The sequence below is a fragment of the Leguminivora glycinivorella genome, chromosome 20 (assembly GCF_023078275.1).
Source record: "Leguminivora glycinivorella isolate SPB_JAAS2020 chromosome 20, LegGlyc_1.1, whole genome shotgun sequence".
Classification (NCBI taxonomy): Eukaryota; Metazoa; Arthropoda; class Insecta; order Lepidoptera; family Tortricidae; genus Leguminivora; species Leguminivora glycinivorella.
In genome coordinates, this window is record NC_062990.1 from 10,548,112 (window position 1) to 10,692,290 (window position 144,179).

At 37.5% G+C, this 144,179-nt stretch overlaps 2 protein-coding genes and 1 non-coding gene across 3 annotated transcripts; 2 read left to right on the forward strand and 1 right to left on the reverse strand.

The window, feature by feature from the left end:
* Positions 1–8,765: 8,765 nt before the first annotated feature.
* On the forward strand, positions 8,766–39,963 carry LOC125236932. The gene is made up of 7 exons (XM_048143848.1): positions 8,766–8,893; positions 31,753–31,842; positions 32,466–32,519; positions 38,634–38,660; positions 39,141–39,176; positions 39,404–39,439; positions 39,919–39,963. Exons 1-7 carry the CDS (start codon positions 8,774–8,776, stop codon positions 39,961–39,963), a joined length of 408 nt encoding a protein of 135 aa, XP_047999805.1. The 5' UTR covers positions 8,766–8,773.
* On the reverse strand, positions 13,184–13,255 carry Trnam-cau. The gene has a single exon. It is a non-coding gene; the product is annotated as a tRNA-Met (tRNA).
* Positions 39,964–40,747: 784 nt separating the features above from the next.
* On the forward strand, positions 40,748–86,225 carry LOC125236933 (collagen alpha-1(III) chain-like). Its single transcript, XM_048143849.1, has 28 exons — positions 40,748–40,828; positions 41,652–41,687; positions 42,521–42,571; positions 43,609–43,674; positions 43,853–43,897; positions 44,524–44,634; positions 53,739–53,816; positions 55,793–55,843; positions 56,184–56,246; positions 57,609–57,671; positions 58,899–58,961; positions 59,354–59,404; positions 60,429–60,452; positions 61,292–61,336; positions 63,355–63,384; positions 63,463–63,504; positions 64,200–65,423; positions 66,914–66,964; positions 72,298–72,357; positions 75,044–75,085; positions 76,381–76,422; positions 76,822–76,854; positions 77,463–77,501; positions 80,999–81,040; positions 81,443–81,592; positions 82,126–82,152; positions 82,671–82,697; positions 85,998–86,225. The coding sequence occupies exons 4-28, from the start codon at positions 43,657–43,659 to the stop codon at positions 86,181–86,183; spliced, it is 2,607 nt and encodes an 868-aa protein (XP_047999806.1). The 5' UTR covers positions 40,748–40,828; positions 41,652–41,687; positions 42,521–42,571; positions 43,609–43,656; the 3' UTR covers positions 86,184–86,225.
* Positions 86,226–144,179: the final 57,954 nt, after the last annotated feature.

The following is a 144,179-nucleotide window of genomic DNA, read 5'->3' on the forward strand; positions in this document are numbered from 1 at the left end:
ATCCACATATGTGATATTAGTAGGATTCCGAAGTATCACAACAGCTCACCACATAATCAACTGCCAACATTGCCTGATCAAAGTTAGCGATAGATCAATAACGCAACTTTGATGAGCCGCTAGATGAGCAAAGTTGCCAACTCTGGCGACCTTTCAACGTCGAGGGGGAAAAATTATAACTAAACTACTTGGAAAGATAGTGAGCGTATCACATTCTAAGAAAAAATAAATCCATACTAATATTATAAATGGGAAAGTGTGTGTGTCTGTTTATTTGTCCGTCTTTCACGGCAAAACGGAGCGACGATATTACGTGATTTTTGAAGTAGAGATAGTTGAAAGGATTGAGAGTAACATAGGCTACTTTTTGTCTCTTTCTAACCCCCCACTTCCCTAAAATGGGGGTTGGAAGTTTGTATGGAAGATTTCGCAATTTTCGAATTTAACGCGAGCGAATTAATGCCTACGCCAAATCTTGGGATTAGTTGTCAAAGCGGACCGTACACTGAGAGAAATTTGCATTGTGAATTTAACAAGTTCGACTTGTTGCGGTTTATCCGTTTGAATCAGCCAAACGTATGTTTAAAACAATATGTGTCAGGTTGTTTTTATAAAATCGACTTGTTGATTCAAATACATTGCCGATTCAAATGACAAGTAGCTTGTTGTTTATCGAATTTGGCACAAGAAATGATTGTTTCCTGTATAGCCTAAGAACGGTGCGATATTTTTGAAAATAATTCTACAACAGTAGTTTTTTTTCATATACAGCGTTTAATCGCAATTTAAAAAACCTATATTTTCGAATCCACCAATAGTTTGGAATGGAAGATATTAAAAAAAACTACGCCCAAAAAATAAGCGTTTTCTTTCAGCAAAATACCTCACAGTAATTTAATGGTGGACACATGTAAAAAAAAAAATCAGTTTTAAGGTTTACAACCCGAAGCCACCTAAATATATGACGGGAAATAAGACTTTTTTTAATGATATAGAATTTTTGAATTTTTTCTAACGTGCTCTAGAGCAAATATAACAACAGATATTTTTAAGCAGAAATGAATAGCACATAATATTTCAGATATTTAGCATATAAAAACCACCAATATATTTATATGGAAATAAAAAAATCTAAATATTTGACCGGGCAAATTAGGAACAGATAATAGTACGAGGTTGACTTTTACTGTCCCTATTTAACAAGATTAACAGCATGATAATCCACCCAATAAGTTTGACCTTTATTTAATAATATATTTACATTTTTTGCGTGGTTTGGTTTGGACCTTAGTGTCTTACATTTAGGAATCCATATGGCAAACCACCACGCCAGTGGCGCTGGGCCGAGAGTAGGTGATGAGCCGTGTCGCATGCTTTTTATTCTGTTCTTCTATTACACATTAACGTAAATGAGGAGGTACACTGACATTTTACCCCGCCAGGCGGCGCCTATGCAAGAGTCTAGGCATGTCACTGTCATTCATATGTGAGAGAGAGAGAAAAAAACATAATTATCAGCTTCTCGCTCTCACGTCTCACGGACTAATAGGGTGGCGCCATCTGTCGTATCCTTTGAGTGTTCCTCCTCATTACATGCCTATTTCTACATAAGTAATATTTTAGGTAGATTAAAAACAGACGTTTCCCACCGATAATAAAGTCCAAAGTAATTTAAAAAATTACATATTTATTTTAGGCATGCGATTTGACAGTCGTCGAAAAGAGTATATACTTGTCAGTACATACATCTATCTCACGTTTTTCTCTTCTACCATTTGACAGATCTCCGTCATCTTGTGAAATGTATTCTTCCATTCTTCAGAATCGTTGAAGCAACGCTTGTTACAAACACGCGAAAGCTATGCAAAGTCTAATTTCGACCCATATGTCACGGCCAGGTATAGCCCCGGCGATTATCGATAGACTTACAAGCCACAGGTCACGGGTTCAAATCTCAGTCGTCGCATACGTAGGCCGTAGATATTACAGCTTTTTTAATTCATTTTTTTTATGTTTTATTTATATTATAAGTTGATAAGTACAAGCTACTGCAATGACATTAAATACAAGGACGCACAATTCATAACAAAAATGTTTTAAAAAGCTGGGTCTAAATTACATTTATAACACTCTTGTTGATGCTAATAACGTTAACTTCTTATCTGCTTAGGAAAAAATCGTTCATGCCATAACATAACCAACTTAGTGTATAAAGACCTAAGTATCAAAATTGCAAATGGAACTGCGACACACTAAAAACTCTTTATCAAAATACCTTTTGTCAAAATATGCTCAAATAACTTAAATGTCAAAATGAATTGCGAACGAATATTGAACGAATGGAGCCGCTACCAATATATAATAAGTATGTAGGTATTAGATATTTCCAATTTATTTCATAAATAGAAATACCTAAAAAAGGCCGCAATTTTACTTCTTCATTACATAAACTTTAAAAATACCCTACTGTATCATCTTTATCTTGGTCACTTGTACTACGTTTATTACAATAAATGTATGTAATGTATGTATGTGTAAATTTCCTGACATGTCATATCTTGTTGTCACAGAGAAAAATTTACAGGGCTTCCAAGAATCTCGAGCTGGAAGGATACAAATAAAAATATTTTCTATGAAAATAATTAAATTCGACAGCAGACAACCCAAAGGTTAATCAGATTTATTTATTATAGGCATTTGTTTTAAATTAAATACCAGTGGCTCTGATCTGATAGTGGGATATTCTTTAAAATTTATTTTCAAAAGGAGATTTAATGTTGGTAATAATGCCATTCAAATAATATTAGAAGTGTCTACGCGAGTGTCCGAATTTAATTATAGGATAGCACATATTGAAAGTACTGTAATATGGGTACAGACAGAAGCCTGCCTATTGAAATATAAAATACATAGCAAAAAGTATAGAAAGAACTTACTACTTTTCGACTTTTTATTTACACTACATACCGACCATACAACTGACTCTAATTAATCTTGGTTTTCAAAAGTGTAAAATGTAGACCTAAGTGCGTTTTCGCATTATCCGATCCGATATCGGATGTCGGACCGATATCCCATACATTACAGGCGGAATCTTGGATTCATCTATTGATATCCTTCCGACATCCGTTATCGGATCGGATAATGTGAAAACGGTCTAATAGCGACTCAATTAGTTTTTGTTCCTTGACGGTCATTAATTTGAACTAATAAAATTATTTATTTAAATCTATACAATTACAACGAGTATTATAATGTATTATACATTCATTTTGTAATGTAATCCAACGAAATAACTTATAGAAATATATTCTACCCTTGCTTGCTTGCTTGTTTTCCGATTACTATTTAGCCAATTATTCATTGAGTCATACCATGGACTTTCAATAGGGACTGAGCTCACACTTTTTTTGCCATAATAAATTGAACTTTATCACCGGTGCAGAAAAACGTTCTTATTAGGATAGTAAAAGTGTATCCACATGAGAGGGTCAAAGTTGGGGCTGGTGTCCCTCTCGCACGTGTGACCAGTGTTAAAGAGATTACTATAGTAGTAGTGTTTTTACCTGTATGATAACTAAGTTAATAAACTTCTTAAATGATTTTTGTATTAAATCGAGGCAAGTATATTAATACCTTGTAGCGAATTGGTAAGTCATTATTATGAAGCCATAAAACCAAAGATTTGCGCAATTAAAAAAAACATTTAATTCGGTATTAGTAGATTTGGTAGTAACTTTGAATATTGACTGGTATCCCCAAATAATGACAGTGATGACGTCATTCAAATAAATTTGATAGTGGCAATAAGTGCGAGAGGGACACCAGCCCCAACTTTACCCTCTCATGTGGACACACTTTTTGGCCTAACAACTCAATCTAGCTTAATAATAATTATATAAATCTATGAGTCATACCGGACAACTGTCACTGTACATTTGTAATCCTTATTACAAGGGCATAACGTCTAGCGATGGTTAGCTAAGACAGAGTATTGCGGTTGCGGGGAGGAACGATGTTGAACCTTAGGTTACCTTCAATCAATACTAATACTGAAATACAGTTTTCGACCTTATTGCATTACATGTGTCTAATAACATTTTAAAATGGCTAGGGAATTAAATATCTTGACTGTACCTAAATTACTCACAGCATTAAATAAAATGTTATATACAACAAAAAAAAAAAATATTTTAAATAAAGGGGGTAAAAAGGCGGTAAAAGAAAAATAAAATAAAAATAAAAACCAAAAAAAGTTCATTTCGACTGCCGGGGATCGAACCCACGACATCAGGATCCGTCCGTCATTTTACGTTACGCTAGTACAACCTGAGCTATTTAAGCGATAGTAGTGGCGACGAAATATATTATTATACCATGATGTAATGAAAATGCGGTTGAACACATGAGTCACTTTTGAAATAATGCAGGAAATTACATCGTCAATGGTGGAGAGTTTGTAGGTAAGAAGAATATGAAAATACTTATTTCAGTACGTACGTATGTGGTTTTAGCGCTTCTTGGCGAGCATTTAAAGGTGGATTAATTTTTATTCTTCTTTATTATGATCCTAACGAAAAGTCTGTTCCAATTTTTTTGCTTATGTAATTTTTGCCGTGAATGTTATTCCGAGCTAGTAAAATATTGAACATCCGTCTTGTTTTTGGGGTGGTTTCAGTTTTCATAGTGTTTCAACACATAATGTATATACAAAACAACCATAACTTCACTTGTCCTTTTATTGCTTGTGTCATAACTGATTTAATTAGTCCGCTTTTTGCTACTACGAAGTATCATTCACAAAAATAGGTGGTTTCTTAATGTGTTATAAAGGTCATAAATTAAAGTAGTCGAATTTAAAACAAAAGTCCTGATTCCATTTTCGCCTGATTTTTAGTGAATTAAAATAATATTTTTTTTATTCTATTATACGTTTTTTGTCACAAATTTTGGTGGCTTAACTAAAAAAACTATTTCAAATTACCAAACTTAATTTTTGGTGACATAAAAAGTACTGTTATAGAATTAAGTTATTTTCCCAGTAGTAGCAAGACCGGATGGTTCCTAGGCTAGTAGTATTTGACATAAGAAACCAATTTTTATAGATTTTGGGTATTAAAAGTGTATGGTGGCTACGTATTTTCGATTAAAAATGTGTGTAATATTTATTTTAACTTTGGCCACCGAAAACTATAACACCGGTCTATATCCCGGTCAATATAAGTCTAATTTCTCAGTAAATTCCCAGACAAAGTCACGGTATAACAATAGTCCTCTGTTAAATTATTCTGATCAATAATCAGATAATCACCGTGCCTTCTAATTAGCGAGCAGACTACCTATAACATTTGCATTAGTTTTAACATTTGCATTAGTTTAATACATATTGGTATTTGGTTAATGCATTGTGCATGTGTGTGAAGTGCATTTTCACATCATCCGATTCGATATCGGATGTAGGAATTATTTCAAAGGCAAAAATCAAAGATGGGGACTTAAATGTATGGGATATCGGTCCTACATCCGATGTCGGATCGGATAATGTGAAACCGCACTAAAAGTGCAGCAGGTAGGATCACTAACCAATTCACTAGACCGGTCGTCATATTTATGAGTATTTATCGCTGGAAATAAAATGACTGTGACAGCATGTTTGTCGGAATTGCTTTCGTCATAACAGCCTTAAACGTTCGTCTCAGCAAGCATTAGGAACACTAAGGTCATTAAAGATATAATGTCAGGTGATAAACAGTGACCTTTGACCGGACTCGTGTACAAATAAAGGGGATACCCCCATTTTCCAGAATTTCATTTGCCATAATTTTATTTGCCATCCTATTCAACAATCATAATATTGTTTCTCATAACAACTTATGCCATAATCATTGTTTACTATATTAATCTAGTGCCAGAAACTTTGTTTCCCATAAAGTCAGTTTCCATAATGTCATTTGTCAGAATCATCGAAATCCGTAATTACCACATTCCATACCATCATTTGTCATACAAATTAGCGTCCAGAAAAGTCAATTTCCATAATGTGCTTTGGCAGAATCGAAAACTACTATAATAGGTACTAGAAGGACTAGAGAATGAAACTGCTATCAGAAAGTAGGTTAGGTTAGGTTAGAACTGTGACCCCCTGGAAAATGAAACTGCTATCAGAAAGTAGGTTAGGTTAGGTTAGAACTGTGAACCTCTGGAAAAGGAAACTGCTTGAAAAGTAGGTTAGGTTAGGTTAGAACTGTGACCCCCGGAAAATGAAAATACTATCAGACAGTAGGTTAGGTTAGGTTAGAACTGCGACCCCCTGGAAAATGAAACTGCTATCAGAAAGTAGGTTAGGTTAGGTTAGAACTGTGACCCCTGGAGAATGAAACTGCTGGAAAAGTAGGTTAGGTTAGGTTAGAACTGTGACCCCTGGAAAATGAAACTGCTATCAGAAAGTAGGTTAGGTTAGGTAATAATATGGGCAACAATTAATATGGCAATAATTGCTTATGGCGTTTGAATATTCTATGAAACCATATTATTGCACTTAATAATATGGCTAACAAATAGTATGGCATTGTATGATTATGGAAGGTAATATTCGGATAAACAACGAGTATGTCATATGATTTTTATGGTAAACAAATCATTCGGGCAAATGAAATTCAGGCAAGTTAGATTCGGGCAAATGAATATTATGTTAAATGACTGTCGGGCAAACAATAGACAACCCAAATAAAGACGTTATGACTAAAGGCCTTCAAGTCTAGTGCGCATTAGAAAAGAAGATTCACGTTGAAAGCAAACATCATCCTCCTTGCGTTCATGGGAGCTCATGGGCTCATCGCGTCAACATTGGCACGTGCGGATAAAAACAACTTTCGTTTCGCTTTGCTTCTAATTTTCTTATGCGCACCGCCAAGGAGTGGAATTCCTTGCCGGCTATATTTCCGAGCTCATATAACCCGGCGACCTTCAAATCAAGAGTGAACAGGCATCTTATGGGCGAGCTCACTCCATCGTAGGCTACGTACGTCTTTGCCTTTGGCTAGCCTGTGGCCAAGAGTAAGCCCATTTATCCATACTAATATACTAATATATACTAATACTAATATACTAATTATACTAATATACTAATATACTAATACTATACTATTATTACTAATTTTACTAATCCATATTCCATACTTAATACTTAATATTATAAATGCGAAAGTAACTCTGTCTGTCTGTCTGTCTGTCTGTCTGTCTGTCTGTCTGTCTGTCTGTCTGTTATATTATAAATGCGAAAGTAACTCTGTCTGTCTGTCTGTCTGTCTGTCTGTCTGTCTGTCTGTCTGTCTGTCTGTCTGTCTGTTACGCTTTCCCGCTTAAACCACGCAACCGATTTTGATGAAATTTGGAACAGACAATCTTTAGACCCTGAGACAGAACATAGGCTACTTTTTATTTCGAAAAAAAGGGATGAAGGGGTTGAAAAAGAGGTTGAAAGTTTGTATGGGATTTCTTAATTTTAAAAGATAAAACCATGAAACTTTATATTTTAGCACTTGATGAGAAATCATTAAACATATATTTAAAGTCACATACAGGTCGAACGCGAATAATTAACATTATTTTTACCTTTAAAATAAACATGGTGGGAAATAAACATTAACTAAAAGCGGGTAGATTATATTTATTTGTCTACCCCGAACATTTATATAAATTAATATCGGGTAGTTTTGTGTTGTTTACATCTCCGGTGACATTTTGCTGGGACGTCAGTCTTCCGCGACCACGGCCAGTGCAACCTGGCCGAAACGTTGGGAAAAAGGTAAAAATAATGTTAATTAATCGCGTTCGACCTGTATGTGACTTTAAATATGTGTACAAAGCGCGAGAACTTAAAGTGTTATATCATTAAACATCTTGATAAGGGATAGGGATAGGGATAGGGATAGGGATAGGGAAAGCGATAGGGATAGCGATAGGGATAGCGATAGGGATAGCGATAGGGATAGCGATAGCGATTGCGATAGCGATAGCGATAGCGATAGCGATAGCGATAGCAATAGCGTTAGCAATAGCGTTAGCGATAGCGATACGGATACGGATACGGATAATATGGGTATCGTTAGAGGGATACGGATAATCGGTCGGCGGTCTCTTACAATCAATGTGCTCTAAGACGATCGTTGTTTGCTTGCTTGAAGATTACGTTTGCGATAAGTATAAGCAAAATGTAAAAAATTGTAAGGGGTAATAGAAAAAAGTACTTTTTACCCACCGATTATAGTGTCGAAATACGGGCTATGTGGGATGTTTATAAAGGTTTCCCCAGCGTATATAGAATTACCTACGCTGTGGTCGTTGTGTAATATTTCTACAATCATTGCAAGCAAAAGTATTATGTGCAATCGAAATAATCGCAGATAAATAAACCTACAGAGAAACCTACGGTCCCTACGGATCCAAATGAAAATCTTAATGAATACTTTTATTACGCGGGCGAAGCCGCGGGTAAAAGCTAGTGTATAATAAAAAAGGGATATAAAGAAAACGTGACATAGAGGACAAAGATTAAAAAAAATCGATATTTTGCGTGACGTAATTTGGACTGCCCCTAACGAGTAACGTTTTCTAACGAAGAAACTTACTCTTTTGCGTCTTAACATTCATGCATAAGTCATCGACTGAAACCGTACCTAACGCGCCCGCAAAATCGAATCCATTACGTCTTATCAACTCGCAAATAAGCAATCACCTCAGCTAACTCGTTTATCTCAGTCCCATACGCCTCATGTATTTACTGGCTGTTATCTTTGTTTTCGGAACATGTCAGGCTTCCAAGGGTTTTAGGCAGTCTGACTTCGCGAAAAGTGATCAGTTTTTGGAGCCTCCGGAAAATCCGCAGTATAAGGTATTTTTAGTGAAAAAGATTTAGATTTCTTTATTTCATGATTTTTTTAATTAGCCCGTTATAGTGTCCCACTGCTGGGCAAAGGCCTCTCCTTGATTTCCACAACTCCCTCTTATTTTTTTTATTTTTTTATTATAAATGGGCTTATTCTTGACCACAGACTAGCCAAAGGCAAAGACGTGGCCTACGATGGAGTGAGCTCGCCCAGAAGATGCCTGTTCACTCTTGATTTGAAGGTTGCCGGGTTATGTGCTTTTTCCGACCAGCCACTCATAAAAAATCCAAGTCGTCCCGCCATAGGCCTGCCACGTCCCCGCTTCTTTGTCGGCATCCACTTGACACCTATCCTGATGCATGCAAAAATGACACTATTTTTTTACATGCCAAAGTTATGTTTATCTTCTCAACATGATCGTCAAAAATTACCTTATGAATTGAGAATAATAAAATGAATAGTAATTAACTTTTAACACACACTAACACCAATAAAATATTTGATATTTGTACTTAATCTTGCTTATATTTTTGAAGTATTTATGGTGTTTATTTTTGAAGTGTTATTATTAAAGTGCACTTTATGAAGAAACCCTATCAGTTCTCCAGTTTCTACGAAAGACTTTTATTGTAATATTATACGCATAATTCTACTTCTGCTGCTAGCTTTAGGTACAGTTAGCGAAAAAAGTGGTTTAGCACTTTTCGACCTTATGTGTTTGAAAGAGAGTCCAAAAGTGGTAAACCACTTTCTTGGCTGACTGTACCTACCTAGAAGATATCTTCAAAAGGCGCATTTATATACACCACCAGACGCAAAATACGCTAGAGGAGCGAAAATGCTAAAATGGAAAGGAGTCCCCCTTTCAATTTGGGAATTTTAGTTAAATATAAGTACTAGTGTTATTAACTAGATTTATCGAAACAAAAATTGTCCATTAAGAACAACTCAGTTAAAAGATATTGCGAAAAAATCTTTCAAATCGAGATTCCGCTCTCGACTGTTTCCTCCTTCAAAACTTAAGCAATCGGAACGAAATTTGAGAATCTGAATAACAATGAAATAATCTGTGTCGGACCGTTTAGTTTTTTTGGCTAATTGTTACCAATCTTGAGTATCACACCTTTTTCTGCGCCATAATAAAAAAAATACCGTTTTTTGAAATTTTTGATTGGCTCTAGCGTCTTTAAAAATAAAAATATGAAAAAAAAATAATCTCAAAACGGTCCGACACAGATAAAAATAATAATAATCTGTGTTGAAAAAATCATTGCTCTATCTTCAAAAACCAGGGAGGAAATAGTCGAGAGCTTTGTATGGAGAATTGACCCCTCCTGTATCGTCTTAAATAAACACTTCAAAAATATACGCAAGTTTGAGAACGATGTCCCTTGTATTGCAAATAAAATAATAAGTAAGGTGCATTAGGGTAATTCCGAAAGTCGTCTAATTTCGAAAGTCGCACAAAAATCACCATTATTTCCGTCATATCAAGATTCCCCTTTCGGAATTACTAGAGCATTTCTGACATTCGGAATTACCCTAATGCACCTTTAAAATATACCTCCAGCTCTTTCATTATGATACCCCACTTAGTAAGTGGAGACATGACGATATAACCGACCGACGACCGGTCTGGCGCAGTCGGTAGAGACCCTGCCTGCTACGCCGCGGTCCCGGGTTCGAATCCCGGTAAGAGCATTTATTTGTGTGATGAGCACAGATATTTGTTCCTGAGTCATGGATGTTTTCTATGTATATAAGTATTTGTATATTATATATATCGTTGTCTGAGTACCCACAACACAAGCCTTCTTGAGCTTACCGTGGGCCTCAGTCAATCTGTGTAAGAATGTCCTATAATATTTGTAGGACTGTGTAATTGTCTTGTAGGACCCATGTATATACGGAACCTTTTAATTATCTTAATCCATGTAATCGTACGGTAAGACGGTTAACATTTCAGGAGGAAACTTTACGGTCCTAGCCAGATGAAGGGAATTATTAAATCTGTATGCGTACACCAGTCAAGAAGGATAAATACTAGTACAAGTACAGAAGGCTCACTCCTTTGATGTTCACAAAATGCCGCCATTATAAATTCTTACCTACATTAACAAGCGGACCGGGCGCGAACAGCCGACATTAAATTTTATTGCGCCGCGCGAAGGTCACCACTGAATGGGCCGCGAACTCGCGGCCGCCGGCATGTACTTGTAGCGCAGTGATAGAATCGCGGAGTGAGCCGCTCTGGTATTACACCGTGTTTATTTTGTTTTCCATCAATTTCCGTCATGAATTTAATTAAATGTAATATACTAATCAGGAACCAACCGGTAGCTAAATTAGAAAAAAAGGCGTAGCCGAATGCACAAACGCTCACGCAAGGCTCGGAACCGGTTTATTTTTTACCGGTTAAAATCGGTTTATTTCGATTTTACTCCGAACTTTTTAAAGAACGTGAAAGAACTTTATTTTAACCGAAATAAACCGGTTTATTCGACGAGCGGTGAGACGCACTTAAATACCTACGTTCACGCAGCGAGTTTTTTGTTTGGTTAGAACAGTATTACCTATTATGCTGCGGAATAAATCGGTTTACTTTGTTCTAAACCGGTTAATCGAACGAAACCTTTATAAAAGAGCTCTTCTAAAAACCGGTTTAAAAATAGCGATTTTTCGAGCGAAAACGAAAATTAAAGGTTTGTCCGCAAGTACATAATAACGGTTTGAAACTTTAACCGGTATCCGAGCCCTGCGCTCACGATAATATCTCTTTCGTAGCTATCTATCTCTATCGCTCTTGCGTATTGGCGCGACAGAGCTAGACTACCTTTCTGTGGCGTTTCGGTGGCGTTTCGTGTCGCAGAAATGCCATTCGGCTATTACGGGACCAGATTCTATTAAGAAATTATAAATGACGACGTTCTACACTTATTGACTCATTAACACGTTCGCTGCGGTACCGGGTCGGAAGACCTTACAAAGCATGGTTAACTACGATTTAACTTAACTGCCGAAGAAGAAATTTAACGACGGTGATCGAAAGAAAATCTCGACCTCAATTGGTAACCCCTTTTATTGATCAAATAAGGTAACGGACCCAATCATGGACAGTTTAAGAAAAATTTTCGCCTGTTTTTGATATTTCACTCATAAATGTAAAAATTCTACCGCTAAGCGTGTTAAATCTTGAATGTCCTGTCCTTCTTTTACATTTCAAGCGTATTGCAGAATGGATACTCCTATTAGTTTCTTCATACTTAACAAATTAAAACTAGGTGTTTTTTCTCCAATTATGGACGGCAGTTCTCCAGTAATGGATCCCCCATTATGGACAGTGAAATAAGTTTAAAATTTTACTTTTAAAGCCAACTGATACTCAATGAGTCAATTTTATATACCATAAATACAATTAGTTTGAGTTATTTTAACATAGGATTGTTTCTTGTAAATTTTGGTTTTGTTAATTGTTCCTTGTCCATCATAGGAGGTAGGCAGTTATTCGGTTCCAGTAATGGACACTCGCAAAATAACGCCATTTCTTTATATCTTTGGAGCAACAAACTAGTATGTTTTATACCTTATCTCAAGCTTAATGCAGTAAGTAAAACGCATTCAAGTTTACACCGAGTATTATTTTTTTATTATTTTATACATGAACTCAACTCTCTTAGCAACATTACTAAGAATTCGTCTTGATATTTTTTTCAGTAAACTGGTGAATTTTATCTTGTCGCCAAATCCTTCAGAAATAACCGAATTAATTGAAACTTCAAAATGAAACAGCTCTACAACTCTAGTTTATGGTACATAGCCGTCAGTTTTTAGAAACTAATTTTAGATACTTATTTTTAAGGATTTGTGTTTTTTTGTCCATAATGGCATCACCGTCCATTATGGGGTATTTCACCTTAAACGTTTTTAATTTTTCTTTACTGTAAACAAGTTAAAAAAAAACACCTTGAATAGCTGCCTTGAATTTTCCTACGTTTATTTTCCGTACAAAGTTATCCTATGCCCACGGTAACAATTTCATGGAAGTCGGGGCCAACCCGTCAGTGTGTTGACCGGAGCAATAACTTCGTCCCTCCACAGTTAATTAATTTCGAAGCTTTGTTTACTTATTTTGAAGTCTCTTGATCCTTTATAATTACACACGGTGCGTTTACATAATCGACTTTTTTAACAGTTAATAAAGTGATCTAAGAAAATAAATCCAATTTAGCAGTAATTCATAAACTGAAATAGATACTCGTATCAAACACGAAAGAAAAAACGACAAAGCCCACTGGTGGCCGAGCCGGGAATCGAACCCGGGTCTTCAGCTTATGCGGCTGACGTCATTACCACTAGACCACCCGCCCGCCTAGTCTAGCCCGTCTAGTAGTAATGACGTTCGCCGCATATTTAAGCTGAAGACCCGGGTTCGATTCCCGCTTTTTTAAAGTATCGTCAAACGTAACATCTGTGTATCCTGTGGTAACTTTATAAGCCGCGGGAAAAAGCTAGTCGGTATAGTGACCCTACCTGCTACGCCGCGGTCTCGGGTTCGAATCCCGGTAAGGGCATTTATTTGTATATATTTATTTGTTCCTGAGTCATGGATGTTTTCTATCCCCCTTATTCATAAACGTACACTAAAGTTATCAAGCCGATAAAGTTCGTTTGTCTCTTTCCGACGTATTGGTGTGATAGAAAGGGACAAACGAACTTTATCGGCTTGATAACTTTAGTGTACATTTATGAATAAGGGGGTATGTAATAAGTATTTATATATTATATATATCGTTGTCTGAGTACCCACAACACAAGCCTTCTTGAGCTTTATTACCGTGGGCCTCAGTCAATCTGTGTAAGAATGTCCTATATTTATTTATTTTATTTATACCTACTCGATTCTCTTTGATTTTAAAGCACCAAGCAGTCATTATAGTGGTTTAACCCCCATAAAAGGTTTATTTGACACCTCCGGGCTTAAGTTCCCATTTGTATCCGGTTTCCATAAAACGGGCACGAGTTCGTGTCACACCGCTAAAGAATCCATTTACGAGTTTGCAACGACTGGTAGAAACTTAAAATAAAAATAAATGAGCGAGTGGGAAAAACAAGTGATAAGTTTTATTAAAAACTAGCTTTTGCCCGCGGCTTTGCTCGCGTTAGAAAGAGACAAAAGGTAGCCTATGTCACTCTCCATCCCTTCAACTAACTCCACTTAAAAAATCACGTCAATTAATCGCTCCGTTTTGCCGTGAAAGACAGACAAACAAACAGACACACACACTTTCCCATTTATAATATTAGCATGGATGTTCTTTATTAGATAGGTTAACTATTCAAAAAGATATTTTCATATTATGTAATTCAATAATAAGTTTTCCTTTATTGAAAGTAGTAAATGGTATTATTTAATAGAACATTGCTAATCCTACCTAATACTAATAATTCAGTGTAGTGAGTGACGGGCTAGCAATTACACCACCCCTTACCTTCCGTGGGTGTCGTAGAAGTCAATTCTGGGCTTTGGGTTCAATTGTGATGTGGGTTATAAGGTAAGAATACGCGGAGATATTCATTTAAAAATAATAAAGCTAAATCGTCTCCAAATTCACTGTCTGGATCGGAAATTATATTTCCGAGCTCATATAACCCGGCAACCTTCAAATCAAGAGTGAACAGGCGTCTTTGCCTTTGGCTAGTCTGTGGCTAAGAGTAAGCCCATTTATTATTTAAAAAAAAAGTACTTACAGGAGTATGTCTGTGTGCGTAGCCGAATACACAAACGCTCACGAAACGCTCACGATAATATATCTTTCGTACCCAAGTAACATTTTAGTGCTATAATTTTGGTTTTCGACGCCAAAAGCTACTATAGATGTCGTATAAAGGTTTTCGGCGTGACCGCTTGTCGTATAAAAGCCTCCAGTAACACCTTTTAGCTCTATAAGCTTATACCGCTAAAAGGTGTTATTAGGAAGTGATGTAAACGTTTATATCACCGTTTTATAGAGCCGCTATAGGCCTGGTCTATAACAGGATCAAATATGACTACTATAGATCTATATTATTGTATAATGGTGTTAGGAATCACTGCTATGCAATCAATTTGCGCTATTAAGGTTCCCGACAAGCCGCTATAGTTGTTGCGTTATACAGCTAAAAGGTGTTATTAGGAAGTGATGTAAACGTTTATATCACCATTTTATAAAGCTGCTATAGGCCTGGTCTATAACAGGATCAAATATGACTACTATAGAACAATATTATTATATAATGGTGTTAGAAATCACTGTTATGCAATCAATTTGCGCTATTAAGGTTCCCGACAAGCCGCTATAGTTGTTGCGTTATACAGCTAAAAGGTGTTATTAGGAAGTGATGTAAACGTTTATATCACCATTTTATAGAGCCACTATAGGCCTGGTCTATAACAGGATCAAATATGACTACTATATAACAATATTATTATATAATGGTGTTAGAAATCACTGTTATGCAATCAATTTGCGCTATTAAGGTTCCCGACAAGCCGCTATAGTTGTTGTGTTATTCAGCTAAAAGGTGTTATTAGGAAGTGATGTAAACGTTTATATCACCACTTTATAGAGCCGCTATAGGCCTGGTCTATAACAGGATCAAATAACCTACTAAAGAACAATATTATTGTATAATAGTGTTAGGAATCACTGTTATGCTATCAATTTGCGCTATTAAGGTTCCCAACAAGCCGCTTATAGTATTTTTAGTAGTCGTATTTTAACCGAAATTAAAACCTAACTATACCACTATTTTGGGATATAGTGGCTTTGGAAAACACTGCTACAGTATTTAATACTGTAGTAGTGATATGAATACCATTATAGAGCTATTTTGCTGTATAATGAAGTTTTCAGGATACGTTTATATAGCTTTGAAAAGCGTTAATAGTCGGTCGTCTAATGCCTTTTATATCTCATCGCCGTATACGTCACAATTACTCTTTTATATCACAGAACTGTGGAATAATGGTTTCGGTATCTCTTTTAAAACACAATAGCGTTATAGCTGAGTTTACTATATGTTTTATAAAAAAAAACTGTTTAAAAGATCTTTCTATAGTAAAACATTGAAAACAAGTATTGTTTTCTATATAAAGAACTTATAAGTTAAACTGGATCATAGTTAAAGTCTCATGCAACCCTAATTGAATCCACAATGGCGGGCTTATGGCAGTGAATGCGTATGATAAGTGACATAGTCGAACTATAAAAGCGTATGTTTTACTTCTTGGTTTCATAGTAGAAACTATGGTGCCAATAATTTTATTGTATTAAATTATATTTATTTATTTTATTCAAAACAGGTATAAATCGAGGGCGCACTTAAAATACTCCATTAAACTAATATTCTTTTAACGGTAAAATTTCCATCGCATACCTTTTTGCAGTAATGATGGAATTATACGAAATCCAAATTATTTTGATTGACACTAAACTTCACAAGTTCACACGCCACTTTTCATAAAGTTCCTCGTTTAGAACAGTTTTTGTTAAATATTACACATTAAATTATTTTAGAAATTTCATTCATTCGCATTAAAAGGGACGGCAACTGCTATTACAGAACAAAAAACCTGTATAACGGAATCTCAAATGCTACTATAGCATAAATTGATACTATAATAGCGTTACTGTGTCCTCTATGTCAACAAATTAGCACAATAGTCATCATCACATCACCATTATAGACCTTAAACGTCACGGATGATACTGCTATAGCCCTATTATATCACTAAATGGCTGCATAATTGCGCCAAATCGGCTCTACAGTACCAATATAGACTATTTATAGGACCATTTAATGTGATTTAATTTGGTGCTCTCGACCACTATAGGACCAGAAATTGTTACTTGGGTAGCTATCTATCTCTATCGCTCTTGCGTATTGGCGTGACAGAGCCAGAGCCAGACTACCTTTCTGCAGCGTTTCGATTTCGTTTCGCGTCGCAGAAATGCCATTCAATACACGTCGTGGGACAACTGTGCACACAAGCTCTCCTACGTTGCATTGCATACGTTACGTATGTGGGACAAGTGTGTCCTTACCTATATTGTTATAGTGTTGATAGGCTGGCAACCTGTGACTGTGACAACACGATTTCGGGTTCTTCAACCCTTTGACTGCTAAGTGCGTTTTCACATTATCCGATCAGATATCGGATGTCGGAAGGATTTCAAAGGCAAAAATCAAAGATGGCGGCTTAATTGTATGGGATATCGGTCCTACATCCGATATCGTATCGGATAACGTGGAAACGCACTAAGTGGCGCTAAAACTTTAAATAGCAGTGTCTTGTGCTCTGCCTATCCCGTGTTATGAAAACAAGCATGAGTTTATTATGTATGCTATGTCATGTACTCGTTTGTCAGATTGATTATCAATAAAATTGACATTAAACATCCCGATAGGCATCTGTTGAAATTGAGCCATCTGAAGGCTTTTACAACACATCTGATCCAATTTTTTGCAGTACCCTTTTCGTCGTATCCTATAGCAATTGGGATTTGTATTTTATTCCATATGAATAAGGATAATATTTGAATGGAGCATGTCAATGGCTGTTGTGACTGTTTTGTATGGTAAGTAGGCTTGTGTCGTTCACGAACTATGAACTGTTAGGAATAAAATCCCATCAATGACCGAAATGAACTGAATCTTTCCGTGGTCTGAGAATTGGTCTTTGCTCATTTAGTTCAGTATAGGATCGGCAAGCGCGAGCGGTTTGGATCGAGAACGAATGTGTGACTGCGTCGACCGAGAGCGAGAGCTACTTAGCAGAGCAACAAAAAAAGTCAAGTTTTCATATTAAACTTCGGTTACTTACAACCTTTCGGCCCGGAATGTTACTATCTGTGGACTATTCGTATCATTTTGACATTATTCGGTCCCATTCGTTCTGATCTTTCCGACCGCAGTGGTCGCTGGTCTGGCTGAACTAAATGAGCAAAAGACCTAAAAGAGCGAACTAGTTCGTGGGAGCGATTGAACGAGATCGGAGCGCTCCGATCAACGAACGAAACGGCACAAGCCTAATGGTAAGGGTGATATCGGGTGAATGCTTGAAGTGGTGCTCTGATTCCGATAAAGGTTTCGTTGTTTTTATTTTATATGGTGCGAATGGTTCATGAGACGAGTTTCATTTAAATAGTAATGAGCCGGGAAATGGGACGTTTTTAACCCCCGACGCAAAAGCGACGGGGTGTTATAAGTTTGACGTGTCTATTTGTCTGTCTGGCTGGCTGTCTGTATGTCTGTCTGTCTGTTTGTTTGTCTGTCTGACTGTCTGTGTGTGTGTCTGTCTGTAGCATCGTAGCTCCCGAACGGATCAACGGATTTCGATTTAGTTTTTTTTGTTTGAAAGCTCATTTAGTCGGGAGTGTTCTTAGCCATGTTTCATGAAAATCGGTCCACTAGGTCGCGGTCGGGGGTTTTTTCATAATTTTAATTTTTGGAAACACCACTTATCAAAGTTAAGATTCTAAAATAATTAATATGAAAATTAAACATAACGCCAATGACTTAAAATACATACCTATACAGGGTGTAAACCTAATACGGGCGAACCTCTTAACGGTGGTGAGTATAGGACGTATAAAATGTAATTAGATAACTTTTACTTAAAATTGAAATATTTTTTTATCATTACAAATTAATTCGGCCCGCAACGTAATGCAAACACACTCCCGTTAAACGCTCGTTGACAGTTGTCATTGATTGTCATCGCAACCACGTTTACAGTACATTGCTGATGAGATTTTTTTCAAAAATTCATTATGGGGTGAAAATTAAGAGTAAATCAAAAACACCTCTTAATTAATGATAACAATATTGAATTATACGCCTGGTTTCATTTATCGCCCTTATTACGTTTACGCGCTGTATATATCCACACGCCTGTGTTCCCAGACGGAATAGGCAGAGCACATGAAAAGTGGCAATAAGTGGCAATCTTGGCAGGGGTTCAATGAAAACAGGGTATGTAGCCGAATGGCACAAACGCTCACGAAACGAAACGCTCGTAGATATCTATCTCTATCGCTCTTGCGTAGTGACGTGACAGAGCCAGACTACCTTTCGCTGCGTTTCATTTTCGTTTCGTGTCGCAGAAATGCCATTTGGCTACGGCAGCTGAAGTGTGATAATTGCAGTGACAAGTTGCCAGCCCATCGCCCACACCACAATGGAACCCATATCCCACAGTCGACTTCTACAACATAACACACGGCAGCAGGGGAAGCTCACTCCGCGATTCTATTGCCGCGCTACAAGTACATGTCGGCGGCCGCGAGTTCGTGGCCCATTTAGTGGTGACGACCTTCGCTCGGCGCAGTAAATTCAATGTCGGCTGCTCGCGGTCCGTTTGTTAATGTAGGTCAGCAATTCCCGTCAACTTTGTACAATGCCACGTCAGCAAATTTTAATTGATCCTATTTTGTTACCAACATTTAGTAATATAATTCGACTTTTGTAAGATATATACAGGATAATTGTTATAATTAAGAAAATATAGATACTAGAGAACCTTAATGACGAAATAAAACTTAATAAAATCTCAATTCATCAACAAAATCTTGGTAACAAAATAGGAATTAATAAAAACATTGAAACAATATATTTCTATCTTTGATATTAGTTTTCGATGTCGGAGATTGTTCTTCAAAGAAAACTAATACAGGATACTAATATTATTACCTATTTTTGATCTTATGTCCAAGTTTCATCTGTTGTTTCATACTTTTTTATTTATTTATCATTCTGTATGTAGGTAAGTACAGGGTGGCCTAAAATTACGTTGACTAAGAATAGGGAAACGTTGAAATAAACAATATCGAAGTTACCGGAAATATTTTTTTAATACAGTTGCTCAAAAAGTGCCCGTTTTTTGGCTGTTTAGCGTGCGAGAAGTTGTATTTTACGAACTAGTGCGTAAAAAGTATATACGTTCCATTTTACGACTACTTACCGAGCTGTTTTCATATTAGTCTAGTTTACTAAGACAGAATAAAACTATAAACATACTATTAAGTGATTAATATTTAAAACGTTAATATTTCATATGTAATTGTTTACTTTTAGTCATACTAAACATAATTTATAAAATGGTTTATACTTTGAAAAATCGGTCATAATGAGTCGTGTAAACAGAACATGATTGGAACGAAACGCGTCTTCTACTGTCAAAGTAGAGGCGTCTACCATGTTTTAACTTAATGCACGTTCAAAAAACCTCAATATGTTACGCGATTTGTCATAATTATTTTACGTTATTTGCAATACGTCGGGGCATAAATGGATCGATTAAATTAAAATGTAGTTGTACATTAAACAATCGTCCCAAATCGTAAATGTTTATGTTTTTATGGCACCCAATGAAATAAATTATGTTAGATGAATAGCAAACTCGAAAATATGCACGCAAGTTAAAAAGCTTCAAAAATACGCCTTTGAATTGTCAAATAATCCGTCAATGTCCATGGGAAAATTGATAGTTCGGATTGTTTTATTTCGTTGTAAGTAAGTAGTAGTGTTTTTTCGCAACTGTATTAAAAAACGTCGTTCGTCACACGTGCGAGAATGTCATTCTTCACTCGTCCCGAGATTTGCCACTCGCGTGCCGCTCGTGGCAAAATGTCTCGGGACTCGTGAAAGTCCGTGAAGTAATGACATACTTCTCGCACTTATAACGAAATGTACTATTACTTATTGTATAACTGTGTACTTATATTGAAATCTAGTTTTTAACCCCCGACGCAAAAACGACGGGGTGTTATAAGTTTGACGTGTCTGTCTGTCTGTCCGTCTGTCTGTCTGTCTGTCTGTCTGTCTGTTTGTCTGTCTGTGTGTGTGTCTGTCTGTGGCATCGTAGCTCCCGAACGGATGAACCGATTTCGATTTAGTTTTTTTTATTTGAAAGCTGTGTTAGTCGGGAGTGTCCTTAGCCATGTTTCATGAAAATCGGTCCACTAGGTCGCGGTCGGGGGTTTTTCAAAATTTTAATTTTGTGGTTCGGTTATATTTATACATATGTCTTCTTCAGCTTTTTAACCCTCGACGCAAAAACGACGGGGTGTTATAAGTTTGACGTGTCTGTGTGGCATCGTAGCTCCCGAACGGATGATTCGATTTAGATTTCGTTTTCTTTTGTTTGAAAGCTGAATTAATCGGGAGTGTCTTAGCCATGTTTTGATGGAAATCGGTCCACTATGTCGGATTTTTTTTTTTTTGATGAGTGTTTTGGGAATTTAGAGAAACCTCTATCTTATCCACATAATGGACGCCGGGATCTATGTCGGAAGTTTTATTGTATTGTACTTAATGGTGACCGATGAGCTGGCGACTTCCTCGCACAACGTATCAGCATTGCGATACAGCGAGGAAATAAGATAAAGATAAGATAAGATAAAATTTATTTCATAGAAAAATGTCTAAAATTAAAACGATCACAATAAAATAATGCTTAAAAACTATAATTATAGGTACAAACATGGTTTGGAAAAGACATAAATAACAAATAAATCTTGTATGCAAAAATTGTAAGCAGGTCAACATAATATTATTTTACGCCAATACCTAAACTAAGTAACTTAATACTTGTATCTTAGGCATTTCGTGTTAGTAGGTCAGTGTAATGTAGTGTAGTTGCCATTAAATGTCGCCAGTATCCTTGGTACAATGCCTCAAGGGCCTAGTTTAGACATTAGCTAGTTTTTAAGTTCAGTCTTAGTTTCTAATATAATTATGTAAATATGTTCACGTAAATAAAGACGTATTAAGACTTCTACTGTATCTTATTTCTAACCCCCGACGCAAAAACGACGGGGTGTTATAAGTTTGACGTGTCTGTCTGTCTGTCTGTTTATCTGTCTGTCTGTGGCATCGTAGCTCCCGAACGGATGAACCGATTTAGATTTCGTTTTTTTTTGTCTGAATGCTGAGTTAGTTGGGAGTGTTCTTAGCCATGTTTCATGAATATCGGTCTACTACGTCGCGGTCGGGGGTTATTTCAAAATTTTAATTAGAAGTTTATGTAGGCCCTGTAAATGCCAGTACACCAAACTGCAATATAATCGGGTCACTTGTATCTCAATCGCTCCCAAATGTACATTTAGGTGTCCGTGCCTTCGCTTGAACCACTAATGAGATTAACACCTTCATAACTCGGCCCTAATCGAGTGAATTCCTCGACTAGTAGCGCCATCTGGCGCGCCAGTCAAGTACTAGTGTCGCCCGGTTACCAGCGCTCGGCTGCTTTTTCCTCAGTACGCTTTTGTAACTCGGCCGAGCAACACGTTTACAAAAGCAAGTCTTAAAAAGTTCGAGAAATTTAAAACATCGAAAAGATTATGATTACGTCTAACTTCGTGATATTCCGCTCGGTGCCTTTGGCCCAGCGACGAGACGCAGTGACCTCCTGTAGGCACCGTCATAAATACGCGGATACATATGCCTCACTCACGTGAGACTGCCATGGCGTCGTCCCGTGAGACGACAGACGTCGTCCTGTGAGACGACAGACGTCGTCCCGTGAGACGACAGACGTCGTCCTGTGAGACGACAGACGTCGTCCTGTGAGACGACAGACGTCGTCCCGTGAGACGAAAGATGTCGTCCCGTAAGACGATAGACGTTGTCCTGTGAGACGACAGACGTCGTCCTGTGAGACGACAGATGTCGTCCCGTGAGACAACAGACGTCGTCCCGTGAGACGAAAGACGTCGTCCCGTGAGACGACAGGCGTCGTCCCGTGAGACGACATGACGTCGTCCAGTGAGATGACATGGCGTAGTCCCGTGAGACGACAGATGTCGTCCCGTTAGACGACATGGCGTCGTACTGTGATACGACAGGCGTCGTCCAATGAGACGACATTGCATTGTCCCGCGAGACGACAGGGTTGTTCCTGTGTGGTGGCATGGAGACGATGGAGAAAATTGACAGCGATGGGACGCAGTGTAATCCTATGCACCGTCATAAAGAATATAAGGGACAAATGCCACGCTCACGTAAGACGAGACAGAGCGACGTCCCGTGAGACGACATAGGTTCGTCCCTTGAAAAGTCATAGCTTCGCCTCGTGAAGTGACAGGACACAAGAGATGTTTTGAAACGACAGATGAGGTCCCATTAGATAACCTGGCCTATGAAAAGATAGGGCCCACGATCCGATAGGGCATCGCCTCGTGATATGACAAAGGAGATCATTCATTGTGCAGACATGATTCGTCATTAGAGACAACATGAGTAAAGTTGTGCTGTGCGAAAAAGTACACTGTCGTATAAATTGACAAGCGTCGCTCCGCAAAAGATTAAACCTTGCAGCGACTTGGAATTTGGATTTCGTTGCCCTATGCGATGATTTACGACATCCCGTGAGAACCCATTGGGTTATTACATGCTATGCACTAATTCACCTTTCGTGTCATGAGACGAGCGTTATGATCACGAGGCAAAATTTATTTATTTATTTATTTAAATTTTATTGCACAATTGGAAAAAAAAAGTACAAATGGCGGACTTAATGCCTTGAGGCATTCTCTACCAGTCAACCATAGGGCCAAACAGAAATTCGCGAATGTGGGTGCAGTGAGAAAAATAAGTTTAGAAAGCATGACAACTATTGACAAGTATAGCAAAATGTTGTATTTGTACTCGAATCTCAATGAGATTATGTCGCTTTAACATCTACTTTGCGGTAATTAGCACAACTCTTAACTAAACATACTTTGTATAAGGTATTTCTAAACATATATACTTCGTAGAAGGTCTTTCGAATCAGAACCACAGCGTACGTGTTAACCTGAGACATACACAATTACACAGTTTAGTCATTGTCTTATTAGACAAAAAACATCACGTGATGGGTTCCCATAAGTGGGGTCGTTTTAGACAGGTAAAGTGAACGACATCAGCGTCGTCTCAATTGCCTAATTAGCTAATACATAATCAGCGTGGTCACCTGACCAACAGATGACTGATTGTGAGGAATGTCCAAATTTATCTCACTCGTGAATATCTGAACGGCCATAATGATGACGAATGTGTGATCCAATTACTGTAAAGCAACGCCGTTATTGCCAACCTAATTTGTCGTGTCAACTTTTAGAATGCTCGTCATGATAGAGGTTTATTAGAAGGTTTGACGTTGTGAAAATCCACTTCCACATCTAAAAACGTGTGGGTGGAGCTTCGGTAGCAATTAACTAGCACTTTGTTGCCAGATACTAAGCGAATTAAGAAATATACATAATAGTGATGCTAAACAGAAAAAAAAAAAACCACTTCATATTACAAAGCCCTTCTTGCCCAATCAGAAAGGGAGAGGGGGCGGCGAAGATACCAATGGGATAAAGAAAATCCATTGATTTATGCCACTGTTTTACGCTATTTCTAGAGTGCAGATTCTTTTAAATGAATGATTAGAGCTCTAGTCTCATCAAGTCACGGGCGTCAATAATTGACGCATGGTCTTGGGTCTTGATACGGACTTTAGAAATGCAGAAGAACCACTCAGGTACTTAGCAAATGTTGACTATTAGCTACAAAATAACTTACCGCAAAGGAAAATTCTTGTACTAGGCTTATTACTCTGTGAAACCTGGATATTCGTCTGTATTTCAGTAAACTTATAGCTGTCCGGCTGAAACATCCAGTCGGACTAATGGCGGATAATGTTCCAGTATATGTTGTTCAGTATACCGAACTGACAAAAGTATTACTTCTGTAATAATCGACCCAGTAGAGACTTCTGAACCAATTCATTTAGAAATAAAAAGCTACAGCTCGGAAAGTTTTCTAAGTACGATATATACATATATGTACTACAAGTTGACCTCAAACTGCCGTTAATCGACCAACGGTTAGAATACTCAATCATGCATTATTACTAACGTTAGCCAGACCAAGGTTACAGACAATCCTTCAAGAAGTTAATTACAAAGACAACAAACTCGTACCGGAAATCTGACTCCCAAATATATACGATATTTTGTGGATAGTTTGGCAAAATGACTTAAAGGATATGTTATTTAGTACAATAGCATTTTAGTATGCCTTGTTGCATTGTTACTCAGGATGGACTCTCGTCGTAAAAGGATTTGTCGGTTGCCCAGTTCGATGGCGTAATGTTACGAATCATATGTTTCTATAAATAACTAACGAATTAGATTAAAGAGACGACCGAACAATATTCTCAAACTATTTACAGCGAATAACTATGGCTTACATCTCTTGACCGAAGTAAATGAAGTTGGTCCTAAACTTAAACAACTACACAAAACAAAGCAAGAAACCGTGTAGGTAAATTGTATTCAAAGTGCTTATTTGTTGTATGAGTATGATATATCGAAAACACTTTAAGCTCATTAAAACCAATAGGGCAATACATTTTCCGAGAGAAGCCGATTTTCACAATTTGCTAAGGCACTCTTATGGATAAAATGTTGAAAGGTAGTCACTGAATGTGGAGGCCTGTTTCTGAAATAATAAATTAAACGGAAATTGAAGGATGAATCTCTTTCGATTTTAGAACACAGTTTCCTCTTACAAATAAAGAGGCGCTCGCATCCTAAAATTATCGCCCGCTACTACGGTATTACTAACAGAAAGTTCCCGTTTATTTCATTTGACAAATGTTTTCTGAATAGGTTTCTGGGGCCTAGAGAGATTAACAGAATTTGTATATTTACAATTAACTTTTGGAACTACATTAGCGCGTTGTAGGATCGATACACATTTCCGCAGTTGCTTACTAAGGGCCATTTATTAGAATTTTGCGGCGCGACTATTTGTCAGTAACAGAGTAGACGCCACAACTTATCCAAAAACGGTTCGTAAGGTCAGAGGACGAGTCCCAGTCCCAATTGAATTTAGTGTAAGGAACTAGAAATATGATGTTTATAACATTACTGTGCTTATGATTTAATTTAGAAGACTTCGGACTCCTAATATACCTGACATACAAGAATTTGTTAGGACACTCATAAAAGGGAGCGCAGATTCTAGGCAAAATGGGTTTCTAGTGGTAACAGAAAACTTAAAATTATTGCCGTTTAAATAGATATTGATGAACTATATTTATCAGAAGTAAGGTATTGAAACCTAAATGAAAAATAAAAGCTCAGCGCTTAAGGTACGCAGTACTTAGAGCTTCTATATTTTGACCTATTGGTCTCGGATGACAGGCAAGTGTAAATACCATTGTCATCGTCCTTGGCGCTACATGCTACAGCCGTGCGCACGTACGACTTTTAAGAAAATTCTAATTATATGCCACACGATAAATAAATAATTGTCATCTCGATATAATTGTAGAATCAGATATTACCCTACATAACAGTTGCATCTTGTTTGTGGGAAGTCCCGCTGCATATGGATTTTGGGAAATAAGCAAGAATACAGTAAATATTAACCCGTATGTTTATGTGTATACATCAGTTTATAAAGAACGTGAGACATTTATATTATTCGCACAAAAGAGCAATATAGAATATTTTGCTTTGCAATTTGGTGATAAATTACGAAAGTTCTGAAAAGAAAACTATTTACTATCTTAAGCTGATGACTGAATTTTAATTATAAATGGGTAATCGTACATCATTAACCCTTATTTGAAGAGTTATCTGTCGTCTTACATTCTTATTAGAATATCGAAATGGACTAAAGAGCCATAAGTCGTAATGTTTTAAAATTACTAGCTCACGAATCGTACAATTTTGCCTTTATAAATTCGGCTAGCCAGCACATAAGTCATAAAAATGATAAGCCTAAAAATATATGCATCACATATTCATAATTATTCAAACATAAATTAAATATTTCAAATAACGAAAAAAGCATACTAGCTAGACATAGTAAAAGACTAAATAAAGTTGACGCGTACAGTGTAGAGAGGATTCCCGCATTAACATTCATGTATATTCATGGAAGTATCAAAGTCAATTTAATTAGAAATAATTGCCTTCATTTGATCTTCGCCTAAATATGTGTGACTCATTAGATCATTGATTCGTTTCAATCGCTTGTATCCCAAAGCTTTTTGCTCAGTTGACCCATTTTAATTTAATAGGAAAAATTTGCATAGTTTCCGTTCTCGTAAAGACTGAGTGGGAGCTTACCTTTTATTATATGGATCCTTAGCTAACCATGGGCATGGTATTGTCAATTCAGTCAGAAGCCAAAAATGTATTATCATCTTATTTGCAGTTTTGCTACCAGTCCAGCAGTAATGCATACATTATCGTGATGTGGGTATACATTACAAATTAACATATGATAGCGTGCAATTTCTTTCAAGCGTTCATTTCAATTGTTTTGGCAAATGTATATTTCATATACAGAATTCATAACACATTATGCTATGGGAAATGTTGACATTTGGCAGTGGGCTATGTAAGACAATGTTTAAGCTATGTCAATATTGCTTATTACTCAGTATACTAACAATAATATGTGCATATTCGGAAATACATATAGGCGCATTACTTATGGTACAGTAATCAATTTACATGAAAAGTTAAAATTTAAACATTATGTCATAATGCTCATAGCAGTTCTATGATATAATTGTGTATTATAGTTACATGATATAATTATAGTTATCTTAAGCAGAAGAAGACTAGTATCTTGGTGAATTTATAAGACAAAAAACATGTATATGATCTTGTTCCGACTAGGGACTGTTGTAAGGGAAACGCGAGACAAATTTAGCCAACGTTGATGTAACACCCATTGATGAAGGGGAAGCTCTTCAGAGTTTGGGTTGCTACAGATATTTTCTCACAAAAATGTTATTGAAATAACAGGTTTTATTTCCGTAAATATTGTAATACCGATCTATTAACTACTGGCTTCCTGTCGGTTTTATGTTATACATAAATTAAGTGATTCACCACCATCATAGAGTCATAATGGATAACTGTGTTGTGTTGTGTTGAGTCAGTTTCAACTCATGAAACCTTAGTGGCTAAATTTTGAAACATCCCTTTGTATACCTTCCTATTTCTTATTATGACATTTCTGTATAAATAAAGTATATCAGTCACAGTACGCCCTAACCAGCGCCGGCAGAGGTTTAAACACGTCTCATTAGTGGTTCAAGCGAAGGCACGGACACCTAAATAGAACCGTTTTTCCCCCGAAGGGTAAAAAACGGATATTTAGGTTCCTGCCGAAGCTTGAACCACCCTTAAGGGCCTTGCCGGCTAAAGGTACTGAGGAAAAAGCAGCCGAGCGCTGGTAACCGGGCGACACTAGTACTTGACTGGCGCGCCAGATGGATTTTTACCCTTCGGGGGAAAAACGGTTCTATTCAGACAGGCCAGCATAATTTTTATTGCCCAATTAGAAATTCACAAGTTACCTGAACTGCTTGCAAACATTGTAACTTGGGAACCCTCGTTAGTGAGGAAAGGGGATGACCAAACCGACACCGGATTTTCATAGAAAGATAGATCCCATTTTCCTCTAGCGTGGTCTTCCTCTTTAGAAATATTTTTATGATTCCAAATCATTATTTATAGGTCAAATCTACCAGCCAGCATAAGAAATCAAGTTAAAATTTATATGAAATTACTTTGCACTCTTGTGAATAAAATTCTTTCGCTATCAGTTTTTGAATAGCAAAGAGAGCCTTTCAGAAAAAATATCCAATAACCTAACCACAAAATTAAAATTTTCAAAAAAACCCCCGACATAAGTACTGGACCGATTTTCATGAAATATGGCTAAGAACATTCCCGACTAACTCAGCTTTCAAAAAAAAAAACTAAATCTAAATCGGTTCTTCCGTTCGGGAGCTACGATGCCACAGACAGACACACACACACAGGCAGACAGACACGTCAAACTCGTCGTCGTTTTTGCGTCGGGGGTTAAAAATGTTAATATCCAGAGAGAAGAATGGGAGAAGAACTAGGTACTTTTCTATGAGGAAACTATTGGTCCCTATCCTTTCAAGGGCCGAGATTTCCTCGGTTGTAAACCTTACAAGTTACGGCTCAGCCACGACATTGGTCTAATCGCGACAGCGGTGAGCGGCAGCCATACATTGAAGCGAGACACAGCGATGGGGCTTTTCATTCGCACGTATGGCTGCCGCACGCCGCTGTCGCGCTTAGACCAATGTCGTGGCTGGGCCGTTAGGGTTACGATCAGAGTAATGTTCAAACTATGAAATTTACATCACTAATGAATTAAACTTTTGTACTTAGTTTATAATATGAGAAGCTAATACTTGTAAAGCCTGACCAGAAATATATGAAAACGCGCCATCTTGCGGAGTTTCATTAGAACTATTTTATTCATACTAAACTGAACTGTCAACCCATACATCAGAATAACAGCGTCTTCCTGACAATAGTCATATATTTTGTTTTCGTTTCGCGTCGCAGAAATGCCATTCGGCTACGGCACCAGGCTTCAATATTTATTATAGTGACGGGATAAGAATTTCACCCCCCCCTTTCCTCCCGTGGGTGTCGTAGAAGTCGAACTGTGAGATATGGGTTCAATTGTGGCGTAGGCGAGAGGCTGGCAACCTGTCACTGCGTTTCTTTCAACCCCTTACTTATTTGCTAAGAGTATTGAAAGAGTACTGAGTGGAGTGTACTGAAATTTCTGTAGTTTCATGTGCTCTGCCTACTCCTTATGAGAATACAGACGTGGGTATAAGAATGTGTGTATTTATTACATGTACAGGATGGCCCAAAAATACGTTGACAAACTTTTTTATAAATTATTTTTCGGTCCTTACACGAATTTGTAGGACACAAATTAAAACCTCAATAATTTTTGACCAAATAAATCGAATCGTCTTCAAAATATCTTCCTTTGGCTTTGAAGTACAAACGCAAATAATAGAATAAAAAATTAACGATATGCCGCTGCACCTCTAGTATTACTTTCATCTAACTTATTTCATGTAGGTATAGTTTGTAAAATATCCTAATTTTTGTAATCAATAAACGGGCTAGGGTTTTAAGATTGATTACAAACTATAATTTGTAGTTTTAAGTTAGGTGAATTTACGTAAGAAGGCTGAAACGTATCAAGTTTATGAATCTGGACAAAATGTCTTTACACAATTGGTCTACATTGCTAACCTTGAGAACTGGACATGAACGCTGTTGAAATATCCATGGTGAATGTAGAAATATACAATATATATAGGCCCAAAAAATATTTTCGGTAACTTCGATATTTTGGTTTATTTCAATATTTCCCTATTCTTTGTCAACGTAATTTTAGGCCACCCTGTAGTAGTAGTACTACTACTACTACTACTGGCCTTAGCGTCTATTTCAGACGATTTATGGTGCAATGTCCGAGAGACATCGCTTTATATGACTAACTGTAGTTAATATCTTGTATAACCTAAAGAGGAGAGACGGCAGACCCAACACAAGATGGTCGGACGACCTATGCGAAATAGCCACAGATTGGCCAACTGTGGCAAAAACCAGAGACAGATGGCTAGAGCTGGAGGAGGCCTTTACCCGAAAGGGGTCCAAACCAAATTAATTTTTTAAGTATTTTTAATTTATTTTTTATATTTTTAAGGTCTTTGATTTCGGAATAAACAGGCTTTTTATTTTTATTTTATTTTATTTATAACCTAACCACAAAATTAAAATTTTGAAAAATCCCCGACCGCGACATAGTAGACCGATTTTCATGAAACATGGCTAAGAACAATCCCGGCTAACTCAGCTTTCAGACAAAAAACAGACAGACAGACAGAGAGACAGACACGTCAAACTTAAGTATAACACCCCGTCGTTTTTGCGTCGGGGGTTAAAAATCAGGTCTTTTATTCGAATGGTTATTGGCAACATGTCAGCACATTGCGATGCAGATAACACCGCCAGCGTTCTTGGTTACAACACTTCAAGTGTCTATCTTTGATTTAAGTTTACTGTTAAATTGAAAGAAAGTAAAACTGTTCCATGAAGTCATACAAATGTAATTTTTAACTTTTGTATCAAGTGTTTTTGTTTTAAAATCATTTTCTCTCTTATTTATTTTGAAACAAAGCCGTAAACGATTGAGGTCAAAATGTAATTTACTAGTGAAATTTTGTGGGTTTCCTCGTTTGGCACACAAGTCTTTGATCTTTTTTCAATAGGTTGCCCTCTGAATCGAAACTTGCGTGAAAACATGTTGAAGAATAGCCTTAAAGCGGTTTTTCTCAAAAGGTCTTCGTGTAATGGCGTCGTTGAGAATGAATCCACCATGTGCGCGTTTCGTGTTTAAGTAATTAATGCCTTATGTACTTACTTTAATGTCACAGTTTCGTTTTCTTTCAACCCCTTATTTGCCAAGAGTGGCACTGAAACTTGAGTAGTTTCATGTGCTCTGCCTACCCCTTCATGGGACACAGGCGTGATTGTATGTATGTATGTATGTACTTATTTCGTTGCTTGGTAGTTACCAAGTTACAGTTATTCGTCCATTAAATATGTGGAATTCTCCGATGATAACTATGAATATTATACACCAGTCCAGCGAGCCGATTTTTGAGTCTCACGCGTTCGAATTCAGAAAATTGTCACTGAAAATAATAGGCAAGTCACCGTTTTCAACCGGTATTTTAGTGACAGTGAGACTCAAAAATCGGCCCCGTCGAAACTTCGGAGGGCCATCTGTACTGAAAAACGTCGTACGAAACACGTGCGAAAAGGAAATTCGTAACTCGTGTCGATTTAAAACACTCCCTTCGGTCGTGTTTTAATTTATCGCCACTCGTCTCGGACTTTTATCGTAAGCTAGTTATCATTCGTTTTGCATTTCCTCTTTTTCTGCACTTGTACCGTAATGTATTGTTTTTCAGAGTTGGCTAAGTTGGCGTTCAGTGGTCGAGAACGATCACCCAGATGACCATGACTACTACGACGACGCCCGATATAAAAGCCTTAGATCTGTAAGTAATATCCATACTAATATTATAAATGGGAAAGTGTGTCGTGTGTCTGTTTGTTTGTCCGTCTTTCACGGCAAAACGGAACGACAAATTGACTTGATTTTTTAAGTGGAGATAGTTGAAGGGATGGAGAGTGACATAGGCTACTTTTTGTCTCTTTCTAACGCGAGCGAAGCCGCGGGCAAAAGCTAGTAATAAATAAGTCGACCAGTCAGGGGGCGTCTCCGCGATCCTATCGCCGCGCTACAAGTACGTGCCGGCGGCCGCGAGTTCGCGGCCCATTCACTGGTGACGATTTTCGCGCGGCGCTATAAATTCAATGTCGGCTGCTCGCGTGCGGTCCTTTTGTTAACGTAGGTTAGAATTTAGAATGGCCGCATTTTGTGAACATCAAAGGAGTGAGCCTTCTGTACTTGAACTATTATAGAGGTATATTCTGTGGCTATATTTATTTGATTTATTTTTTTAAAACTGTGTAATTGATCAGAATAGTTACGAGAGAGAGAGTTAAAGTGTCATTTTTCATAACTCCCTAGAGAAAAGCTCTTTCTATAACTCCCCCTACACCTGCGTGCCATGGCACACTTACTGAGCCAGTGTGATGAAAATGTTGTATCTTACAGAAACCGGAAGAGAAACCACCGGAAATCGACGGCCATGATAATATTAAGGACTTGGTATGATTATTTAATTTACTTGATATAATTTCCAAGCGCTGGTAGCTTAGCGGTAAGTACATGCGACTTTCGTTTCGGAGGTCGCGAGTTCGAACCCCGGCTCACACCAATGAGTTTTTCGGAATTTATGTGCGAAATGTCATTTGATATTTGCCAGTCGCTTTTCGGCGAAGGTAAACATCGTGAGGAAACCGAAGTAATTCCAATAAGGTCTAGTTTACCCTTCGGGTTGGAAGGTCGGATGGCAGTCGCTTTTGTAAAAACTAGTGCCTACGCCAAATCTTGGGATTAGCTGTCAAAGCGGACCCCAGGCTCCCATGAGCCGTGACAAATGCCGGGATAACGCAAGGAGGATGATGATGATCTAGATTCAGACCAATTTTGTCGGCAGCAATTTTGCTAGCCTAGGATTCCAATATTTCCAATATATATGAAATACATAATTATACCTACAAAAAGGCAACTCGAGGAGGGTGATTAAGTGCCTTAATTGAACATTAGTGCCAGCCGTGTTAAGTGCCAGTTGATGTGGATCACATTAAGTAATATGAAATATGAGACTAACAGGTTCGCTCGGACTAGCAATGTTACAGAACGTTCTCAATATTTCCGTAAATTACTAAAAAAGTTTATGAGAAAATGTTAGTGTATTTGTGTTTTGATCATGCAGAAATGTCTGCGAGCGATATTACATATTTTTAAATTTACATGATGCTTGTCAAACGTGCCAACATTACCATTTTATATGGTAACTTTGCCACGGAAGGTAAAGTTATCACAGTTGACGGTACACCTACGTACAGTGCAACTAAAGACCAAATTAATTAAATATGTAGGTATAAAGCTTCGGATGTTATGATTGTAAGATTGGACGTTTGCAATTCGCTTATGTACCTAGCTTACTTATATCTTTAATGTCTTTGTTTCAATATTACCAAGTTGATTGATTCAATGTACATTTTATAAGTTTTTGAAATGAGGTATTAGTCTAATATTAGGTACTAGAGATGGGCGTTGACAGGTAAATACCGGGAAAATACCCATATCTACCCAATCCACCCGGTATTTACCCGTACCTACCCAAATGAGCGGGTATAAAAAATAATATATGAAATTAAAGATTATTCTTAATTTACATGACTGAAATATATTTTTCTACTAAATGAATATATATATATATATATTTGACTAACTAATATTAAAATGTTAACAGAAATTCCAAATATTCCAATATATCATGTGTAATTTACCACATTCAATTAAAAAGTTGTATTCCCCAGATGTTTTAGGCCCACTAAGTATTCAAATAACTTACTTAACTTAAACACGGTGGACAGACAAATGCAAATTCATTAGCCTGAGGTCACAGCTTTGCAAAACGCCAAGTAGGTGCATCCGTATTGAAAGGGTGCAATTAGTCACTTGACCGATCAGTTACTTTTTTAAATTTTTTATTTATGGGATATTTATACTTTAGTTTGTACTTAGCTAACAAGCGCCACGTCCACGTGTGATTTTAATTAACACTTGCTTTGAATTCGGACTGTAATAATGCCTTCTATGTGGCTTCGGCTAGATACTGGACATCGGCTAGATAGTAGGCTTTACCAAACAAACAGCTCCCAAGTAACATTTTAGTGCTATAATTTTGGTTTTCGACGCTAAAAGCTACTATAGATGTCTTATAAAGGTTTTCGGCGTGACCGCCTGTCGTATAAAAGCCTCCAGTAACACCTTTTAGCTCTATAAGCTTATACCGCTAAAAGGTGTTATTAGGAGTGATGTAAACGTTTATATCACCGTTTTATAGAGCCGCTATAGGCCTGGTCTATAACAGGATCAAATATGACTACTATAGGTCTATATTATTGTAAAATAGTGTTAGGAATCACTGCTATGCAATCAATTTGCGCTATTAAGGTTCCCGAGAAGCCGCTATAGTTGTTGCGTTATACAGCTAAAAGGTGTTATTAGGAAGTGATGTAAACGTTTATATCATCATTTTATAGAGCCGCTATAGGCCTGGCAGGCAATTATGGTCGCGCGATAAATGATAAAACATCTGGCCGTCCCTATCGCACTTACTAATAGTGCGATAGGGACGGCCTGATATTTTATCGTCTATCGCGCGACCATGCTACCCGTGCTGGTCTATAACAGGATCAAATATGACTATTATAGAACAATATTATTGTATAATGGTGTTAGAAATCACTGTTATGCAATCAATTTGCGCTATTAAGGTTCCCGACAAGCCGCTATAGTTGTTGTGTTATACAGCTAAAAGGTGTTATTAGGAAGTGATGTAAACGTTTATATCACCATTTTATAGAGCCGCTATAGGCCTGGTCTATAACAGGATCAAATAACCTACTAAAGAACAATATTATTGTATAATTGTATTAGGAATCACTGTTATGCTATCAATTTGCGCTATTAAGGTTCCCAACAAGCCGCTTATAGTATTTTTAGTAGTTGTGTTTTAACAGATTTAAAACCTAACTATAGTAACTATAGCACTATTTTGGGATATAGTGGCTTTGGAAAACACTGCTATAGTATTTAACACTGTAGATAGTGATATGAATACCATTATAGAGCTATTTTGCTGTATAATGAAGTTTTCAGGATACGTTTATATAGCTTTGAAAAGCGTTAATAGTCGTTTTCTAATGCCTTTTATATCTCATCGCCGTATACGCCACAATGACTCTTTTATATCACAGAACTGTTGAATAATGGTTTCGGTATCTCTTTTAAAACACAATAGCGTTATAGCTGAGTTTACTATATGTTTTATAAACCAAATCAGATATATAAGAGTAGAAAACGATTACTTTTAAATGATAATTTTTACCTTAAAAGGCTGCTTTATGGTGTTTATTTATACATCGTAATTATGAAATCAGGCCAAAGATGCGGTATCTGGTTCCGTACAGTGTTTTTCTAGAAATTAACTTTAAAAATACACATAGCGACCAATTGTAGTTTAGATTTGTCATACTAAAAAGAAAACAACATTTATTGATACTGTTTATGCTTTCTATAGTAAAACATTGAAAACAAGTATTGTTTTCTATATAAAGAACTTATAAGTTAAACTGGATCATAGTTAAATTAAAAAAAATAATAATAATAAAATCATTTATTGTAAAAACCTACATACAGCGCCTTAAAACCAAATTACTTACTTTCTAAACACTTAAAACTATATACTAAATAACAACAAAAGAGAAGATGCATCAGTTACACAACAAAAAGAGGAGTATTGAAGTTAAAAACATTGGTGCTGGCGCTGGTGATTCTCATGCAACCCTAATTGAATCCACGATGGCGGGCTTATGGCAGTGAATGCGTATGATAAGTGATATAGTCGAACTATAAAAGCGTATGTTTTACTTCTTGGATCCATAGTAGAAATTATGGTGCCAATAATTTTATATTGTATTAAATTATATTTATTTATTTTATTCAAAACATGTATAAATCGACGGCGCATTTAAAATACTCCATTAAACTAATATTCTTTTAACGGTAAAATTTCCATCGCATACCTTTTTGCAGTAATGATGGAAGTATACGAAATCCAAATCATGTTAATTAACACTAAACTTCATAAGTTCACATCACACGCCACTTTTCATTAAGTTCCTCGTTTAGAACACTTTTTGTTAAGTATTACACACATTAAATTATTTTAGAAATTTCGCATTAAAAGGGACGGCAACTGCTATTATAGAACAAAATAACCTGTATAACGTATAACGGAATCTCAAATGCTACTATAGCATAAATTGATACTATAATAGCGTTACTGTGTCCTCTATGTCAACAAATTAGCACAGTAGTCATCATTACATCACCATAAACGACCTTAAACGTCACGGATGATACTGCTATAGGCCTATTATATCACTAAATGGCTGCATAATTGCGCCAAATCGGCTCTACAGTACCAATATAGACTATTTATAGGACCATTTAGTGTGATTTAATTTGGTGTCCTCGACCACTATAGGACCAGAAATTGTTACTTGAGAGGAACTATAATAAGCACACAAAATTTCATCCCCATCGGTTCAGCCGTTTAGGAGGAGGAGGTAACAAACACACAAGCATGTCAATGATATTTAACAAATTCCTTATTCAATACGAATACTTCGATAAATGTTTATAGAACTATATTAATAAAATATAAATATATTATACAATACCAAGAAAACATTTTTTCACGATTAAATTCAATTTATGACCCATTTTATTACAATATTTATTTATACCCACCTATTAGGGTAGAAAAGGTAAATATCGGGTAGATTGGGTAAATACCCGGTAAATACCCGATATCTACCCCGGGTATTTTCCCGCCGCCCATCTCTATTAGGTACCCACAATACAAGCTTAAAGCTTACCGTGGGGCTCAGTCAATCTGTGTAAAAAAATGTCCTATAATATTTATTTATTTCAATCAATCAATTTTTTTTTGGTACTGGATCTGGTAGGATAGACTTGACTGACGTGTGTGTGTACTAGGGCTTGCAATATCGGACGATTTTCAATTCCGGAACTGGTTTTCGAGATTGGACTTCAATTCCGGAATTCCGGAACTAGTTCCGGAATTGAACAATTTTTTTTGGTTTGGTTTTCTGGTGGGTTTTTGATGAAATAATACAATTTTAAATTGAAATTTATTATAAATCGACGTTTAAGACAATAACTCCGTACCTGAAAGGCATATAACACTGAAATTTTCATTTTAGTAATTTTACAGGAAAGCCCATTTTGTGTCAAAATCGGTCTTGCAAGGTATTTCGAACTACAGTTAACGATACAAACGAGGTTTTAGTGCCAGTTTTCTGATAGTGGTCAACGTTAAAGTTATTTTTTTATCCATTGTCTATCGAAATAATATAAAAGTAATAATTTACAAGAATGGCATAGCGTCTTGTTCACATAACTGTAATAAAAGAAATATTGAATTACCTTTATCAGATTCGAGTAGGGACAAAAGATATCCAAGCTAGCCCAAAAAGACAGATTTTATGATTTATTCCTAGGTACCTACATACAACTTAATTTTTTGTAAAAAAATAAATCATTCTTTTCGTATTCATCATTTTCCATACATTTGCTTCTCAAATCTTTTGATTTTGAGGTAAGTGGTAATAGACTTAGATAGAGTTTAGTAAAATATGCACACGTCTTTGTGAAAAGTGTATAAAGTAACTACGACTTGCTTGTGCTTGTGAATGAATGTAATACCAAATACTACGATTTGCGTCTGAACTTTCTTAAGTTTCTTTATGCCTAAAATGTTCAGTGCTATGAGAAAAGAAGTAACATTTTGAGTTTATGCCGCTTTAATACCGATTAATTTAGATTATTACTGAAATTTAAGTTCGATCTAATAAATTGAGCATAAATAACGCTAATAAAATAATAATGTACCTAATGTTATTTATTTATATTTAATTGTCCTTCAGTATTCGAGCATAACACTCAACTCCCGGCTAGTAATTTTAAATTATCACAAAACACAACTTTCTATAACACATATTTACTTTAAACTGATTATATATTTCACTCATTAGCTAAAACAATTGAGAGCAAAACCAGAAAGTGACAATGGTATAATATTAGGGTTAAAACTACACTATCTCGCTCTAACTAGCCCTGGATGCAACCCTTTGGTCCTAAAATAGGCACTACCTGAATCCGAGCAGTGTCTAACTTAATGAATTTACATATCTTTTATAGACGCGGTGGTAGTTTTGTAAAATAACCAGGCTGATATTACACGTTTTCGTCCAAAAATATATCTTTTTTCAACTCCGGAATTTTCGAGATTATGTGTTTCAATTCCGGAACTGTAATATCGGAAAAATTGTCCGAAATTCCGGAATTTCGAGATTCCGGAATTCCGGAATGCAAGCCCTAGTGTGTACCGTGTCAGTCAGTGTACCGTGATAATGTGTGTTTGAAAATTGTGGTGATTTTTCTCTTTTACTCAGAGCGACAGAGAAAAAAATACTTCTGTGCTCGCGGTAGGCATTCTGGAATGTAACATAACATAACTGTAAAAGACTTCGCATAATAATATATTAATTGTTTCAGTATAAGACATTAACAGACTTGGATAAGGTGAAAATTTTAAATATATTTAATATTTTGGGCATATTTGTCGCACCTTGGCAGGAGTAGCCAAAGTGTTAACCGTTGCGGATGAAACGTAACTGTCACTGTTGCATTAATATGGAAGTGCGTTGTACAAGTAATCGACACCTTGGCTATACCAACTGCTGATATGACAATCGTAAGTACATCAAACGCTAAGCGAAAACAGCGAAATGTATCAAGGTGATAAATGTTATGACACTCATATGATTATAAACGTAAATTATTATGATTATAGAGGTATTTGACGCCAATGTCTGTCTATTTGTCAGCAAAATCGTAGTTCTTTATTTAATACTTAGGTCGATTTTTAAATGATGATGTAATTTAAAGTGGTTTGCCAAAATAATAAGCAATATTGGCATATTCTCAAATTAATAATTGGATATTATCACCGATTTCTATCTTGGTTATGCTGTCTGGAATTGTTTTTTTGCTATATTTCAGTGGGCCGAGTTTCGGACTGAAAGCAAAATGTTGATGGTAAATTACCTACTTAATATTAATAATAACTTTTCAAGATAATATCTCCCTTAAAGGTATTAACCTACCATTTTTGGTATTTTCTTTCGAATTTTAAAAGTGATGTTAGTTGTTGTTGACTGTTGTGTTGGTACATAGCGATATGCCATCATGCCCATTTGGCCCATCATACTCATTCATGTATGATAGGTGCGTGTCAAAATAATAAACAAAAACTTTGATTACAGCAAAAATACGCTGATGTGCCTAAAGATGAGCAAAATGTACGTACTATTCAATTATTGTATCATATGTATAAAAATGATAATAATAATACCGAATATGACCTTAAAAAACCTATTTTTGATTTACTTGCATTAATTTTAAATTTTATTTTTATTTGTTCTTTCAACCCATTAATTTCCAACCACAAAGTGACACCAAATTTAAACAATTTCATGTGCTCTGCTTACCCCATTTAGGAGTACAGGCGTGAGTTTATGTATGCATGTATACTGACAAACATGACAACTTTACTTTCTGTGGTAACTTTTCCATGGAAGGTAAAATTTCCAGTTTAAATTCAATACGATTTTTGGTACCTATCTATGTATAGGGTGTACCAAAAAAAGTTACCTTGAATAGGTAAAGTTGTCATTGTCACGTTTTAGATTACTCGATCAACTCCCAATTATTCAAACAAATGAAGTAGTTATTTGCAATATCTTAAAAAGCTTACAGTTTGAGGATGCTTTAATTACAGAAGGAACTTTTGAGACAAGAATTAAACGTAAGTCCTGATACTTAAAAAACTAACTAGAAATCTTTTTTTATGACCTGATACGGTGATTTTCAGCATTCGTTGCAGAGCGCTTAACATATGTATATGTAATGATTGGGTAGAAAACTAGAAATAAACACTGACCAAACATTTATTACACTTTAACGTGTATATAAGTTTTAAAATAAACATTGATGTCAAGCTGAAATAGGTCGGGTCAGGTGAGACCTAAATTCACAGCGTCTGATCATCAATCTGACAACAAGCCACCAAAATCTCATCCTTAGTCATTTTAAATGATTGATGGTTAAATTTTAACCATTGAAACTAGTGATATAAAAACTGCAATTTATTCTCAACAACCCCTCGTATGCGGCCTGTCAATTTTGGTCATTGAAATAGTGACCTTGACATTAAAGCAATAGATTAAAATTCCCACGCACGGATCTGTGTCTAAGCATACGAGGAGTTAATAACATAAACTATCAAAAGCGAAATAAATCATTTTTATATATTTATTAAATAAATCACTATGTAGCATTTTCAAAGCCGTTTCGCGTTGTCTCTCTGTCTGTCGCTATGAATTCTTAGACCTTTGAAACTACGCAAGGAATTTCAATGCGGAGTGATATAGTGATTTGTGTGTATATTATACCCGTGCGTGGCCGAGGGTCACTAGTATTATTTATTTATTTTATTTATTTTAGTTTATGGAGATCCAACAGCTATTGTATTACAATATAACACTACTGAATAAGAGATGGAAAGCCAATTACAGGATCATACATACATATGTATACATACTTATCACTTAACTTTTGTATACGTTTAGGAATGGGCCAAAAAATTGAAGTCACGTGCTGCCTACGAGCAGCGGCTACAAGCATTAAAGGTACCTTACGAAATATATCGTCACTACTTTAAAAAAATCTCGTATCTCACGCTGCTTCTCAAAGTTAAAACGCAGTAAGTCTATATGCATCCTTTACATACTTACAACAATTTTCTTTTCATTGACAGACGAAGATACAAGTTTTTTCAAAAGAAGTGACGATATAAGTGTGCGGCCTGAGTGCTAGGCCATATTGAGCGTGCAGTGGGGCGGGGCGTGCGGCGTGCAAGTCAAACAATTGAAGCTCATACAAGTGTCCTGAGTCGACGCTACATAGAGTGGACGCGGGTGAGTCCGCCCCGCTGCACGCTGCGAGCGTCCACTCAAGCTTTACACGAAACCTTACTATTACTATCCAACTAGGGAAATGTATATTTTTAAGTGAAAACTTACTGCCTCGGATGAGACTTGAACACGCGACCTCTGGATCGATACTCCAGCGCTCTGCCATCTGAGCTACCAATACCTCCATAATCCGCGAAACTTTATTACATATATTTTGATTTATTATAAGTAGTGTGACTACTATGCATATACTCGTCTAAATTATAAGTAGGCAAATAGTTCATTACGAAACAAGTGCGGAAAAAAGGAAGTTCGAAACGAGAGGCGATAAATTCAAACACGACCGAAGCGAATGTTTTAAATCGACACGAGCTACAAATTTCCTTTTCGCACGTGTATCGTACGTTTTACAGTACAGATGGCCCTCCGAAGAAATGAACCACTTGTCGCACTAGTGCGTAAATAAAGCACCAACTGTACTGAAGTAGTAGTTGTTACGCTAGCCGAAGGGCTTTTAACTTACTTAAATGTTTTTCAGGCTCAACCAGTCAAGCCGCAATTGCCAACTGCTGGGGTACGTGTTTATTGTTTTAACGGAATCGGTTTTACTCTGTAGAATTATAGTCTGTAAACATCTCCACGGGACAGGCATTTGCCTAGTGTGGACTTGTGGAGGTCAGTATAAATGTATCCACGGTAGTATTTTTCGTAAATAAACAAATTAAAAAAATATATAGTCACGAATCTCGATTGTTGAGCTATTTAAGCTTAGTTTCATTTATTCTATCTTTATTACAAATGAGGGAGAACTAAGTCTAAAATAAAAAAAACATTTTTGATACAATTTTTTCGCTTATATGGCCTAGGTCGTAAAAATGTGACAACTTTGCCTAACATGCTTATAAAGCATGACCAGAAATATATGACTTTGCGCCATGTTGCGGAATTTCATTATAACTAATTTCTTCATATTAAAATGAACTGCAAACGCATACATAAAAAATTGTATCATTTGTAAATGAGGGAGAACTAAGTCTAAAATAAAAAAAAAACATTAATGATACAATTTTTTCGCTTATGTGGCCTGGGTCGTAAAAATATGACAACTTTGCCTAACATGCTTATAAAGCATGACCAGAAATATATGACTTTGCGCCATGTTGCGGAATTTCATTATAACTAATTTCTTCATATTAAACTGAATTGTCAACGCATACATAAAAATAACAGCGCCCTCCTGACAATAGTCGTCATATTTCTGGTCAGGTTTTACCTACTTACTACTGAAATATATCAGGAAAAGTTGCCACGAATGAACATAATTTTTTTGATAAAATTATTAGCGTCTTTTGAAGTTTAAAATTTGTCCTCACAATTTAATGAAATTTGTTATTCTTCTCTTTTTAGTTTTACCCATATTGGAATCCTAATGTGGTTAAGACTAATCTAAGAATTCAGGTAAGTCAAGTATCTCAAATTGTTTAATCACTATAGTTTGTCACATTATAAATACAAGACACAAAAATACTTTCCATTTTTAGTTCTTTAGGTTGTACACTGTAACAATTTGTCACAATATGAAAGAATTTGTTTCTTAGTGATATTAATACTGATAATTTAATTGATTTGAAAAGGCATGTCAAACATTTTACAGAAAGGTACAACCTTTATAAAATCATCGTGGCGGTGTACGGCATACTAGAATTAGTAATAATGTATAAACATAACAGTAACATCTTAGATAAAATGCATGTTTATATCTGAGGGCGCTGAAGGCGCCCAACTTTGGACCACATGTGTCGGGCTTCACCCGACTCATAATCTATGAGGCAGCCTTCGGCGCCCGGCTTTGAACCGCGTACAGCCCGACTCCTTAAGTTTGAGGGAGGCGCCTGGCTTTAGGCCGCATACGTCGTGTTCCATCCGACTCATTAAGTATGAGGGCGACGCCCGGCTTTGCGCCGCATACACCGGGTTCCACCCGACTCATTAAGTATTAGGGGGGGGGCGCCAGGCTTTGGGCCGCATACGTCGCGCGGGCTTCGCCCGACTCATTAAGTATGAGGGCGCCTTTGGAGTCCGGCTTAGGGCCCCATACGTCAGGTTCCACCCGATTCATTAAATATGAGGGAGGCGCCAGGCTTTGGGCCGCATACGTCGCGCGGGCTTCGCCCGACTCATTAAGTATGAGGGCGCCTTTGGAGTCCGGCTTAGGGCCCCATACGTCAGGTTCCACCCGACTCATTAAGTATGAGGCAAGCGCCAGGCTTTGGGCCGCATACGTCGCGCGGGCTTCGCCCGACTCATTAAGTATGAGGGCGCCTTTGGCGTCCGGTTTTGGACCGCATACGTCGGGTTTCGCCCGACTCATAAAGTATTGGGCGCTTTTAAAGTCTATAGACGTTAACAGGACGCGGTTAACTGGCGCCATCTATAGGGGTTAAATATCTTTTTCGTATTATGCCCAAATAATTAACTTGTTTGATGTTTTGCAGGAAGAATGGGATCGTCAATCGACGACAACGGAAAAACCAAGACTGAATATGCAGCAACAACGTATGGTATGTTATATTTATGTTTAGTAAGGTAAAAGTACCAGTGCTTGACAGTGCCCCAGTAAATGTCACTGTCAATCTTATGTCACTGTCAATGTGTAGACGGGTGTCATCTATTGGACCTTAGCATGTTGAGCACAATTTTCTACTAAAATAACACTTACCTATTTTTAATTTTTTTCAGATATCCGGCACTCAAATGATGGAAATGGCAATACAAGCTATGGAGGTAAAAAGGATTATCTAATATTAATTTTTACTAGAAGCAGGGGCGGCTCACTCCGCGATTCTATCGTCGTGCTACAAATACCTGCCGTGAGTTCGCGGCCCATTCACAAAAAAGTGAACCCTTGAAATGTATGGGCGTTTTAGGCTTAAAACTACATAGATGGCGCTGTTTCGCAGCCTGGAAGTGGCCAAAATCATGTTTTCCCCAAATATGTTTGCGTGTTTTTATTTTTTATAAGAACAAATGGCATGATTCTTTATTTTAATATATCACGATATCACGTCAATACACATTTTGAAAAATTAATAAATTTGTAGGCATAATCAGTGTAGTTATGATAGTATTTAATAGATGGCGCTAAAAAATGGAGGTTAGATTCTTAGTATGAAGATTGTAAATCCTATATAAAAAATCCTTGCTACTACTATTAATAATTAGTGTATTAATAATTAATAATTATAAATTATGTTAGAAATAAGTTAGATTAAGAAAAATTGCTATTCCCTTGCAGGGCTCATGTTTGAAACATTATTTGTTATAATTTTTATACATATTTATACAACATGATTGCAAATAAAGAACTTGAACTTTACTCCGTATTGGCCTCACTTCCCCTTATTTTACAGAACGCAGCAAAAGCCAAGGCACTCAGAAATGTTTCAATTCCAGCAACGGAAACTAAAAACACTCTTAGAAGATCACGATTTGGAATAAATGGAAGACGTAAAAAAATTCCTGTAAGTTTTATTACATTTCAAGAAGTCACCGACTTGTAAGACGAGAAAAAAAAACTGTTGGTTGCACTCTTGAAACAGCAACATTTGTTAAGCTTTTGGGAGTGCGATGAAATGATGGCAGGAACATTAAACAACAACCGTGTATGGAATACAAATCGGTTTATTTGGATTACATCATTACACGTCGACAAATCTTAGTTTTAGACAATTATAAATTACACGTGTTGCAATCTCTAGATCTAGGTTACGACGAGTGTCAACATGACAGCTCGGTGTTGCTGTTGTATTTTATAAAGGCGGCTATACATTAATGTAGATGGTCGCCACACCACACTCTAAAAAATGAAGACCAACTAAGAGCAGTTTTCTCTTAGTTGACGTTAAGTTAATTACTACAATTACGATCTTATATAATTCAAATAAAGCTGATTACTAAAAACAACAAGGGAATGTATGATTGAACTAATAACTTAGGTGTTTTGTTATTCCTAACCATTGTACACCTTGAATCAATTATGAACTTGTTAGGCATAACTATGTAACATAGGTTGATTCAATCCTTAGTTGAACTTACTAAGGTAATTTAGTTAACATAATTATTTTTCATGGAATTATTGAACAAGATCTTAATCGATTCAGTTACGTTGCAAAAGTAAGAGCAATCAAAATTACCTTATTCGATTTGTCTAAGATCTTATCAGGCTCGTATGGAATCAAGATGCTTGACTACGACTATCAAAATATTGATAGGAGCAACCAAATTTTTTTTAGAGTGCAGCCCCCCACGGAGAGAAATAACCCCCTAGAAATAACAAAAATCGTTGCGTTTGCTAAATGTCACCTTTCGGCCAGATCGTGTGACAGGTGGCAATTGGGTAGCGGCATCCGCGGGAGCTTCAACTGGTTCGTCGGTACGGGTAAATTCAAACCGTGTAGGCTTCATCAGCTGATTACTGGGAGAAATATTCTCGGCTGGCTTGACAATAGGCTTAGGAGCGGGTGTTTCCTTCTGAACGTCTGTTCTAACTGTCGGTTCTGCCGCTCTCGCTTCAATAAAAGCTGGTTTTACTCGGTCGATGCTTACCACGACTTCCCTATTTTTGATGCGGAGTGTCAAGGTTTTACCATCGGTGGACCGAGATACAATTTCGTGTGGGCCAGTATAAGGAGGTTGTAATGGACGGCGAACGGTGTCGTCCCGCAAAAAGACGTGAGTTGCTGATGACAACGCTTTGGAAATGAAAATTGCTGGCTTTGCGTGTCGTGATGCTGGGACAGGCTGCAACGCTGCCATCTTACGTCGGAGCTGAGTGACGTAGTCAGCTGGGTCTTCCATTCTCGTTGGGGCCGGATTCAACATTTCTCCCGGTAAACGCAAACTTTCGCCGTATAACATTTCCGCGGCAGTAGCATTGATGTCTTCTTTAAATGCTGTCCGCATACCCAGCAGGACAAGAGGTAGGGCTTTTACCCAGGAATCAGCGTGGCACATAAGAGCCGCTTTCAGTTGTCGATGGACACGTTCGATCATCCCATTCGCGCACGGATGGTATGCGGTTGTCCTGATGCGTTTTGAAGAGAAAGTGAGTGTGAGGCGGCGAAATAGGTCTGACTCAAATTGAGTTCCTTGGTCCGTTGTAATTATTGACGGTACACCAAATCGAGACACCCACTCACGAATGAATGTGTCAGCTACTTCCTCAGCCGTGATAGTGCGCATGGGCCACACTTCCGGCCACCTTGAGACTCTGTCGATGGCCGTCAGGCAGTAGCGAAATTCGTTACACACTGGCAAGGGTCCTACAATATCTATGTGAATATGCTGGAAACGTCCAGATGGCTGGGGAATGTGACCTACTGGTGCTGAGGTGTGACGTGTCACTTTAGTCCGTTGGCATTCGAGACATGACTGGGCCCATCTTCGTACATCGTTTTTAATAGATGGCCAAACATAACGGCTTGTCAGCAATTTAATGGTGGCGCGAACTCCCGGGTGACTGAGATTATGTAACTGTTCAAACGCTGCTCGGCGAAACGAAGGGGTTAAGTAGGGACGAGGCTTCCCTGTTGATACGTCACATTGAATGGAAGTTTCTGTGCCGGGGAGTGTAATTCTGGTAAGTTTAAGGCCAGAATCTCCTTGGCACAATGTCGCGAGATCTTGGTCGGACTCCTGTGAGTAAGCGAGTGCTTTGTAATCGATGTCTAGCGAAATAGCTTCGATGCGCGACATTGTGTCCGCAACCACGTTATCTTCACCTCTGATATATCGAATGTCCGTAGTAAATTGTCCTATAAAAGATAGTTGGTTCAGTTGTGAAGGTGGAAGCTTCTCACGCCGCTGTACGAACGCGTACAGAAGCGGCTTATGATCCGTGTATATAGTTACGTGCTGAACCTCGAGTATGTAGCGAAAATGCTGTACGCTTTCGTACACCGCTAGCAACTCTCTATAATATGCCGGCCACTGCGTCTGCTGGGAGGTCAGTTTCCTGCTGAAGAAAGCGAGAGGGCACCACTGACCGTTTACGAGCTGCTGCAGACAGGATCCAATATGTACACTAGATGCGTCTGTAAAAAGACCAAGAGGAGCACCATAAGTGGGGTGTTGCAAAAGGGTAGCCGTAGACAGGCCCTGCTTGCATTCCTCGAATCTTAGCAAAAGTTCAGGTGTCCATAAGAATGGTTTTGCACCTTTACCGTTTATGGCAGCTACGGCGTCGACAAGAGGAGCCTGTGACTGGGCCGCATGGGGTATGAATCGGCGATAATAATTGATCATGCCGAGAAAACGGCGTACTCCCTGGACAGTCTTTGGAGGGGGGAAATCTAGAAGAGCTTGGATTCTATAAACTGAAATAAATGTCATATACAAAGAAAAAATGACCAAGGCCTCCAAGTGTCCGATGCTGGATTCGAACCAGCGTACTCCGTTATAGCCACGGATGCCTCAAACCACTCGGCCAACCGGTCACGGCGGCAAGGGTCGAAATTTTCAAGTATATGACACAATTACCGAAGGCTAAGGCGCCCCCTGCCATCTCTGAGGTAGAACCGGAACTAGTTCGACCTCCTAACTGAATCAAACCATGTGATTACGAGTTAGCGAAGAGAGATGGCGCCACCATATTCACTCTAAGACCAAATTAAATTATTTCATAGGAAATATTTTAATTTGTGTTTTTTTTAGTAGACACACTACTATTATTTAACTATAAACTGAAATAAATGTCATATACAAAGAAAAAATGACCAAGGCCTCCAAGTGTCCGATGCTGGATTCGAACCAGCGTACTCCGTTATAGCCACGGATGCCTCAAACCACTCGGCCAACCGGTCACGGCGGCAAGGGTCGAAATTTTCAAGTATATGACACAATTACCGAAGGCTTAAGGCGCCCCCTGCCATCTCTGAGGTAGAACCGGAACTAGTTCGACCTCCTAACTGAATCAAACCATGTGATTACGAGTTAGCGAAGAGAGATGGCGCCACCATATTCACTCTAAGACCAAATTAAATTATTTCATAGGATTTGTGTCATATACTTGAAAATTTCGACCCTTGCCGCCGTGACCGGTTGGCCGAGTGGTTTGAGGCATCCGTGGCTATAACGGAGTACGCTGGTTCGAATCCAGCATCGGACACTTGGAGGCCTTGGTCATTTTTTCTTTGTATATGACATTTATTTCAGTTTATAGTTAAATAATAGTAGTGTGTCTACTAAAAAAACACAAATTAAAATATTTCCTATGAAATAATTTAATTTGGTCTTAGAGTGAATATGGTGGCGCCATCTCTCTTCGCTAACTCGTAATCACATGGTTTGATTCAGTTAGGAGGTCGAACTAGTTCCGGTTCTACCTCAGAGATGGCAGGGGGCGCCTTAGCCTTCGGTAATTGTGTCATATACTTGAAAATTTCGACCCTTGCCGCCGTGACCGGTTGGCCGAGTGGTTTGAGGCATCCGTGGCTATAACGGAGTACGCTGGTTCGAATCCAGCATCGGACACTTGGAGGCCTTGGTCATTTTTTCTTTGTATATGACATTTATTTCAGTTTATAGTTAAATAATAGTAGTGTGTCTACTAAAAAAACACAAATTAAAATATTTCCTATGAAATAATTTAATTTGGTCTTAGAGTGAATATGGTGGCGCCATCTCTCTTCGCTAACTCGTAATCACATGGTTTGATTCAGTTAGGAGGTCGAACTAGTTCCGGTTCTACCTCAGAGATGGCAGGGGGCGCCTTAGCCTTCGGTAATTGTGTCATATACTTGAAAATTTCGACCCTTGCCGCCGTGACCGGTTGGCCGAGTGGTTTGAGGCATCCGTGGCTATAACGGAGTACGCTGGTTCGAATCCAGCATCGGACACTTGGAGGCCTTGGTCATTTTTTCTTTGTATATGACATTTATTTCAGTTTATAGTTAAATAATAGTAGTGTGTCTACTAAAAAAAACACAAATTAAAATATTTCCTATGAAATAATTTAATTTGGTCTTAGAGTGAGCTTGGATTCGATCTTGTGGAGGCTTGGTACCTTCCGAGCTGATTTGGAAACCTAAAAACTTGACTTCCTTAGCACCAAACACACATTTTGACGGATTAATTACTACACCATAATCCTGTAGTCGTTTGAATAATATCTTCAGGTGTTCTTTGTGAATAGTCTCGTTTGTTGAATATACCAAGATGTCATCAACATAGGGAAATACGAAATCGAGACCCCGCGTGACCTCGTCAATGAATCTTTGAAACGTTTGACCCGCGTTCCTTAACCCGAAGGTCATAAAAGGGAATTCGAAGAGGCCAAATGGGGTGACGATAGCCGTTTTTGGTATATCTTCTTCGGCTACGGGTATCTGATGGTATGCTTTCACCAGATCTATGGTTGAAAAAATTTTTGCTCCAGCTAGATTATGGGAAAAATCATTAATATGCCGAACAGGGTACCGATCGGGAATGGTCCTGGCGTTTAAAGCCCGATAATCACCGCAGGGGCGCCATGACTCGTCCTTCTTCAAGGCCATATGTAGCGGTGAGGACCAAGCGCTTTGGGATGGCCGAGCAATACCGCTTCGCACCAAATCCTCAAATTCTTTCTTGGCAGCTGTTAGCTTGTGAGGAGCTAAACGGCGTGGACGGGAAGAAAGAGGCGGTCCGTCTGTTGTCTGGATGTGGTGCACTGTATTGTGTTTTATCACACGTGGGAGACCCGGCGGTTTAACAACATCTGGGAACTCAGTGAGCACTTGTGCAAATACTGAATTCGGAAAATTTATGGCTTTTACACTTGAGTGATCCGTAATAGCAACTGAGGCTGCAGCATTTAAACCTGTGGTACCATCGATTAATTTCTTTTTATAACAGTCTGGTAAAAGGTGATAATGCGCCAAAAAATCAGATCCAATGATAGCGGTGCTGACATCAGCAACCACAAAAAGCCAAATAAATTCACGCCGCAGTCCTAAATCCAAGTTAAGTTTTATAGTGCCATAGGTTTTTATGCTGCTGCCATTTGCTGCGCTGAGTTCCCAGCTGGTAGGTTTTCTATATTTCAGCCAGCGTTGAGGGTAACAGCATAAGTCAGATCCAGTATCTATTAAAAACTTTTGGTTTGTGCATTTATCCCTAATGAATAAACGGCGGCCATAACTTTTCAATGTTGAGCAATCAGTAGCCGCGTTTACTGATTGCGGTTGGAGTTTTCCTCCCAGTTGCAAGGAGATATGCATTTGGTGGCTTTGGTGCCATATTTTCTATGATACCAGCATCTCCGAGAGGTTGGGGATCCATTTCGGCTTCTGGTTCTTGAAGAAGATCTGTTGCGGGAGCGGCCTCTGGCTTGAGAGCCAGCAAGGCTGGCCACTTGCATGGTCAGCTGTTCAATGCACTCTTTAAGCAAAACCATGTCACTTGATGGGCAGGTGTTGTCAATTTTATTAACTTTTGAGGACCCTGGCGACACCTCTATTATATTGTCAGCCAAACCTGCTAACTTTTCAAGCGAAAGATCAGTGTGAGCAGCGAGAATAGCTTGGACGTTGGTCGGCAAACGCCTCATCCACAGCTGTCGCAGCAGGGTTTCATCTTTTGTAGTCCCTGCGAGAGAGCGGAGTCGCCTGAGGAAAGTGGAGGGCTTGTTGTCACCAAGTTCTTCCTCACTCACTAGCCTGTCTACCCGTTCTTGCTCTGACACTGCCAGTCTTCTAATCAGCTCCTTTTTTAAAGTTTCATATTTATCTTCTTTAGGCGGATCTAATACCAGGTCTTCTATTTCTCCAATAAGTTTCTGGTCTATAATGCTTATAACATGGCTAAATTTGGTCATGTCGGATGTTATTCCTGCGACATGAAACTGACACTCCGCCTGGGCAAACCATACTTTTGGTTTGTCGGCCCAGAATGGGGGCAATTTTACAGATACTTTGCACACCTTATCTCCGGTGGCAGGTGTTGATGTGGGTTCAGGGTGAACTTGATGTCCCTGTCCCTGCAGCTGAGCTTGTAGTGCTTCATGCCTGCTCTGCAGGTCTGTAAGCTGTTGTCTGAGTTCCTCTGCCGACATGGTTAAGGAAATAAATATGTACTCAAATGCCAATGCCACCACCCAATGACACACACCACACACTATTTTTAGTTAGTACAATAGGCCAATGTTATTTTAGTACACACCACACAATATTCCAGTTAGTACAATTAAATAGCCAAATGTTATTATAGCAAAATAAACGCACACAAAAAGAAATTAATAACAGGAATGACAATGTATGTAGGCAATTTATGGTTATATGTATATGAGCGTGGTTATACCGAATGCAATGACAATTACTTTGGATATTTTGCAAGGAAAACAAATGCAATCATTCAATAATGGATAAATTAAAATATTTGTACAATTATAGCTAACTTTGTGAATTAAAAACCAAAGCAAGTTACAGGTTATGTTAGGCAATTATGGTTATTATATACATGTAACGGTTGAAATGTTAACTGTCCATAAAACACCAGCTGGATAGTAATGCCCGCACACACAGTAATAAATTCTTGAACGAACAAACTTGGGATTGTCTGAATTCTGTTTAATTGGTATAGTGATTGTATTGTACTTACAGGTTGCAGTCACAGCACGGTTCCTTAAAAAAATAACACTCACTTCAATTTTGAACGCACTTCACCATTTTCGTACTAGTCCGAACTGCCGGCGATGCCGGCGACGAAACATGGAAGTCGTCTCGCGCTGATCCGGGCCGCGTCCTCCTGGTGCTAGTTCCACGCGCCCCGTTGCCTCGGGGCGGTTGTCGGAACAATGAGTAGACGTAGAATTACACTGCAAGCCCCCAAGCTTCTTGGGCAGGCCCTCGATCAGTTCTCGGAAACAGTGTCGCACGCGCATGCAAACCGGGCGCTTCCAATGCGACAAATTCGGTGGTCACCAATTTGGGAGTGCGATGAAATGATGGCAGGAACATTAAACAACAACCGTGTATGGAATACAAATCGGTTTATTTGGATTACATCATTACACGTCGACAAATCTTAGTTTTAGACAATTATAAATTACACGTGTTGCAATCTCTAGATCTAGGTTACGACGAGTGTCAACATGACAGCTCGGTGTTGCTGTTGTATTTTATAAAGGCGGCTATACATTAATGTAGATGGTCGCCACAAGCTTAATAGTTTGAAATGATTCACGGTTAGTTTCATTAGACTTAATTTATATTGACCGGGATATATATATATAGACCGTAATATCTTATCTTTTTAGGGTTCCGTAGTCAACTAGGAACCCTATAGTTTCGCCATGTCTGTCTGTCCGTCCGTCCGTCCGTCCGTCCGTCCGCGGATAATCTCAGTAACCGTTAGCACTAGAAAGCTGAAATTTGGTACCAATATGTATATCAATCACGCCAACAAAGTGCAAAAATAAAAAATGGAAAAAAATGTTTTATTAGGGTACCCCCCCTACATGTAAAGTGGGGGCTGATATTTTTTTTCATTCCAACCCCAACGTGTGATATATTGTTGGATAGGTATTGAAATATGAATAAGGGTTTTCTAAGATCGTTTTTTGATAATATTAATATTTTCGAAAATAATCGCTCCTAAAGGAAAAAAGTGCGTCCCCCGTCCCCCCCCCCCCCCTCTAACTCTTGAACCATATGTTTAAAAAATATGAAAAAAATCCAAATGTAGAACTTTATAAAGACTTTCTAGGAAAATTATTTTGAACTTGATAGGTTCAGTAGTTTTTGAGAAAAATACGGAAAACTACGGAACCCTACACTGAGCGTGGCCCGACACGCTCTTGGCCGGTTTTTATTTTTATAGAGATAAGTTGCGTAGACTTTGACATCCAACCGCCGTCTTCAGTTTCCCGTGATCATGATGCATGCAACTGCGTCGAAATATCGGGACCTCAATAAAAATCAAAAAGGTAATCACGGTCTGTATGTATCCCGGTCAATATAATTCTAATTTGTTAAGCTAGTTTTAAAATATACAATTTTCTACAATAATGCAAACTTTTTTTTTATTCAAGAACAAACAGGCATACAATATACATAATGTAAACTTAGCTATATTGCCAAAATTTTAATTAAATTATAGACCTATAGTTCTACAATTTACAAAAATCGAGTTACAATAAGAGTATTAAATACATTAAGAAGTGTAAGAGAAAATAATTCAAAATGGAAGTACAGTCTGAAATAGTTATAATATAGGTACTAATTATTTTTTATTTTAATAGAGAATATACGGTACTTTTAAAGAGTCCTTCTACATAAGACCGTTTGGATGTTATGATGTTTAACCGAGGAAGAATAATTAACATAGCTACGACCGACTCGAAATTCCAGTGCTTTAATGAATTTTTTCTGCACTCTTTCAATGCGGGTCTTATGGACATTAAATAAAAGATTCCAAACCACAGAAGCAAACTTGTAAATTTTTGATAGATTTGAATTTTGAGTTATATTCTTAATTAATTCTAATCATTATGTAATCGCGAATGTAGAGACATCTCAATCTTACCCGAACGTCCCACTTATCCGTATTGGCCTTACTTCCCCTTATTAGGGTTCCGTATTTTTTCCAGAAAACAGCAAAGGCCAAGGGCATGAAAAACACGCAAAGAAGATCGCGTTTTAGAGTAAATGGACGTCATCATTTCCCTGTGAGTTATTTTTTGTTTTTCAATAAATATGTAATTTATTAATAAGGCTTCCCGCTCTCTAGTATTATATGCTCTCTGAGATTTTCGATGCTGATTGTTATCTTAACAGTAGAGCTTCTGTAGGTACCTTATGACATATATATACACCCTGTTTTTATTGAATTCCGTTAACTTTAAGGGAAAGTTCATTACATTAAATAAAATTAATTTTTCTAAGAAACTAGCGTCTTAACTCTTGCGGTTATCGAGTTAATAAAAAAAATAAGATAATTGCTGAGCACGTGTGTCACAGCCTTTACCAATTCCTAATGTTATTAGTTTTGACATGTGCCGTCAATCACTTGACACTAACTTGAATGTTATTCTTAAGGGTCTCTCACACTAATAAATTCATTTATTAGGTATGTATGAAAATGATGCGAATTTAACTAAAAGTCATATATGTACAAGGGTGGTCCTGATAATTAACCTAACGACGTGTCGAATTTAACGGAAAACAAAAAAACATGGTGTATAGCTTTATCTACAGTATATAGTGAAGATGTATTCCTCGGTAGCCATAATGAATGTGCTGCCACACACTCTAACGAGGGGCCAGATTGCGGTCCCTGTGCGGATGATCGATATACCCTTTGTGGTGAGGGCCACATGCTTGATACTCTTGAATTGATACTTCGGTGAACTATACCGAGTGTTTCTTCAAACACGAGAATATAGTTAAAATATATTTCTGTAGAGATTATTGTTTTTTTTTTTACATATGTTTGTGCTTTTTTACTTATGTTGTGTTTTCTAGTAGTGATTCGACAGTTAGAGACTTTATATATCTCCAATTCATTATAGTAGCTTATTTTTAGGATATTCTGACAAGTAAAAGAGCTTCTGTTGGCTTTTTGTTGAATAAATGATTTGTATTTGTTTTTGTTCAATAACTTTATAAAAATACAAAATCATTAGATTTATAATTTTCTATACACAATACTTATGCTTCAGTGTACGCCATCGTCGTTGTAATTGACCTTTCTTGACAAGCTTAAAGCCTCCGCCACACATAAAGCGTTTTGATAGCGTAGCATTAGCGGAGCGGACTGCGCGGTGAATGCGCGCGCATTCCGCTCGCGATCCGCGCTCGTTAGTTCCCGCCGGCGTCCGCTGGGCGTAATGCCAGCGTTCGTCCGGCGCACCGCTGTCATTGCGCTCCGCTAACGCTCCGCCTACGCACTCAAAACGCGCATGTGTGGCCGAGCTTTAAAACATATCAAAATTCGCAGTACATTACGTACAAATATTCCGTAAAATGTTACAAAAATCACAAGTTGGTCAGTTTCGGGAGTATAGATTACAGTTTAATTAATTGCTCCTGTTACAAGAACCACCTGGTATATAGGTATATATTACAAATTATTTATTGTCATTGACTTCCCTTCGGTGAACCATCTATTATGTATTGTCTATACGCTTGGGTTCTAAACAATGTAAGCCATTCAAAACAGATAGTCTAAGAAAAAAAAACGTACCTCTGAATCGGAACCATAAAGGAAGTGTTAATATTAATATTAATAACACTTTATATAATTTTAACATTCTACATACTATAATATGAGGTATAAAACAAAAAAAAAACATGTCTTGGGTCAATCTGCGGCCAGAGTAACATGAGTCACGATTTTATGGCAAGTTCCAATTTTTCACTATGCAAGTTCAAGTGATAATCTATCTCTAAATAAGTGTTACTTTCCCGATATATGCATAGATCCTTCCATTTGCAGCTGTAGTTCAAATAAACAATCAATGAAGTCGTGACTCACGTTACTTTTACGTGGATTCACTCTCTTAAAATTGTATTTTTAACTCACGATGCTATTTACAAACGATTGTTTTTTTCTTATGAGTACAAAATGCAGTATGCTATGCCACTTATAGACAAATTGTTACATTACAAATAAGTACCTACTTACATAACTATTACTTTGCAGTACCGCCGCGCTGCTCAACCTAAAAACCAGAAGAATCGGCCAAAATTGCAGGTTAGATGTAATTTCTACTCTTTCTGTATGGTTTTATTTTGCTTATTTTTTGTTTCATATTTTCTGCTTTTTTGGCCCACTCATGGTGACGACCTCAGAATTTTATCACCCACTTTACCGTGGGTTACCGACATGGATTCAATTGTGGCGTGGACGATTGGCTGGCGACCAGCTATCACTGCGACATCACATTTTTTTTTTTAACCCATTGCCAAAGGTGGCACAGAAACTTGAGCAGTTTCATGTGTTCTGTCTACATCTTTTGGAAATACAGGCATGAGTTTATGTACCTATGTATATTTTTTCTGCACTTATATCAAAAATAATTATTATTTTGCAGCGTCGTCCTCCAGCGCAAGCTAAAGCGGGGGCGAAAAAAAAACCGAGTCCACCGAAATCACAGGTTCCATGCGTTTTCTATTCCTACTACTGTACGTTTTTAATTATTAATCAATCAATCAATCAATCAATCAATCAAATTTTTATTTGCTGATAAAACATAATACAATGCATGCAAACATAGTTGTAACGAACATTACATCACTGGTAATGTCAAAATAATAATTAAAATAGAAATAGATTACAATTAGAATAAAAGAAAACAAAATTATAAATTATAAAAAGGGAATACGATTTAAAATAAAATAATAATAATAATTTAAAAGTCAGGTACTAAGAATAATTGCATATTGAGAAACTAAGAATGTCAAGATAGAAGAGATACAAAGATAATGTGATGTAATTAGATGACCGGAGTGTATAATTATGTGTCGATTTTTTATTTTATTTTTCATTCTAAATGTTTAATCTAATGCTCTAGCAAAGTACTCTTTGATGGAATAATATGGCTTACTTGTAAAATATTGTCTAAGTTTTCTTTGAAACGTTCTAAGATCTGGGCATTCTTTAATGTCTTTATCCAACTTATTATAAACTCTTACAGCAGTGTTGTTTAAACTCTTGTCAAAATACCTAAAATTACTCTTAATTACTAACATGTCATCCTTATTTCTAAAATTACTGCGTACATTTTGTCTGGCTATTTTAAAAAGGTGTTTGTTTTTAAAGACATATAGGCATATAGAGCATATAGATTGAATAGTAAAAATAGGTACTAAAATTAAAATGAAATAAAGTAAAAATCGTGTTTTTTTTTTAAATAACGTAAAACAAACAATCTTAGAGGTGCATAAGATCTCTAAGTATGCAAAAAAAAATATTCGTAATATAAATAATAATTACATATTGTTTATGACACAAATAAAGAAAATACATGATTTGTACATCACTAGAATTTTATTTAATTTCAACTTTAGTATTATTTGTCCCTTGGATGTTTCTCAGTTATAGGTATTTTTTGTGTATAATTCGACATAAAGGGACTATACATCTCTAACAAGTTATGTTATGGATTCAATATTTCTAATTGTATTTAAAAAATATATAATACTAGCTTTTGCCCGCAGCTTCGCTCGCAGTAAATTCAAAAAATGCGGAATGCTCCACACAAATTTCCACCCCCATTTTAGAAAGAGACAAAAAGTAGCCTATGTCACTCTCCATTCCTCCAACTACCTCCACTTAAAAATCACGTCAATTCGTCGCTCCGTTTTGCCGTGAAAGACGGATAAAGAAACAGACACACACACTTTCCCATTTATAATATTAGTATGGATGTACATTGTATAGTTTGTAAAATGACATGTAAATGTGGCCATGTAGCCTATTTGTTGTATAAACATTATAATTATGTATTTGTTTGCAGCGACGCCCCGCTACGCCAGCTAAAGCAAGACAGAACAAAAAAATGAGTACACCGAAACCACAGGTTCTATGCATTTCCTATTCCTAATGATACGTTTATAGTTCATTTTTGGTATAGTTATGTTTACTAATTTGTACCACAAATTAAAATAATAATTCTTTTGCACACTTAGAGACCTTATACACCTCTAAGATGTTAATTATTAAAAAATATGTATTAAAAACAAACACATGCTGGTAGGAAAGTCCTCTGGACTGTTGTAAATTTAATTAAGAAAATGTTTAACTATAATATTTTTAAGAAAATGTTTAACTATAATGTTTAACTATAATTAACTATAATAATAACTGTACAACTCGTTGCCTGCCGAGATAAGAGCTGCCCCGAGCGATATCGTATTTTCCAATAAAATCAAAAAAATATTACTGGAATTAGCTTGCTACACCATAGATGAATTTTTCGATAAAGTATCATTGATCCACGGTCTTGAAATGAAATGTGAACTGATTTTATAGTGATAATATATGTATAATAAAAAAAATTGTATAATTTTATATTGATTTCAATTAATTTGTATGTGTTATTGGATATTGATAAAAAATGACATTGTATTTTCTGTTTATAAATAGATATAATTGTAAACTTTTAGTGATGTATTTTGTGACTTATATTTACATACAAGTGTAAACCATTATATGTACCTTATTCTTGACTTGTAATTGACTTTATCAATAAATATATGAATATGAATATGAATTATAATGTAGCTTTAGTGTATTTTAAGTTAATTTATTTAATGTAGTCTTATTTTAATAATATAATTATGATCCTATGTTGATTGCAAAATAAATGAAATGAAATGAAATGAAACCTTAACTAGTCAAACATAATGTTTCATTTACATTGACAAGTTTTAAATATACTGCATTTAATTAAATCTAACTTTAAGGACGTAGGAATAAGTATGAAAATCGTTTTTACTATTTGTATTGTTTGTCTATGTTTATCTCAATATATTTTATTTTAATTTTAGTATCATGAAGTTTGTTTGTTATGTTTTTCTCTATTATAGTTATTCTGTGTAATTCCACATTAGGAGACTGTATATATCTCTTTAATTTTCATGGATTCGTAGTTTAGTCAATAGTTTTTTTAATCTTTTTCACATGTATAGTTAGTAAATAAATAAAGAAAATGACATGTGCTCCTGTATTATATTTGATGAATAAAATTTATTGAGCGAATAGAACACAAAATACAAATAAATATTTTTTTTTTTTTGTATTGCAGCGTCGCCCCACTACACGAACTAAAGCGAAGACTAAAACAACAAAGACTCCACCGAAATCACAAGTAAGCTACGTTTTCTATTCCACGTCTACGTTTTTAGTTACCTTATTTTTGGTATAATCTATCTATCTATAGCACTTATAGCCTTTAAAGTCCCAGTCTTCGGACATATAATCGATCTATAGCACTTATAGCAGTATTTAAAGCGCCCGTCTTCGGACATAAACTTCCGAGGACATAGGCCCCCTTTCCGTTCCTCCACGCCTGTCGGTCCATCGGCATCTGCAGTTCTCGCCAGCTTGTTATCAGATGTCATCTTTCCATCTCAGAGGAATAATAACATGTCATAATATAACGTACGTATATTATGACATGTTATTATTCCTCTGATCAATATATTAGGTACTAGGTACCTGTATCCTGTAATTGTATCAAAAATAATTATAATTTTGCAGCCTCGCCGTTTAACTCGAGCAACCAAAAAATGGAATCCACCGAAAGTAGAGGTTAGATGCGTTTTTTCTTTATGTTTCTACAAATTAAACCTATTGTATAGGATATTCTTACCAGTGTATGTAGCCGAATGGTACAAACGCTCACGAAACGAAACGCTCGTAGATCTATCTCTATCGCTCTTGCGTATTGGCGCGACAGAGCCAGACTACCTTTTGCGTCGAAATATTGACGCTGAGTAACAGTGTTACTTGTAAAGTTGTAAACCCAGAAATAGGCAGAGAATAAAATTGTCAGTGTCAAGTGCCAATGTTACTGGAAGTCACGAGCAATGTGATGAGACCATTTCGTTTCACTTCATTCCTCCGATGTACATACATACAATCACGCCTGTATCCCATAAAGGGGTAGGCAGAACACATGAAACTACTAAATTAGTAGGAGGTAGGGCATAGCGAATGATATTTCGCTTTGTGTGGTAGTACACAGCACAGCGGATATCGTCTCGCTCGAATCTAGAGCAGAGCCCAACTGGGGTAGTACCTCCGCCTTACAGAAGACCGCAGCCAAATAGCAGCTAGACCCTACTCATAGTGTTGTGTTCCTGCCGGTGAGTAAGGCTGTCAGAGCTCAACGAGGGTGCGGTGTGCTGATGACGGGAGGACTTATGGAACTGACTTGTTCCGTCTATTGTCCTTTGAGTCGTCGGCAACCCGAACCCTCCTTAGAACTTGTACACGGAAAAAAGGATATAAGTACTCCTTTTTGCTGTGTACTTAACACAGCAAAAGGGAATGTACAAGAATGCGCGTTGCCACCCCATTAGAAGGGTGGCAACGCGCATGTGACACTGTTTGAGTTGCAGGCGTCCATAGGTTACAGTGACCGCTTTACATCAGGCAGGCCGTATGCTTGTTTGCCACCGACGTAGTATTAAAAAAAAAATATTGGCAAATAAGGGGTTGAAAGAAAACGAAACTGTGACATCCTCCTTCGATGTTTCTGTTCTTAATGCGTCGCTTGTCCTGTAGGTGTAGACGAACAAAAAATATTCTAATTGATGTATGTGTTTTTCAGTCCGTGTTGGGCCCAAGGCCTGGGGTAACGTACCTTTGCTTATTTAAAACCAATTAGACAAGGTTCTTTTTGTTTTGCCGTGCCTCTACTAAGGTTTTCTGGAAGAAGTCGTTCTTCATAGATAAATCGCTTATTACCTAGAATAGTTTTTGTAACATTGTGAGGAGTTATGTTATATTTGTAATAAATAGTCTATTAAGTATATTTAAATAGGTATGAACTATGAAATAAATTCAGTCTTTACGCAATACTTAAGGTTACTTGTCGCCATACTTTCTGTCCCACATGGCGACCCTGCCAGAATTTAATTTGTATATGTTTCTCTTAATATTGACAGAGAGGAATTTTGAAACAAGTTACGCCCTCTTTGCAGTGTGTTGTAGGAAGTTTAAAGCATGCACCGTGTTTTTATTTGTTTTCCGTTAAATTCGAGACGTAGCTGGGAACCACCCTATATATCACTTTTAGTAAAATTCGCCAAAAAATATTTTTCATCATTTTCACACATAGTAAATGAATTTATTAGTGTGAGAGACCCTTAAAAATAACATTCAAGTTACTGTCAAGTTGACGGCACATGTCAAAACAAATAACATTAGGAATTGGTAAAGGCTGTGACACACGTGTTCAGTAATTATCTTTTTTTTTTTAATAACTCGATGACCGTAAGAGTTAAGACGTTTCTTAGAGAAATTAATTGTATTATTGATCTATTTAAAAGACCTTCCCTTAAAGTTAACGGAATTCAATAAAAACAGGGTGTGTAGTGAACCACACTTGGCATTAGTGCGATAAATCACCTAGTGTTACTGAAAATACTAAATTATTTTTTATTGCACAATCTAACAACATTTTTTTACCAGATGGCAATGGCACGTTACAAACATAGCCATGAGGCGGCTGACGAAGTAAGTGATATTTCTATTAACAATAAGTGTAAGGCACATCTCGGACACTGGCGATCAAATATATGAAAGAGCCACGTTCCTACCACACATTTAAGCTTGTGTAGGTGAACGCGTACCATGCTTGTACGAGTGCGATAGTCATATCCTCGAGGTCGACTGTTAGCGTTTTTGACAGGCGGTGTGAGGTAACCGGGAGCGGGCGGGCGCACTTTCAGTGCGGAGCGGGAGTGGCCATACTGAACGATAGTGTCGATAGTACTCTTTATTATACTGTGGCCTGAGTGCACGTCAAACAATTGAAGCTCTACAAGTGTCCTGAGCTACTCAGCTCACTTAAGTACACCAACTCAGGGTTAGTGGGCTGTCATCTGTCAAATTCCATATAAAATGGAGGGTAGCCCTCGGGTTAACCCTCCAGCAGGGCTATCATGGTTCCAATTTTATCACTTATCCACGTGGATAAGACATCTGTCACTCTCACACTGACATGCTTGCTAGAACGTGACGGATGCTTTATCCACATCAGATAATGATAAAATTGCAAGCGTAGTTGGCAGGCATTTTCGTTGGTGCAAGTGGCCCTTAAACTGTTGCCTGTGTGGTGATGGGTTAAGAATCTCACCACCCTTTTCTCCTGTAGGTGCCTTAGAAATCGACTATGGGATATGAGTTCAATCGTGGTGTGGCGATGGGCTATCAACATGTCACCGCGAAGTTTCAACTTCGTGTTCTTTCAACCCTTTAATTGTTTAAAAGTGGTAGTGAAACCCCACCCATAATACCTACCCCTTTTGGAAAAAAAGGCTGTCTTATCGAAACGTTGGTATACTTACTCTTGGGTCGTCTTGTTCGTTTTTCGTCACTTTCCTAAATTTATCCGATTCTGCTTTCGTCAGCCATTCTTTATTCGTCACGATCGTCGATGGTCTTTCTCAACTACGGTCAAATTCGTTGTTCATCTTTATCTTAATCCGTTTCGTTCTTTACTCGTCATAATCTTCTTTCAGCGTGTTCGCTGTTAAATCTATGTTTCACGTGTTTCTTCGCAGTCAGGTCGGCGCCAACACCAGAATATGACCAAATTGATAATACTAATTCTAAATTCTAACTAAAGTACTACGCTACTACAATGATTAGAGATGTATAAGGTCTCTAAATGTCGATATTCAACTAAAAACTACACATAATAATATAGAAAAGTACAAATATAAAAAAAAGAAGTCTAAAATTACTTTAGAGATACAAATGACTCTAAATGTCACAACTAAAGATAACATGTATACTTAATCTAATTATCCTTAGCGATGTGTAGGGTCTCCAAGAGTCAAAATCGTATAGGTAATAAAAAATCAGACAAATTTAGGAACGTTACGAAAAACGAACGTGTCTCTACCAAGAGTGTACCGAAACGTTTACATTACAGTTTTTTTACAGTTACTATAGGGACAAAAAGGTTTTGTCAAAATAAAACGTTCCACTAATGGCTCTGACGTGACTGAAATCGGCAAATAATTCTTGTTATTTCGTATTTAAATCTTGTTAAGGTGCACTCGGGTAATTACAAATGACAGACATGCTCGGGTAATTTTGAATGGGGAATCTTGATATGATGGAAATAATGGTGACTTTTATACGACTCTCGAAATTAGACGATTTTCGGAATTACCCTAATGCACCTTAACAGTTTTCATATTACGTAGTAGCTAAATACAAATTTTATCTTTTGAAGTGAAACTTTTATGCGACTTCCAACTGGCAGCGTTAAACGTTTAACGTTCACTGACAGCGTGGCCCACTCGAATTCTGAAATACCTTTTGGTTCGTATTTTTATTTACACATTACGAAGTTTCACTTCTCCACTCATTATTTTTTTTGAAGTGAAACTTCGAATGCGACTTCCAACAGTTTAACAATACGTTTAACGCTCAGTGTTGCCAACTTGAATTTTGAAACACAACACATTGCGAAGTTTCACTTCTTTCGTGCGGAGGAACTCCACGCACTATTTTTTTTATAGGTTCCTCCTACTCCAGAAGAACTTGAAAATGTAAGCTAGTATTTGCGTTTAATTCATTATTTTGATGATCAATTTAGTACCACAGTACAGTTAATCGTTTTTCAATAGGGAGTATTGGGACCGGCGGCGGCTTCTGAGGAAGACTCAGGAGTAAGTCCTCATCATCATCATTATCCTTGCGTTATTCCTTCATTTGCCACGGCTCATAGTTGTCAAAGCGGATCCCAGGGTCCCGGATCCGATTTGACAACTAATCCAAAGAATTGGCATAGAAACTCAGGAGTAAGTATAATAATATGATATAATTATAAAATACTATATTTGAACATGAATTATGACTACCGATGATTTATTCATTTAAAATATTGAATCACATGAACGTAATAAAAACTCAGGCTCGTACTAATGAGTTTTCCAGAATTATATGTGCGAAATATCGATATTCTTTGGTTTTCTGCGCACGTAGCCAAATGCACAAACGCTCACGATAATATCGTTATCTCTATCACTTTTCCACATTGACGCGACAGAGTCAGACTGCGTTTCGATTGGCATCAATCGTCAACGATTGTCATTTCGGCTAGGCTGTAAAGAAAATCATCTTGTGAACACTCAGTAGTGCGTATGCTTCCCTCTATTGATCAGGTCAGATGCCAGTCGCTTTAATAACAACGCCTATGCCAATTCGTAGGATTAGTTGCCAAGTGGACCCCACGCACCCATGAGTCGTAGCAAACAAATCGGGCACAACAGTAACATGATATCTTGTTATTACACGGGAAAACTCAAGGAAGTTATAACAAAACAGGGAATACCAAAATTACTCTCGATTTTTTTTTCTGCAGGCTAAACCGCCTAGACCACGGTGGTCACCAGCAGTATCTGTAATACCACCATGGTTATCTAAACCTCATGATGAATCACCTGGGCCACAAGGACCTGGACCTCACGGAACTGGGCCCCAAGGGCCTGGAGATCCCAATGGACGAGGTCTACCAATTGAACTACTAAAGCTACCACCAGGGTCTCAGGATCCACCTATAAGGTATTTCCCACCTGATGGATCCTCGGGGAAAAGAGAACTAACAAGGGAACAACTGGGAAAACGGGATCCACCGAATTCTGAGTCTGGACGTCCTGGACACCCTAGCGGACGTGAAGAACCGCCAGATTATGGGCAAGGGCCCGATGAACGTTCAGGGCACTCTAGCGGACCCAGTGGATCGCCATTTGGTCCAAATGCGGGCCAGGGGCTACCAGATTATAGACAAGGGCCCGATGAACGTTCAGGACTTTCTAGCGAATCTGAAGAGTCGAGAGAGTCGCGATACCCACGATACGGACCAAATGGGGTGCGGCTCCCGCCAGCTTATAGCAAACGTCCAAGACTGGATCCGCGTCTCGGACGACCAGTGGGACCAATACCATCGCCATTTGGACCAGCTGGGGGCCAGGGGCCACCAGATTATGGACCCCCTGGTGGACCGAGAGGATCGCCATTTGGTCCAAACGGGGGCCAGGGGGCACCAGATTATGGACCAGGACCCTATGGACATCTCGGACCCCCTGGCGGACCGAGAGGATCACCTTTTAGTCCAAACGGGGACCGGGGGCCACCAGATTATGGACCAGGGCCAAATGGACCTCCACATGGGCTACATGCGCCATCGTATTATTCACCATATTACGGACAGGGACCTCCCGGACCCTCTGGAGGACTTAGAGGATCGGAATTTAGACCACCTGGAAGAGATGGACCTCCTTATGGACCTGGACATGATGAACCTGGCATGCCTGGCCAATCATTTGGTGCACAAAATGGGCCAATGCGTCAATCTAACTTTGGTGGATCAATGGATTCTGGGCTCGGGCCAGAAGGACCTGAGAAGTACGGGTTTGGAGGCCCACCAGGAGTATATGTGCGAGATGAACCTGGGAAGAACGGGCCTGGACCGCCGCCGGGACTATATGGACCTTCTGGAGCTCAAAGTGGAGCGCATTTTGGAATTCGAGGGTCACAGGGTCCTGAAAATCGCTCGCCGCCACATTATTCACAGCATCAACCACCTGTAAGTTATAATAACTTTACTATAATGTCTACACAAAATTTAGGATCACACTCATTTGTTTTTTTTTCTTTAAGTTCTTGAATTCGTTCCATTCTGCTTTCATTTCATTTTTCATTCGTCACGTTAGTCAGTATTTTGGTAAGAAGTATATAATGTAAAATACCCTATAATGGTCGGTGATGCCATTATGGACAAAAAATCACAAATCCTTAAAAATAAGTATCTAAAATTAGTTTCTAAAAACTGACGGCAATGTACCATAAACTAGAGTCATAGAGCTGCTTAATTTTGAAGTTTCATTTAATTCAGTTATTTCTGAAGGATTTGGCGGCAAGATGAAAGTCATCAGTTTACAGAAAAAAAATATCAGGACGTATGCTTAGTAATGTTGCTAAGAGAGTTGAGTTCAAGTATAAAAAAATAAAAAAAATAGTAGTCGGTGTAAACTTGAATGAGTTTTACTTTACTGCATTAAGCATGAGATAAGGCATAAAACATACTAGTTTGTTGCTCCAAAGATATAAAGAAATAGTGTTATTTTGCGAGTGTCCATAACTGGAACCCGAAAACTGCGTACCTCCTATGATGGACAAGGAACAATTTGCATAACCTAACCACAAAATTAAAATTTTGAAAAAACCCCCGACCGTGACATAGTGGACCGATTTTCATGAAACATGGCTAAGAACACTCCCGACTAACTCAGCTTTCAGACAAAAAAAACTAAATCAAAATCGGTTCATCCGTTCGGGAGCTACGATGCCACAGACAGACACACACACAGACAGACAAACAGACAGACAGACAGACAGACAGACAGACAGACAGACAGACGGACAGACGGACAGACAGACAGACAGACAGACAGACACGTCAAACTTCTAACACCCCTTCGTTTTTGCGTCGGGGGTTAAAAACCAAAATTTACAAGAAACAATCCTATGTTAAAATAACCCAAACTAATTTTATTTGGGGTATATAAAATTGACTCATTGAGTATCAGTTGGCTTTAAAAGCAAAATTTTAAAATTATTTCACTGTCCATAATGGGGGATCCATTACTGGAGAACTGCCGTCTATAATTGGGGAAAAAACACCTCGTTTTAATTTGTTAACTATGAAGAAACCAATAGGAGTATCTATTCTGCAATACGCTTGAAATATAAAAGAAGGATAAGACATTCAAGTTTTAACACGCTTAGCGGTAGAATTTTTACACGTATCAGTGAAATATCAAAAATAGGCAAAATTTTATCTTAAACTGTCCATGATTGGGTCCGTTACATTATATGATGTGTGGTCACTCTATCCTTAGGTCCTTACATTTGTATGCGCCTACCTTCCATAACCGATTTCTCCAAAGTATTTAGTCATACCAAGCGATTTTGACTGACCCGTATACGTCAAACTGCAGTCGGAATTAGCGAAATCGTTGCTAACTTAGCTTGGCCCGACTCTGACTTATTATAATTTTTGTTTTGAAATTTCAGTCGAAACTACGTTACATAGGATCAGCAGGTCCACCTCCATCGGAAACATGGGTAAGAAATTAATTAATAAACAGTTATTTATGTGACTGGTGCATGTGTATAAAAGAGGAAGCCTGAAAGTTGCACCGATAGTAGAAAAAGTGAGAGCGAATCGTCTGGCATGGTATGGGTATGTGATGCGAAGGGATGAAAGTCATGTGTTAAGTGTAAAGTTTAGTTATTTTAGTTATCTTTTATTTGTATCAGTTCGTTTTTTTTTCTCCATCATGTATAATTTTTCTTTTTTTTAGATGTACTTTAACACTTAGAGACTCTATAGATCTCTTATTAATCTTAGTAGCTTTGTACTTTGTATAATTTATTGAAATGAATTTCCATAGAGTAGGTACCTAGTCTGTTAATATTTCTTTTTTTGATGAATACTTTTGCTGATTAAATTGTATCTCGTTTTTTAATGCATGTTAATTATAAGATATAATGTTTTGAAAAGAAGTGGCCCGCCGAGTTTCTTGCCGGTCCCATAGTGGATACCCCCTCTAACTGAGGGGGGACTGAAATCTTCTCGAGGCTGAGGCGTAGTGTTAGAGCCGGCGTAGCTTTATTTGACGGGAGAGGAAAACCGAGGAAAAGGTGGATGGATTGTGTGAGAGATGATATGAAGCGAAAGCAAGTGAATGATGAGATGACGGATGATAGGGAGGTATGGAAAGGGAAGACATGCTGCGCCGACCCCAAATTAATGGGATAAGGGCGGGCGAATGATGATGATGTGACTGGTGCATAATGAGGGGCATTGAAACACGTGTTCATTCAAAACTGCAATGGCATGCACATATAGCCACTTTAGCTGGCAAACTTAGTTCTGCAGCTTACGCAGTAAGGCGAATCAGACAACTAACAAACGTAGAGACGGCCAGGCTGGTATACTTTAGCTACTTCCACAGTGTTATGTCATATGGGATCCTGTTATGGGGAAAAGCTGCAGACATTCAGGCTATTTTTGTGCTGCAAAAACGAGCAGTCCGTTCAATCTACGGATTGGGCGGTCGAGCATCTTTAAGAGAAAAATTCAAAGAGGTGAACATTCTTACCGTTGCCTCTCAATACATATACGAAAATATTATGTATGTTCGGAAAAATATCCACGAATTCAAGCTTAACAGTGACATCCATAACTATAACACAAGGAACAAACATAAACTTGCTGTGACCGCCCACCGTCTCCGTAAGGTTGGTACGTCTTTCGTCGGGAACTGTACACGTTTTTATAACAAAGTACCAACCGATATAGTGGATTTGCCATTTGACAAATTTAAGGCACGCATTAAGCGTTTGTTGTTATGTAAGGCGTACTACACTGTGAAGGATTTTATAGATGATAGGGATGCCTTTAAGGTGGTTGCTTGTCAATAGATGAATGAAGTCGTATATATTTTTTCATTTTCTCTGCATTGTGTAATTAAGCATACTAGTGTTCAATTGACGTATGAGAACATATTCTCGTCTGATTATATTGTTTTTATTTAAGTTTAGTTGTGGACACTTGGAGACCTTATACATCTCCAAGATTATGTGTTTAATGTTTAATGTTTATCTTACTTTAATTTTATTGTATAAATCTATATTTCCTTCCTTTGTAACATACGAGCACAGAATATAGTGTCTTACAGCTATGTTTTATTATTTGAATATTTAATTTAGCCTGGCAGCTTGAACATGTCATGCACACTTAAAAGTCTTTGCTGCGGTGGCGTCGTTGATCGGGTCGCCACCTTCCCGAATAAAGGTTGAGGGAGGCGATGGCTGAGATACGCGTCATACTCGTGAACGGGTGCCGTCTGTGAAGACCGGTCTGTTTAAGCTTACTGGGGCTGTTATAACTTAGTAACTTTAATTCTAATTTTTATTAAATTAGGACACTTTGTTCGGTTGTCGTTTGTTTCCTTTCTTTTAGTGAATATTTTAAATATATGATTTTGACTCATGGAGACCATATACATCTCTAAGGAGAATTAGATTAAGTAGATATACATTTTATTTTTAGTTGTGACATTTAGAGTCATTTGCACCTCTAAAGTAATTTTAGACTTTTTTTTTGTATTTGTACTTTTTATATTAAAATTTAGTGTAGTTCTTGGTTGTAATTCGACATTTAGAGACCTTCTACATCTCTAATTAATTGTATAGAGTTAACTTTAGTTAGAACTTAGAATTAGTATATAATAGTATCAATTGTAATTTCAACTCAATTTTAAATATTTTTTTAAATACCTATGTACATGTGACGTGTAAAAGTGCCCCTGTGGCCTATTTGCTGAATAAATTATTTTGATTTTGATTTTGATTTTGATTTTGTTGTTTTATGAAACATCCACTATAGTAGTAACAGCATCGACTCATGACACTTGTACCATGAGATTCAATTAGGGAATGCAATCTCGTTCTCGCGAGATCTCTTTTGTACGAGATCTCGGTAATTTTTAGCGAGATTGATCTCGGCCGAAAAATTGACGAGATCTCGCGAGATCAACGAGATTTAACTCAAGCATAAAAAGCTCGCGAAATGACTAGTCATGTTTCTTTCCCAAGCTGTAAATGATTTATATGAACTATATCATTTAACTGAACTCGCCAACTTGTTAACTCAATAGAGATCGAGAGATTCAACTCGCTTATTTCGCTCAATAATTTACCTATCTGAGTTCGGAATGACGAATGACAGATTCAGACCGTTTCGAAATAATTCGAAAGGTGTCAGCCAGACCTATTTGCGTGATTCGCCATTATGGTATTACACTTATGGCTGTGTATATAACCATCTATTTTACGAATTTTCGTGCACAGAGTTTTGTTGGATGTCGAGAGAGCAGAAGCCTACAACAACCTCACTACGGCTCTCGTTTGTTAGGCAACCAATAACAATTTCTATTTTACACTCAAAAAATCTAATTATTGTATTATATATTTTTTTATTTCTTTTTTAAATAGTCACACTACTATATATTGTAATATGTTATTATTATATATTTAAAGACCGGACTGGCCTAGCCCAGCGGGTAGTGACCCTGACTGCTACGCCGCGGTCTCGGATTTCAATCCCGGTAAGGGCATTTATTTGTGTGATGAACACAGATATTTGTTCCTGAGTCATGGATGTTCTCTATGTATCTAAGTACTTGTATATTATGTATGCCTTTGTCTGAGTACCCACAGCACAAGCTTTCTTGAGCTTACCGTGGGACTAAGTCTGTGGAAAAATAATATTTATTTAATGATATTTATGTATATATTTCCGTTTTTCTTTCTATTTTAGTTTCTTATTTAACTGTCGGGTTTAAGAAGCGTATTGTATTGGTAGTCTAATATAATTAAATAATTTATTAGTAGTCAACTAGTCATAATACTCATAATTAATTGAGTAGAGTTAATGTTTTTATGTGGGTCTATAAATAAATAAATAAAATAAATATTATAGGACATTCTTACACAGATTGACTGAGGCCCACGGTAAGCTCAAGAAGGCTTGTGCTATGGGTACTCAGACAACGATATATATAATATATAAATACTTATATACATAGAAAACATCCATGACTCAGGAACAAATATCTGTGCTCATCACATTAATAAATGCCCTTACCGGGATTCGAACCCGGGACCGCGGCGCAGCAGGCAGGGTCACTACCGACTGCGCCAGACCGGCTATTTAATGATGGTAGGGATAACCTTGATTTTTATAATGTTAAATTTTTATCCTTTCATCAATAAAGATTTTTTAAGTAGTCTCTACTGTGTACTTGTTCGCGGTTGGCATGACAACGATTTCGAAATTGGCACGCAGCTACTCATTCGTGAATTATTTTATTTTATTTTCTTACATAATAATCTATACTTTAAAGTTTTAAAAATATATTGTGAGTTGTGAGGTACTTAATTTATGTTAAACAATGTAAAATACATCAAAAAAATCTGAAAAAATAGTCAAGATAAATATTTGTTTCATAATAGCAACCATTCTTACGATTGTTATCCTTATTCATTGCTATATTGTGATTATTTACAAGAATAAACCCACAAACCGGCCAATCTCGCGAGATCTCGCGAGATTGGTTTCATGAGTTCCCGAGATCTCGCCTGGGCCCCAATCTCGTCGAGATTGCATTCCCTAGATTCAATTGTTTGACATGCACGCCGCACGCTCCGCCCCGCACAATATGCGCATGCACTCAGGCCTTACGGCCCAGCCACATTGGTCTAAGCGCGACAGCGGTGAGCGGCGGCCATACATTGGAGCGAGACACAGCGATGGGACTTTTCATTCGCACGTATGACTGCCGCTCACCGCTGTCGCGCTTAGACCAATGTCGTCGCTGGGCCGTAAGTGCCGTTACACTTCAGAAACGTAAGCGATTGTAGTAGTAGTAGTAAAACACTTTTTTCTACTCCCGTACTGTTATTCGTGAGTTACAAGGTCGTGCATAGAACTTTAAAACCCTACATAAAAGATGTCAGGACAAGTCTATCTAGTCTATACCCTGAAAACATTTAGTAGCAGTAGCACGATATAGCTGTTACAGTTCAGTAAATACATTGCTACCAACTTAACAAACCAATTCGCAGAGTCGAGACTCCTTCGTTTTCTGCTGCGTTCATTGGCGACGCGTCGAATCGCATTCAAATGTATGAGAACTCGATTCAACTCGGCTCGATTCGTCTTAGTGGCCAGGCTTCAAAGAACCATACCATAGACAGTTTTATTTTCATGTTTGCACTCAAACTGCATATTCAAAATGGTAGGCGCTAGATAACTAAGATGACTGAAAGTAGGTATTTGTTGATTTATAATTTTCTTTCAAAAAAAGTGCTTGGTCGTAGAAAAAATATTGTATGCAACTGTGTTTAACTGAGTCAAAAAATGCTCGTGGCGTCTTTATTAACAATTTTCGGCTTCGCCTCAAATTGTTACCCACGCCACTCACCTTTTTTGACCTCTTTTAATCACCAGTTGCATAAAATACTATATTGTACCAGAAAATAATACAACACACAAGAAAAAGAGCTTATCACTAGTACAAAGGCGAACTTATCCCTTTAGGGGATCTCTTCCAGTTAACCTTTGAGCAATTGAAGGAGAATTGGAAATAGTAGGCATACAGTATAAACGGCGCAGAAAACGGATTCTATAGGTAATAATAAATTATAACTTACACTAACATGGAATATATACGAATAAATACATAATAAATAACTATACAAGTAGCAAATAATATAAATATATATATATATATATATATCGATTGAACGATTGTGACATTAGTAGGTAGTTGGTGGGTACTGTGGGTAGGTTTTCAGATAAAAGTTTATATAATGAATGGTTGTTTCAGAATTGGGATGCCTCGCGCCAACAGGCTTATGGAGCAGACTCTGCAAAGCTACTACTACGAGTATGTTAACATATCCATACTAATATTATAAATGGGAAAGTGTGTGTGTCTGTTTGTTTGTCCGTCTTTCAAGGCAAAACGGAGCGACGAATTGTCGTGGTTTTTTAAGTGGAGATAGTTGAAGGGATGGAGAGTGACATAGGCTACTTTTTGTCGCTTTCTAACGCGAGCGAAGCCGCGGTCAAAAACTAGTATTACATATTTATAGTATATGCATATAAGACTAAGACAGTGTTGCTACTAGCTTCTAATACAACTCGATATCGAAAACGTTACGGAAATTGTATTAATTGTTGGTTATTGTAAGTACCTAACCATTTGGGGAACACTTTTTCCATACAATAAATGTCATTTTCAGAACAGATGGTGTTTTTTTTACACTAGTGCGAGAAGTTCCTTTTTTACGCACTTGTATCGTAATGTACTATTTCATAGACATAGACATAGAAAATCTTTATTCAACATCACATGAAAATGTTACAAACAATGAAGAAGTGTTACATTAGGATTTGCTAAAGTAGAAAACTTAAATCTAGACTAAACATCTAAGAAAATGAGTTATACATATACACGTGAAATTAAAATATTCATGTGCGTTAAATAGGAGCTTGCCTCAGCATAATGTTGCAGCATGTTAACTACAATGCTGGTTTTCAGGCAGACCCTTGATATACAGTGCGTAAACGTAATAAGACTGTGTTAAGCGAGACATGTCTGCATTTCAAATCGACCATCAAGCCTGGGAAGCCTTAGCTGAAGACCGAGGTCAATGGCGAAAGCGTGTTGTGGAGGGGAGAGGGCTATGCGACGAAGCCTGGTTTAATGCTTTAGATAGTAAAAGGTGTCGCAGAAAGCAAACCGAGACTAGAACCTCAGGTGGTATGAGTTTCCTCTGCCAAAAATGTGGCAGGTCGTGCCGCTCGCGAATCGGCCTCCACAGTCACCAAACCCGTTGTCGAAGCAGCAATGTGTAAATCGTCTGCAATAGACGCAAAGGCCTGTGATGAAACGTAATAAGGGCGATAAATTAAACCAGGCGTATAATTCAATATTGTTATCATTCATTAAGAGGTGTTTTTGATTTACTCTTAATTTTCACCCCATAATGAATTTTTGAAAAAAAATCTCAGCAGCAATGTACTGTAAACGTGGTTGCGATGACAATCAATGACAACTGTCAACGAGCGTTTAACGGGAGTGTGTTTGCATTACGTTGCGGGCCGAATTAATTTGTATGGATAAAAAAAATATTTCAATATTAAGTAAAAGTTATCTAATTACATTTTATACGTCCTATACTCACCACCGTTAAGAGGTTCGCCCGTATTAGGTTTACACCCTGTATTGTCACCTTACAGCTGATTTCAGTATCTGACAGATGGCGTTTTTTGGCCGCACTAGTGTGTAAAGAGGTTCATTTCTTGACAGATCGAAACTTCAGAGGGCTATCTGTACCTACTAAAAATATCGTACGATACACGTGCAAAAAGGAAATTTTGACTTTTTTTTGCACTTGTATCGTAATGTACTATTTCCGTTAGGTTTACGCTACCAAGTACTAACGTATAAGACACTCGTGGTAGATACATTCGTCTATTAGCTACGCAAATCATCATCTTCCTTGCGTTATCCCGGAATTTTCTACGGCTCATGGGAGTCTGGGGTCCGCTTTTGACAACTAATCCTAAGATTTGCCGTAGGCACTAGTTTTTACGAAAGCGACTGCCATCTGACCTTCCAACCCGAAGGGTAACTAGGCCTTATTGGGATTAGTCCGGTTTCCTGACGATGTTTTCCTTCACGAAAAAGCGACTGGCAAATATCAAATGACATTTCGCACATAAGTTCCGAAAAACTCATTGGTACGAGCCGGGGTTCGAACCCGCGACCTCCGGATTGAAAGTCGCACGCTCTTACCGTTAGGCCACCAGCGCTTTATTAGCTACGCAAATAACGTTTTAATTTAATTTATACTTCAACTATACCAATACTCCATCAAACAAAAACATCGTTAGTCGAACTTAAATAAATCGAACAGAAATTAAATTCTCATTCGCAAACTATTGATAGCAATAGCTTTCCGCTCGATTTTACAATTAATTCATGGAAACAGGAATTCCATTTAATAGATTATTTATCGAATAATTCAGTGTAATTCTGTTCATAAATTACGCTTCAATTAAAAAACAAATATAACATTATGGTTGCTACACAATACTACACATCCCAGTCTCTCAGTCATTCAGTCGCAGGTAACTCTTGAACTTGTCCGTATTTCATGAGTTTATGTTTGTTTTTCCAATAATTTGAACAATTAGCAATCCATACTTAATATTATAAATGAGAAAGTGTGTGTGTCTGTTTGTTTGTGCGTCTTTCACTGCAAAACGGAGCGACGAATTGACGTGATTTTTTAGGTGGAGATAGTTGAAGGGATGGAGAGTGACATAGGCTACTTTTTGTCTCTTTCTAACGCGAGCGATGCCGCGGGCAAAAGCTAGTGTACTACTTAAAACAATAAAAAAATGGAAGTAACTAAACGCAAAAACGTAACAGTCACTTGACATCATGTTTTTAAGTTTATGTTACGAAGTTTCACTTCTTCCGCGTGGAGGGATTCCAAGCACTTTTTTTCCTTTAGTATAAAAGTTTGTTATGTAATTAATACATATTTTGTATTTTTTAGGAACTCAAACCTCCTGATCCGTTTCATGAATTTCCTAAAGTGGTAAGTATTTAATAGTTATTTGTTATAAAAGGGGTAAAGTTGTATTTTAACGCCGAGTGTGGAATTGAAAAACGAGCAAGTGAAAGGATTCTATAGTTGAACCACGAGCGAAGCGAGTGGTTCGAATATAGAATCCTGAACTTGCGAGTTTTTTAACACACGAGAAGTAAAATACATTTGCACCCGAGTGTAACACAAAACTTTTCCCCTCACTATAGCGAGGAAACTACAACGCAAAAAATGCGTTTATCACTGCTTCCAGTAGTTCCACAGGTGGTAAATCATCTTTATTACTAGATTCACCTACTTTTATAAATTTTAAAGCAGTTAATTTGACTATTCAAGGTCAAATTACTTCACCCACTAGTGGATAAAATGCGTTTTTACCAGCTGGTATTAAAGGACAAAACACGTGTTTCCGAGCTAGTGAGGGGAAAAGTTGTTATTCAACCTTAATACATACATACAATTACGCCTGTATGCCATGAAGGAGTAGACAGAACACATAAAACTACTCAAATTTTAGTGCTACTCTTGGCAAATAAGGGGTTGACAGAAAACGAAACTGTGTCATTGCAGTGACAGGTTGCCAGCCTCTCGCCTACGCCACAATTTAACCCAACTAACCTCAAAGAGCTTAAGAAATCAAATGGCATAATTCTTGGAACCAATAATTCTCTTACCAACCATTCAACCAGCCGAACAACCAAATAGCCATTCAGCCAGCCCACCAACTAATCTTTGGATGGATGAACTGGCAAACAATTTGTCATAAATATAGGAACAGAGCTAGGATGGGCCATGTCGCTGGGCGAGCTGAACTCTGGAGTGGAAGCCTGCGGCCGTGGCTTGCCTCTGAGATGGAGAGATGACATCCGCCAACAATTTGGCGAGAACTGGACGCAGATGGCAATGGACCGACAGGCGTGGAGGAATGAAGAGGAGGCCTATGTCCGAAGACGGGCGCTAAGCAGCGGCTGATCCATACAAGCCGATTTCCACTGGCTTGCCTAAAATTGATTACTAGTAAAGTACCAAATGTTTAGGTAGGTTTCTTTTTGCTCAGTGTTGCCTAGCAGAAATTTTCACCAGCCGCCACTGAAGGCTATAGATATATAATATAGAAACCTTAGCGTAAAACAAATAATATATACTATGATTCTCTGTCTATGTTTGAAATGAGGCCTCAAATTTAAGCATATCCAAATACTACGTGATTCTATAATAATTATAGCTCCGGCGCCATTGATTGAAAGATTTGCGCATTTGTGGTAATTTTTATTTTTATGTTACAGGATGACTTTGGCGAGCCGATAGAGTGGGTACCTTTAATTAAGGTAAGTTTAAAACTATAGTTATTTGTTATAGAAGGGTGCAAAAGTGTATTTTAACGCTGAGTGTGGAATTGAAAAACAAACAAGTCCTTTCCTCTCACTATAGCGAGGCAAAAAACGCGTTTATCACTGCTTCCATTATTTCCACAGGTGGTAAATCATGTTCATCACTAGATTCTCCCACTTTTATCAATTTTAAATCACAAAATTTGACTCACATTTGACTATTTCAAGATCAAATTACTATATCCACTAGTGTATAAAGTGCGTTTTTACGCGATGGCAAGTGTTTCCGAGCTAGTACCTAAGGGGAAAAATTCATTATCAGTCGCCTGTTTCACATCGATGCCTTACGAGTATATGACTTCCTTCAATATCATTTGTGTTATGTATGTATTACAGGCCAATATAACAGATGGTCTCGCAAGACTCACGGTAAGTCAGAATTAAAATAGTACATTATGGTACAAGTGAGGAAACTCGAAACGAGTGGTGACAAATTAAAACACGATCGTAGTAGTCAATCGAAGAAAGTTGCGAAAATGGAAATCTTATCGTCATTAGGTATTTACTTTTAGTTTCGTATTGACGATTTCCATCAAAAATTATTATCTTGTCTTGGCAAGGCGGTATTTAAACTTTCTGTACCTACATGCATATTTTTATCATCTAACTTGACAGGTAATAAAAATATTCATGTAGGTACACAAAGTTTAAATGTGCCAAGACTTATATTGATCGGGATATGTATACCGTAATTACCTTTTTTTTGGAGCTATCGATATTTCAATGCAGTTACATGTTTAATTGTATCTATACCCGTGATCATGATACATGTCACTGCGTCGAAATATCTGAAGTTCCACAAAAATGAAATAGGTAATCACGGTCTACATATATCCCGATCAATATAAGTCTAATGATTCATTAGCAATGAAACTACCGCGATTCCTTCAAAACTCTGATAACAAAATTAGCTCCGATATTATTTAATAATTGTATTTGTAACTATAATTTTATAACATGTTATTTATATTAATTAGGACAGGAAAACGGGAAGGAACATGCAGGCCAGAATAAATGTAAGTTAAAACATACAAAAATAAAATCTTTTGAAGTTTCTAAGCAAAAACCTCAATTATTGTTAGGACGAATTTAAGTAAAATATGTATAAGATTTAAAACAGCGCAAATTTAAATTAGATATATTACTGTTGTGTTTTGAAGGATCAAACGGAATCCCTCAGGCGATTTACTTGGTCTAACAACATAACATTATTCTTTAGATACATATACAGGGCGTCCCAAGACTTTAAGATATGAAAGGAAAGTATTTTGCTGTAAGAAGACTAAGTTATTTTTTAATATTAGTGATAGGTACTGCATGCACTCAAAGATATTCTAAAAAAATTACTTGATTTTGTGGGAATCGACCCGACTTAAATATAAAAAATAAGTTTTTTGCAAAAATTTCATTTTTAGCACAAGCTTTTATCGCCGACTACTGTACCTTTCTTTCAACAATCATCTACTGCTCTTCGAGCTAAACACCCCTTACTCGATGGGGATACGACGTTTCATAACAAAGTGCTTATGACCACCTTTCTGCTCCATCATCAGATCAGCTTCATAATACCATAATATTGCATTGTCACGTAATTTACATATGTGTACAAAATTTCAGCTCAATCGGAAACCGGGAAGTGGGTTAAATTTAGCTTCTAGGTTTTGACGCACACTAACATACTAACAAGGCAACTTGAATGGAAGATTGTAAAAACACATCTACTTTTATCATGCCACTCGACAGAATGGACAAATTAATAACAATTCTTCTTAAGTAAGGAAATAAAACTATGGAAATGGATTACACCGCGAATAATGAATTTACTCCTTCATCCGTTGTATTGTATGTAAATTTATTATACGAAATGTATTTACTTTTCCATAGTTTCATTTCATGGGGAACTATCGCGCTAACTGAAGACAATCTTCTTAGGTAAGGAACAACTTAAAATGTGTGTGTGCACGGAAAAACGTCCCACTTTGTCGATTGCTATACCTAAAGCCGCTTTGTCAGTTTATTCATATAAAGATACAAGTAAATCTCGCCTTAATGGTAACCGACAAAGTGGGTCTGTTTCAATCCCACTAAGACACAGGTGTGTGCGTTCACCGCTAAGAAAACCCCATTTACTGTGGTTCCACAGTTCTAAGGCACAGCCCTTGCCTTGTCAGGAAGTATTGGGATCCTCGGAGTCCACATTTCGAGTAACGTCCAATTCCGTTGTCACTTGGAAGGGAAAGCTGCGTTGGCATCCAAAAAGCTCGGTGTGCTCAATAGAGCGAGGGGATACTTTACTCCGGGGCAAAGACTGCTCTTGTACAAGTCGCAAGTTAGACCCCACATGGAGTACTGCTGTCACCTTTGGGCAGGAGCACCTGGATACCAGCTTGGACCCTTTGACTCGATCCAGAGACGCGCTGTACGAATTGTCGACGATCCCAAACTCACGGGCGGTATTGAACCCTTAAGTCTAAGGAGGGACTTCGCCTCCTTATGTGTGTTCTATCGCCTGTACAATGGGTTGTGTTCTGAAGAACTGTTTGACATGATGCCAACGGCCACTTTTCATCATCGCACCGCTCGCCATCGACAGGGCGCTCATCCACACACCTTAACAACCTAAATGGTCGCGCACCGTACGGTTTCAGAGGAATTTCCTCCCACGAACGCTCCGGCTGTGGAATGAGCTCCCTGTCGAGGTATTCCCGATGTACTACAGTATGGGGACTATGGGGATCTTCAAAAAATGAGTGTACAAGTTTCTAATGGGTCGGCAACGCGCACGTGACACCCCTTGAGTTGCAGGCGTCCATAGGTTACGGTGACCGCTTTCCATCAGGCGGGCCGTATACCTGTTTGCCACCGACGTGGTAAAAAAAAACCACAAATTTTTGAGTTACTATCTACGACATGTAAGGTACTTTCCCTTAATGTCTCATAGTCTTGGGACAGCAAGCGCTGGTAGCCTAGCGGTAAGTACGTGCGACTTTCGTTCCGGAGGTCGCGGGTTCGAACCCCGGCTCGCACCAATGAGTTTTTCGGAATTTATATGCGAAATGTCATTTGATATTTGCCAGTCGCTTTTCGGTGAAGGAAAACATCGTGAGGAAACCGGACTAATTCCAATAAGGTCTAGTTTACCCTTCGGGTTGGAAGGTCAGATGGCAGTCGCTTTCGTAAAAACTAGTGCCTACGCCAAATCTTGGGATTAGTTGTCGAAGCGGACCCCGGGCTCCCATGAGCCGTGGCAAATGCCGGGATAACGCAAGGAGGATGATGATGATGAGTCTTGGGACAGCCTGTATATGCCGTTAAAATGTAGGAATGTTGACGTAATTACTCCAATCTTTTTACATAAGGACTAAATTCCAAAAAGCTTGACAAACAAATCTCAGTATTATTGTCGTACGGTAAAAGTTAGGAATAAAAACAGTTGTACTTCAAAATGGGACAATATTAGCTGCCTTTTACGGTAAGTAATTTGCTGTTTTTACTCAAGGCTTTTGTTATTTGATTTCTATTGAAAAATAGTCTGTTTTTCCAAGAAGGACCAAGTTCATTTACATCTCTAAGTTAAACAAAAGTAAATGGAAGTGGTTAATTCTTCTGCTAATCAACACTATATGCCTACAATTATTAATTAAATGTGTAATGTCATTTGTTGTTCTTATAAAAAATAAAAACACGCAAAAATATTTGTTGAAAATATGATTTTGGCCATTTCCAGGCTGCGAAACAGCGCCATCTAGTTTTAAGCCTAAAAGGCCCATACATTTCAGGGGTACGCTTTTTTGGATGGGCTTGTCTGTCCCGTATTATACCGTCCTTGATTCAATCATTCCAAACAAGGTAGGGGGAGTCCGAGAGAATTACGAGAGACGAAAACTTACGAAATACAAAATGGTGACCGTTTGTTTACAATCTAACTACTTGTTTACATTAAGGTACTTTTATACAGTGTTGGGAATGGAAGAAACCCCATATACTATGTAGAAATCGGTTATTAAATAATAGCGAAGAGGATCGAGTATTATAGAGAGTTACTGTTAAAGTAAAATGTGTAATCACAGTGCATAGACTGCCATCTCTCGACTCAAGCTTAAAACTTTTCAACCTCAGTTTTGACAATTTGGCCCATATTGTTAGCATGATATGTGTTGATATGTCACAGTTTCGATTTCTGTCAACCCCTTAGTTGCCAAGAGTGGCACTGAAACTTGAGTAGTTTCATGTGCTCTGCCTACCCCTTCATGGGATACAGGCGTGTTTGTATGTATGTTGTATGTATGATATGTGTTAAAATGTCAAAAATTAATATTAGCGCCATCTAGTCGAGCGTTCCCGAAAGGTGTAACGCCATCTAAGCCACCGTAATACCTTTTTCTCTAGGGCTTAGCTAGAGGTACGTTTTTTTCTTAGACTTTATCCGTCTATACGGAGTTACATTATGTCTTTGATAATAGGTAGGTACACTTATGAGTAATAATACTTCAAAATAATATATCTATTCTAGGGCACAGTCTTCGTTCCAGTTTCTCACCAGTCTACTACAACGGTAAATGACAATTTTAAAATAAATATTTATTATTAAGGAACAAAAAATATTTATAATAAAGTAAAAGACAGATCAGACATCCAATCATGATGAGTGGAGGAAAGAGGGGGAGGCTTTTGCCCAGCAGTGGGACATTTATAGGCCTAATAAATATATATTGTAAGGATTTTTATGAAGAGTACCTACATTAAGACTGGCTGTAATTTTCACTTTAATATTTACTCCAAAGTTAGGTCCAGTTGCATCAACCACATTTGACAGACACATCATCGTCACGCAGCAGACGTCTATGGATCTTCCCATACAATAACATTTAACGAACGCTTTAACGATGACAGATGGTTTGATGCAAAAAAAAAACCTAAAATGTTTAAAGTTAAATTTCTAAAAACTAAATTGCAGACAGAGCCGACAACCACAACGACACAATACACCACCACACCGGACCCAATCATGGAGTCTTTGCTCCAATACGTGACTCCTCGGAACTTGAAACCGGAAGACTGGTTGGCTTTCGACGTCACTTTGAATAAGAAGAAAGCTGCTGAGACAGTACGTATTATGTACTTCTTTTCAAAAGCAATATATGATATGTGTAAATGTGAATTTTCTTTTCTCGAGAATAATCATTAGACCCAATTATGAAAGCACTGGTTAGAATACTCGAAACTTGCAACGAGAATTCTAGCTTTCTACCTGACCTTCAACAGAAAAAAACAGTGTTTATTTTGTAAGTCAAAATTGTATGTATGCCAACTACATGCGATGTTCAAAATAAAATAAAACTTATATAAATTTTGGGACTAAAATCCCAGGAGAGTCTTGGAATCCTTGTTCTGATGCATGACTTCTCGGAACTTGAAACTAGTAGAAGCTTCTCTAAGAAACCGTTTGGGGGCGTTGTCAGTTTTTCTATACATACAAATTAATGTAATATTCTGTGGCGTTAGTCGAGTCGTTCAGTATAGCATGGACAGCATGGTAGATTTCATTGAAGTATAAATCCTTAGAGTGAGTATCTTTTTTCAGTGTTCATGTTTATGTATAAGTTTCTTTGTTAACCTTATGTTATTTCAATGTTTCAGTGTGCCGCGGATGGATGTCAAGCAAGGGTATGTTAATGAAAATACCAGTTAAGATAACTTGAACCAACTCGAAAATCTGCTTTTTTGATATATTTTATCTTTAGCTTTTGGATTTTGTGAAAACATCTCTAATTTTCTGTTTGACTTGATGTAAATGATCTTTTTCAGAAGGAGGATTTTTTGTAAACCTGAAATTATTGACCACATTTATCAAAAGTTTATTAATTGTAGTAACGCCATTCTTCTAGTTCTACTTATACAAACTCTTACTATGGGCACTGGTCCCATCGCGAGCTAGTCAGCTATGAGCTATCAGCTACAAAAACGAACAAAAGATAATCACTCCCGTGTAAATAGAAGAGACATGGCGATGTCTTTAGTTTATAGTTACTCGCCCAGCGGTGAGCTATCAAAATCGCCGTGTCTCGTATTTGCACGGGAGTGCTTATCTTTTGTTCGTTTTTATGGCCGATGATAGCTCATAGCTTACTAGCTCGCGGTAGGAGCAGTGCTATAATTATTTTTCACGATATCTTACGTTACAGTGCCACAAAGATGAGTGTGGAACTGCGGTAAGAATCGAAAAACTATTAAAAATTTAAATAACTTAAGATATTTTTTGAATTTTATTCAAAAGGTGAAATTTAATGACTGTCTTCCTCACCTTATGGTGATGGCAGATTGATAACTAGGAATTTCAGTCATGTCGGATTCGGTTATCCGGCCGGATCCGGAAACTTTTAGAAGCTATCGGATTCGGTCAATGTCACGAGACCCGGCAAAATAAAAATAGGTACATCTAAACACAGCATCATCGGCATTATGAGTTTTTAGACCAGATTTTTTTACTTCATTGTACACCTTTATTATTTCCTTTATTTATTTTGCTTCTTAGGTTAAGCTTTTTATAATATGAATATAAAAGTAAAATACAAAAACACATACAAAACAATATAAAAAACATATAAACACATTATAAAAAACCTAACCTAGGGTGCCGCCAGCAGCGGGGCAGGGCCCAAGCTGCCGGGTACACCTTTTATTATTAATCTCTTATACACATTAACCATATAAATAGTACCTACTTGGGCGAGCGAATTTCGAAAACTCGGAAATTCGCGTTTTCCGAGACCTAATAGTGTGATCCCAAAAACCCCCACATAACAAATTTCAGCGAAATCGTTAGAGCGGTTTTCTAGATATCGCCGATAACAAGAATTACTTGATGCAAATCATGTAAATAGGTTAAGATATACAATTTAAGATTGTTTAAAAAATGAGCGCATCTTGCCATTAAACGTAACTGTTTGGCAAGTTTTTTAATGTAAAAAATTAGTTTAAGTTGTTTTTTTTTCAAAATAAGTAAATTAAAAAAATCTTATACTTTTAAACGAGCAATTCTTGTATATTTATTTATTTATTTATTTATTTATTTATTTATTTATTTATATATATATTTATTTACACTGACGATCTCGGAAACCGCTCTAACGATTTCGCAGAAATTTGTTATGTGGGGGTTTTTGGGGGTGAAAAATCGGTCTAACTTATCCTTAGGTCCCGGAAAACGCGAATTTTCGAGTTTTCATGAGTTTTTCTTCGCGCGCCATCTCGTGTGCAGTAGTTGTACTGTTAAGACAGAATTCTTTCGGTTGATGTAAGTACTATTTATTGCAAACACTAGATGGCGACACAGGTCAAGGCTAAAACGAATAGAAAAATACACTATTTGAGTTTTTGTGGCGAAATGCGCGCCATCTCGTGTGGAGTAGTTGTGTTGTTAAGGCTGAGAATTCTTTCGCTCGATGTAGGTACTATTCATTTTTGAACTAGATGGCGACACATGTAGGATACGAAACAGAACCGAGCGAAGCTCGGTTGCCCAGATATTATATATATTAAGCATGTTAGAACTCAGAAGGATGGGTGCCTAACTGTTACAGATTTGTCGACTTATTTACTCCATAGGGACAAAACAAAAAAAAGTTAACTGACATGAACACAAGATTACCATTTACAAACTTGATTTCTCTATCCACAACTCCGCGCTAAGTTATTCAAGAATCGCGTTCAAACATAAAATATTATCCCATTAGGCGGCCAAGAAAAATGGCGGAAAACAAGGACTCTCAAGTTTTAGAAAAACGATGCGCATTTACAATCATTTGCTTGAGAACGTCTCCGCAAAGTGAAGGACTCGATTACTAAGTCGGAAGCTCGAGATTGTAAGTGTGATTAGATCGAGAGCTCGAGTTTGTAGGGAAGATTCTCATGATTATTTTAGAGGCTCGAGTTTTTGTGCGAGGTAATTTTAGTTAAATGGTCAACTGGCCAGGTCAAATAATGAACAAATGCATTACACTTTGCAATGTAAAATATTACAAGTTTTTATTCAACTTGCCTTGTTAGTAGTTAGCGGTACAACGTAGAAACTAAAGACCCACTTCCCAGTTTCCGATTGAGCTGGAATTTTGCACACATATGTAAATCACGTGACAATGCAATATTATGGTATCATGGAGCTGATCTGTTGATGAAGCAGAAAGGTCGTCATAGGAACTCTATTATGAAAGGTTGTACCCTCATCAAGGGGTTTTTAGAAACGTTTCGGAGAGCATTAGATGACTGTTGAAATAAAGGTACAGTCGGCGATAAAAGCTTGGACAAAAATAAATTTTTTGCAAAAAATACTTATAGATTATTAAATTTAATCTTGTGTAGGTATTTTCAGTATTTTTTGCAGTTAATGTGTGGCTCCATTATATTTGAAATTATTCACTTATGAATTTTTGCATGCTAATTACGGGTGCGTATCGATCGATATAACTTTTTTTGATATATTTTTAGTCGTTATAACGATCATTTGATATAATTATTGAATCATATAACAAAAAATAATATACTAACAAATTGTATAATTCTTATTTAATATAATGTTCATTTTTTCGAATAACATTTATTATAACATACTTTGAGTATAATGCTTATTTCCGATAATAAACAAATTGTATAACATAAAATCTTTCTAAAGCACAGTTAGAATAACAAAAAAATGTACAATAAATTAAATCCATCACTTACCAGAAAAGTAAATTAGGTTAGAACTGTGACCCCTACACACAACGCGCTGCTACCAGAAAAATAGGTTAGGTTAGGTTAGAACTGTGATCCCTTCAAAAAAGAATAATTTAATTCATGAAATGTTTTATACTGTTTGCTAGTTATATTATACTAGTCGTATATCAATAGATAGTTATACCATATAACGGTTATTATAAATAATTGTTATACGAAATAATGATTATACAAAATAAAAATAGATATTTTGTGGTTATACCAAATGTTAATTATGTCAAATGAGTAATTATATCCTTTAAATATATACCAAATGTTGTTATATCAAATGTTACTATACCAAAAAAAGTTATACCAATCATTACACACCCGCTAATTACATATATCACCGTATATACATTTTAACCGAAATTGTCAATTTTATTACAAGCATGTAGGTCAATAACAGTGAATAATAAAATTACTTAATTTATACAAAGGCTAGAAATATGTTTCGAAGTGTATGGAATACCTACAGTTTACGCTCATTTGACAGTCAACTATATAACTTAGGTATATACCTATGTTTATGTAGCTAGTGGTCTCAGGGCCCATAATATACACACCAGTGGCTTGGCGCGTTTTTCGGGATCTGTTTTGTATGAACTACTGCAGATACTGGAGAATTCTTGGGAACCCGTAAGGAATCGAGTTGTATCGACGCCCCGCCCATGTTACACACACACGTCTGTAAAGTTTTGTAAAGTTCGAGTTGTGCCCATCACTAATGCTTTAACGTAAACTAATGTTGATTTCAGTGCCAGGGCGACACTTGTGCTACCGGGGTGAATAGCTTTATTTCAATTAAGAATTTGCATGCATGTGGCATTCCTAGTCTTAAGGGTTCTAATGCATCGTGCAATGGGGTCCTTTTCGTTAACCCTAACAGGAATTCTGTTAAAATGATTTTAGGGTTTCGTATCAAAATGATAAAAGCACAATAAAGGAACCCTTATTGTGCTTTGTCCGTCTGTCTCTCTGTCTGTCACATTACCAAATGTTTCTTAGAAGAACTAGTTATTTTATGAGATAGGAATTTGCATCAACAGCAATTTTATTAAAGGAGGAAAGAGCAGACAAATAATGGCCCAACCATCTAACCCCCCCCCCTCCCCCCACACATCTAGCCCCACGCGTGCGGAGCGTCGGACCAACTGTAGGCCTAGCACATGATTGCCGCGGGAGTATGTCGCCGCGAGATAGACCACATGTCTTCTTCTAATTGTATTAATGAAATAAAGACGGGTAGTCAAAATACGGAAAAATATGCCGCGTAGACGACGACGGAAGATGCTAGATGTGGCACCCTTACGCCGTGGCTTGCGTGGGCGACGGTCGCGCGATGGTCGCGCGACGGCGATGCGACGCATACGAAATCAAACCTTATCGATATGGAAGTATGACGCCGTGGCTTGCGTGGGCGACGGTCGCGCGATGGTCGCGCGACGGCGATGCGACGCATACGAAATCAAACCTTATCGATATGGAAGTATGAGACGCCACGGCGACGGTCGCGCGACCGTCGCCCACGCAAGACACGGCGTTAGACACCGATATTTTATTTGTTTAGATAGGTATAACCTTTCCTTTATATATTGTAGTGTATCGGACTCTCTTGCAAAACAATGGTAAGTGATTGATTATACAAAGTATTTTTGGATAACACAATCAATGGAATATAACGGACTATCTATACACAATCGAAACAATAATGTATTAAAATATAATAAATGTAAAATTCGTCTTCTTTGCGTAGCTAAAAATTGTAATAATTCATACTTTTTATTACCTATATTTGTTTTAAACTCGTTTCTACTCGTCGACTTTATCTGTCAATTTTATTAGGACACCACAGACTAAACTATAAGTACTGACTTTTCAGTGTTGGGTAGTCTTTGATACTTAGTCAAATATAAATATTTCATTACAGTTCACTTTAGTCAAATGTAATAATTTTCAAAAATAGAACTTCATACAAAATCTATACTAATTTGCGATACCTGGAAAATGTTTCTGCAGCTGAAACACATTGTTTATATCTATCGCGTTATCGACCAATCAGAGACAGTTATTACAAATAATTGGTTGCCAGGAAATTCGATGTTGATACAACGGTGAACGACGCTATTAACATTAATTTTAACTTGAATGATGATATTGTTCGTCCATTGATGAATGAAATTACTCATACTTAGAAAAAGTATTGTAATAGTGATATACTTAATTAAGCTTTTCACTCTCGTACCGTACCACTCAGCATCAGCAAGCTTCGTGGCCTAAACATGGTACTCGACTAAAAAGCTCTGTATTATGTCACGATTGTATAAAATACTTCTATTTACAGTGTGAAGGCCCTGGGTGTTTGTCTATGGTACGTGTACCTTCATATACCATGATAAAATTAACTAAGTCCGATTAAAATTAACTCAGTAACGATGTGACAGTATGTATAAATATTTATATTTAATATGACATCATACTGTTGGATTTTGACTTTGACTTCGAAAATTTTTCATATGGCGACACCCACGGATTTTAGAATCACGGTATGCGATACAAAGTCCTAAGCCTGCTCATGGCAAAGCATCTGGTGAATTCTTCTACCCATGCTTTTAGATACTTAGGTCGTTTTTAGGGTTTCGTAGTCAACTAGGAACCCTTATAATTTCGCCATGACTGTCTGTCCGTCCGTCCGTCCGGGGATAATCTCGGTGACCGCTAGCACTAGAAAGCTGAAGCTATCAAGCACGCCGACAAACTGGTAAAATAAAAAATGGAAAAAAAAATGTTTTATTAGGGGACTAATACCTATTTTTTTTCATTTCAACCCTAACGTGTGATATATTGTTAGATAGGTATTTAAAAATGAATAGGGGTTTACTAACCTCATTTTTTGATATTGTTAATAATTTCGGAAATAATCGCTCCAAAAGTAAAAAAAAAAATATGTCTCTCCCTCTCCTACTTTTGAACCATAAGTTTTAAAAATATGAAAAAAATCACAAAAGTAGAACTCTATAAAGACTTTCTAGGAAAATTATTTTAAACTTGATAGGTAGAACAGTTTTGAAAAAAATACGAAAACTAGGGAACCCTACACTGAGCGTGGCCCGACACGCTCTTGGTCGGTTTTTAATGTTCATTTCATCAAATAATAGTTCATTAAATAATTTACATACTTTACTTTTTTGTAGTGTATCGGGCACAACTGTAGAACGAAGGTAAAAAGAAAACAATCTGCATATCACATATTGTCCCCTTTGATGTAGAATTGTTGATATAATATATGCTAAAAGTCAACCCTTAAACGAACCATATTTTTCTACAACCTTATATATTATCAAATAATAGCGAGCAAGCGAAGCAAGTGCTACGTTTTAGCTCAAGCTATTTGCTTTTTTATGTCCGGATGTTTTGCTCTACAGTGGCCCGTTTCTCGAAAGGTACAAGTGTGTTGTATTAGAAGTGTGTTTCCATGACAACCCATACGATTTGACAGTTCGGGCACTTGTAATACAAGCCTTCTAAAAGCAATTCTAAAAGGATTCTCGTGAAATTTTGTGACCAGATTCTATGACTCAAAATTTTTTTTGTCGACCCAGATTTAAATTTTAGTACATTACGATAGAAATGCGGAAAAGAGTAAGTTAGAAACGAATGGCGATAAATTAAAACACGACCGAAAGGAGTGTTTTAAAATCGACACTAGTTACGAATATCCTTTTCGCACGTGTATAGTACGATGTTTTTCAGTACAGGTTGTCCTCTGAAGTTTCGACCAGACAAGAAATGTACCACTTTGCGTGGTAGTGTGAGCAAAAAGCGCCATCTGTACTGAAAAACAATGATATAATGATTTAGACTTATATTGACCGGGATATAGACCGTGATTCGTGGTTTGTCCGTGATCATGATGCATGCAACTGCGTCGAAATATCGGGAGCTCGACAAAAATCAAAAAGGTAATCACGGTCTATATCCCGGTCAATATAAGTCTAATGAAAATAACCGTGAATCATTCAAAACTCTTATATAATGATTTGTTTGTTTGGCTTTCTAGTGCAGAGGCCATTCATGTGATGCTCGGGCAAGTATTTATTTTTATTTTTTGACCAATGGTATTTAATACTTACTTTTACTTTAAAATTGTGGGACAAGTATGTCAAAACTTATTTTATATTTCATATAAGTACCTACAATTTTATTATTTCAGGTAAAAGTACCAATGGGTAGTCGAAACTGTTATATGCTAAGGGTTTGTCAAGTATTGGAAATTGGCGTGACGAGAACTGGTACATTTACCTCACCAAGATATAAAGCTATATTATAGATATCGTTTTATTAAGGTTTGTTTAATTATATTTTAATTTGGCTTAAATTTCTGTTAACAGTGCATCGGCGATTCGTGTGAGGCATCAGTAAGTTTTTTTCTAAACACCCATCTAGTAAAATTATCAAAATATGTAAAATTTGATACACAATCGGGTCAATCCGTGGCAAGAGTAACATGAGTCACGATTTTATGGGTGTTCCATTTATTCACTTTGCCAGTTCAAGTGATAGTCTCTAAGTGTTACTTTCTCGATATAGGCGTAGATGTTTTATGTTTGACATGATGCCAACGGCCACTTTTCATCATCGCACCGCTCGCCATCGACAGGGCGCTCATCCACACACCTTGCAACCTAAATGGTCGCGCACCGCGCGGTTTCAGAGGATTTTGCTCCCGGGGACGCTCCGGCTGTGGAATGAGCTCCCTGTCGAGATATTCGCGATGAACTACAGTATGAGGTTCTTCAAAAAAGGAGTGTACAATTTTCTAATGGGTCGGCAACGCGCATGTGACACCACTTGAGTTGCAGGCGTCCATAGGTTAAAGGGACCGCTTTCCATCAGGCGGGCCGTATACCTGTTTGCCACCGACATGGTATTAAAAAAAAGATCGTTTCATTTGAAGCCGTGACTCACGTTACATTTACGTGGATTCACCCAGTCTACTATGTTCCCTCCATTTCAAAGATATAGTTGGAATGATTAAGATGGCTGGCAGTCCTCAACTGTGCGTTTCTCCAGAAACTTCCCGCCCTTCAGCTTCAGCTAAACTGTGGATTGAAATTGTCGCCAGCGGTAGTTCCGGACCGATACGACCTTCAAACCTTCAAGAAAAGAGCGTACAACCATTTTAAAGGCCGGCAACGCAACTCTATCACTTCGGGTGTCCATGGTCGGCAGTGATCAACCTGTCTGCTCGTTTGCCTGCTACCTCATAGAAAAATGACATTAGTATCTCGTCGTCTTCCCACTTAAGTACCTAAAAATTTTGACGTTGCGTAATGAGCTTATTATCGCGCTAGTGCGGTAAAGGCGCCATATGTCTAATATCTCATTATTTTTACGTTTCAGTGTGATGGTATGATGCCATGCCGTTTCTCCATAAATGGGGAGGTGAGGAATATCGGCAGTGCCCATCCAGGGAGGCCTATAGCCAGGCTCCGAACTAGTGGTGAAGATGATGAGCTGAGTCTAGATTCTAACGAGCGAATAGGACAGAGATTTCATTAGTAAACATTGCAATAAAAAAGCAGAGGAAAAATTCGATGACAGTATCGATGTGTTTTTTTTAAATCTTCTACGTAGGTACCTATAGTTCATCGTAAACCCAAAATTTTAATCATCATTTTTCAGTACAGATGGTGCTTTTTTACGCACTACTTCGAAAAGTGGTCCATTAAAATTAACTAGGTAACGTTGTGACAGTATGTATATACTCATATTTAATATGGAGTTGCACTTTGACTTTGACTTCGAAAATTTTTCATATGTCGACTCCGCGGATTTTAGAACCACGGTATGCCATAAAAAGTCCTAAGCCTAGTAATGTACTACGTTACAGACGTTACAGTCAAACCATTTTGAAAGCACGTCACCATCGCGCATTTATCAACGCTATCTTTTATGTTTTTTTTTTAATAATATGATAGGATATTGTCTTCGATTACCACGATAGTTACTCATGAAATAAAACTATGGAAACGGGTTAGGTATATCGCGTGTACAATTCATATCCAATTTCTTTCAATTGGGATGAATTGTAAATTCATTATACGCGATATAATCCGTTTCCATAGTTATATTTCATAATATGATAGGATCTTAAAAATATATTATGTACGTATGCGTGCATACATACCGCGCGTCCTACGCTTGTATTTTTAAAAGAAGTACTGCCGGCGTAGCCGAATGCCAATAGTCTACGCCAGACACTGACAGAAATGCAGTATGGCTCTGTCGTAGCAAGCCGCTTGCTACGACAGATCTTATAGCATAATATTACATTAGCAGAATTATTACTCGCTATCAGGCCCCGTAGCCGAATGGCATTTCTCCGACGCCAAACGAAAGCGATACGCCGCTGGCTCTGTCGCGCCAATACGCAAGCGCGATAGAGATAGATATCTACTAGCGCTTCGTTTCGTGAGCGTTTCGTGAGCGATTGTGCCATTCGGCTAGCCACCCTGAAAAGAAAAACTGCCCCAGACTTAGCAAGCGTGATATCTAGAGACAACTTCGAAATAGTTTTTTTTTATTGATTTATCTAAAAACACGTATATACAATTTTTTTTACATTATATTAGATATTATCGTGAGCACATTTGGCTACGTACTTTGGTCTTAACCCTTCGTCTGTGTTTGATAAGGATCCTAACATATGGCGTTGGACTTCAAAAAATATGTCAAAGTTAATTATTTTATGACCATTTTTAGGGTTCCGTAGTCAACTAGGAACCCTTATAGTTTCGCCATGTCTGTCTGTCCGTCCGTCCGTCCGTCCGTCCGTCCGTCCGTCCGTCCGTCCGTCCGTCCGTCCGTCCGTCCGTCCGTCCGTCCGTCCGTCCGTCCGTCCGTCCGTCCGTCCGTCCGTCCGTCCGTCCGCGGATAATCTCAGTAACCGTTAGCACTAGAAAGCTGAAATTTGGTACCAATATGTATATCAATCACGCCAACAAAGTGAAAAAATAAAAAATGGCAAAAATTGTTTTATTAGGGTGTACATGTGTTTTATGTGTGTGTAGGGCCCCTACATGTAAAGTGGGGGCTGATATTTTTTTTCATTCAAACCCCAACGTGTGATATATTTTTGGATAGGTATTTAAAAATGAATAAGGGTTTACTAAAATCGTTTTTTGATAATAATAATATTTTCGGAAATAATCGCTCCTAAAGGAAAAAAAAGTGCGTCCCCCCCCCTCTAACTTTTGAACCATATGTTTAAAAAATATGAAAAAAATTACAAAAGTAGAACTTTATAAAGACTTTCTAGGAAAATTATTTTGAACTTGATAGGTTCAGTAGTTTTTGAGAAAAATACGGATAACTACGGAACCCTACACTAAGCGTGGCCCGACACGCTCTTGGCTGGTTTTTTTGATAGAAACAGACGGGTTAATACTGTGACAAGATCGTTCGATGTGGCATTCTCTGGGGGAGGCATCTGTGTCTCGTTGCCAAAAATGTAATATTAGAACAGTTTACAACTTATATTACAAACAGAAGGAATTGAAAACAGAATACTGATTAATACTACTGTAATATTAGCTAAGAATTGGTGAGCATTAAACTTTTCGTTCGTCGCGACATCTATTGACAAGTAGCAGTATTGATAATTTACGCTAGTTAACGCGTGGTTGATGCGTGATTGTCGCTAGATGTCACTTAACTATGCTTAAACCAAAGAGGATCGAGTATTATAGAGAGTTGCTGCCAAAGTAAAATGTGTAATCACAGTGTAAGACTGCCATCTCTCGACACAGGCTTATAACTTTAGAACGACAGATTTGACAATTTGGCCCATATTCTTAGCTTGATGTGTTAAAATGTCAAATATAATATTAGTGCCATCTAGCCGAGCGTTCCCCAAAGGTGTAACGTCATCTAGGCTACGGTACCTTTTTCTCTATGGCTCAGAGGTACGTTTTTTTGTTAGACTTTATCCGTCTTTACGGAGTTACATATGTCTTTGGCCTAAACCTACAAATAACCCGCATTTACTGATGTGTGGAGTTATTCCCTTACTTATAACTCTATGGCTGAAATGTTGATGATAATCTTATTTAAAAAAAAAATGACGGGTTAGCGCAAATGTAGCATCACTCGTCACCATAATGAAATTATATCACTAATACCCTGAAAATCTCATTTCGCTACACGACCTTAAAGGAAAAGAAATGGTAAGTAATTAAATTACATTACCAAGAATTAATGAGAAACACGCATTAATTATAATTATAACTTGGAACCTTGACTTTTGTTTTATAATATTCTTGGAAGGTAATTAGATAATGTAAACAACTGTGCGTTTCTCCAGAAACTTCCTGCCCCGCACAGCTAAACTGTGGAATGAATTGTCGCCTGCGGTATTTCCGGACCGATGCGACCTTCAAATCTTCAAGAAAAGAGCGTACACCCATCTTAAAGGCCGGCAACGCACCTCCAACACCTCTGGTGTTTCGGGTGTTCATGGGCGGTGGTGATCGCTTACCATCAGGCGACCTGTCTGCTCGTTTGCCTCCTATCACATAAAAAAAAAAAAAAAAAACATGTTTTACGTCCTACGCGAAAACGCAAAAACTACGGGGTGTACCACACGTGTATCATCACAAATCATTTATCGTGATTGATTTACCGAAAGGCCTCATCGGAAGACCAGCGCTGGAAGTCGCCAGCAACTTGCTGAGATGAGACCATTTCGTGGCACTTTTCTTTTGTGTGGAAGTATGTTTGCTTGTTTGTGTCGTTAATTTTTGTGTATATTATATTGTTATCGTCGTGTGCTTACGAATAAAAATATTTTTGTTCTATTCTATTCTACAAACGGATGATGAGGCATCCCCAAGAGTGCAAAGTAATTTTATAAAAATTGTAACTTGATGTCCATAACTTACCACCTAGTTTTGAATCCAAAGTTGATCTAAATCTTTTTTTATTGCTTTAATTTGATGTTTTGCGAATTGCGTAAAATTTTGTGTGTGACTCGGCGGCAAAAGTAGTTTAACCTTCGTGGCTCGAAACCCTTGCTACTCACCATTCCCTACGATCGCGGTTCAATATTAGAATATTTCGCTTGTGTATCAATACGCACGTGCGGTTAAACAACAACTTGGCCTCCATAGCAAATAACTATTTTAAAAGGTTAAAAAAGTACCGTCTAGAATCTAATGTAAAAACAATGTATCAAACAAGAAAATCATCCTGTATCCGCCACTCGCCCCACTCAGTGCCTACGCAAACTCGTCCGATCTATTCTAATTAACGTCTACTTAACTAACGCGATACGCTTACGGAAAACCTTAGCCGCTTAAGTCCTTCTGGACGCGCACGATATAGTGAGATAAGGAATGCAATGCACGGTCGGTTGTGTATCTACTTGAGTGGGTGCTATTTCATTTTTACCCGCTAATTTTGTAGTGTAAGTTATTGCTTTGTTTAGGCCCATGACTACATATTCCCAATCCTACAGATTCTCTAATCTACAGAGTCCCAATTTAACAGATAACCAATTATACAGATTCCCAATTCAACAGATAACAAATTACACAGGTTCCCAATTTAAGAGACAACCAATTATACAGATTCCCAATTCCACAGATTCTCTATAATACGGATTCCCAATTTAACAGATAACCAATTACACAGGTTCCCAATTCTACAAATTCTTTATTCCACAGTTTCTTATCTCTACAGTTTCCCAATTATACAAATTCCTAAATGCACAGATTTTTTAGTTTATTTATTATCTATTATAAAACAGAGCCGCTTTCTTTGTAGTCAGATGAAAAACTTTGGTTAAATTTTTAAACTCTACAGATTAGCATCCTTCAAAATGACAGCCAGTAATTATATTCATCTAAAGAAATAGTTTTTATCTAATTTGATACAACATACTCAAATAACATATCATATTTTTATGGTGCTATTATAATATTTAATAATATTGTATAAATATATGTATTAGAGTAAAATTGAAAATAGTATACATATTTTCAAATATGGCCGTACTAATAGTTATAATCTGTAGAATTGGGAATCTGTAGGACTGGAAATCTGTTGGACTGGGAATCTGTAGAATTGGGAGTTTGAGGAAATGGGAGTCTGTATAATCACGAATATGTTGATTTGAAATTTTGTAGAATACCAATTATGTACAATTGTGAATGTGTAGAATCAAGATTCTGTAAAATTTAAATTATGTAAAATTGGGAATCTGTAGAATTGTGAATATGTAGAATCAAGATTCTGTAAAATTTAAATTATGTAAAATTGGGAGTCTGTAGAGATAGAAATCTGTAATACAAATCTGTAGAACTGGGCCTAAACCATAAATAATAATGTAAAATGAATCCCTCTTTGTCAGTATAGTCTAACGAGTTTTACACGTGTCTTGATCCGGCGACATTGCACGCAGAGCTTGCTGAGACTGCTAAGAGCTTACACTTCCGAGAGGTTTGAAGGACACAGCTTATGTTGGAGCAAAGGAGGCGCTGTTTTGTTTTTAAATATATTTAATAGGTAGATAAGTGAATGTAGGTAATTAATTAGAAGCCGCCGCCACCGCGCCTGTACGTTATTAGGTACGCTGTACGCCGTCAGATGGTAAGGACGATAAATGAAACCAGGCATATAATTCAATATTGTTATCATTAATTAAGAGGTGTTTTTGAGTTACTCTTAATTTTCACGCCATAGAGAATTTTTGAAAAATTTCCCAGCAGCAATGTACTGTAAACGTGGTTGCGATGACAATCAATGACAACTGTCAACGAGCGTTTAACGCGAGTGTGTTTGCATTACGTTGCGGGCCGAATTAATTTGTATGGATAAAAAAAATATTTCAATTTTAAGTAAAAGTTATCTAATTCCATTTTTAATGTCCTATACTCACACCACCGTTAAGAGGTTCGCCCGTATACACCCTGTATAGTTGCAGTCGAAGAATTTTAATATTTTGTACGAAACCAATAGCGGTGAACGCCTAGATTAGATTACATTTCTTTATTTCGTGATAAAAAATTACATTATATTGTAACGTGTTAAAAGTATGTTTTCATAGTCGTAATGTCTCCCAATAAGGATCGTCATTTACAAAGAAACAAATACGTATCTATTGTTAAGAATCTCATAACTTCACAAATTATTTATATAATATTTTTAAGACAATGTTAAATATTTCATAATTTTACCCAAAGATTGATATATTTTTTGTATGTTGGCAACCCCGGCGGCGCGAGCGCGGGGCTGTCAGTTAGTTTTCTCGGCGTAAAGAAGTGAACTTTGTTTTCTGTGACGATTCGTAAAATAATAATAAATAGTACGAAGGACCCCTTTTGGAATCTTAATTACTATGTTGGTAAAAATTCAGAAGTGACATAAGTTCTCAAACCCACAGAATTGTGTTTTGTAAGTAAAGGATCAAGGACAACTTGGTATGTAAGAATTGTTTTTCTTTTCAATCTGAGCCGGCTTGCTACTCATACGATTTCGTACTTAATTATCGATCGTAGTTATCGGGGGTTACTGATATACTGAACAATTAACATAAATAACATGTTTTGTGCCCTGAAAGCAAACAGAAAATGTCGTAATATTTGAGGTTATTTGCAAGAAAATAGTTATGTTCTACTACTAGCTCGGACAAACTCGAGCCTCGATTCAACATAAGGTGGATTAAGTAACTTGTGTTATTGTTTACGGGTTAAGATATTCTCGTAGCATAGTAACTAAATTACGTAGAAAAGTCACCCACGAATATCGATAATATGTGTAGCGAACTGAGCGTGCTCTACCTATTCATTATGTTGAGAAACATGGTGAATACAACAATAATCATGTCACTATTAGCAATGATTTATATTTAACTTTATTTTCATTAGCACACTTGGTAATAACCGGCTTTGTCAAAGAGTTCTTTCCTTTCATATTGTTGTTCGGTAGTAGCCTACTTTTCAGTTACGGCCTTGTAGTCAGTGTTACGTACCAAAGCTTATTTGTTATTAAACCATAATTGTAATATTCTTACACACTGATTTACTTTAAAATGGTTAATAATATCATTAATGAATGTTGGATGATTGTAATTACAGCCATACAATTTGTCAATGAATAAAACACAACAGGAATGTAAAATGCTCTAAATAATTCAAATGAAATTATATTGAGTAAATAAATCACAATATGAAGTCCTCTGAGTTGTAATAGATAATAAAAACTGTATCTGCATAGTAGCCTGCACAATGTGCCAAGCGTACATTATCTACTTAACTGTCATTACAAAAACTTTAGAGCTGCATATAGAGCTCATATTTATAGGGTTTTAGCATATATTTCGGTTAATTGTTATGATTTCATAATAAAAATACAATAATGATAAATAAGTTCTTATGAAATCCGGTTATTCAACGGGCCAATTTGGGCTAATGAAATTTTGCTTGCAATTGCTACCTCAAGAAGTCAAGATGCTAGTGTACAATTTTTCAAATCCTAAATAGTATTTGAGATGAAGGAATATAGCAAGACAATCCATTACAAACAGTAGCATAGCGGGAAAGTGGCTTACTCGTTGGTTATTGATTTGGTTTTGTTAATGGTGGCTTCACACAGTTTCAATTAAGTGATTCTGCCAAAAGCTTATGACATTATCATGTAATATATACGGATCAGTTTGACAGTCCAGCGAGGTAATGTAGCCAGTGCCTGCGACACCTTACCGCAGGGACTTTTAGTTTTAGTTTTTATTTATTTACTTATTTCTATATATAGGAATTTTTACATTTAACGTTTATATAGAACTAAAATAAAAGTGACTAGTTATACTTACGAATTATTCATCAGAATATTTTAGTGGATTAAACTGATCAAGTACTTATTATACTAACTACATTCAATAACTAGTGCTTATTGGGTTTTATCATCCTCAACTCAAAACAATAACAAAAAATAATATATTTTACATTCTGACATTAAGATTCTAATAAAACAAAGACAGAACAATTTCACTTATACATAATGTTTTCGTCCATCTTTATTAAATTGGATGTCCACATTCCTACGGTCCACGGGTCGACCCATATTGTTGGTATTACACATTATTAAATTCTCAAAACTGCATTAAAAAATATATATGTATAAATGTATAATGATAAACGAACTATTGCATGCGGTACCTAAGGGTTAAATTGATTTAACATCAAGTAGTTTAAAATAAATCTATACCCGTCAAATAAAATTTTAGTACAACCAAACAATCTGATACAAATTGTTAATCACACATATACGGGGTGGGTCATAATGCGTTTATACATGGTGACCCATATAGTTCCCATGACTATAATAAATAAGGTTTTTTTTGATCACACAAACAGGGTGGGCCATAATTCATTTATAAATGGTGACCCATATAGTTCCCATGACTATTATAAATAAGGTTTTTCTTTAATATGTATATACAGGGTGGGCAATGATGCGTTTGCATGTGGTGACCCACTTAGTGCCATGTTTATACCTGATACGAATATTTTTTTATCGCACGTATACAGGGTGGGCCATAATGCGTTCATACATGGTGACCTACACAGTGCAAATGGTTATACTGAATACAATTCTTTTTATCGCACGTATACAGGGTGGGCCATAATAATACGTGAAAACAAGTAGAGATCGTTCAAGTTCGACTGAGCGCTATAGTCGAAGGAGAAGTAATTCTCGAAAGCATTTATCTAGTAGTAGTGAGAGTATTAGTGACTTTCATGATAAACGTCATAAATATCGACACCGTCATATATGACGGTTCACAATGTGTTTTAATTTGAGGAAATTGATTGTTCTTTTTTTATATTGTTTTGAATATTGAACTGCTTAAGTTTATGTGAAACTGTGAAGTTGTTATGTTTGTGTCTACTTATAATTGTTGAAATTTATCTCAGATAACACCACTACAGTTGTACTGGATGAGGCCGAAGCCCTTTTGTGGCAAGCGGTAGCCAGTCATTTCATCATAACGCTGGACGAGGCCGGAGCCCTTGTGTGGCAAACGGTAGCCAGACATTTCATCATAATGCTGGACGAGGCCGGAGCCCTTGTGTGGCAAACGGTAGCCAGACATTTCATCATAATGCTGGACGAGGCCGGAGCCCTTGTGTGGCAAACGGTAGCCAGACATTTCATCATAATGCTGGACGGGGCCGGAGCCCGTGTGTGGCAAACGGTAGCCAGACATTTCATCATAATGCTGGACGGTGCCGGAGCCCTTGTGTGGCAAACGGTAGCCAGACATTTCATCATAATGCTGGACGAGGCCGGAGCCCTTGTGTGGTAAACGGTAGCCAGACATTTCATCATAATGCTGGACGAGGCCGGAGCCCTTGTGTGGCAAACGGTAGTCAGTCATTTCATCATAATACTGGACGAGGCCGAAGCACCTGGTGTGTGCAAGCGGTAGCCAGATTATTTAGCTTATACTGGACGAGGCCGAAGCACCTGGTGTGTGCAAGCGGTAGCCAGATTATTTAGCTTATACTGGACGAGGCCAAAGCACCTGGTGTGTGCAAGCGTTAGCCAGATCATTTAGATCATACTGGATGAGACCGAAGCATGCGCAAACGGTAGCCAGTCATCTCACCGTAACACAGGACTGAGGCCACAGCACCACCGGTTGTGTAAGTGGTAGTCTGACATTCTATCGTTAACGTTGAACGACACCTAAAGGTTTATACATGTGAGGTGATAGTAAACGGTAAGCAGACTAATCAGTATTATATTCAATAATGAAATTTCAGAGTTCATATCGTCTTGAAATTCTTGAAGAATTTAACATCTTTATGGATAACTTGATGATGTGAAATGTTCATTTTAGAACTTGATCTGAACCAAGTGACATGTTCTCGCTTAATTAGGTATTCATCTTGTTTGATTTTTGGTCATTTTAACATTATACACCACGAATATGTTATTATTTTATTTAGTAGGTAATTCTATTTTGCAACATTTGTTATTCTATCCTAAAATGGGCACACAAGAGTACCTTACTTCAGAGAAATTTAACACTTTCGAAACCGGGCTCTACGCGGCGCTACGACATTTTCGCTACATACGGGTTTCCCCATGTAATCGGCTACGCTTCTACGAGCGGTGTGCCCGACAGTCGGGTTCTTGGTAGCGAAAGTGTTAACTAACGAAGAGGTTCGATAAATTTCCTTAAATTCGTGTTTTAACTGGACGGAGACTGAAGTAGCTGGTTACAAGCGGTAGCCAGATTGTTATTTTTCTAGAAATAAGTTGGAACACTGCTTGCGCAAGAGCACTCGTGGTGTCCAGCCCTGAAAGTTGTTACTTACTAATGTTGATCATATCATGACGAGACGTTCGTTGCACAGAACATAATGTCTCTGATTTGTTATATGATTATTTTGTGTCTTTCTTCTTTCTTACAAGCCGGCGAGATATTTCCTTAAACAAGCGGATACGATGGGCTATTGTGTTTCTACCATTATTCATTTTGGATGGATCCTTGAGGTGGACAAGAATTCAGCGTTCAGTTGTATAAGTTGCTGGCTGAAGGGGGGTGAAAAAAAAAAACATTGGTCGTAAACGCTGAGACTGCATGTTGGCTTAGCGCAGGACGTTTTCGTACTATTTTATGTATGATAATCTACAATTTTAATTTTGCGTCCATAACAAGCTTAAATTGATGATATTGAAATATCGACTAATAATACAATATTTAGGAATATCGACTGAGTCGCAGTTTTAAGTCTTTCCCTTATAATTCGAATGCTGCATACTGTATGGTCATTTTTCACTGTAAGTTAGCATATGAAACAAACTATTTTCAGAATCATTTGGAGGTACACCTCCTAAAGTAAATTTAATTTTATGTCAAATTTAGATACTCAATTTGCTGTTTTTTTTGTCTTTTTATTAGGTTAATTTTAAATTGCGGTATTCGTATTTGGGATTTCCTTTAAAAACCTCGTATTACTAGTAAATTTAAAGAACAAAGATAAAACACTTTTACATAGTCATGAAGTAGTGACGAAATGATAATATTTTATATGAGATGCGAAATGCAAAAAAAAAAAAAAAAAAAAAATACAACGGAAATAAAGTTTTGGGCATTATAACGAGGCGAGTTAGATCTATATACTATCGGAGATCTGACTTTTGGTACTTAAATATAACTTGCAATTTACAGGACATTTGTTATTCGCAAAATTTTTATTATTTACGTACATTACAAAACCATTACTTAGAATAGCTTCTGTCTCCTTGTAATTAAGTGATTGAAAAGTATAGGTGAGCTTTTTGGGCTCATTTTGGGGATTTGCCTTTCAGATGACAATGCTTTAGCATTGCATTGTAGGCGTAATTCACTATAAGTAAGCATAAAACTGCTCTAGTATCAGCTAGCTTAGCTCGTGTTTTTATACAAATTACCTATGATTAAGCGATAATGTGGTACCTTTTGTTTGAGAGTGGCACATTTGAACCACACTTGAAGAACCACATCTACGGGACATACTGGTATGGCCGCATTAACCTTACATAAATATATTAATACTAGTATTACCTGTGACCATTTTAATTAACTCCATAGTTATTATAATAAACAGTGCTTTTGCGTATCTGCACGTAATTATGGCACTAATGTAGTTTTAGTTTATTTATAGTGTATTCATAAAATATAAGTGACTTGAGTCATATATGACATCTTAAACAATTACTATTTTATGTTGATTATTGATACGATACGGCTGCCACGTGACAGGTTTAGCCAAGTGTGGAGCCGTACGATATTGATATCATGGTTTTTCAAAATATTTCCTATTAATAAATTATTCTTATCTTTACAATAACATTTCAAAAAAAAAAAAAATATCCTAATTTACCCATATATAAAGATCTTGATCTAGAATCTATTTTGTATAAAGGGCTCTAAACTGTTTGAGAACACTCTGAGGTTCCCAGAATCGTAGATATTATCTGGTGGACGGTGCAATAATTTAGTTGCTGTATGATTTATTATCTGGAACTAATCAAAATTTAGCAGTTGATTCAGATGAGCTGTATCCTGTTATAGAATTATAATGTATTTATTTACTTACAATTATGATTTTGTTTACACTAGTGCTTAGTGTTTACTTGCATAGAGGTTGATAAAACTTACTATTTATTAAAAAAAAAAAAAAAGTGTATAAGCTACGTAGATTTTAATGAACAAACGGGTCTTAGGGTCAATTTATGTTGGATTTGTGCTACGAATGGCTGTACTAGGTACGGTTCTAACTCGTGACAACCTCGTTGAAACAAATGGAATCTGTTTTAGCTATAGGTAAAAGCGTCGAGACTTCATTCCCATTATAGTCATTAAAAATTAGGAACAACATCTTATAGACTGATTCCGTATGTTGTAATATTCTAATTTTCAATAATAATATCTGGTAATCTACACAATTTTACATCCTACTATGATCACTGAATCGGAATGAAGACTTAGGCTATGATACTTGAGCTATGGCAGATATTAACGACCCATGCCTGTAATTATTCACTATGGATGTGAATACACGCAGCTTGTTCTGTATAAATAATACTTTAGCACGTTGGAAGATGTCAAGAAAGATACCGATTTTGATATGCTTATTGCACATGTGAAAACCATTTATGGAGCGGTAATCTCTATCGGCATCGCGGTACATTTGACGTACAACGATCGTACTTTTTCATCATTTTTATTCAAAGCTGAAGACAGACGCCTATCCGTTAGACTACTTCTCTTATTGTATTTTTTTTTTTGTAGTCGAGGTGACGAATGTAAATTGGATGCATATTTCACGATATTGTAGTACGTTTATAAGACTAAAAGCACATATCTTTAACTGCAAAGCGCAAGATTAATTAGAAATTATATTAAATAAGCTATAATGAAACAAAAATAAGATCACATAATTAAATAAGTATGTGATAGATTTAAATGCACGGTTTCTAAATTTATTACAACTTATTTGAGTTATAAAACTTATTTTAGCTGTCAAAGTAACGGTCCGTGCAATACAACTCGTTTGTTTATTATGATTATTATATATGTTGTTGTGTGTTCTTTGTAAATTGAGTCTATTTAGTTTTAGTAATAATTATAGGAGAGATATTGTTTTTGGCACAAAATTATATAGGAATGTAACGTCTGGGAATGAACAGTTGCGACTGGAATCTATTTTAAAGTTATAGGTTTATATTATATGCACAATGAGGAATTCCAATGAGTGATTAATTTAATATTATGCAATAACCTACTTTAAGATTGGGATATGTAAATCTGATGTTATATATGCAATATAAATATCTGTGTTTGTAAAACAAGATGTAGACTATAAGAAATTCAAAATAATTTAGCTGTTACCATAACGGGCGTAAGAAAATATGAGATTCATTTAGCAAGAAATTCCATCTTGTGTTTTTCTCTTATTTGTGTATCGTCAGAATAATTTCATATTCAATTTAATGTTGTTCCATTGTTTCAATGTATGTTTTTAAATGTAGTTCCAGCGTTCCAACTCTATTTAGCAAGAGAGAAAACGGGAAATAGTCGTGTATTAATTATCTGCTAAATTAGATGGAATACTGAGTGCTCTTTCTCGTTTTAGAATAAATTTACCTAATATGTCCCAAATAAGTTTGTAAAATGTGGATTCAGTGCAGCTCAGCAAAAGAAGGTCGTTATACTGCTATCGCGCAGGTATAATACGCTATAGGCTACAAAATGTCCAACGAATGAGGACATTCTAACAAAGCAGGATGGCCGAGAGGGCCAGAGGTACTTACAGTTGAGTTGCACTGGATGTACAGATATATACATATATATATAAATATTTTTTCTCTTTCTATTCACTGTATTGAGTCATTTATGTAGTGGTTCGTCGCTACCTACTAACTTATCCTGATTGAATTACTAACCTGACATAATGGCTTGATTTGTGAATAGCTGATACTAGACCGATTGTAGAACATTTTAATCCAGCTGGGTTCGAGTGATCTCAACTAGTTTTTTTTATATTAGTTTTGTTCAAGGGTACGTTCATCCCAAGTTTTCGGGTAGATTAAAACTTACAAGTTAATTTAAGTTAATTTTAAAAATAATTGTTAAAGCTTGTTTGATTCCTTTTATCCATGTGTTTGTGCCTGGGACAGGCACTGGGTCAGGATGGTCGACTGTTAAGAATCTCATAACTTCACAAATTATTTATATAATATTTTTAAGACAATGTTAAATATTTCATAATTTTACCCAAAGATTGATATATTTTTTGTATGTTGGCAACCCCGGCGGCGCGAGCGCGGGGCTGTCAGTTAGTTTTCTCGGCGTAAAGAAGTGAACTTTGTTTTCTGTGACGATTCGTAAAATAATAATAAATAGCACGAAGGACCCCTTTTGGAATCTTAATTACTATGTTGGTAAAACTATACATATACCACAGTATAATAAAGAGTACTATCATAACGTATGGCCACTCCCGCTCCACGCTGAAAGTGACGACCACCCCCGCTCGGTTACCTCACAGTTACCGCCTGTCAAAAACGCGAACAGTCGACCTGTCATATCTCACTCATACAAGCATGGTACGCGTTCACCTACACGAGCTCAGACTATGTGCTAAGAACGCGCCTCTTTCATATATTTGATCGATAGTGTCCTAGATGTGCCTAGGTATATGTACTTGAATTATACCATAGAATAATAATTATTCTATGATAATACGGAGTATTGTGAATCAGGAGTTGAATTTTGAATGATTAACGGTTATTTTCATTAGACTTATATTGAGCGGGAGCTCGACAAAAATCAAAAAGGTAATCACGGTCTATATCCCGGTCAATATAAGTCTAATGTGAATCAAATTCAAAGTATGTAGGTTTTGTACCAGAGCATTTCTTTTTTCGCCACTTTTATGAAATGTGATATAATTGAAAAAAAATTTGCTGTTTCTACTCAGAACCACTAGCTTTTTCAATCCTAGTAGGTAAAAAAAATTGTCCCACACGATTTTTTCTTATTTTGTTACCATTTTCCGTACATGTTGTGTGGGGTAATAAAAGAGGAAAGTAACAAAAATGCATGGAAATTCTGGGACACTTTTTGTCTCCCAGTGAGATTGAAAGTACTCGTGATTCTGACTGAATCCTCGAATCCGCACGAAGCGCTTTGCTTCTTCTTTTCTTATGCGCACTGCCAAGGAGTGGAATTCCTTGCCGGCGGCTATATTTCCGAGCTCATATAACCCGGCAACCTTCAAATCAAGAGTGAACAGGCATCTTCTGGGCGAGCTTACTCCATCGTAGGCCACGTCTTTGCCTTTGGCTAGTCTGTGGCCAAGAGTAAGCCCATTTATAATAATAAAAAAAAAATACAATTGACCTAAAAATCCGTAAAAAATTCAAAATAAAAAAATGGCAAAAAAAGAAATGCTCACCTAACCGAGTTGTTTGATTTGTTGCTATGCCTCCGCTGTAAACTGCGCTGCGGCAAGGCTGGTGTAAGTGCAACTAAGTCTACTTCGGACTCGGACTTACTGTAATCCATCCTCTGCGTCAGGGTTGCTTCGCAGACCTTATGTATTTTATAATTTTAGAACAAAACGGGACTTAATCGCGTAAACTCTTACATTTATATCTACCCTGAGTCTACCCGTGACCACGAACATAATGTGATGTTCGAAACGTCGGGCCAAATATAAATGTAAGCGTTTACGCGATTAAGTCCCGTATTTTTCTAAAATTATGAGTGCAAATCGTCTTATATATTTTAACAACGATTCACAGAAGAGATAGATAGATAGATAGATAGAATACTCTTTATTGGCACACCTCAGCAAAAGATACAGCGGAGACAAAACAAATGATTATAAATAGAGGCAGACAACAGGCGGTCTTATCGCTAAAGAGCGATCTCTACCAGCCTTTGCAGCAACCTTTGTGGGCAGCAACCTTTGGGTAGCGGAAATAAAAAAACATAATCAGAAAGAGTAGGTGCTACGAAATGAAAAATCATACTTATTCTAATTTCCAACACACAAATTGAATAAACATACACATATAAGAGAATATAAATAGACTTACATAAACATACTTAAATAGTAATATACAGCAAGACAGATATATAGTAACAAACCAACAATATACAGCAATCATACCAACCACAGAGTAAAAATAGCAATACGATCACTAAGGGAGAGATAAATAATGTTCTTTAAGCATTTTTTTAAAAACAGAAATAGATTGAGCCCGTCTAATGCCCGGAGGAAGAGAGTTCCAAGAAGAAGAGTTATGTAGGGTTAATATTACTCGTTCAAATCTCCAAGAAAAAAAACGTACACCCATCTTAAAGGCCGGCAATGAATTCTGTAGGTTGTTAAGCTCATTAAGGCCCGCTTGCACCAACCACTTAACTCAAAGTTAGTGGACTGTTACTGTCAAATTCCATATAAAATGGAGGGTTAACCCTCTATTTTCGTTGGTGCAAGTGACCCTAAAAGAAGCTAACATACTAAATGAATGAATAACTGTGAGTGAACCTTAAGAAAAACATGAAAAATTATAATAATAAAATATCTGACGGACACGTCAAAAAAAATATTATGAAGTGTGATTCACAGTCATGTGCAATTATTTAATTTATTTTTTGAATCGGTATCTCATTAACGGTAAGAGTGACATTGACGTTAGTTTCTTAGACAAATTAGTTATATCGTCACTACTTTAAAAAAAAATTGTATCTTCGTCTGTCAATGAAAAGAAAATTGTAGTAAGTATGTATATATATATATATATTTCAATTTCAATTTCAATTTATTTCTTCATAACGAAAGTTACATGTCAATTACATATTTACAAAAATTACAATTACATCCATCTTAGTAGCTATAGGTATAACAATTTTATAACAATCATATACAATTATTCTTATTCAAAAATTCTTCTATTGAATAGAAAGCTTCGTTTAATAAATATTCCTTGAGATTATTGATAAAAATATTATATGCAAGTTCAGTAGATTTAAGATTATTGGGCAAACGATTATATAGTCTCGGACCAATGTACCACACACATTGTTCGGACTTTTTAAGTCTGTGTCTGTTAGGGAGGAGATTACTTCCATTTCGGTAGTTAGGGCCACGCATTCTAAATAGATCAAGATTTTTACGAACTACTTTCATAATTTCTAATATGTATAGACTCGGAACAGTCATGATTTTTAAAGTTTGAAATAGGCTGCGGGCAGGTGTGTCTAGGGTTGCCAACCGTACTATATAATATAGTACTGTACTATATTTTGGCCCAGCGTACTATATTCTATATGAAACATATATAGTACGCAAAAGTACTATATTTTTGGGGTCCATGCCAGTGGCGAATTTACACTATGGTCAAACCGTCAGGAGCGGCGTTTTGATAATGAAAAAAATATCGCGCTCGCTCCGCTCGCGCTTTTATTCATATTTAACTTTCACTGTACATTTCATTACTTCGTTTTGACCTGAAAATATTGCAGTTACGTATTAAAGCCGCCGTTGTTTGCAAACATTTGTATTTTTTCCATGATATATTAAGTAAATAACGACATTTCTGAAGGGGATTCTCTACTCCGATGAGCTTCAATTTGAAGCCATTGGTATTATGAATATTACGATAGAGTCTAAAGCATATCATATTAACAGAATCGTCTTTAAACAAACTAGCATCCCATAATTAGGTACCTACTTCACAGCTCATTGATTCTGTGATATATTAGTGATAGCATCAAAGTTGAACTATTTTAGGACCGAAACTGATTCTTTGGTCAAAATTTTTGCCCTAATTAGTTTAAAATTAAAATCGCTTTTGCATGTTTATACAAATTTCATTAAAAATATAAGTACTTATAATATGGGTATTCTTTTTTTTAAATATGGGTCTTGTAAGAAAAGTAAGTAGGTATTAACTATTGAAATTAAAAGAATATTAATAGGTAGGTACGTAAGTAAAAATTGCATACCTGTCAATAAATTTAGAAAGTGATAGAAGACTCAATATTCTATATTTTTCAAAATACGCCATATATATTGTTGGTGTTCATTAAAACATTTGGTACATTACATACAATAAACAACTAGTTATATATTACGCTAGGTAAAACATTCGAAAACATGAAAGTTTGCTTTTTTAAAAAAGGCCAAATGTTAAGTTGGTGTACATGTGTGTAAATGTTAAGTGTGTCTTGGCCAAATGTAAATGTGAGCTTGGCAAATAAAACAATAAATTGGGAAATGAACATTCGGCGGAATAAAATTCCGCGAAACGTGAGTTGGGAAGGGATATTCGGCCATACAACTTTCGACGATACTTAAATAAGAGAACCAATGCAACACAAAACTGCTCAAAAATCGATGAAAACCGAATGGAGCATCTTAGAGTGGACAGAAAGAACGATCTCTACGACTTGGTTTCAATTATGTGTACCGTACTATATTTTATTTCGGTGTACTATATTTTTTAGATGGAATTTTCTAAAATACTATATTTCCCTAAAAAAAAGTTGGCAACCCTAGGTGTGTCCCAGGGCACCCCAGCCATAATCCTAATTACCTTTTTTTGAATCATAAACACCCGTTGTCTGTCCGCAGCTTGTCCCCACATATCAATTCCGTAGGTCACAATGGACTGAAAGTAGGCATAGTATGCATTTTTGACACATTGCTTGTCGAGCATTTTTGTTAGCCTAGAAATTGCAAAACACGCTTTTCCTAACCTCTTACAAAGTTCGTCTATATGTGCATCCCACTTTAACCCGGAGTCTAAGGTGAATCCCAGATATTTTGCTTCGTCTTATATATATCTTATACTATTAAACGAGCAATTCTTGTATATTTATTTATTTATTTATTTATTTATTTATATATTTATTTATATATACCGACGATCTCGGAAACCGCTCTAACGATTTCGCTGAAATTTGTTTTGTGGGGGTTTTCGGGGGTGAAAAATCGATCTAGCGTAGCCTTAGATCCCGGAAAACGCGAATTTTCGAGTTTTCATGAGTTTTTCTTTCGCATTTGTAAACGTAAAATATGGTCCTTAATTTCGCCGCGCGCGCATCGATTCCGCTTAGCTCAGTCGCACGAGGTCGGTCTAATGTACGCAGATAGATCGTAGGTGTCAGGGTTTCGAATCCCGGCCAGAAATTAAGTTTTTGTTTTTTGTCTTTTTTTTTTGTTTTTGTATTTATAAGAGTTTTTTTTTATCTAAAGACGTGATATATTAAAATAGAACCGAGCGAAGCTCGGTCGCCCAGATATTATATATATATATTATATATTGTCATCCCGATTGTCAAGAACCGAACAGGAGATTTGTCGTCATCGGCTAACTACCGGCCAATCTCCCTCGGAACGGTAGTGGGCAAGATATTTGAGCGGCTGCTGCAGCCTAGACTGCTTCAGACGCTAGGCATAGACGACGCGCAGTTTGGTTTCCGTCCCGGTCTCTCGACTGATTCCGCGATCGTCAGTCTGAAGCATGCTGTGGACCATTATCTTATACTATTAAACGAGCAATTCTTGTATATTTATTTATTTATTTATTTATTTATTTATATATTTATTTATATATACCGACGATCTCGGAAACCGCTCTAACGATTTCGCTGAAATTTGTTTTGTGGGGGTTTTCGGGGTGAAAAATCGATCTAGCGTAGCCTTAGATCCCGGAAAACGCGAATTTTCGAGTTTTCATGAGTTTTTCTTTCGCATTTGTAAACGTAAAATATGGTCCTTAATTTCGCCGCGCGCGCATCGATTCCGCTTAGCTCAGTCGCACGAGGTCGGTCTAATGTACGCAGATAGATCGTAGGTGTCAGGGTTTCGAATCCCGGCCAGAAATTAAGTTTTTGTTTTTTGTCTTTTTTTTTTGTTTTTGTATTTATAAGAGTTTTTTTTTATCTAAAGACGTGATATATTAAAATAGAACCGAGCGAAGCTCGGTCGCCCAGATATTGTTAGTAATAACACAACGGTCTACGCATGCTTCCTCGACCTTAGCCGTGCATTTGACCTTGTGAATTATGAAATTCTGTGGGGTAAGATGCGCGGCTCAGGAGTACCTGAGGACTTGGTAAGAGTCTTTGAGTACTGGTACGGAAACCAAACCAATTATGTGAAATGGGGCGACACGACGTCTAATAGTTACATATTAGAATGCGGGGTACGTCAAGGTGGACTTACTTCTCCGGACCTCTTTAACCTTTACGTCAATGATTTGATGGGGAGGCTGAGGAGCACTGGAGTCGGTTGTCACGTAGGCGATGTCTGTATTAACAGTCTCAGCTACGCTGACGATATGGTGTTGCTCAGCCCCTCCATCAAGGGTCTGAGAAAGCTGGTGTCAGTCTGTGAGAATTATGTAAATTCTCACGGGCTGATTTATAATGTGGCGAAAACAGAACTGATGGTCTTTAAGGCTGGAAGGGGTCCGGAGAATATACCGGAAGTTCGATTGAATGGAGAGAAGCTGCGTATTGTGCAGCGGTTCAAATATCTTGGCCATATACTGACGGATGACATGAAGGACGACAGTGACATGGAAAGAGAGAGAAGAGCCCTGGCTGTTCGTGGCAACATGATAGCCCGCAGGTTTGCCGGGTGTAGCAGGGGAGTCAAATGTACATTATTTAATGCATATTGTCTCTCTTTTTATACCTGTCAACTGTGGGTCAGGTACAGCAGGAAATCGTACAGCGCCATCCGTGTGCAGTATAATAATATATTCCGGACATTGATGGGGCTGCCGCGTTCCTGTAGTGCCTCCACCATGTTTGCGGAAGCCAGAACCCCTGACTTCTTCGCTGTGATGCGGGCGCGCATTGCGTCCTTCTGGGAAGGGATGCGCTGCTCACGAAACACTATCCTGTCATCAGTGTATCGCAACACTAGTTGTAATTTGTTTAGGCACTGGCTTTCTGTGCACCTAGACGGGAACAAGAAATAGTGTACAACTATTTAAAATTGTTTAACTTTTAAGTTTAGTTTTATTTTAATATTAAGTATTCCTTTTGGCTAAAAATCTAAATTTTACTGATATGGGTGTACAACTGTACGTGTTGCCTGAAATAAAACTTTATTTATTTTATTTTTATTTTATTTTATTGGGGACACCTTACACAGATCAACTTAGCCCCAAACTAAGCAAAGCTTGTACTATGGGTGCTAAGCGATTTGTATGGAATGCATATAGACTTACTGCGTTTTAACTTTGAGAAGCAGCGTGAGATACGAGATTTTTTATAAGTAGTGACGATATTTGACCTAATGAATCTTACGGAAATTAATAAAAATAGGTTGTAGGAATTATTACAACGGCCCTTCCCGCTCCGATCTAGCACGAATTTCTGGGTACTTAGCCGAATGGCACAAACGCTCGTAGATATCTATCTCTATCGCTCTTGCGTATTGGCGCGACAGAGCCAGACTACCTTTCTCGGCGTTTCGTTTTCGTTTCGCGTCGCAGAAATGCCATTCGGCTACGGCACCAGCGTACAAGTAGAAACCAATTTACTAAATGAAATCACAGCAATATCTTACATAACACGGTTTCCTCTGAAGGAAAACTCATGCAATTGAAAAATAATTCCCTTCTACGGTAAAATACGAAAAAAGAATGTCTTTTATAGTCCGGTATTGGTTTCTGTTTAATAAAATCGTTCCCTATCGGTGTCGCTTTTATTAAAATACTAGCGTTTGCACGCGGCTCCGCTCGCGTTAAATTCGAAAACTGCTGATTGCTCCTTACAAACTTCCAACCCCTATTTTAGGGAAGTGGGGGGTTAGAAAGATACAAAAAGTAGCCTATAGAGAGCGCTCGCCTTACATTATGGGGCCGTCTGTTTATAACCACAGAGAACCTCCTATAGAGTAGAAATCTTGTATATTTTGTTCGCGATACGAGTCACCAGTGCCAGGGGTGCGAGGAGCGGGCGGGGAATGTGTTAAGCGCGCTGTGATTGGCCGTTTTAAGGACGGCGGGCAGTCGCGCCAGATGAAAAGGGACAGAAGTATGACTGTCCCTCTACTGACGCGTAAGTGGCCAATGTAAGTTGACCTATGCCGGCTTTGAATAAATTATAAATATGACTTTTATGTGGAATGTAATGACGTCTGTTTTTAAATTTGAGCTTCTTGTTACCTTTCCACACCATTTCACACTACAGGTGGACATCTTTAAGACATCATAATACCCTTTTTCAATTTTTTTACTGCGAAAAACACGCGCTGCTTTCGGGTCTGTTACTTGGTCGCTACTGATCGGGCACGGCGAGCGCCCGCGCTTATATCAGTGCAAATACTAGGAAGGCTGGCGACCGCGAGCCGCGAGTCGTCTTGTAATAGATGTCTATAGGGGTTGGTCTGTGGTTTATAACAGACTACCCGCAGCGGTCAGAGATGCAGCCTCCACTGGTATATTTAAATGTAGACTGCGAATGTGGTTGCTAACCTTGTCCTTGTACAGCATCGAGGAGTTTTTTAACCTACCCTATACATAAATTTATATAAATAATGAGACAATAAGTTATTACCTATTTATTTTTGTAAGGTTACTATTGTACCTGCTTATGATTATTGTAATGTATTTAAATGACCTGTAACTTTGCCGTTATTAATAAAGTTCTGTATCTGTATACCACTCTCCATCCCTTCAACTATCTCCACTTAAAGAATCACGTCAATTCGTCGCTCCGTTTTGCCGTGAAAGACGGACAAACAAACACACACTTTCCCTGTTATAATATTAGTATGGATTAATATACGTCCCGCTCCTCTGTACAGCCAGTATTATGTAAGAAAATAATACTTAGTACCATAGAGGAATAACTAAGGGAAGAGTTGTACATATTAACTCCGTACATCAGTAAATGCGAGTTATTTGTATATGCATAGTGACATCTAGCGACAATCACGCGTCAACTAGCGTAAAATATCAGGTGCCGTAGCCGAATGGCATTTCTGCGACGCAAAACGAAAACGAAACGCCGCGAAAGGTAGTCTGGCTCTGTCGCGCCAATACGCAAGAGCGAAAGAGATAGATATCTACGAGCGTTTCGTTTCGTGAGCGTTTGTGCCATTCGGCTGCGTACCCTGTTGTGGTGAATACATCAGGCACTGGTCCCACCGCGAGCTAGTAAGCTATGAGCTATCGGCTATAAAAACGAACAAAAGATAAGCATTCCCGTGCAAGAGACACGGCGATGTTTATAGTTACTCGCCCAGCGGTGAGCTATCAAAATAGCCGTGTCTCTTTTATTTGCACGGGAGTGTTTATCTTTTGTTCGTTTTTATAGCCGATAGCTCATAGCTTACTAGCTCGCGGTGGGACCAGTGCCTCACGCTTGTATTCTCATAAGAACAGCTTCATGTGCTTTGCCTACCCCTTTTGTGAATACAGGCGTGAGTTTATGTACATATTCTAGATTTCTTGGAAAAAATATAATAATAATTTATATTGTAGGTACAGGTACATACTCGTACATCGTCGTACACCTTAGTACAGTCGGAGGTACCTACTTACGTCATGAAGTTAGGTATTTTTTAGGGTTCCGTAGTCAACTAGGAATCCTTATAGTTTCGTCATGTCTGTCTGTCCGTCCGTCCGTCCGTCCCTCCGTCCGCGGATAATCTCAGTAACCGTTAGCACTAGAAAGCTGAAATTTGGGACCAATATGTATACCAATCACGCCAACAAAGTGCAAAAATAAAAAATGGAATGAAATGTTTTATTACGGTACCCCCCCTACATGTAAAGTGGGGGCTGATATTTTTTTTCATTCCAACCCCAACGTGTTATATATTGTTGGATAGGTATTAAAAAATGAATAAGGGTTTACTAAGATCGTGTTTTGATAATATTAATATTTTCGGAAATAATCGCTTCTAAAGGAAAAAAAAGTGCGTCCCCCCCTCAAAGTTTTGAACCATATGTTTAAAAAATATGAAAAAAATCACAAAAGTAGAAGCCGGTTTTTTTTATAAGTTTTTAGTGGTATTTAGATTTAACCAAAGAATATAAATAATACTTACTAGGAGAAGAACGCCAACTCCATCCCATGGATCTTCCAATTGCTAATTTACTATTTACTTCACAGTTATAGTTCTAGCTAGATTAGCATGACACTTTTCCTCAGCGAAGCGAACCTTCAACAACCATTGACACATTGTATTGTGTAATAATGTGGAATTTACTGATTTACTATGAACTTTTCACATGAAAAGAAATACACAGCGATAACATGAAACATGAAAAGAAATACACAATGACACATATCAATCAAAATATCAGTGGCCAGAAAGCTATAAATAGGTTGCACAAAGGAGGTAATTAGCTAAAGCCGGGAGACCGGACTAACGTAACCGTTAGGAGAAATATATTTTTATTCCTGGTATACACGGATTACTAAGAGAGTTAACAGGCCTTGCTACGTACGCATTACAAGGGGTCTTATCTTACTAGGAGAGTTAACAGATCTTGGATTTAAGTGAAAACTCACAAGTATTGATATTTTTTACAAGCGTCAAAATGGTTAAATTTTACTTTTATCACTTAAAAGACAAGATAAGATTTGAGAAGAATTATCAAAGAAAATAATTATATGGCCAAGAATTTTTTTTTCAAAATAAATTCATTAAGATATAAAACACAAAATACTGACTCTCCTGACAGCCCTAGGATATCCCTAAGTTTTAACACTTTAAGGTCTTTTAGCATCCTGGATTGCAAGTCTTTGAAAATACGGCAGTTTTTTAAATAGTAAGCCGAGAATCTTATTTGAAAAACTAGAGCATTTTCACATTATCCGGTCCGATATCGGATGTAGGAAATATGGCGCCTTTAATGTATATATGATATCCGTACTAATATCATAAATGGGAAAGTGTGTGTGTCTGTTTGTTTGTCCGTCTTTCACGGCAAAACGGAGCTACGAACTGACGTTGATTTTTTAAGTGGAGATAGTTGAAGGGATGGAGAATGACATAGGCTACTTTTTGTCTCTTTCTAACGCGAGCGAAACCGCGGGCAAAAGCTTAATATCTATACTAATATTATAAATGGGAAAGCGTGTGTGTCTGTTTGTTTGTCCGTCTTTCACGGCAAAACGGAGCTACGAATTGACGTGATTTTTTAAGTGGAGATAGTCGAAGGGATGGAGAGTGACATAGGCTACTTTTTGTCTTTTTCGAGGGAAGCCGCAGGCAAAACCTAGTCCTCTATATACTCAATTCTCTTTGCACATACCATGTACCTAATCCATTTGTAATTTCCCCAACACTTTCCAATATATATAACGACATTTTGCGCGCCCTCCGTGAGAGGAATTGTAACAAAATCATTCATTTCAGTCCTAATTTAAATTCTGCCGGTTCACTCTTTAAGTGAACCAAACTCGTGTTAGAAGGGCTTAAGGGAGCGTAGATTTTGGAAGAAAATGACTTTTTGAAAGCAAAGAGGTGACTTTAGGAGTAGATTCGGCAGACCTACAATTTCACGCGCTGTGATTGCTGTGTTACTATGCGCGTAGACAAGTAGTAGTAGTAGTAGTAAACACTTTATTGTACAGAACAAATTACATGTACAGAAAATAATTATAACGGTTATGTACAAAGGCGAGCTTATCCCTATAAACAATAAACATATATGAAAATAATAATAACCGCATACGACCCAGTTTAATTTTTTTTATTGGTTTTCATGTGAAAGCCATAATTTCTTTAATTTTGACTTCAGCGATGCTACTGACTGACACTGTCTTAATGGAGCTGGCAACTCATTCCATAGCTTCACAGAGTATACTGTGACTGATTTGTCGTAAGATCGGTGTCTATGGGAAGGGATCGTAAGCGAAAGATCCTCACTAGATCGCAACCGGTGGTCACTGCTTTCCGCCACAAACAAGTGTTCAGGGCCTCTAGCCAACATTCTTTTAATTTTTATATTCAGCTGATCAGTCGCACCAATACCAAAGAGGAATAAGTAAAGGAAGAGTCGTAACTCAATACATCATACGGGTTATTTGTAGTGACATCTAGCGACAATCACGCGTCAAATAGCGCACATTATCAGTACTGCAACTTGTCAATAGATATCGCGACGAACGAAGAGTTTAATCAATGCTCACTGCATCAGCAACCTTCAAATCAAGGGTGAACAGGCATCGTCTGGGCGAGCTCACTCCATCGTAGGCCACGTCTTTGCCTTTGGCTAGTCTGTGGCCAAGAGTAAGCCCATTTATCCATACTTACTAAAACTAATATTATACTTAAATGGGAACGTGTGTGTGTGTCTGTTTGTTTGTCCGTATTTCACGGCAAAACGGAGTGACGAACTGACGTGATGTTTGAAGTGAAGATAGTTGAAAGGATGGAGAGTGACAGAGGCTATTTTTTGTCTCTTTCTAACGCGAGCGAAGCCGCGGGCAAAAGCTAGTGTATTATAAATGGGAAAGTATGTGTGCCTGTTTGTTTGTCCATCTTTCACGGCAAAACGGAGCGACGAATCGACGTGATTTTTTAAGTGGAGATAGTTGAAGAGATAGTGAGTGACATAGGCTACTTTTTGTCTCTTTCTAACGTCTACGTACTTCCTTAAAAGTGGAAGTTTGTATGAAGCATTCCGCAATTTTCGCATTTAACGCGAACGAAGCCGCGGGCAAAATAATCTCAGTCAAAATGAGGTTTCCTAACAGTACTAGAGGCGGATATTGAAGGCCTGTCAAGCTGTCCTGCAATTTTCAATTAGATTAACATGCTGTTATCAGTATATTGAACGTTATTCATGCCCTACACGAGTTAATCTATAGTAAGGAGAAATATTCAGTAAAGGTGACGAAATATAACATGATCTTTGGAACAAGTTTGAGTCTCTGGGTACCGTAATTTGGGGTGAGTTGGGCCAAAACTGACCGACCGAACCAAAGACGTGACCTACGATGGAGTGAGCTCGCCCAGAAGATGACTGTGCAGTTGTTCACCCTAGATAGGTTGGCGGATTATATGAGCTCGAAAATATAGCCGCCGGCAAGGAAATCCACTCCTTAGAAGTGCGCATAAGAAAACAAGCAGAGGTTCATGCGAATTCAAAACTAGTTAGTTTTCTATTTTTACATATGCAAACTAATTGCTTTATATGTACCTAAATTAAGACTTCCGGACGTTTGTATTTTAGTTTTATTTTTATTTTGGGTAATTCTATTTCACAACTTTGATAATAAACAGGAAATCTACCTCACCCCTAGTCCCTCGTTAGTGGGCTATCACCCCACTGATGGATTTCATACAAAGGTGATTTCGGAAGATTGTTCGGTCGATTTTGTTTTGTTATGAATATTAGTATTTCTGTTTCCTTTCCAAATAAATAAATAAATATGGAATACATTATTTCTGTAGCAGTAGCCTTAAAATCCCAAAATCCCCATTTGTAACCTAACTCCCCCGCGAACTCTACTCACCCCAAATTACGGTATTTCTAGCTTAGGTACTGTACTTATAAGAGAAACTGTGCGCAAGATTAACATTTGATCGTATTTGTTGGGATCTATGGAGACAGGACAATGGCATGAGGTGCCGGCATATAGGCTCGGTCTAAGTCATGAACTTAAACGGAGAACATAAATGAAAATAAATGGAGACTCACTGCCATATTTTGTATGCAAGGGTGTCTACTATTCTCTGCAGCTCACTGTACATGTACTAATAGTACAAAAGACACAATTCCCTGCACTGTACTAGACCGAACTACTCCCAAATGATTCTGCTCTCTAGTAGATTCAGTACACTCACACACGCGCAACAGAATGGGAGCGGAAGGAGCGAAGAGCCGAGAAGTGATAATGACAGCAAAGCGGTCCGTGTGATCCGACCGCAGCCGAACTAGAACCGACTGACTCGGACCGAGAGCGCGCGATAACGGCCGATCAGCTCCCAGCTAGTACGAGCGAGCGGTACTGTAGGCCACATTATGCACAATTTGTCTCCCGCTCTCTCGGTGTACTTCTGTACTAAATGTCCTAAAAGAACGAAATAGTACACTTCGGAGATCGTACTAGTTGGGAGCGATCTTTTGCGTGCGAAATGTCATTTGATATTTGCCAGTCGCTTTTCGCTGAAGGAAAACATCGCGAGGAAACCGGACTAATTCCAATAAGGTCTAGTTACCCTTCGGGTTGGAAGGTCAGATGGCAGTTGCTTTCGTAAAAACTAGTGCCTACGCCAAGTCTTGGGATTAGTTGTCAAAGCGGACCCAGGCTCCCATGAGCTGTGGCAAATGCCGGGATAACGCAAGGGGGATGATGATGACTTAACTATTTGTACCCACAAAACAAGCTATTCTTGAGCTTACCGTGGGCACACACTATGTAGATTCATAAATGAGCACAATATCGTGATTCAAATATATATTTTATTATTATTATAAATAGGCTTACTCTTGGCCACAGACTAGCCAAAGGCAAAGACGTGGCCTACGATGGAGTGAGCTCGCCCAGAAGATGCCTGTTCACTCTTGATTTGAAGGTTTCTATTTTATTTAGGTTTATTATTTTCTGTTGACACGTTAAGCACTAGTACCATGATTTCTCGCCAGTATTTCATAGCTTGGGCCACAAAGGGGCTTTTACAATAAACCCTAGATTAATCTGACATATTGCTGAGGATTTCAAAGCAACGAGATAAATTCAATAGATATCTGAACTTGGATACATTTAATTGTTTCAACGCTGTCTGGGAATCCAATTTACGGAAATATGATGGAACTAGCTTCTGCCCACGGCTTCGATCGCGTTAAATTCTAAAATTGCGTAAGGCTCCATACAAAGTTCCAGTCCCCGTTAGGGAAGTGGGGGGTTAGAAAGAGACAAAGAACCGGCCAAGAGCGTGTCGGGCCACGCTCAGTGTAGGGTTCCGTAGTTTTCCGTATTTTTCTCAAAAACTACTGAACCTATCAAGTTCAAAACAATTTTCCTAGAAAGTCTTTATAAAGTTCTACATTTGTGATTTTTTTCATATTTTTTAAATATATGGTTCAAAAGTTAGAGGGGGGGGGGACGCACTTCTTTTTCCTTTAGGAGCGATTATTTCGGAAAATATTAATATTATCAAAAAACGATCTTAGGAAACCCTTATTCATATTTTAATACCTATCCAACAATGTATCACACGTTGGGGTTAGAATGAAAAAAAATATCAGCCCCCACTTTACATGTAGGGGGGGTACCCTAATAAAACATTTTTTTTCATTTTTTATTTTTGCACTTTGTTGGCGTGATTGAAATACATATTGGTACCAAATTTCAGCTTTCTAGTGCTAACGGTTACTGAGATTATCCGCGGACGGACGGACGGACGGACGGACGGACGGACGGACAGACAGACATGGCGAAACTATAAGGGTTCCTAGTTGACTACGGAACCCTAAAAAGTAGCATATGTCCCTGTCCATCCCTTCAACTATCCCCAATTTAAAAAATCACGCCAATTCGTCGCTCCGTTTTGCTGTGAAAGACGGACTAAGGTACACCCGGCTAAGATCGGATCTAATGTAAGATCGGATGACCGCAATTACTACTAAAATAATAGTATTTTTTCATCACTGGCAATACTATGCATGACGCCATTTTATCCCACACATGCAGCAACCGCTCAGCCGCATGAGTCGTGTGCTACGAACGTTTACAAAAAAAGTGCATTTTTTCGAGAATTTTTGGAGATCCGATCTTTAAGATATAAAATAATACTACACTACAAAAAGGAAGTTCGAAACGAGTGGCGATAAATTAAAACACGACCGGAGTGTTTTAAATCGACACGAGTTACGAATTTCCTTTTCGCACGTGTATCGTACGACTTTTTCAGTACAGATGGCTCTCCGAAGTTTCGACCTGGCATATAATGAACCACTTCTCGCACTAGTACGTATAAAAAAATACCATCTGTACTGAAAAATCAGTTTTTGGGTGACTAACTGGGTTTATATTATTATTATTGCAATGAAGTAATGGGTAAGTAGTTTAGGTTTAATGCGGCTTGATTTCTGTATTTGAGTTTGGCGTACGAAGGCTGTAAACGGAGATCCGATGTTTAACCTGTCAGCTAAAGATCGGACTATAACCTAAAACGCAACTGGTTCTCGAACTTTTTTATATGGCACATTGTTGACCGAACATTAGCATAGTTCTCCATTTCAGCTTGGACAAAAATTAGAGCGAGATAATATCCGCTGTGCTGTGCCCTACCACACAAAGCGGAATATAATTATTGTATTATTAATATTTCTTTTATTAATATTTCCTTTATTTATTTTCCTTCGTAAGTTAGGTTTTGTACAATATGAGTATAAAAGTAAAATAAAAAAAACACTTACAAAACAATAATTATAAAACATATAATTACATTATAAAAAACCTAACCTATTAGGGTGCCGCCAGCAGCGGGGCAGGGCCCAAGCTGCCGGTGGTTAGGGCTGTAGAGAGAGGAACCGTCGGACTATCCGCGCCGTGTCCAAGATCACCGCCTTCTGCATCTGGCCCTTGATCCATCCACCACCTAGCGAGAGTCCCTTAAGATGTTGGTCGAAACTCTTCGCTATGAGACCGTTCGCTGAAACGACTATCGGAACAATGATCGTTGAATCAACATTCCACATGGCGGTTATTATTAATTTGTTTTTATTGTTAAATTTTGGAAAATGACTGTGCTTGTTGGGGGACACAATATGATGATTTATTAATATTATTCCTGTTATCCCTAAGTTTTTAATTTTATGACGATCATGATGGGAATTCTTATATTTTTGTACACAAACGCAAACTTATATTGTATTTTTTTTTCGTGAAATAAATCATCTATCTATTTATCTATCATTCGCTATAAATAAATAAATAAATATTGAGGACACCTTACACAGATCAACTTATCCCCAAACTAAGCAAAACTTGTAGTATGAGTGCTAAGCGACGATATACATATTACATACTTATATATGTAGAAAACATCCATGACTCACGATTAAATATCTGTGCTCATTACACAAATAAATGGCCTTACCGGGATTCGAACCCAGGACCGACTGAGCCAGACCGGTCGTCAATGCCCTACCTACAAAAGCTTGATTGACATCGATCGTCAATAGACGACGCCGTGTTAATCTAATCGAACGCCTCTATTGTACAGCTTGACATGACGTCAATATCCGTAAAGCATAGTTATAGTAGGTATAGTATATGTACTAGCATGGAGATAGGAGTAGGTATTATAGAACAGTGACTGGTAAGGGATTTCACCACCCCCTTTCCTCTCGTTTGTAATAGCTGTCACTATGTTAATAGTTGAATAGGCTAGTTTTCTATACTAAAAATAACATATTTTATGCAGGGCACGAAATAAAACACCACATAATTAGAAGACAAATATGGACAGTGGTTTAAACATAATTTACTTAATAAGTCAAAGAGAAATATATAAAGTAAATGATTTGAGCGTGACGTCACTCCTCAGAATTTGTGTGTGCGTGCGTGCGTGCGTGCGTGCGTGTGTGTGTGTGATTATATTCGAAACTTTGTGGAGTCAGCAATTTGGATCTCGCTGATAGCCGCCTCGCCTGATTTAAAATAAATAATTCCTGCATTTTATCAGAATGACAGTATCCATTAACGGGCTCTTTCCTAATTATTTTCCTTTCGGAGATAATTATTACCCTCTTAAGCAATCATTTCCGGGATAACAAGTATCTTTTGTCTTTACCCGGGACTGAATGAGGCATTAATAATTTATTCTTGATGTTTTTTTCGACGTCCGAAATTTTGTTACCGCTTCCGCGGGCTCCGTCAAATAAATAGTAGGGCCATTTTTTTCAAAGTTGTCCACCCCACTTTTTTATTGGATTTGGAATTTTTTATGTGGTTTCCACTCAGAATCGCGAGCTCTTTCAATTCTAATAGGAGAAAAAAAATGTCCCAAGGTTTTTTCCCATTACCATTTTTTCATACATTTTGTATGGCGGTAACGGAATGGAAGGTTCGAAAAAATGTATGGAAATCTTGGGACATCTTTTGTCCTACCAGGATCGAAAGAGCTCGCGATTCTGATTGCTCGTGATTAATCGCTTAAAAATTACCCATGTTACAAAAAAAGTGGGGTGGACAACTTTGAAAAAGAAAATGGCCCGTATACACGCCTTGGCCAGTAAATAAATACTGGTTTAAACTTTCGCGATTATTACACATAGTCTTCTCCGAGACCACGGGAACTACGCAGTCCCTGAAACGTTTAATATGTACTTTCACGTCACGGCCACGACAACATTGGTCAGCGCGACAGCGGTGAGCGGCAGCCATACGCGCGAATGAGAAGTCCCATCGCTGTGGCTCGCTCCAATGTATGGCCGCCGCTCACCGCTGTCACGCTTAGACCAATGTCGTGGCTGGGCCGTAAAGTACTACTTAGTACGTTTTAGTAGTACTTTTGTCTTCGGCTTCGCTGTAGTAAAAGTAGCCTAATATGACCATCCCTTCAATTATCTCCATTTAAAAAATCACGACAATTCGTCGCTCCGTTTTGCCGTGAAAGACGGACAAACAAACAGACACACACACTTTCCCATTTACAATATTAAAAATTAAATAATATGGATGTTGAGTTGACGGAGACTTCACTAAGATAGTTCAATTCCAAACTCCATATTAATTAGCAAATCGTTTTGACAGTTCTTAAAAAGAAACTGATTTGACTTTTACAGGCAGGAAAGAAGCCTATTGCCAAGAGTGGTATTGATACTTGAGTACTTGTCATGTGCTCTGCCTACTCCTTTAAGGAATATAGGCGTCACATCAGTCACATGTATGTAGTACTAATATTCACACCTTATTATAATATAATTGAATATTAGTCAAATGATCATCATCCTCCTTGCGTCATCCCGGCATTTGCCACGGCTCATGGGAGCCTGGGGTCCGCTTTGACAACTGACCCCAAGATTTGGCGAAGGCACTAGTTTTACGAAAGCGACTGCCATCTGACCTTCCAACCCGAAGGGTAACTAGGCCTTTTTGGGATTAGTCCGGTTTCCTCACGATGTTTTCCTTCAACGAAAAGCGACTGGCAAATATCAAAGGACATTCGCACATAAGTTCCGAAAAACTCATTGGTGCGAGCCGGGGTTCGAACCCGCGACCTCCGGATTGAAAGTCGCACGCTCTTACCGCTAGGCCACCAGCGCTTATTACTAATATTCATACCTTATTATAATATACTAGCCTTTGCCCGCGGCTTCGCTCGCGTTAAATTCGAAAATTGCTGAATGCTCCATACCAACTTCCACCCCCATTCTAAGGAAGTGGGGGGGATATAAAGAGACAAAAAGTAGCCTATGTCACTCTCCATCCCTTTAACTATCTCCACTTAAAAAATCATGTCAATACGTCGCTCCGTTTTGCCGTGAAAGATGGACAAACAAACAGACACACACACTTTCCCATTTATAATATTAGTATGGATGAATATTAGTCAAATAATATGGGTCAAATTGTCAAAATTTACTTTGTCAAAGATCTTTACCACTATCTTTGACGACGGTAACCCTTCGACCTCTGTAATCTTACGTTTCCATAGAAATGGAAACCCCCGAAATGGACAATATGGGTACGATTAAAGGAAACTGTCCTTTGTTTGAAAGGGGACGGGTTTGATTTAATTATAATACATGTGTTTGTATATCTATATTGTTTACTAATAAATGAAATAAAAGCATAGATAGTGGGTATACGTTTGTATATAAGGACATCCGCGCGGCCCGTTTCCTTCCGTAATATTGTAATTAACTAAGTAAAATCGCCGTCAATAGAAATTGTCAACAATGTAAACAAACCATTCTATAAAATATCATTATTCTAGCACAATTTTATTACTTAAAAGGTTGAGGATCATAATGTGATAAGAATTGATTAAAAACACATGGATTTAGCCAGTATCTGATGAGTTAGAATGGAAATTAAAGACATTTTGACTACAAGGTTTGTTTACATTGTTCACAAGTTCTATTGACGGCGACTTTAATAAGTATACTTATTATAGGTATAAAGTCATCCAAAAGCCAATACACAAATATGCAATTTGTAGTTTGAACGAAACCACCAAACCGCAGTTTACAGTTAAATAAGCATAATAAACCAATAAAGTAGTTTTCAATTTAGACAAAACTAGAACTATTTTGGTGCAAAGTGAAGTTATGTTAAAACCGAAAGATGGGGTCAGTACTCAACCGCTGAACCATGGGATTAAAGCCAATTTTTAGCTTACGATACGGAGCCGACACGATCAAGGATTAACATGGATTTTTGTTAAAATTGTATTATGTGCGGTGCGTCACAATACGGAGCTGACATGTCCCAAATTAAAAAAAAAACACTTTCACTAATACTTCATTAATCTTAGTATGTAATGCGGAGGTGGCGAGGGGCGAAGTTGAGAGAAAGCCGAGTGGTACTAGTAACTGAGAACCTACAGACTACAATTTAGGAACACTTTCCTGAACCTAGGTGACCTAACCAGGGTAGGTGCACTAGCTCTCAGACACCTCAGCGCTTAATCAAGGTTAAAACACCAGGCTTGCATGGAACTATTCCCTGTTGCGAAAGTTCAACGATACTCGGTCGAGGCGCCGGAGGGTCATGATTCTACGTTGACCAAACGATAGCGTGTTCTATCTTCCGGATGCTCTGTGTGTGCGCCATCTGTTGGTGCACTTAAGAACTAACGGCTGATCAATGTGTTCGATACCTACAGTTGTAACGCTGCTTAAGCGTGTGGCCTGAGTAAAGCAATGCAGCTGCAACAGATGGCGCGCCCGTGGTAGTTCGGTGTTGATCTCGTTACAACGTTCAATATGGACGTTTTATTATGCACTTAAATAAAGAAAAAATATAAAAAATTAACCGAAGTCGGGACGTGTAAAACACCTTTCGAAGTAATAACGTTGTCTGGCAAAAAGCCAAAGCATTAGACATTTAACTAGATAAAGCTGTAGCGGTGAAAATGAGCTAAAATAACTATTTCATCAGGCTAGCTTTCAATATCTTACGAGGAAGAGCAACCCCAAAGATCTTAATGTTACATACAACGGAGAACAAGTTGATTTAGATCACAGCTTAAGTTTCTAGGCATACATTTAGACGAGCATTGTAACTTTAACATTCATGTTGAAAATGTCTGTAAAAAATTGAATAAATTTATTTTTCCACTCCGAAAGTTACGAGAATCGGTATCGCGTGAGGCAGCCCTTGTAGCATACCATGGCTACGTAATGTCTGTTCTCCGATATGGACTTACCATATGGGGTAACTCCCCTGATATTCAAAAAGCTTTTGTTAAACAAAAAAAATGTATCAGAGCTATATTTTCACTTAAGCCACTTGACTCTTGTAAACCCATATTCGAACATCACAAACTTTTGTCTTTGCCTTCGTTATATACACGGTGTTTCCGGTATCACTCAAAAGCTCAGACACCCCAACTGATTTTTATTTTTTTAAACGTATCTAGAATGTTCATTTTTTAATCTGATGATTATTATTTTTTTAAATTGAGATTTAAATTTTCTGTGCAGCTCTACTCGGCTTTTAACTCTACACTCAATAAAATAATTGCTAGCTACCATCATAAACCTTCAAACTGTTTAATTGTGTACGTTACTGCAACGACATAAGGTTTACCAATAGACAGCTATGTCAATGTAAAGCACTTCAACCTGTGTCACAGTAAACTTCAAATTGGACAGGTGACTCAGTAAGCAAATTTAAACCTAAAATTCAAAATGACAAGGTTGTAATTAGGTACGAGTTCAATTAGTTATGACTTATGATAAACTTTAAAATTAAACTGACGCACAACGTCTATCTCGTAGCGGAAAAAATAATCGTCCAAGTAACCAGCCAGTATTAATACCCTTAAATACTGAAAAAGGTATACAACCTCTAACAATATGATATGCACAAAGTTGTATTACAAATTTGTAGAATGGGCACGTAAACAATAACTAATAATACAAATTAAAACAAAAAATATTACCCCCATCAAGATATAGCTCAATCGATTCTACTCTCGATTCTGAACAAACAGTTTTCAGGTTTTTAGTGTTAAGTGAAACACGGTGTATATACGAAACAGCTGTATTTGTGCACAGCAATCAAAATTATTTTAATAAAAACTATGAGGTTATAACCTACAACGACCGGATATCCAGACAAAAAGACCTATTGAGTGTACCTAAAGCCCGCTTGAAACAAACAATGCTTAGTCCATATTTTATGTGTGTAAAAATATATAATAAGCTTCCTATGAACATAAAAAATCTACATCTCAATCAGTTCAAAACTGCTCTGTATAACTGGTTATGCGATCACAATATTTATTCCATTAATGAATTTTTAAATCTTTAATGTAATTATTAATAATAATTATGCATGTTTGGCTAAAACTTGTAAATAGGCTAGGTCTTTGTATTTGGTGGACTGATTAACATCAATCCGCCAGAAATACATTAAATTTGCATGCTTGTTTAAGTAGAATATGGAGAACATGTCATTATATTATACCAACCCTATGTAACCCGTATTCCGCAAATAAATTCATTTCATTTCATTTCATTTCATTTCATTTCATTTCATTTCATTTCATTTCATAGCATTCATATTGATTGGATAATCGTTCGATCTCATACCTATTTATTAAAGTATACAATGTTTTTAAGCAACGAAAAAGAAAAGGACTTCAGTAGCTAATACCCTTAGATTTCCTCTTTTTGTGGCTATTGGTACTACTACTGACAAACTTTTTCACATCACGTATTCGGAAAGGGAAAAGAGCATTTACACTAATTTTAGAATACATATGTATATGTATTCCGTGTGGTGACGGGTTAAGAATTTCACCACCCCCTTTCTTCCCGTGGGTGTCGTAGAAGGCGACTGTGGGATATGGGTTAAATTGTGGCGTAGGCGAGAGGCTGGCAACCTGTCACTGCAATGTCACAGTTTCGTTTTCTGTCAACCCCTTATTTGCCAAGAGTGGCACTGAAGCTTGAGTGGTTTCATGTGCTCTGCCTACCCCTTCGTGAGATGCAGGCGTGATTATATGTATGTATATGTATATGTCGCAGGGAAATGGCCAAAACAGAGATTTCATCAAATCACTAAGGGATATGATCAAATCACGCAGGATGTCAAAATGGCGAATCCATTTTATCATTTCTCTAGAAAATTTCAGTCATTTGACTAAATCCCTTACTCTGTTTAGTGAAATCACAAAATCGACCAACAGACACGCCACGTTTTGTCAATTCACTAGATTTGTTTAGAGATTTGATAAAATCCCTGAACCACGTCAGTAAGTTGACGAAACGAGCTTATAAAGTCAACTAGTTTTATCATTTCGCTAAACAAGTTCAGTGAAAAGACAAAATGTTTTAATAAATATGAAAATAATTTAAAATGAAACTTTTATAGCTTTGTTTCTTCACTTATTCTATTTTTTTTTCTTATTTATAGAAAACTTATTACTTGATTGCCTTTGTCACTTGATTTGATTGAATCCTTAACTAGATTAGTGAAATGGTAAAATTGAATCCGTTTTTAAGAGTTTTTGGTTTTCTAATTGGATATATTAGATTCTTGGTTTTGTCATTTCACGAAACCAGTTCAGACATTTGATCAAATCACCAGTTGAGACTTTATCATTTCCCTAAATTTGTTTAGGGAAATGTTAAAACTAGTTGACTTTTTGAGTTCGTTTCGTCAACTCACTGTCGTGGTTCAGGGATTTTATCAAATCCCTAAACAAATCTAGTGAAATGACAAAACGTGGCGTGTCTATTGGCCGATTTTGTGATATCACTAAACAGAGTCAGGGATTTAGTCAAATGACTGAAATTTTCTAGAGAAATGATGAAATGGATTCGCCGTTTTGACATCCTGCGTGATTTGATCAAATCCCTTAGAGATTTGACCAAATCTCTGTTTTGGCCATTTCCCTGCGACATCTAAATATATAAAAGAAGAAGCTGACTGACTGACTGACTGACTGACTGACATATCAACGCACAGCCGAAACCGCTGGTCCTAGAGATTTCAAATTTGGTACGTAGGTTCCTTATATAGTGTAGAGGAGCACTAAGAAAGGATTTTCCAAAATTCACCTCCTAAGGGGGTCAAATGGGGGTTCAAAGTTTGTATGGGGAAACAAGATTAGTTTGACTATTTTATTCGAAACTTCACAGGAAGATTCCTTAAGACATATGACTGAATACGTGTTTCAGATTTTTTGAAAATTTAACCCCCAAAAGGGTGAAAAGGGGGTGATAAAGTCAAAAAATCAATATGGGTATCGTTTTTATGGTTTATCGGGTCGCTGATTACGATAAATACAACGTTTTTAAAATCTAACGAGGCGGAAGTGAAATACCTTCTCCCCTGTTGTGGTGCAATGGGGTTTAAATATCAAAAAAATATATAAAAGAAAATATTGACTGACTGACTGACATATCAACGCACAGCCGAAACCGCTGGTCCTAGAGATGTCAAATTTGGCGCGTAGGTTCCTTATATAGTGTAGAGGAGCACTAAGAAAAGATTTTTCAAATTTCGCCTCCTGAGGGGGTCAAATGGGGGTTCAATGTTTGTATGGGGAAACAATGTTAGTTTCACTGTTTTATTCGAAACTTCACAGGAGGGATCCTAAAAACATATGACTAAAGACGTGTTTCAGGTTTATTGAAAATTTAACCCCTAAAAGGGTGGAAAGGGGGTGATAAAGTAAAAAAAAACAATATGGGTATCGTTTTTATGACTAATCGGGTCGCTGATCACGATAAATACAACGCTTTTAAAATCTAACGAGGCGGAAGTGAAATACCTTCTCCACTGTTGTAGTGCAATGGGGTTTAAATATCAAAAAATATATAAAAGAAGAAACTGACTGACTGACTAACTGACATATCAACACACAGCCGAAACCGCTGGTCCTAGAGATTTCAAATTTGGCACATAGGTTCCTTATATGGCGTAGAGGAGCACTAAGAAAGGATTTTTCAAAATTCTCCTTTTAAAGGGTGAAATGGGGGGTTCAAAGTTTGTATGGGGAACAAGATTAGTTTGACTATTTTATTCGAAACTTCACAGGTGGATTCCTAAAGACATATGACTAAATACATGTTTCAGGTTTTTTTTTTAAATTTGACCCCTAAAGGGTTGCAAAGGGGGTAAAGTCAAAAACACAATATGGGTATCGTTTTTATGGTTTATCGGGTCGCTGATCACGATAAATACAACGATTTTAAAATCTAATGAGGTGCAAAAGGAATTTTCTCCCCTGTTGTTGTGCAATGGGGTTAAAATATCTAAAATAGCCATAAGTATAGATTTAGTTTTTATCTTTACTTCTGGTTTAAGAGATTTCAAATTGACACGGAAGTTCCTTAGAGGAGCACTAAGAAAGGATTTTTCAAAGTTCACCTCCTAGCATGATAATTTGACAGGGGCAAGGACAGGGACAGGGACAGGGACAGGGACAGCCAGGGTTAGGGACAGGGACAGGGACAGGAACGGGATAGGGTCAGGGTTAGGGATAGGGATAGGGATAAGGAAAGGGATAGGGAAGGGATAGGGAAGGGATAGGGAAGGGATAGGGAAGGGATAGGGAAGGGATAGGGATAGGGATAGGGATAGGGATAGGGATAGGGATAGGGATAGGGATAGGGATAGGGATAGGGATAGGGATAGGGATAGGGATAGGGATAGGGATAGGGATAGGGATAGGGATAGGGATAGGGATAGGGATAGGGATAGGGATAGGGATAGGGATAGGGATAGGGATAGGGATAGGGATAGGGATAGGGATAGGGATGGGGATGGGGATGGGGAAGGGGTAGGGATGGGGATGGGGATGGGGATAGGGATAGGGATAGATAGGGATAGGGATAGAAATAGGGATAGGAATAGGGGACGGGGACGGGGACGGGGATAGGGATAGGGGACGAGGGACGGACGGGAAGGGGACGGGGACGGGGACAAGGATAGAGATAGGGACGGGGATAAGAATAGGGATTGGGGTCGGAATAATCGGTCGGCAATCGATATCTAGGCAGTGTAAAATGCAGGTGGCTCAGTGGGAAGGGATTAAGTAGGCATCGGCGAGTATCCTGCATCCGTAATAACTATTAAATTCAATGTGCTGTAAGAAGATCGTTGTTTGCTTGCCTTTTTAGGGTTCCGCAGTCAACTAGGAACCCTTATAGTTTCGCATTTGGTACCAATATGTATATCAATCACGCCGACAAAGTGCAAAAATAAAAATTTTTTTTTCATTCCAACCCCAACGTGTGATATATTGTTGGATAGGTATTTAAAAATGAATAAGGGTTTACTAAGATCGTTTTTTGATAATATTAATATTTTCGGAAATAATCGCTCCTAAAGGAAAAAAAGTGCGTCCCCCCCCTCTAACTTTTGAACCATATGTTTAAAAAATGAAAAAAAATCACAAAAGTAGAACTTTATAAAGACTTTCTAGGAAAATTGTTTTGAACTTGATAGGTTCCGTAGTTTTTGAGAAAAATACGGAAAACTACGGAACCCTACACTGAGCGTGGCCCGACACGAACTTGGCCGGTTTATATGTTTACGTTTGCAATAAGTATAAGCAAAATGGAAAAAATTGTAAGCGATAATGCAAGGAAGTACTTTTTACCCTAACGACCATAGCGTCGAGATACTGGCTATGTGGGTTGTATGAAGTTTCCAGTATAAATATTTATATAGGTAAAATACATACATATTAGTACCTACTACCTACGCTGTGGTCGCTGTGTAACAATTCTATAATCATTGCAAGAATTTCTTTTAAAACAATAGTAATATGTGTAAGGTACAGTCAGCCAAAAAAGTGGTTTACCACTTTTCAATCAATAGAGTCGAAAAGTGGTAAACCACTTTCTTGGCTGACCGTACAGCAAATAGATTAGTTACAATCCCCCCCCCCCAGTCGAGAATTGCCCCGCTATAACTTAATCGAAATAATCGCGGACAGATGTACCTACAAAGAAACCTACGGATCCAAATGAAAATCTTATTCTTTGTAAACGTTTCAATAAGAATACTTTTATTACGCGGGCGAAGCCGCGGGCAAAAGCTAGTATATACATACAAATACATACAGGTACAAGAGAGTTTTGAATGATTCACGGTTATTTTCAGAAAACTTATAATGACCGGGATATAAAAGGCTGAAAGTGAACGCATCCGACGCGCGCGAAGGAACCCCTTAGGCGAGGGGCGCCTTATTCGGTTTTCCGTGATCATGATGCATGCAACTGCGTCGAAATAACGGGAGCTCGACAAAAATAAAAAAGGTAATCACGAGGGAAGGTCTCCTTAAAATACCATTTCCGCGTAGGACCACGGGATCTCATAAGCTGCCCTTACCACATCTCGGACACTGGCGATCAAATATATGAAAAACCGGCCAAGTGCGAGTCGGGCTCGCGCACAAAGGGTTCCGTAGCAGCAAATATTTAACCAAAATTACAGTTAAATCAACCTATCTCAAAAACTATAAGAGATACTTTGATCAAACCAAAAATCGTTGAAAGAGTTAATTAGCATGCATCATCTCTATTTTTTTTAGAATTTTATACCCCGTAGTTATAAAAATAGAGGGGGGGGGGACATACTTTTTACGACTTTGAGAGCTGATATCTCAAAAACCGTTCACTTTAAGAAAAATGTTTTTTAGAAAACTTTATATCATTTTAAAAGACCTTTCCATTGATACCCCACACGGGTATGTACATCGAAAAAAAATTTTCATCCCTCAGTTACATGTATGGGGGCCCCACCCCCAATTCTTTTTTTTTTTTTTACTATTTAGTGTCATAATTTTGTAGCGGTTCATACAACACATATTCCCATCAAATTTCATCACTGTAGTACTTATAGTTTCCGAGTAAATCGGCTGTGACAGACGGACAGACGGACAGACGGACAGACGGACAGACGGACATGACGAAACTATAAGGGTTCCGTTTTTGCCATTTTGGCTACGGAACCCTAAAAAAAGGCGCATTCCTAGCACACACGCTAAGCTCGTGTAGGTGAACGCGTACCATGCTTATATGAGTGAGATATGACAGGTTGACTGTTCGCGTTTTTGACAGGCGGTAACTGTGAGGTAACCGAGAGGGGTTGGGCGGCGCTTTCAGCGGGGAGCGGGAGTGGCCATACTGTACGATAGTACTCTTTATTATACTGTGCCCTTATTGATCCGCTATCAAAATACACTCTGTATATTTTGACAAGTCTAAACTCACGGTACAGGCTCTGTAAACGAAGCACACGCCATTTCCACCAGTCAGGTTTGAATATCTGTCACGACTCGCGTATTACTCCTGAATGCAGTTTGAAAACTGATGGCTGGACGGCTTTATGCGCGGAAGAGCCATTTTTGAAGTGAAACTTCTAATGCGACTTCCAACTGACAGCGCGTAACACTCAGTCATGGTTACTTTGAGTGGAATGCTGCTCACGTACTCTTTATTATACTGTGCTCAACGCGACTCACTCATTCCATTCAATCACTTATTTAATCAGTCAGTGACAGAACAGAATGCCCAGAATGGTTTTGAATGGTGGAATGGTTGGTTGGAATGTGTGCGAGTTTATGTTTGTTTTTCAGTAATTTGAGCAAATAGCAATGTAATAGTTATTTGTTATACAAGGGTGCAAAGTTGTATTTTAACGCCGAGTGTGGGACTCGCAAGTTCAGGATTCTATTCTCGAACCACTCGCTTCGCTCGTGGTTCAACTATAGAATCCTTTCACTTGCTCGTTTTTCAACACACGAGAAGTAAAATTCATTTGCACTCGTGTGTAACACAAAACTTTTCTCCTCACTATAGCGAAGAAAGTACAACGCAAAAAACGCATTTATCACTGCTTCCAGTAGTGCCACAGGTGGTAAAACATCACTAGATTAACCCAATTTTATCAATTTTAAAGCAGAAAATGCGTTTTTACCCGCTGGTATTAAAGGACAAAACACGTGTTTCCGAGCTAGTGAGGGGAAAAATTTAAAACATTAAAAAGATGGACGTAACTAAACGCAAAAACGTGATGGTCACTTGACAAATTTTTTTGAGGTTATGTTAGGCTTAGGAAGTTACACTTTTCTTCCGCGCGGAGGGACTCCACGCACTGTTTCTGTCTTTTCCTTCTCAGTCATTTTTAAAGTCACTTATGGTTTGAACTCTTTAGTAGGCACTAGTTTTACGAAAGCGACTGCCATCTGACCTTCCAACCTGAAGGGTAACTAGGCCTTATTGGAATTAGTCCGGTTTCCTCACGATGTTTACCTTCACCGAAAAGCGACTGGCAAATATCAAATGATATTTCGCACATAAGTTCCGAAAAACTCATTGGTACGAGCCGGGGTTCGAACCCGCGTCCTCCGGATCTAAAGTCGCACTAGGCCACCAGCGCTGGATGGATTATCACTGGACATTATTATAAAGTAAAAACTTTTAAATTATAGAGTTAATAATAACAATATTTTGAGGATCTGTCACCCGAAAGGAAGGACTGTTTCATATTGATTCTCTGTTGATGAGTGTAAAATCTCAAGTTGTCGAAATAACAAAAACTGTCAAAATATGACAAAGATATTTTTTCTTATTTACACAATATTATTTCAAATCGAGACTTGAAGCGAGAAAAACTTCACTATCAACATGCGATAATATTCACCGTAGATTTTAAAATTAATGATGTGATTTCGATAAGTTGATGTGTGTCGAATAAGGAGATCGCAGTGAAGTTACGTCGAAGGTAGTATTCATTTAATTTATTTATTGAACAAAGCTTACAGTTTTAAGACGATACGGTAGGGGTCAATTCTCCATACAAACGCTCTCGACTATTTCCTCCCTGGTTTTTGAAGATAGAGCGATGATTTTTTCAACACAGATTGTTATTATTTTTATCTGTGTCGGACCGTTTTGATTTTTTTGTTATTCTGCTTTTTAAAGACTCTAGAGCCAATCAAAAATTTCCAAAAATGGCCTTTTTCATTGTGGCGCAAAAAAGGTGTGATATTCAAGATTGGTAACAATTACCCAGAAAAGCTAAACGGTCCGACATACATTATTTTATTGTTATTCAGATTCTCAAATTTCGTTTCGATTGATTAAGTTTTGAAGGAGGAAAGAGTCGAGAGCGGAACCTCGATTTTAAAGATTTTTTTGAAATATCTTTTGACTGAGTTGTTCTTAATGGACAATTTTTTTTCGATAAATCTAGTCAGTAACACTTGTATATTTAACTAAAATTCCCAAGTTGAAAGGGGGGCTCCTTTCCATTTTAGCATTTTCGCTACCGTATCCTCTTAAACCAATTCACACATATTACACATTATATGTATATCTTTGAATGAATGGTGCTATTCTGCATGCAGCCATCCCTGCGGTTGAAACAGTTTCACGCGGTTCACAAAGGGGACCTCAGCGAGAGTTTCACTAAGAATTCTAAATTGGAAGTGGGTCTCACCTCTCCTCCGACAAACAGAATATTAAGCTGGGCATTTTCTCGAGAAAATATTCAATTTTTTGAAAGGCCTCGATTCTGAGTAGGAAAAACAAAAAAAAATACCTACCTTAGATAAAATATTTTTGGTGATTTTTCTCACGAAAATGCTCAGCTACGATAAATTAACAAATACTGCCTTGGGTGAGATCTCATGACCCCTGGATCGATACCCCAGCGCTCTGAGAATCTTAAGTTTTGAAAGATTGCATCCTGATCTAGGATTGTACCCTGAAATATTTATGGAGACTATATAGGAACTTTCTACAAAAATCATGTTCGTGAAAAATATACTTTTGAACCCGAAGACCTTCGCCAAATCTCCAATTGCTTAGCAATCAATCTCCCACGCACGTGCAAACTTCCTGATAGCCTGTCAATCCTCCCTTTTGTTTCAATCATGAAACGATTGCTTTTGTTTTCTGGGCGCCCATTCTGTATGTACCAGTCAATGTCCGATTCACGATTCCTGCATATTATAGTTAGTGTACCTATTTAAAAAAAAAATGGTTTTATTTCTAATTAACACAAGTCAAATTATATTCTATTGAAAATATTTCAACTTGTGCTATCTTAAAGTAGTCACACCACTATATATATAAATTAAAAGCGAAATAAATTACACATATGAAAGAAAAAGTGACCAAGGCCTCCAGTGCCTGAGGCTTGTAGTGAATAAATTGGTGTTTAATTATTATTTTGTAAAATGTATTGTAGTGAATAAAATGGGAACCCGCCACTGCAGATTCCTTGGAGTGGAAGTAAATGGGGTTAATCAATTAAAAAACGGAGCGCGCACGTTCCTGTATTCGATCCTGTGCTCATCTGTCAAAACCGTCAACTGAACCGACCCACGAAAACCTGCGTTCCGTTTGTTCGGTCCGCTCTCCATATCAGACTCAATCCTATTAAAAAACCTTGAATAAATTAAACTTCAAACCGTATCGACATTATTTATACTATTTAATAATAGTTATCACCACACGGGATTTAATAGCAATTCTTAACAAGTCTTTGACCTTTTTCTATTTGTGTCTCCCCTCCGAACTACGTGAAACGAAACGCACCAACTTTTTCTATTTGTCAAATTCTGACGTATTCCTACCGTACATTCTCTAACCTATTTCATGTAACCAATATCTAATTACTTTACTGGAAATACCGAAGGATGTGGGATGTGATCGGATTTACTAAATTCTACGTTAAAGAAGGAACATTTTGGTGTGCGCAAAGTCCAGTTTTGTTCTATAGTTACTGTGTACTAAGTCCTAGAAGTTTGACTTAGTCTAGTGTTTATATCGCGGCATATCTAAAGTCCAGGGCTTCTAGATGGCCTAACGGGATGTGAAATCGAGAGTTCAAAAGGTAAGCTACGATTTTATATGGGCGTTAACCTTCGGTGTGTGTTTTCTGTGGAAAAAAGCGGCATCAAAAACCGATGGTGATATTGAGGTTAATTTTCATATAAAATGTATGTAGTATCACTACAGGCTGGAATCGAACCAGCGTACCCTGCAATCGCGGCAGATGCCTATTTCCGCTCGGCCACCCAGGTCACAGCTGGTCAGCTGGTCACAGATGGGGGGCAAGAACCATACCGTTCTACCCTAGGGATGGTCAGAGGGCGCTATGAGTCCTGTGTAGATTACTCATATGAGAGATAATTTCGACCTCAGCAGCTGTGACCTGGGTGGCCGAGCGAAATAGGCATCTGCCGCGATTGCAGGGTACGCTGGTTCGATTCCAGCCTCAGGCACTGGAGGCCTTGGTCACTTTTTCTTTCATATGTGTAATTTATTTCGCTTTTAATGGTTTTATTTATTTTCATAACTATCAGATGCCGCCAAAGAAGAGGATTCGTCCAGAAAAAGCTGCAGTAGAATCTGCTGTGGAGTTTTTGTAGTTGTTAATTATATGACCTCAGTTTGGGTCCTACCAAAGTAATTGCCATATTTAAATAATTATCATTATGTAAAAGCAGTAATCGTAAACTAGAACTTTCCTTTAGATAAAGGTTAAGTAAAAATATAGGTAAAAGTGTAAAAATAAATTTATTGTCTTATTAGGACACACAATACGTGGCGCATCGTATCGCCATGACACACAGAGTGAGAGAGTGAGATAGCAAGAATACCTATCTCACATGCATAGACAAACACATATAGAAACTTATTACATTGTTTATCACACCCCCTTTCAATGTAATAATGTTTACTCACTAACAAAAAACAATACCATTATACCTTTAACTTAAAAGCAATTAACAACTTGACACATTCTCAAAATAAAGAGCACAAAAAAAACAAAATTAGGTATTCAGGCCACACATCTTCACAAATTTTGACAACATGTTATTTTTCAGGCACTTCGTGAACATGTCTGCAACCTGATCCTCCGTTTTTACATATTTAACAACAACCTTATTATTTTCTATTATTTCCCTAATAAAATGGTGTTTAATATCAATGTGTTTCAATCTTTTTACACTGTTTGTATGGGCCACTTTAATCGAAGACTGGTTGTCACAATAAATCACAACTGGAGACACATTTCTGAAATTTAGATCATGACAGATATTAATCAGCCAGCAGGCTTCAGTACCAGCCATCGTCAGTGATACATACTCACTCTCCGTAGATGAAATGCTTACTGTGCTTTGCTTTTTCGAGCACCAAGATATTAAACAATTACAAAAGCTAAAGCAAAACCCAGTTGTCGACTTTCTATCTCGAAGATCTCCTCCCCAATCTGAATCGCAAAACCCTACAAGCATTTCATCATTGCATTTAAACACCAATTTATAACCCAATGTGTGTTTGATGTATCGCAATACTCTTTTTAAAGCTGTTAGCAACATTTCACTAGCCGAGTCTTGGTACCTGCTTAGTATAGACATAGCAGCACAAATATCAGGCCTAGTACCTAAAGCCGCATACATCAAGCACCCAATGATTTGTCTGCAAATATTTACAGTACTACTGTTACATTTTTCACCTTCAAGCACTTGAGTGTTGAAATTATAGTCCATGGGGGTACTAACAGGTTTGCAATCATACATATTAAACCTTTTTAAAACTTTTTCAAGATATTTCTTTTGACATAGTTCAGTAACTCCAGTCTCTAAATTTTGGTTGACATTTATTCCCAAAAAATCTGACACTAAGTCCAAATCTTTCATTTCAAACTCCTTTTTCAAAACTGTTTTTAACCCCATGACCTGTTCCTCATCAGTACCAAAAATCAAAATATCATCAACATATATCAGTAAATACATTTGTTTCTGACCTTCACATTTGGAATAAAGACAGCAATCAGCCTGAGATCTCTTAAACCCTTCCTTAATCATGACAGAATTGAATTTGTTATTCCAATATTTGGGTGATTTCTTTAAGCCATACAATGACTTGTTTAATTTCACAATATTTTTATTATCTTCAAATGCACCCTCTGGCAATCTAATATAAACATCTTCCTCAATTTCCCCATACAAAAATGCCCCTGTCACATCCATTTGATGGACCGGCAGACCTAGTTTAGTGGCTGCTGCCACGAACAGTCTGAAAGTTGCGAGCTTGGCAACTGGTGCATAAATGTCATTCAAATCGATATCATCATTCTGTTCGAAGCCGCGAGCTACTAATCTAGCTTTATATTGACATGATCCATTATTTGTTTTTATTTTAAAAACCCACTTACTACTAATCACTTTGTCTCTAACCTTTTGATCACAGACTGTCCAAGTGTTATTGTCTTTCAGGGTTTGCAGCTCCCTTTGCATTGCACTTTTCCACTCTGACACATTTGCACTATTAATTGCCTCACTATAAGTTTTAGGTTCATCACTATCACTCATCACATTATTACAATTACACAAGACAGAAGGCTTCTTAACTCGCTTTCCCCGACCTAAAGGTTCCTCAACTTCTCTTGTCTGGATGTGGTCATCACAGTTGTCAACCTGGACAGAACTGTCCTCAGCCTCATCATAGATAGAGTCTGAATGGTTTTTTGAGCTATCTTGAGTATCATCAGCATTTTGTACCTGACAGCTGGAGTCATTTGTCCCATCTTGACCCTGCAGTTGAGTCTCTTCATCATCTTGGCTAAGCACTTCACATGGTATCATTGAACTATTTGGGATAAGCAAACTTTTCTTTACATTGCCTTCAGTCACAAAAACAATATCTCTTTTTGTTTCAACATCATTCTTCTCGGGAAAATAAATCCTATACCCTTTAGTGGTTTCTCCATATCCAACTAAAAAGCCTTTTTCTCCCTTAGCATCCCACTTATGTCTCTTGACCTTCGGAATATGGGCGTACACTGGTGTTCCAAACACCTTAAGGAGATTTATGTCAAAACTTTTGCCTGTCCATAGCTCGTATGGAGACTTTCCTTGAACTGAGCTTTTCCCGGTTCTATTTAGCACGTAGGCAGCTGTGTTAACAGCTTCCGCCCACAGACTATTTGGTAAGTCTTTCGATAGCAACATTGTCCTGCCAGCTTCCACTAGAATGAGATTTTCAATTTCAATTTTGCCATTCTGTTCCGCTGTATATGGTATCGAAGTCTGGTGTATTATTCCCTTTGCAGAAAGGAACTCTTTCACATCTCTATTTAGAAATTCTGTTCCACAGTCACTTCTGAAAATCTTCACCCTGTTACCAGTTTCAGTTTCTGCTTGATTAATGAAGTTTTTGACGCACGCCTTTATCTCATCCTTGCCTTTTATGAAATACACTTTCCTGTACTTGGAGTAGTCATCTTTAAATACTACGTAATATCTGGATCCTCCAATTGACGGTTCTTCCATTGGCCCACAAGTGTCCGCGTGAATGATCTCGCATGTTCTTGTGCTCACATTTTCGCTTGCTGGGTAGGGCAAGCGGTGAATTTTGCCCTTTAAGCAGCCCTCACAAGTATCGATTTGGGTTTTATTTACTTCGATATTGTATTTCTTGAGCACATCTTTCACATACGTCATATTTTGGTGAGCTAACTTTTCGTGCCACTCGTGTAAATCAGCGTATTTAGAACCAGCTACATTGGCTGTACATGTATGTAAAAACCGAAAATTAAAATAATACATGCGTCCACTTCTTTCGGCAATAGCCATCAATTTATTATTTTTATAAAACTTGCTTTCATTTTCGCCGGTAACAACAACATAACCTTTTGACGTAGCACAGAAAACAGAAAACAGGTTGGTTTTCAATTCCGGAACGTGAAGTACGTTCTCTATGGCAGTCTCGATCCAGTCCGTTCCGTTCCACACTTGCACTGCCATCTGTCCTATACCGTGCACACTAACTTTCGCATTGTTTCCTACAACTACGAATTTATCGTTTACGGGCGTATACGACGAAAACAGTACAATGTCACGACACATATGCTCGCTCGCACCTTGGTCGACGAGGAATTTGGTGGTTTGGTAATCTTCACTGTCCATACTATCGACCACAAAAGCATTTCTTTCTTTGCTTTTTCTAAAACGACACTGGTTTTTTAAGTGTCCCGGTTTATTACAAAAATAACATTTCAAAACTTGTCGACTATCCTTGTGATGCATATTCTCATTCTTATTGTACCTGCATTCACTTTGGTAATGTCCGACGCGGTTGCAAGAAAAGCACTTAATTGACTTATTTTCCACTTTCTTTGCCACAAAAGCTGACGTCGACGGCAAATTCTTATCTTTTTCTTTTATTCTCTCTTCTTCAATCTGAAGTCTGGCCGCTAAGTTATCATACGTCTGCTTCTCCTCAGGAGCAGACTCCCATGCCGAAACAAAATGATTATAGGCTTCAGGCAACGACATGAGTATCTTAGTTATTACGAATTTATCAGATATGGTTTCGCCAAGCTGTTTCAGCTGGTTCTTCATCTCCTGTATTTTTGATAAAAAGACGGCCATTTGCACACCCTCTTCAAATTTGTACTGGAAGAAGCGCTGTTGAATTATGTGTATAGAAGTTTCAGACTTCTGTTCATACACACTCTGCAGTTTTTTCCACATTTCTGCTGACGTTTCACAAGCCAATATGTGTAACATGACTTCTTCCGTCATTCTTGTCACCATGAGCGCCTGAGCTTTCGCATCTTGCGACTCCCAACGTGCTCGTAGCTTTTCATCTTCTGGCTTCACGGTCGTCCCGTCTACTACTTTAAACAGACCCTGCCCTTTCAGTGACACCGAAGTTTGGAATTTCCACACATTCCAATTTTTGGAACCTTCCAGTTTAATTGCAGTACCTACTGCTCCTGCACTCTGTGAAGAGATCTTCTCTTCTTCCATCCTGTAGGCCCTCCTTCCTTGGTCGAATACTTCGACCAAGTATTCCCTTCCCGGTGCGAAAATTCAAGATGGTCGCCGCCCCGCAAACCGGTATTTTTGAAAATGTTTTGGCGCTACAGTTTTCCCCTTTTTAACCTATATTTTCTTTTCTTTATTTAGTTAGGTGCCTGGGCCCATAACCAGATAAAGGTTAAGTAAAAATATAGGTAAAAGTGTAAAAATAAATTTATTGTCTTATTAGGACACACAATACGTGGCGCATCGTATCGCCATGACACACAGAGTGAGAGAGTGAGATAGCAAGAATACCTATCTCACATGCATAGACAAACACATATAGAAACTTATTACATTGTTTATCACACCTTTGCTAATCCGCGAATAGATAACGTGCAAGTCAATCAGTGCTAACCTGTTATAATTACTTGCGTATTTTTTACATGCAATTAATTTTCCCACCCTCCCACCGCAAAAATAAAAATAAATACGCAAATAAATATAACAACCCACCACCAAAAATACAAAACTCGACACGTGTTTCGCCTCTCTACGAGGCATCCTCAGGAGCTGATGTTGACGGTCCGAAGTCCCGCAACTGACTTTTTTTGGTGGTGGGTTGTTATATTTATTTGCGTATTTATTTTTATTTTTGCGGTGGGAGGGTGGGAAAATTAATTGCATGTAAAAAATACGCAAGTAATTATAACAGGTTAGCACTGATTGACTTGCACGTTATCTATTCACGGATTAGCAAAGGAAAGTTCTAGTTTACGATTAACATGGATTTCCGCAAAGTAACGCCTGATTCCATCGATTATGTAAAAGCAGTAATTTTGTGAAACATTGAGTATTTATGTGCCTTAAAGCATAGGTTCCTTGTCCGTTTCAAGACACCCACTGTCCGATTCAATGCTACATGCGTTATGAAACGGACATAAATGAGATAAATCAAATAAAAAAAATTCTCACTAAAAATGAAGTTTCATTAAAAATGGTATATTAACAAATTATACTATCTACTACTAACAAGACCTTAAGTTTTTAACTAAATAAATAAATATTATAGGACATTCTTACACAAATTGACTGAGCCCCACGGTAAGCTCAAGAAGGCTTGTGTTGTGGGTACTCAGATAACGATATATATAATATACAAATACTTATATACATAGAAAACGTCCATGACTCAGGAACAAATATCTGTGCTCATGGGGCCGATTTTTGAGTCTCACGGCGTTCGAATTAAGAAAATTGTCACTGAAAATAATAGGCAATTCACCGTTTTCAACCGGTATTTTAGTGACAGTGAGACTGAAAAATCGGCCCCTATCACACAAATAAATGCCCTTACCGGGATTCGAACCCAGGACCGCGTCTCAGCAGGCAGGGTCACTACCACTAAAAAAACTAAACTATAACTAAAAAAGCCCTGTTAAACCTTAAGTCATAAATAGAATTGTAAAACAAAGTATATATAGAATAATTAAAAATACATTTAAGTTTTTTGCATGTATTTAATTATAAATGTAAAGATAGGCCACTCGTCTTGGCTAACAATCTAGAATAATATAGATTAGGCTAAGATCTAAGCATGTACTGATTAAATTTATTAGAATGAAATAAACAGTTCAAATTTTTTTTTTTTTTTTTTTTTTTTTTTTTTTTTTTTTTTTTTACCGACTGAGCCAAACTGATCGTCAAACTACAGTATGTAAACTTGCTTCAAAGTTAAATGTCCGTTTTATGGCGGATCTCCCCTATATCCACGTTTATCCAAATCCGCTTGCATGTGTTGCGTAAGTACACGACGCGATTTTGTTAGAAGAGGTATTACTGGTGAAATAAAACTATGGAAACGGATTAAATCGCGTATAATGAATTTAAAATACATCCCGACGTTTCGAACTCTTTACAGTGTTCGTGGTCAACGGGTGACTGAGGAAAAATTAAAATGTGCAAAAGCTACCCACTTACAAGAAATATTAACGAACCATGACCACAAATAATATAGATTTCTAAGGCAGGTTCACACACTATTAATAAAGCCAGTTATACAATATTCAAAAAATTTTACCATTACTCTGTTAAAAAATAATTAACCAATTAATCTACACAAAATTAACAAAGAAACAAACTGCAAATGTCCAACACCATGCAACACAAATGCCTCACAGCCTTCGTATTAGGTATTACTGGTTTATACTGTGCCTCCACTCTACCTGCCCAACGATATTTGGGTCTCTCTCAGCCCCGGTGGTGTGAAAATACGATGAATTATAATTTATAAGTTCAGAATAGGCACTTAGCAACAAGAATTTCGAGGTTAGAATGTCGTTTGAAGTCTTTTGGAAAAGTAAACAGCAAAATAAATTAATCGAATTTTATTACCCACTCCATTCTGGTAATGGCAGAATCGTTACTTGATCTCTAATATTTTTATATAACATTTATTTTTAATTTTATTTATTGCCACTCGTTTAGAACGACCTATTCGCACATGAATCATGTAACTGTAATAGATAACTTACTGTAGTTATTAATTATAGTATATTACGATACAAGTGCGGAAAAAATGCGGATGATTGGCGACATGAAGCTGACGGCCAAGCTACAGTCTTTGGCCCATCGGCGGAAAGTCGCTAGTCTGTCGGTATTTTACAGGTTGCACTTCGGGGAGTGTGCTCAAGAGCTACACGAGCTTATTCCACCGTCCCCATTCTACCATCGGACTCTTAGACGCACGGCCGTTCTCCATCTTTATCTTCTGGGCGAGCTCACTCCATCGTAGGCCACGTCTTTGCCTTTGGCTAGTCCTTGGTCAAGAGTAAGCCCATTTATTAAAAAAAAAAAGTTTAAACTCACGCACGCATACATACCATGTAATCGATAAGGGTAAAATTGACAAAACTT

Coding starts and splice junctions, on each gene's coding strand:
- LOC125236932 (XM_048143848.1), top strand. CDS start 8,774: ATGTATTTACTGGCTGTTATCTTTGTTTTCGGAACATGTCAGGCTTCC. Junction 8,894..31,752: donor CGGAAAATCCGCAGTATAAG/GTATTTTTAGTG, acceptor ATTGTTTTTCAG/AGTTGGCTAAGTTGGCGTTC. Junction 39,177..39,403: donor CTGAAAGCAAAATGTTGATG/GTAAATTACCTA, acceptor CTTTGATTACAG/CAAAAATACGCTGATGTGCC.
- LOC125236933 (XM_048143849.1), top strand. Junction 66,965..72,297: donor CACCTCCATCGGAAACATGG/GTAAGAAATTAA, acceptor TGGTTGTTTCAG/AATTGGGATGCCTCGCGCCA. Junction 82,153..82,670: donor CGGATGGATGTCAAGCAAGG/GTATGTTAATGA, acceptor CTTACGTTACAG/TGCCACAAAGATGAGTGTGG.